General features: G+C 42.9%; 1 protein-coding gene and 1 long non-coding RNA gene across 8 annotated transcripts in view; both read left to right on the forward strand.

Moving 5' to 3' along the window:
- The first annotated feature begins 34,124 nt into the window (after positions 1 to 34,124).
- On the forward strand, positions 34,125 to 111,227 carry LOC102556008 (uncharacterized). Of its 5 annotated transcripts, none has more exons than XR_005493218.2 (7): positions 34,136 to 34,224; positions 39,208 to 39,329; positions 96,782 to 96,994; positions 99,249 to 99,395; positions 101,116 to 101,255; positions 101,399 to 101,740; positions 111,081 to 111,227. It is a non-coding gene; the product is annotated as an uncharacterized LOC102556008 (long non-coding RNA). The 5 variants fall into 5 exon arrangements; XR_010057503.1 differs by lacking the exon at positions 111,081 to 111,227 and adding an exon at positions 102,950 to 103,271 and having other exon boundaries at positions 34,137 to 34,224; XR_005493219.2 differs by lacking the exon at positions 39,208 to 39,329 and having other exon boundaries at positions 34,133 to 34,224.
- Positions 111,228 to 126,933: 15,706 nt separating this feature from the next.
- Positions 126,934 to 144,179, forward strand: part of Nmu (neuromedin U) — a 27,609-nt gene continuing 10,363 nt past the window's right edge. Inside the window, exons 1-4 of one of the 3 annotated variants that reach the window (XM_006250872.5) lie at positions 126,934 to 127,317; positions 132,395 to 132,453; positions 139,609 to 139,656; positions 144,038 to 144,097. In XM_006250872.5, the coding sequence (XP_006250934.1) occupies positions 127,200 to 127,317; positions 132,395 to 132,453; positions 139,609 to 139,656; positions 144,038 to 144,097 (285 nt within the window). In that variant the 5' untranslated portion in view covers positions 126,934 to 127,199. The remainder of the gene's footprint in view (positions 127,318 to 132,394; positions 132,454 to 139,608; positions 139,657 to 144,037; positions 144,098 to 144,179) is intronic. The other 2 variants (XR_001841028.3, NM_022239.3) reach the window with 2 other exon arrangements.

Genomic DNA, 144,179 nt, shown 5'->3' on the forward strand with positions numbered 1-144,179 from the left:
TACTTGCTTAAGTCTTTTCTTTTGTTCTTTTGAGGAGAGATTCAGAAAACAAAGTATGGCACCATATGGTATTCACACTTCTGTCTACAGTGCAGAAGAGTTTTAGTTTTGACATCTTCTCACCAACACTTGTTTTCTGTTTTCTTTAAATGTAGACAGCGTCACGACTCTGTGACGTATATACTCAGAAGTGGAGTTGTTCAGTCAGAACTGGAATTGTTGAGCAAAGTATCTGGAGGGTAATGCAGCTTTTATGTATGTCCACTTAGATTTTTCTTCTGTGTTAACCTTCTGTTCCTCTCTGTGTTGAAATACCCAGGGGCATCAGCTTAAAGGAGGAAGGCTTTATTTCAGCTTTGGCTTACAGAGGTGTTAGCCTATGGTCAGCGGGTCCATCGGTTTGGACAGATTTGTCTCACTTTGTCTTCTCTCCTTTCTGTAGGGTGTTTTTTTTTTTAATGTAAACTTAACAAGAATTTTTGGTTTCCTGAAATTTTATTTTAAAGGCATATTTGGGTCTAGAAAGATGGCTCAGTGAGTAAAAGCATGTGCCACCGAGCTTGGCTGCAGGAGCTCCATCCTCCAGATTCACAAAGGAAAGGAGAGAACCAGTTCTTGAACGATGTCCTCTGACCTCCACGGGTGCAGCAAGGCAAGAACAGGAGTGAGCATGCTCATGCACATACAGACACACATAGATACACACACATATGTACACACATGCACCCACACATACCGACATACAGAGATACCTACACGTACACATATGCATACGCACATACAGACATACACACAGAGATACACATGCACACACACATACAGACATACACACAGAGAGACACATATATAGACACATATAGACACACGGAGGCACATACACACAGAAAGACAGACAGACACATATAGACACACAGAGACACACACAGACATGTAACAATAAAAAAAAGGGGGGTCATCAATTGAAACTAAGATTTTTGCATATGTACATGGGAGGGTTTGGAAGGAGAGAAAGAGAAATGATAAAATTATATTATAATCTCAAACCTCAACAAACAAAACGTATTAAAAAGAATGAGGTGGAGAGACATTAAAGAAAATATCCAACAGTCAACCTCTGACATCCACACGCACCTGTACACATGTGCACTGAAAAACATACACACACAGAGAAGGGAGGGATGCTACTTTTTTATGAATAAAAAGCCATTTTCTATCCAAGTACATACAGTACCTGACACATACAGTGATCTCTGTTTTTCGGAGTTGCTCCCATCCTGGTCTTCTGTGTCAGTCCCTCTTCTAGGCTATGTTTTTACCCTAAGTGTCTGATGATGCTGGCCATCAGTTCATATTTAAGAGCTCTGAGCTATCTGGAAACCATGTGCTTGCTGACAATGGGACTCACTGGAGTGTGATTTCCAGGGACATTTTGTGGCCATCGCCACACATACCGGTAGATTTAGGCTACTCTTTTTGACCTAGGGACAAATCTTCTCACTATCCACTTGGGGGAAACAACCCCATGCACATGCCTTTCTCTTCAAGAAAAGGGATTGGGGATGGTGAGGTATTCTCTCAAATGCAGTAGGTAATGTTGTGTTCATAATTCTGGCTACAACATAGTAGCCCCTCTCCTGTGCCTCGCATACCTCAACAGAAAGCCTGTTTTCTGTCTCTAGCACATGAGCCTCCAGTGTCTGGGGGCTGGAGAAGGATGCAATTTGCTGCACAGACCTGGCATTGTCTGTCTTAGTTAGGATTTCCACTGCTGTGAAGAGACACCATGACCAAGGAAACTCTTATAAGGACGGCATTTAATTGGAGCTGGCTTGCAGGTTCAGAGGTTCAGTCCATTATGATCATGGTGGAAACATGGCAGCATCCAGGCAGGTATGGTGCAGGAGGAGCTGAGAGGTCTAACTCTTCATCTGAAGGCTGCTAAGGGAAGACTGAGTTACAGGTAGCTAGAAGGAAGGTCTCTCAAAGCCCACTCCCACAGTGACACAATTCCTTCAACAAGACCACACCCACTCCAATAAGGCCACACCCCCAATAGTGCTGCTCCCTGGGCCAAGTTTATTCAAACCACCACATTGCCTGATCCTTTAGTCAACCTAGTTTTGCTTCTGGTGTGGCTTACTCATTCCAGAGATTTCCAGGATCCTCAGTAGAAAACCAGGATGCCTCTTCTTAGCTGACTCCTTACAGGTTTAGGATTGAGATTTAAGTCAGCCATCTGATTGAGAAGAATAGAAGTCTTCAGTGGGGTAGGGTAGGGGAAAGACACTCTGATGACATCTGTACAGCATGACGATTATAGTGTATGATAATGTACTGTATAGTCTAACAGGAATAAGGTAAATATTCTCACTACAAAAACATTATAAATAGCTGTGTCAATCACATGACCCGATGGTTCCACAAAGATACTCTTGTATGGAAACGTCACGTTGCATCCCATAGGTAAAACTATTTTTATCAACAGCAACAACAACAACAAAAAAATAAAAGTACCATACAGGAGTCAATTATCCCTTGTTCACTATTTTTAATTTATTACATTTTCACAATGTTCTTTCTCCAATTCTCACCTTGTATGGTTTATGGTAATCATTTTGTTAATTTTTGGGAAAGCTCATCCACAAGCTCAATCTCTCAATCTTCTTTTCTCTGGAACTCTATATTTCTAGCTCTAATGATCTAAGCACCTAAAATTTTGGTAGTAGTGATGTAACTAGCCCCCCTAAGACCAGTCATGGAAGGCTATGTTTGACAAAATATAAATTCCCCCTAATTTACCAGCATATATATATACATAATTGGAGAAGAGAGAGTGGTGAGATGTCTAATAACTCTGTGATGGTTTGTATAGGCTTGGCCCAGGGAGTGGCACTATTAGGAGGTGTGGCCTTGTTGGAGTACGTGTGTCACTGTGGGTGGGAGAAGTAAGACTCTCATCCTAGCTGCCTAGGAGCCAGTATTCTGTTAGCAGCCCTCAGATGAAGATGTAGAATGCTCAGCTCCTCCTGCACCATGCCTGTCTGGACACTGCCATGTTCCTGCCTTGATGATAAAGGACTGAACCTCTGAACCTGCACGGCATCCCCAATTAAATGCCATCCTTTATAAGAGTTGCCTTGGTCATGGTGTCTGTTCACAGCAGTAAGACCCTGACTAGGACAAACTTATTTGACAGCTTATCCTTTCTGGTGAAAGAATACAGAAGGGAATGTTAAGGGTCTTGGCTAAAAGTGAACATTAATTGTGTTAAATTAGTAATGTTCTCCCAGCATTCAGTTAGTTTCACATATTTATATTTACTTATTAGTGTGTGTATGTGTGTGTGTATGTGTGTGTGTGCATGCGTGCCATGGGATGCATGTGGAGATCAGAATGCAAAGACTTGGTCCTCTCCTGGGGAGGAGCTCAGCCCTACAGACTTGCAGACTGTGTGTCTTTACCAGCTGAGCCATCTTGCCAGCCCAGCTTCAAATACTTTTAGAATCACATCTTTCAAGAAACAATGATGGTGCCACATTAGTGTCGCATGCTTGTTCAAAATGGTTTCCTGAGTACCGTAATTACACAAGGTCGTTTAAAGAAACGGAAGCATCCGAAAGACCAGATAACCACTCTGAATAAGAACAAGTGATAAAGGACCTTCCTGAGGTTGGGAAAACCATGGTTTCGGTCTCCTGAGTCCACTTGGTACAATAAGAACCATGTAGTTGCCTTGAGAAGAGTCTAGGCCAAGAGGAGATTTGAGGTAGTCTTACAGCTATTTGTGATGACTAGTTCCTAAGTGCCTGGTGACACACAAAATACTGAACACACACTGCCTGATTGATCACCATTACGATGGTCTCCTTTACAGACCGGGAACTGAGCGGCAGAGAGGCTGAGGGACTTGCTGCCTTGCACAGATGGCGAATGCAGGGCGGGGCTGGGAGCCGAGGTCCCTCTGACAGGAACGCTCAGGCTCTTTCCACATTCAGCTTCCGTTGGCACACAGGTAGGCAGTTTGGTTGGTGTAAGGGTGAAGAAAAGGAAAATAGAAACATGCCGTACACGAGCCCCGGGTCTCAGCCTTCCTAATGTCCCAACCCGTCAATGCAGTTCCTCCCGAAGTGGCCTCCAACCATAAAAATCATTTTCGTTGCTACTTCTTAACTGTAGTTTTGCTACGCTGATGAATTATAATGTAACCACCCGGTTTTATCACGGTCTTAGGCACCCCGAGGGATCAGGACCCCCAAATTGAGAAGTACTGTTCTAGAAAGCTGTGGCAGAGTTACAAGGTGGAGTTTGGGGACACTGTAGGAGGTGTTCTGAGAAACTGGCTACAGGAAGAAAGAAGTGCAGAGTGTTTCAGGCTAAGTGATCAAAGAGACATGCTTGAGCCTTGGGGAAATCAGAGTAATTTAACCAGTGCCGCCGGAGACGAGAGATGGAGGGAGGCGGTGAGGAGGGTGTAAGACTCAAGGGGGTGGGGGTGAGGTGGAGAGGCAAAGAAAGGCCCATTAATGTCAGACGAGGTAGACATTCCTCAGGCTGATGTAGAGCCATTTAGGAAATTTAGCGGAAGAGAACCGTATGTACAAATTTGCATTTCACACGGATCATTCTGCGGGTTCAGAGTGTGGCCCCAGCTCCAGCAAGGAAAACGGAGGAAGAACCTGGTTACCAGATCTTTCAATCTAAGGGATGTGACCCCCAAAGTCCCCCTCTTCTGGTCCTTCCCAGGAGGGCTCAATCCTCTTGTGCCAGGGACAGCACTTGTGGAGGAATCGCCAAGGTGGTGGTCTTCTCTCCAAACACCACAGCTCCTTGAGGTATTCCCTTCCACCCCCCATCTAGGGCCTAGAGCAGTGGGGAGCTGCGACGGCCACCTATATCTTGATAACCTCTGCCTAGTGCTACTTTGCTCAGGATCTGGTTATCAACCCACCAGCAGGTTCTGAGGATGCAAATGACTCAACCATCACTGTGAGATCCGAATCCCGGAATTGGTGGGCTTTCCCCACTTGCTCCCCCCCTTTTAGTAGGAAAAGAGCTTCTTTCCTTGCCTGCTACCTAGTGACCCACCCCACTTTCTCTAGTTGTGTCTGGGGCAGAGACCCCAAATTGCATCCTCTCCTCAACTCCCTGTAAGTAAGAGCAGAAGTGCAGCAACCTGGTCTGCCATGTTAGCTTTGGGAGGGCGCAAGACCCAAGAACAGGCCCTCTAGTGTTTTGATATTGCGTAGTTTTTCCTGCCATGGATCACATGGAGAATCTCCCACCTACCGAGAACTTCCACAAAACTTTATCCGGTGTTGCCATAGCTTGGCACAAATGTAGTTCTTTAACTCCCAGCAGCGGGCGCCCACCTACGTCAGCTGTCCTGACTCCTGCATCCCAATGGGACACAGCGGCAGATTCTACCACAAACTGCCTTTGGTGTGGGAAGCTGCCTCGTTAGGGAATATCTTGAGGGTTATCCCCAAGACTCTCCGGTGTGATCATAGCTAAAGGATGACAGAGTCTACACAGCAAATCGCACCAGTTAGCAGCAAACACTCTGTAAATATAGTTGACTCAACAGCTCCCAAGGTTGCAGGCTTAATCTGCAGCAAGTGGCTTCCCTGAGAGGTCATGGAGCTATGAAGAAGTGAGACCTAGTGGGGTAGAACCTGGAAGGGAGTATTGATACCTCTGGCTGCTTCCCTGACTGCACTAGGTGAACAGGCCTTCTCCATTGGGGCATCTGCTGTGCAGTACCAGACCAACCCAGACCCGGAAAAACAGGGTCCAGTGAACATAGATTGTTGCTCAGGATGTTCAAAGATGTCTGTCCCTCAGGGCCATGCTCCACATGACAGCTGAACTTGATTGTTAAATTGGCACACTTGGCGAGAGGGAGCCTCAGCTGAAGAGTTGCCTCCATCAGATTGGCCTGTGGGACGGCTGTGGGGCAATTTCTTGATTGCTGATTGATGTAGGAGGCTTTAAGAATTGATTCATCTCACATGCTTGCTGTAGTCATGGAAACCTAACAGTCTCCATCCCCACTCGTCAAGGAGAAACGCATGGACGATTAATCTTGTTTGATTTTAAATCCAAAGAAGGAGGGTATAAATCTCAGCAATTTCCTAGATATGGACTCTTTAGATTATGTTTAAGTTTATCTCTGGGGTGATAATCTCACCCCTCAGTATCCAGCTATGCAGAACAACTAGAAATTGCTTAATAACCCAGCTGGTGTGGAACTCTCTCAGAACAGCACAGCAGCAAACAGATCACACTAACGTTTGGTAAGTGTTCATGCTGTCAGGGCTTCTAAGTGAAGTACGTGTGCGGTTTTATATAAAGGGCTACCTCAAGTGCTTGCATTAATTTGTACAGAGACTGGCGTGTGCAAAGCAGCTCCTCTCACTGGTTCCTTCTACAGATAAGGAGACTGAGACGCTGGCTACTGCATGCCAAAGCCAAACTCGAACCAAGCACACGCGTTCCTTGTCGTTAGGGCCCTTTCTCATCAGCGGGGGTCCACCATTCAGCTTCTCAGTCCAGACTTCCAATAGGACACAGCTTTCAGTGTGAATAGCCCTTGCTGTGGAATATCTAGGAAGTTATGTCTCAAGACTGACTGTAGTGTGATGCTTAGCTAAAAGGTGACAGGGAGAAGTTAGGGATTTAGCTCAGTGGTAGAGCACTTGCCTAGCAAGCGCAAGGCCCTGGGTTCGGTCCTCCAACCCAAAGAAGAAGCAGCTCCAAAGAAGAAGAAGGAGGAGGAGGAGGAGGAGGAGGAGAAGAAGAAGATGATGATGATGAAGAGGAGGAGGAGGAGAAGAAGGAGAAGAAGAAGAAGAAGAAGAAGAAGAAGAAGAAGAAGAAGAAGAAGAAGAAGAAGAAGAAGAAGAAGAAGAAGAAGAAGAAGGTGGTGACAGGGAAGGGGGTCTATTCAGCCAGTCTTACTGCTTTAAGAGAAGCACACTTTACTGTCACCAGCCCCTGGGAGGGTCAGGTTTAAACCGGAATGCTATCCTACTCACATCTTCACCTCTTGCCTCTCCCTGGCCTGATCACCTTCTTCATAGTTCTCAAACCAATTGCATCAGAACGCTTGCCTCGGGCTTCTGTGAAACCTGACTGAAGATGACCACCTGCTATAGTAGAGTTTTCAAAGGTTTATGCATTCACTGGCAACTAGCGATGCAGCCACTGGCTTCAAACGGACAGCAGGAGACTTTCCCTTTTGATTAGCACAGTGGGATAGTATAGAAGCAAGACTCCTAAAATAGGAATCTCTTACCAACAGGAGTGCATGCTGTCTTGGAAGTGTCATTAGGCAGGTTGGTACAACATCAGCAAGGCTATATAATATAATTTTATGGGATCATTGTCATGTTTTGTCCATCATTGATCAAAACTGCTATGTGGGACTGGAGAGATGGCTCAGTGGTTAAGAGCACCGACTGCTCTCTCAGAAGTCCTGAGTTCAATTCCCAGCAATCACATGGTGGTTCACAACCATCTGTAATGGGACCCAATGCCCTCTTCTGGTGTGTCTGAAGAGAGTGACAGTGTATTTATATATAATAAATTAATAAATCTTTTAAAAAAACCATGAAGCTGAAGGGAATTGAAGCCTCACCAGGGAAGAAATGGGTGTGAAGCCATGCCTAACGGCCTTGACTGTGGCACATCCTGATGAGAGGGATCATTTAAGAGATGATGTCACCCTTTAGCTGGACAACCAAAATAAAAGCTCTTAATCAAAACCTACCACCCCAAACCACAGCTCTAGAATTAGCCCTTCAAAGGGGATCTTCAAGGATATCCATGCCTCAGGTCCACACTCTGTGTGATAGCTAGGCTTGATTGTCTAATTGACACACTTGGGGAGAGGAACTCTCAACTGAAGAATTGCCTCCATCAGATTGGCATGTGAGCATGTCTGTAGGGGCAAGTTCTTGATTGCTGACTGATATAGGAGGGCCCAGCCCGCTGTGGATGGTGCGGTCCTTAGTAGGTGGGCTTTGGCTCTATGATAACAGTAGCTGAATATAGGTTTGGAAGCAATCCAGTAAGCAGTGTTCCTCAGTGGTCTCTGCTTGAGTTCCTGCCTCCTGGTTCCTGGCTTCAGTTCCTGCTCTGGCTCCCTCAGTAATGAGTGAGACCTGTAAGATGTGGTAATCCTTTTCTCCCCATGTTGCTCTTGAACATGGCCTTTATCCCACCAACAGAAAGCAAACCGGGACAGTCCCAGTTCTAGTGGCCATTCCTGGATGTAGAGACACCCTTCTCATTTTACCCTAGCCTCTAACTCAAGATTTTACCTTGCTGTAGCGTTCAGAGAGGGACAGAATGTTTGGAGATGGCATGCCAAAGCATCAGAGCGATGACATCCACAGACCTAGGCAACCTGGTTTAAGACAGACATCCTGGCTTTGTGTATCTCTTCAACTTCTTATGGTACGTCTCCCCTCACCAACTCTTGGTGTTCAAGACAAAAACACACTCCAGTCGTCTCTGGGACCTGTTAATACTCCTTTCTGGAAGATGCCTAGAACATCCTGGTAGTTGGTCCATAATCCAAGGTTGAGCTTACTGATCTAGACCATGACTGTCTGAGACAGGCATGATGTAAGCCACAACCTGAGACTCATTGGTTGTGGTAAGTTGGCTGCGCTTTAGAGATTCTTTGAATGTAGGCTCATCAGCTCTAGGTTATAGATATGAACTGTCCGCACTTGGTTTTTTATGTTGCTTTTGGTGATCCAAAGTCTGGTCCGTCTGCTTGCACAGCAGACATGTTACTGACTGAGCAACCTCCTCCATCCAAGTTACTTAATATATTTCAACCAGTGCTTTAAAAACTAGGTTAATTTCAGCCATATTCATATGTCTTAAATATTATTTTTAAATATTTACTTATTTATTGGATATTTTATTTATTGACATTTCAAAAGTTATCCTCTTTCCCAGTCTCCCCTCTGGGAATCCCCTATCCTATCCCCCATCTCCCTCCTTCTATAAGACTGCTTCCCCATCCACCCACCTAATCCCACCTCCCTGTCCTGGCATTTTCCTACATTGGGGCATTGAGCCTTCAAAGAACCAAGGACCTCTCTTCCCATTGATGCCTGACAAGGCCATTCTCTGCTACATATGCAGCTGGAGCCATGGGTCTCCCCATGTGTATACTCTTTGGTTGATGGTGTAGTCCTTGGGAGATCTGGGAGTGGGTGGTTCTGGTTGGTTGATATTGTTGTTCTTCTTATAGTGTTGCAAACCCCCTCTGTATATTATCTCCATCTTGTCTCCCTCCATAACTTATCCTGACCCATTTTCCTCTCTCCTTCTGTCTTCCTTCCAAGCCCTCCCACTCTCTATGTCCTGTGAGTATTTTGTTCCCCCTTCTATGGAGAACTGAAACATCTACACTTTGGCCTTCATTCTTCTTGAGCGTCATATGGTCTGTGAATTGTATCTTGGGTATTCTGAGATTTGGGCTAATATTCATTTATCATGTGTGTTCTTTTGTGATTGGGTTACCTCACTGAGGATGACATTTTCTAGTTCCATCCATTTGCCTATGAATTTCATGAAGTCATTGTTTTTGATAGCTGAGTAGTACTCCATTGTGTAGATGTACCATGTTTTCTGTATCCATTCCTCTGTTGAAGGGCATCTGGGTTCTTTCCAGCTTCTGGCTATTATAAATAAGGCTTCTATGAACATAGTGGAGCTTGTGTGATTGTTATATGTTGGAGCATTTTTTGGGTATATGCCCAGGAGTGGTATAGTTGGATCCACAGGTAGTACTATGGCCAATTTTCTGAGGAACCTCCAGACTGATTTCCACAGTGTTTATACTAGCTTGCAATCCCACCAACAATGGAGCAGTGTTCCTCTTTCTCCACATTCTCACCAGCATCTGCTGTCATCTGAATTATTGATCTTAGCCATTCTGACTGGTGTGAAGTAGAATCTCAGGGTTGTTTTGATTCACATTTCCCTGATAACTAAGGATGCTGAACATTTCTTTAGGTGTTTCTCAGCCATTCAATATCCTGCAGTTGAGAATTCTTTGTTTAGCTCTGTACCCCATTTTTAATAGGGTTATTTGGTTCTCTGGAGCATACCTTCTTGAGTTCTTTGTATACATTGGATATTAGCCCTCTATCAGATGTAGGATTGGTAAACATCTTTTCCCAATTTGTTGGTTGTCATTTTTGTCCTATTGACAGTGTCCTATTGACATTGCCTTACAGAAGCTTTGCAATTTTACGAGGTTCCATTTGTTGATTGGTTGATCTTAGAGCATAAGCCATTGGTACAGGAACATTTCCCCTGTGCCCATGTGTTCGAGGTTCTTCTCCACTATCTTTTCTATTTCGGTGTATCTGGTTTTATGTGAAAGTCCTTGATCCAGTTGAATTTGAGCTTTGTACAAGGAGATAAGAATGGTTTGATTTGCCTTCTTCAACATGTTGACAGCTAGTTTAACCAGCACCATTTGTTGAAAATGCTGTCCTTTTTCCACTGAATGGTTTTTGCTCCTTTGTCAAAGATCAAGTGACCTTAGGTGTGTGGCTTCATTTCTGGGTCTTCACTTCTATTCCATTGATCTACCTGCCTGTCTCTGTACCAATACCATACAGTTTTTATCACTATTGCTCTGAATACAGCTTGAGATTAGGGATGGTGATTTCCCCCAGAAGTTTTTTTATTGTTGAGAGTAGTTTTTTTATATCCTGGGCTTTTTGTTATTCCAAATGAATTTTCAAATTTCTCTTTCTGACTCTATTAAGAATTGAGTTAGAATTTTGATGGGGATTGCATTGAATTGTAGATTGCTTTTGGCAAGATGGCCATTTTTACTATATTAATCTTGCCAATCCATGAGCATGGATCTTTCCATCTTCTGAGATCTTCAATTTCTTTCTTCAGAGACTTGAAGTTCTTGTCATACAGATCTTTCACTTGCTTGGTTAGAGTCACACTGAGGTATTTAATATTATTTGTGCCTATTGTGAAGGATATCATTTCTCTAATTTCTTTCTCAGCCTGTTTATCCTTTGAGTACAGGAAGGCTACTACTGATTTGTTTGAGTTAATTTTATATCCAGCCACTTTGCTGAAGTTATTTATCAAGTTTAGGAGTTCTCTGGTGGAACTTTTGGTGTCACTTAAGTATAGTATCATATCATCTGCAAATAGTGATATTTTTACTTCTTCCTTTCAAATTTGTATACCCCTGACCTCCTTTTGTTGTCTAATTGCTCTGGTTAGAACTTCAAGTACTATATTGAATAGGTAGGGAGAGAATGGGCAGCCTTGTCTAGTCCCTGATTTTAGTGGGATTGCTTCAAGTTTCTTTCCATTTAGTTTGATGTTGGCTACTGGTTTGCTGTATATTGCTTTCACTATGTTTAGGTATGGGCCTTGAATTCCTGATCTTTCCAAGAGTTTTACCATGAAGGGGTGCTGAATTTTGTCAAATGCTTTCTTAACATCTACTGAGATACTGAGATGATCATGTGGTTTTTTTCTTTGAGTTTGGTTATCTAGTGGATTATGTTGATGGATTTCCATATATTAAACCATCCCTGATATCGCTGGGATGAAGCCTATTTGATCATGGTGGATGATTGTTTTGATGTATTCTTGGATTTGTTTTTGAAGAATCTTATTGAGTATTTTTGCATCGATATTCATATGTGAAATTGGTCTGAAGTTCTCTTTCTTTGTTGGGTCTTTGTGTGGTTTAGATATAAGCATAATTGTGACTTCATAGAATGAATTGGGTAGTGTTCCTTCTGCTTCTATTTTGTGGAATAGTTTGAAGAGTATTGGTAGTAGGTCTTCTTTGAAATTCTGATAGAATTCTGAACTAAACCTGTCTGGACCTGGGCTTTTTTTTTGGTTTGGAGACATTTAATGACTGATTCTATTCCTTTAGATCACCTGTTTATATGGTTTATGTAATCCTGATTTAACTTTGGTACCTGGTATCTGTCTAGAAAATTGTTCATTTCCTCCATATTTTCCAGTTTTGTTGAATATAGGCTTTTGTAGTAGGATCTGATTTTTTTTTTAATTTCCTTGGTTTCTGTTGTTATGTCTCCCTTTTCTTTCTGGTTTTGTTAATTTGATTACTGTCTCTGTGCCTTCTGTTTAGTCCGGCTAAAGGTTTACCTATCTTGTTGATTTTCTCAAAGAATCAGCTTCTGGTTTTGTTGATTCTTTCTATAGTTCTTTTTGTTTCTACTTGGTTGGTTTCAACCGAGTTTTATTATTTCCTAACATCTACTCCTCTTGAGTGTATTTGTTTCTTTTTGTTCTAGAGCAAACATTTAGGTGTACTGTCAAGCTTCTAGTGTATGCTCTCTCTTGTTTCTTTTTGGAGACACTCAGAGATATAAGTTTTCCTCTAAGCACTGCTTTCATTGTGTCCCATAAGATTAGGTATGTTGTGCCTTCATTTTCATTAAATTCTAAAAAAGTCTTTAATTTCTTTATTTCTTTCTTGACAAAGTTATCACTGAGTAGAACATTGTTCAACTTCCATGTATATGTGGGCTTTCTGTAGATCTTGTTGTTATTGAAGACCAGCCTTATGAAGACCATGAGGATATGATAGGATGCATGGGATTATTTCTATCTTCCTGTATCTGTTGAGGCCTGTTTGTGACTGATTATATGATCAGTTTTGGAGAAGGTACCATGAGGTGCTGAGAAGAAGGTATACCCTTTTGTTTTAGGATGAAATGTTCTATAAATATCTGTTAACTCCATTTGATTCATAACTTCTGTTACTTTCTCTATGTCTCTGTTTAATTTCTGTTTCCATGATCTGTCCATTGATGAGAGTGTGTTGGTGAAGTCTCCTACTATTATCATGTGAGGTGCAGTATGTGCTTTGAGCTTCAGTAAGGTTTCTTTTAAGAATGTGGGTGCCCTTGCATTTGGAGCATAGATATTCAGGATTGAGAGTTCATCTTGGTAGATTTTTTCCTTTGACCAGTATGAAGTGTCCTTCCTTATCTTTCTGGATGATTTTTGGTTGAAAGTCGATTCTATTCAATATTAGAATGGCTACTCCAACGTGTTTCTTCGGACCATTTGCTTGGAAAGTCGTTTTCCAGACTTTTACTCTGAGGTAGTGTCTGTCTTGTCTCTGAGGTATGTTTCCTATATGCGGCAAAATTCTGGTTTCTGTTTACATATCCAGTCTGTTAGTCTATATCCTTTTATTGGGGAATTGAGTCCATTGATGTTAAGAGATATTAAGGAAAAGTAAATGTTGTTTCCTGTTACTTTTGTTGTCAGATGTGGACTTACGTTGAAAGAAGATTACTTTCTTTTTTTCCCTAGGGTGTAGTTTCCCTCCTTGTGTTGGAGTATTCCATCTATTATCCTTTGTAGGGCTGGATTTGTGGAAAGATATTATGTAAATTTGGTTTTGTCATGAAATATTTTGGTTTCTCCATCTATGTTAATTGAGAGTTTTGCTGGATATAGTAGCCTGGGTTGGTATTTGTGTTCTCTTAGGGTCTGTATGACATCTGTCCAGGATTTTCTGCCTTTTAGAGTCTCTAGTATAATTCCGATAGGTCTGCCTTTATATATTGCCTGACATTTTTCCTTTACTGCTTTTAATATTCTTTCTTTGTTTTGTGCATTTCATGTTTTGATTATTTTATGATGGGAGAAAATTTTTTTCTTGTCCATTCTGTTTGGAGTTCTGTAGGTTTCTTGTATGTTCATGTACAACTCTTTCATTGGGTTAGGGAAGTTTTCTTCTATAATTTTGTTGAAGTTATTTACTGGCCCTTTAAGTTGGGAATCTTCACTGTCTTCCATACCTATTATCCTTCGGTTTGCTCTTCTCATTGTGTTCTGGATTTCCTGAATGTTCTGGGTTAGGAGCATTTTGCATTTTCTTTGACTGTTATGTCCATGTTTTCTATGGTATCTTCTGCTCCTTAAATTCTCTCTTCAATCTCTTGTATTCTGTTGGTGATGCTTGCGTCTATGACTCCTAATCTCTTCCTAGGTTTTCTATCTCCAGGGTTGTCTCCCCTTGTGATTTCTTTATTGTTTCTGTTTTCCATTTTTAGATCCTGGATGGTTTTGTTCTTTCACCTGTTTGTTTGTTTGTTTGTATTTTCCTGTATTTCTTTAAGGGATTTTTGTGTTTCTTCTTAAAGGGCTTTTATCTGTTTACCTGTGTTCTTTTGTATTTCTTTAAGGGAGTTACTTATGTCCTTCTTAAAATCCTCTATCATCATCATGAGATGTGATTTTAAATCTGAATCTTGCTTTTTCAGTGTGTTGGGGGAATCCAGGACTTGCTCTGGTAGGAGAACTGGGTTCTGGTGATGACAACTAGCCTTGGTTTCTGTTGCTTAAGTTCTTGTGCTTATCTCTTACCATCTGCTTATCTCTGGTGTTAGTTGATCTTGCTGTCTCTGCCTGGAGCTTATCCCTCCTGTGGGCCTGTGAACCTGTGAGCCTGTAATCTTAGTTTGTCAGCACTCATGGGAGACCAATTCTCTCCTGGCAAGATTTGGGCATAAGAGCTGTGCCACACATGGGGTTAACTCCAGGGAGTAGATGGAGACTGGAAGGATCCTGTCCCCAGCTGCTCCTGTACCCTGTGGTCTCCTGGTGGATCTCTCTTTGGACAGTTATGATGTTCTCACCTGTAAACTTAGGAGTGACAGCATTCCTTGGAGATCATCTCTCTTTTGCTGGGATTTGTATATGGAGAGCTGTGGCTCAACCTTAGCTCTGGGGCACAGATGGAGATTGGTTTGTTTGTTTGTTTGTTTGTTTATGGTATGAATGCTTTCCCATTTGCATGTAGGCCAGAAGAGAGCATTGGATCCCATAGAGCTGGAGTTACAGATGCTTATGAGCTGCTATATGGGTTCTTGGAACCCCACTTAGATCCTCTGTAAAAACAGCAAGTGCTCCCAACCTCTACACCATCAACAGCCACTGTGCCTTTATCCATAGCGCTATTTTCTTCCACTTCCAACTTAGTCTCCAAATATCAATATTTGCCTTGACTCTCTCAGCAGAAGAGCCTATATTCACATACCTTTCATGTTGCAGAGAGCAACAATTGTTCTGGTTTACCATTTTCAATGTATTGTGGTGCTCCTTTATACATTAAATGTTATCATCAGTATGTATGGCTGTTGAGAAAGAGGACAGTATGTTTAGGGTGTTGTATTATCTGCAGTTGCAGATAAACACCAGGGTCTTCGAACATGCCAACTTCCTTTTGTAGGTTCCTAAAATGTGAGTGTCTGGTGAGCTGAGGTGATCCTGGATCCAGGTGACTCACAGTGGTTAGCTCCAGTCACACTGTTCTCGACATATGACATACTGCAACAGTTTAGTAGTTCTGGTGATAACCAAACTCAGCCAAACTCACCCACCTGCACGTAACTAATGAGTCCTACACTGGGTGCTTCAGTTGTTTTAAGCAAGCCTACTTCCTCAAGTTATTTCAACAAAGTTTGTACAGAGAGTTAAAGGTCAGTATTACGACCATACAACACTTCATCTTTCCCAGGCTAGAACTTCTTCCCAGATCGTTAGAGAAGCCATGGCCGTGGGGATAATGAGGATGCAGTCAGTGTGAACATTTTTTGTATTCCAGAACAAAGATTCTGAAATGCTGAAGATTTCCTGCACATTCAACCCAAGCAGTGGAGCCAAGGAAATCTGAGAAGTAAAGAAAGAAAATGTTTGTTTCTCTGTGATACAGAAAGCACGGTGCTCCACCATTTTGCTTCTCTGACCATGTCAGCAAGAACAACTTAACACAAAATACAACATCATGTTACAATGTTTCCTTACATCTCTATGGATTCTATTTGATCCTCTGTGACTTTTAAGATTTATAAGCAAAACGAGGTAACCATATTTTTCTTTTGGTCTAGTCAAGCAATTATTTTCTTTCATTAATTCTAAACATTGATTAAAGAAATATTGACCCTTGCCAGGCATGGTGGTGCACACTTTTAATCCCAGCACTCAGGATACAGAGGCAGGCAGATCTATGAGTGGGGGGGGCCAGTCAACTTAGTTGACATATCAAAGTTATGCAAACAATTTCAATAATGGAGAAGTGTGCTTATGCTATAGTAAGTAAAGCAAGTGAGTGTTTAACCAACTTCATAGCATACAAAGACTTTCCCTTCTGACTTCATGTTATGCATATGTTTAACTATGTACATATGTATATAAAGAATAATATGTATATTTACACCTAGATATATAGATGAATGAAATGTATGATCTTTTGTCCTTATCTCTGTAGTACTTCTCTTGTCCACCTCTCTCTCCTCCTCTCAGACTTTTTACAATTGCCTCATACTCACCCCTCTTTGACTTTTTATAAAGAAGTAATTTTTAATAATAATGACACCTAAAATTTTTTTTAAAAAATTGAAGAGAAAGAAAACATGGACCATTAATTCTTCCCAGTTTTTGAGTCATTTGAGGTATGTGTTTGAGAGAAGAGTTTGTTTATGGAGCTACGTGACTGTGTTTGGCCTGTTAAGAATTTTGTAATGTTTATAATCTTTGCATGAACCCCAATGAGCCATTCTGTAGACATGGATTTCTGTTCCTAAGAGGTCAATTAGACCTTTTGTGTTTCTGTTAAAAATTTAATATGCTTAGGCAGACTGAATTTATATTTGTTGTTTTTAGCCTTTAAAAGAGGTTATATGTTTCATTAGCTGGCAATATGGTAAGAGGCAGTATTGATTTTTGAACATTTTAGGATAAAAAACATTTTGGAGTATTCTGAGAAATAAAGCATTATGTTACAAGTATCCATCATCCTTTTGGCATCAGGCATAACTCAAAGGTAGTTTTGTTCTCTGCTCATAAAATTGTTGACTCTACCAACGTTATTTTTGCCTGGGTGGTGGCGATAGCCATGGCTCATACTTATGACAGTTGATTTTGTGTTGCTATGGGCTGAAATGCTTGCCCGAGTATGAGCAGTCCTGAGCTAACCGATGATCTTACAATTTGAACAAAGAGATGGGATTAATCGTGACTTCAGTTAAGTTTGTGTAGAACCCTCATATCACATAGACCTGTGTGTGTATCTTTAAGTTTATTAAGTCCCAGTGACTGGAGCAGTTAGATCCCATTGAGGGCTAGCAACTCCCCCTCTGGAGGAAGTATGTTTAAGAATTCATCGACACTTGTGAGAACCACCACAGGTATTGGTCAATATGAGTGAGTGATTCTCCAAGGCCAAGTGAAAGTCTTACTAGATGATTTTAGTGCTTCTCAGTAACTCTTGACTACTGTAGCAATCTACTTTCTGCATTCTTTCTCCATGTAGTATTTAAGATTTTGGTTAGGAAGAATCATCCCCCTGTCTCCCTTGTCTGTTCTCCCTCCCTCCCTTCCTCTCTCTGCCCCTCTATTGTATCTTGCGTTCCTTCCATTGTTCATACAGTTCAACTTCATGACCACACCCATGAGCATTTGCTCAGGATAGATACGTTATGGTTTGAGTTTAATACACTTCCTTATCGTTTGCTGTGTAGTTCAAATTATTTCAGCCCTGGCCATTGAAATGCTCTCATCTCTCTGGTTTAAAAAGTTCTCCCTAACATTAACTTTCATTCATAAACTAGTCTTACCATATGTTTTCCATGCTCAGAGTTCTAGAGTTCTAGATCCACCAATCTTGTAATCAATACATATTCGTCATTAGAAAATGGTATTCAGAACCCCAAATTTGGCCTCCATCCGTATCTGTTGTAAATAGGAAGCATTTGACTTTAGAGGCCCTTACTTTGAAGAGCTCAAAAAATGTTTGTATGCCAATGATAGACCTGTGTCATGATGAGTGTCTGTCTTGATGTTGCATTGAATCCAGTTTTCTAATATTTTATCAAGATTGAAGTGTATCTGCTCACCTTTCTTCTTTATTTGGTGCTTTTACCTGGCTTGGGTATCAAAGTGCTGCTGGCTTAATAAGATATACTTGGAGGTACTCTCTCTAGGGTTTAAGAAGTCTTGGTATTAACACTCCCGTGTATATTTGGTACAGTGTGACTGGGATGGATTTGTCTTGGGCTTTTATTGGTAGGGGGAGTGTTTGCTTGTTATTTCTGTGTTCTTTTGAGTTGACCCATTTAATGTTGTGTAATGATCTTCATTTCTCGTAGCAGTTTTGTTTTGTTACTTGATGTCCATTGTGTCATAGACCATAGAGCCACCCTGCTTTCTACCCCTTGGTTGCCATACATATCGCTGTCAGCCTGCACACATCCTCCAGCTTGGCTGGGACATTTATGGCCAGCATGAAATTGGTTCTTTGTTCCTTCCAATTTCTTTTGCTGCTCTGTTTTCTTGACTGATGAATTTAACCCATTTCACTCTAGAGTCACCACAGGTAGGCAGGGACTAACACCAGCACCCTGGTGCTTGCTTTCTGGGTGTTTTATTGTCTCTTTCATTTCTTCCTTATCTATAGTGCCATGTTTCATTTCTTCCCTTTGTGGTTGGTCTATCTACTGTCATGGCACTAACATAAACCTCTAATCTACTGTCTTTAGCTTATAACTTCTGTCATACACAAAACCCCCACTTTTGCCCTGAACTCAACAATTTATGTTTGTGTCATCAAAACTTACATATCTTTATTTCAAGAGCTTGTTATAACTTAATTGCCTCTGGCTCTTCTGGCTTGTAATTTTCATACTAGGGGTATGTGTAATTTACAATTCTGGGTCATTGACGATTAGACTGCATTTTCTTCTGCTGGTGAGTTTTGTACTTTCCTATGTCTTCGTGATAGTAATTGCTTTTATTTTGGCCTAAGGAAGTCTCTGTAGCTGCTCTTCTTGCTGGATCCAATGGTGGTGTGTGCTGTCAGCTTCTGCTTGACTGAGAAGACTGTTTCTGGGGACAGCTTGGCTAGGCATGATCTTGGCTGGCAATCTCTCTCTCTCTCTCTCTCTCTCTCTCTCTCTCTCTCTCTCTCTGTGTGTGTGTGTTTGTGTGTGTGTGTGTGTGTCCCCTCTTCCCCCTCTTCCTTCTCCTCTTCCTTTTCCCTCCCTCCCTCCTTCCTTTCTCCATTTTAAATACACCATCCCATTCTTTCTTCATCTGTGAAATTTCTGCTAAGAAATCCATGGGTCCTTTGAGTATTTTCTTTTATGTGAACTGACCCCTTTACTGCTTTAAATTCTCCTTTTGTTTTTGACTTTCAGCAGCTTAAGTATAATGTGGCTTAAGGTAACCCTCTTTGTGAAATCCACAGTACACCTTTGAACTTCATGTGTCTCTCTTAAGACTTCCGTGTTCTCAGAAATTACCTTGTGAATGCTTGTTTGTCACTTTTCTTCCTCAAATCCCTTTTCCTATGCTCTCACAGGATAGATATTTATTTGTCTGATCGTGTCCTACAAGCTCTATAGGTTGTTTGGACTCTTTTCCACTGACTCCCCCTTTGAGTTAGCTTGAAAGTTCTATCTTTAAATTCATAGATTCTTTTTCCTTTCCCCCCCCTTTCCCCCAAATTTTGTTTTCCTTGGATAGTTTATGTATTTACACTTCAAATGTTATCCCCTTTGCCCCCTCTCCCATACCCCCTCCCTCTCCCCCTGTTTCTATGAGGATGCTCTCTACTCCACTTCCACCTCAACGCCCTGACATTACCCTACACCAGAGAAACGAGCCTTCACAGGACCAAGGCCTTTTCCTTCTATTGATGCTGGACAATGGCATCCTCTGCTACATATGCAGTGGAGCCATGGGTTCCCCCATGTGTACTCTTTGGTTGGTGGTTTAGTCCCTGGGAGTTCTGCAGGGGTTGGGGGAAGGGGTCTGGTTGGTTGATATTGTTGTTCTTCCTATGGGGTTACAAACCCTTTCAGCTCCTTCAGTCTTTTCTCTAATTCCTCCATTGGTGTTCCCTTGTTAAGTCCAATGGTTAGCTGCAACCATCTTTATCTGTATGAGCAGGGCTCTGGCAGAGTCTCTCAGGAGACATCCACATCAGGCTCCTTTCAGCAAGCACTTCTTGGCATCAACAATAGTGACTGGGTTTGGTGGATGCACATGGGATGGATCCCCAGATGGGGAAGTCTCTAGATGACCTTTCCTCCAGTCCCTGCTCCACTCTTTGTCCCTGTATTTCCTCCCATGAGTATTTTGTTCTCTCTTCTAAGAAGGACTGAAGCATCCACAGTTTAGTCTTCCTTTTCCTTGAGCTTCATATGGTCTGAAATTCACAGACTTTTAAATTTATACTTGATCTAGCTAGCTACTGAGGCTCTGAACTATACCTTTTAATGGACTGAATTCTCCACATCTAAGGTTTCTCTCTGGGTATTTGTTATGCTACTTTATCTTTTAAAAACATTTTTTCTTTCCTTTTTTGTAAGTGTGTGTGTGTATTCATGCACATGTATATATGCTTGCATGTGCATACTGGACACACACACGTGTGTGTGTGTGTGTGTGTGTGTGTGTAGATCTATGCATGTGTGCATAGATCAGAAGAGGACACTTACTCTGTTTCTCTCTGTTTTATTCCTTTGAGGTATCCCTCACTGACACTGGAGCTAGGCTGTCATCAGATCCTCATCTGAATCACCCCCACCTCCACACCACTCCAGCACTGGAGTTACACGCATGCACACAGCCTGCCTGGCTTTTCATGTGGGTCTTGGGACTCCAAACCCCGGTCCTTGCGCACAGTAAACACTCTTCCCCCTTCCTGGATGGCTTGGTACTCACTGTGAGGCTGAAGCTGGCCTTGAACTCATGGCAACCTTCTCCCCAGCTTCCCAACTGCTGGGATTAACAGGCATGTACCACATTACCTAGCTTCTCTGAGTTCTCGTTCCCGCTATGAATTTCCTTCTTAATTTTATCAAATTACATGTTTATATTCTCCCGCTTCTCATGGAGTTTCTTTAAAATTGTTGGTTTGGATTTATTTTCAGGAAATTTGTATAGTTTGGTTTTGGGGTTAGACACTGGAGAATGTCTGTGTTCCTTTGATGTTTTCTTCCTTTCTGGGTATATTTCCCATGTGTCCCTAGGCTGACTCCCCAAACCTGGTGTTGTTGGCACCTCTTCCAAGTTTTTCAAGGTGGCTTATGGTTTTTCAAATTTGTAATGATTTAATTTTTAAATTTATTTTCTCTCTCCTGACCTCTTCCCCCCTTCTGTGTGTGTGTGTGTGTGTGTGTGTGTGTGTGTGTGTGTGTGTGTGTGTGTTTGAGAAAACATTTTTTTTCTGTGACTTTTAGAGATCAAACTCAGGTCAACAAGTTTGTGTAGAACTCTGCTTTGAGGCACTACCCAGCAAAACCAAGCCCAGGAGACTGGCATAGAGCTGTGGCTCTGACCCTTGCAAAAGAGGCAAACTATTGGCATGACTTTGGGAAACAGAATGCTTAGGCTCCAAGGGACAGAAGGCAGCTGCAGAACCCAGAAACAAGGGGACACAATGACACTTTGGGCTCCAGGGAACAAGGTACCACAGAGTTGAGACTCTGGACCTTGCCATGTGGAAGCCCACATTCTGCAGGGCCAACTACAACAGCAGGATACTCAAGCCGCCTTGGGAACAATGTAGCTCAGCCTTCAGGAGCCCAGGAGCTGCTCAGCAACATCTGGGGAGGATGGGAACTTCTAGTCTGGACTGTAGCCTGTTTCCAGGCAGACAAGGCACTGTGGCTACCATGGAGGAGGAGGTGGTCAGGCCCAGCCAAGTTTCGGAGTCCCTGGATTGAAGGTACCTTGTCTGTTTAGGCCCAGAAAGAGCATCTGTTTGACTCAGTAAAATCTTGGGATTCTTAGGACAAGGCAGTACCAGGGCAACGGCGGTGCTGGGAAGTGGCATTGCTCTAATGTACTGGAGGGTTGGCATTTTCAGAAGGAGGTGTTCATTCACCAGTGTCTGAGGGGTAAGAGGGTGAGAGATGATCAACACACAAGGTCTCAGGTCCCCAACACATGAAGTGCTGTCTTAACTACGGTTTCAGGGTATGGCTGCTCCAGTAGTTAATTAAAACTCTGGATTCCTGGAACAGGATACCACATCAGGCTGCCCCCTAACAGAAGACTACTCTAGAGGTTGGAATGAGTCAGAGGTGAAGTGGCTTTGCATCAACTTGGGCCTAAAGCACGGGTGACAGAAACAGCTGTTCTTAGGGATGATGTGGTACTAGGTAGACATAGTGAGGCTGTGACTGAAACGTAGAGATGGTGCCTTAGTTAGGGTTTTATTGCTGTGAACAGACACCATGATCAATACAAGTTTTATAAAGGACAGCATTTAACTGGGGCTGGCTTACAGGTTCAGAGGTTCAGTCCATTATCATCAAGGCGGGAGCATGGCAGCATCCAGACAGGCATGGTGCAGGCAGAGCTGAGTTCTACATCTTCACCCAAAGGAAGCCAGGAACAGACTGCATCATCAGTCAGCTAGAAGGAGGGTCTCTAAGCCCACCCCTACAGTGACACACTTCTTCCAACAAGGCCACACCTTCTAATAGTGCCAGTCCCTGGGCCAATCACATGCAAACCATCACAGGTGGGGTCAAGACATGGGGACTTGCCCTTGGAGCAATCTTCAGTCTAGCCATGGTTGTGGTCCCCATGGCTTAGAGCAACAACAATATAGGCAGGGAACAGCATGCTCTCCTTTTCTGGGTTGAGGTCAACATGTAGACAGGAAGCCCCATCAGGAGGGCTCAGAGCCTGTGACGTCTTCTAGAACCTTCCATATCTAAGGCTACAGAATCTAGTGGTGATGGAGTCTTCCAGAGTCCTCTTGCTTACCATTTTCCCTTCCTGGTCCGGAGCTCCTCCCACCTGAAGGACATGGTGGCAGAGCAAGGCTTTTCCTTCTGTTCCATGTGTATCCACCGTGGGCTTCGATGTTCACTGGGATTTCGGTGTCATTTTTGAGTATTCTCTATTTTGCTGAGATGGGATGGGAGTGCTAGGAGTTTCTAACTGACCGACTTGCTGATGCCTGAAGGTGGAGTTAATCTTTGTGCATGGTTAAAGTTAGAGGTTCTGAGCTGTCCTTTTAGACTTTTAAAAATGCAAACATTTTAAAGATTTAGTAGCCCCATCGCAGTTCATTCTCAAAAATAGCAGTCGGATGCAATATTAATGCCTAGCAGAACATAGTGCTTTAAAGAAAAGAAAAGACGTATTCGAACTTCTCACTCCTAGTCTTCCATGAAATGACCCCTGGACCCCAGAAGATTTCATTTTCCCGGCATTTGGTTTATCCCGTTTGCTGGGCATGGTAGTTAATACTGATTGTCAACTTGACCGGATCTAGAACCACCTTGAAGGCAAACCTCTGGGCACACACATGTGAGGGATTATCCAGGTGAGGTCCGTTGAAACGAGAGACCATCCATGAACGATGCATAGAGCCTGTGGATTGGAGCTCTGGGCTAAAGAAGAAGGGAAGAGGAAGCAAGGCATTGGCGATCATCTCTCTGCTTCCTGACTATAACGCCACGTGACCAGCGGCCATCTTTACTTTCCTACCACGATAGACTGTCTCCTCACTGGACAAGCTAAGAAAGCCTTCCTCCCTTAAATTGCGTTTTTTCCCCCCGGGTATTTTGTCCCATCAATGTGTAAATAAATACACATCAGGCAAGCACAGTTAGGAACACATCAGTTAGGAACGATGGTTTACCAGCTTCTTCACCGACATTAGCCACCATGGCGGAAGCTCATGGATGCTGGGATGACCATGTTCTTGCTGTATGTGATATCTCCTTTCCACAGGGGGGATTTTTGCTTTATTAAGGTCACGCCAAACTCTGAAGATTCTGCATACAGAAGATCATACTTCCCAGTATCCATCATGTTAAGAAAGCTAGCATTTGGGGAACACATAAAAACATTCTTATTTTGTTTATCAGAATGAGTTCCATAATATTTCTCTGCCAATTTCTAAGCTTTTATGTGTTTGTTTCCTTCCTCCTCCCTCCCTCCTCTTCTTCCTCCCCTCCCTTCCTCCTCTTCTTCTTCCTTTTCCTCTTCCTCCTTCCTTCTTCAATCCAACTATGCCAAAAGAGAGGCAGGTCATCTTTACAATTTGCCAGATGAAACACAGCTCCAACTTTACCAGACTGTGGTGTACCTAGAGCAAATGACACAAAAAATATTCCCCTGGTCCTGGCAGTTCCCTGTGAAGAGAGGTGACAGATGGAGCATAGAGTTAAACGGAACTTCAGACACAAAAAGCATGTTAGGAACTAGGTGTTGTGGTGTAAGCATGTAACCCCAGCACATAAGAGGCTGAGGCAGAAGGATCACCGTGAGTTTCTAGGCCAGCCTGCATCACACAGTATGCGAGAGGCCAGCCTGAGCTAGCTACCCTATGAGATTCGATCTCAAAAAGAAGCAAACAACAACAAAAAGCAAAGCCAACCAACCAAACACTGAACGAAATACACAAAAGACACGTTATACCTTTAATATTGACCAAACAAAATTCGTGTTATAAAGTCAGTAATTAAACGGCAAGTTTTTCAGACCTACTTGAAAGCGTGTAGAACTGAAATAACAGGAAGATCATATAAGTAAAGTAGAAAAACAGGTTTTAAACGGGCTAAGTGCCTCTCTCCTCTAGCCAAGCAAGACGCCCAAAGGAAAGATGGCCAAGGGGGAGAAGATGGCCCTGCCCCTGCCATCATGAAGAAACAGAAAGCCAAAAAGGTGGTCAATCCTTTGTTTGAGAAAAGGCCCAAGGACTTCGGCACTGGGCAGGACATCCAGCCCAAAGGAGATCTCACACGCTTCGTCAAACGGCCCCACTACATCAGGTTGCAGTGGCAAAGAGCCATCCTCTATAAGCGGCTCAAAGAACCTGCTGCGATTAACCAGTTCACCCAGGCCCTGGACACGTAAAGAGCTATTCCCTGCTTAAGCTCGCCCACAAGTACAGCCCAGAGACAAAGCAGGAGAAGAAGCAAAGGCTTTTGGCCCGAGCTGAGAAGAAAGCTGCTGGCAAAGGGGACGTCCCAACTGAGACACCACCTGTCCTCCGAGCAGGGGTCAATACAGTCACCACCTTGGTGGAGAACAAGAAGGCTCAGCTGGTGGTGATTGCCCATGATGTAGACCCCATTGAGCTGGTGGTTTTCCTGCCTGCCCTGTGTCAAAAGATGGGGGTGCCCTACTGCATCATCAAGAGAAAGGCCAGGCTGGGGCACCTGGTCCACAGGAAGACAGGCACCACTGCTGCCTTCACCCAAGTTAACTCGGAAGACAAGGGTGCTCTGGCTAAGCTGGTGGAAGCTATTAGGACCAATTATAATGACAGATATGACGAGATCTAACACCAGGTATGTTAGCTAGGGTTTCACTGCTGTGAAGAGTCACCATGACCAAGGCAACTCTTATAAAAGAAATCATTTAATTGAGGCTGACTTAAAGTTTCAGAGATTCAGTCTGTTATCATCATGGCAGGGAGCATGGCAGCAGACAGACAAACATGGTGCTGGAGGAGCAGAGAGTTCTACATCTTGATCTGAAGGCAGCCAGGAGAGAGGCTCTCAAAGCCCAACCCCACAGCAACGCACTTCTTCCAACGAGGCCACACCTATTCCAACAAGGCCACACCTCCAAATAATACCACGCCCCATGGGCCAAGCACATTCTCACCACCACAGGAGGCAACGACCTGGGTCCTAAATCTGTGGCTCGCATTGCAAAGCTAGAAAAGGCAGAGCTAAAGAACTCCCCACTAAACTGGGATAAATGTGCACTAAGTTTTCTGTACATAAATATAATTACAAAATAAAAGAACAAAAAAGATTGTGTAAGTGCTGGCATGAGTTATACATTCATACACGGCCAGGAAAACATGCAAAATATCTTAGGCAAAGTACCTCAAACTTTATACTTAGTGGCTGTCATTTATAGTCTGGCCTGAGTACCCGCTGACATTTTTGTTCTTCACAGTATAAGCCTACCACCCCAATGTAGATTAGAACCAAAGGGTGAAGTTTCCTGGCTGTTCTTCCTTTCAGATTGTAAGAGGGGCATAGGCATCAGTGTTCCTGGTAGACGTGGGCAATGGCCATTTGACCTTTTGCTCAGCTGTGTGGTCCAGCTTCCTGGATGGACCGTGTGTTTCTCGAGTTGTTGCAGGAAGTTTGAAGTAGAAAAAGTTCCGGAGCCTTTTCAAATGTTCTGAAATCTACCTACTGCCTATAATAAGACCTTCCTTTCTTAAACTGGCCAGAGTGGATCCTGTCCTGTACAAGCCAGAACTGTCTCCGATTCCTTTCGTACGTGATTCATTCTTAGAAAAAGTTTAGTAGTGTTGCCTCACTTAAAAAAAATTACGGATATTTATAAATTTCAGTGGGGAATTGTTTTCCTTAAACAACATTTCACCCAATGAAGATTGACATTCATGTTCAGTCAAACTTATCCTTTTAGGTTGAGATGAAAAACTGAAAAATCAATCAATAGGGGTCATAAATAATTAATGCTGTCCGTGGGCTCTTAGAGTACATCACAACCTTATCTGTATAGACATATGTATAATTATGAAGGTATTTAATTTCTGAAATGAAGGTATTAAAATTTTATACTCTGAAAAATACTCTAACTTCTTTCTAACTGAAAGGTAGTGGAATAGCTGAGTCTAGAGGTTCGATAAGAAAAGAAAACTGAGGAAATTCCGCTCACGGGTGGTTCAAATGTGCCAGAAGCCTATAGTAAATGTATAAATCCGAGCAATACATTGGGTTCTAGAGTTTCTTCACAGTGCTAAGCAGGCTGTTAAAGACCATTCGGGACTTACAATGTAGAGTAGAGCGTGGTCCGTGTGAATATTTTATGGCTTATTGTATAGATGATGGAATCTTAAATTTTAATGCTGCAGAAGGAAGGGGCGGCTTGCCATTCTTGTGTCGGCGAGAGGGAGGGGAGGCCACTGATCCAATTAGCGTTAATGGGCATCTGGCTCCCAAATGGTGCACTTCAGAACCTGGCTGCGAGTGACTGGCCCTCTTCCACACTTTCACGATGTGAAGGAGAGACAGCAGGATGCAGAGCAATCCTCCTGTGTTCTGTGTGATGCTTTTAGGCCAACCAAATCCAGAAAGCCAGACTCTTCCATGGAGTCCTGCCATCCACCGGGCCTTCCTCTCTAGTCCAGCTTGCCACATGCACTCTCTCTTTTTCACCATCCCTCATTCTTGGCCACGTTCACCTGACTCCACAGCGGGTCCATAGACTCTTTTTTGGTCATTAAACCAACCATTATTTTCAGGATAATTCTCTAAGGCAGCAGCTACTTCTGCAATTTAAAAATATTTTTGTCTAATCCCATAGAGTTTAACGATTGTCAATCTGATACCTATAGGTCCTCAAAGGGCTCTGCATCTTACCACAAAATACCTACACGAAAAAGTCTTGTTCGTCGCTTCTATATTCCCCATAACAAGGAAGTGCACTCAGTGTAGATGCCCATCCTCACGCAGGCAAATGCATCAGAAAAACGCAGTGCATACACAAAACGGAATTTTGCTCAGCTATGAAGAAAAACGATTGATGAAAACTGTAGGAGAGTGGATGAATCTGGGAAATATATATCAAGTGGGGTGACTCAACCTAAAAGACAAAAGCGGTGTGTTCTCTCTCCAGTATGGAAGCTGGCTTGATACATATGTGTATATGTGTAAATGTGAGTAAAGCTTAGAAATTAGAAATAAGACAGAGGGATGGTAAAAGACTAAAGTAGAGATGTTGGTGGGTTGGGGCAAAGGGACACATTAACATGATACTGGAAGGAGACTGGTGGAGAGGTCTCGGGGGAGGTGGAGAGATGATGGGTGAGGTGGAAGGAGAACCAACTGAAATAAACTTTGGCTAAAAAAATGCTACAGTGATACCTAACCCTCTGTGTGCTTACTAACATTTTTAAAAATTGACACTTAGAAGTCAGGCCTTCATATTTTACTCCTGGGATTTTTCTGGGCGAAGTCAGTGAAAATGACACTGTAACACTCCGATCTTACATCTTCTCCTTTGAAACGAGCCACGGAGTTTTATCCTATTCACTCATCCCATTCTTTTGCATTATTATGTCATGCATGCTGAAGGACACTCTTAGGTCTCCTATGGATCTCTTGTGCACCTTTACTTTTTGCTACATGTGCCAAAAGTCCCAGGGCATTGGCCATTCTTTCACAGGGCCACGTGCATGAGATAATCCAGAGGTGACAGTGCACTGTGATCTTTTTCACTGTCTGGACTCCTTCCGGTAAACACCATTGCTTACTGCTTGCCGTCAAAGCAACAGACTCCTGAGCTTGGGAGACTACCCTGCCGCATGTGCTCTACCTCCCCTTGTCCTCATGGGATATGAACCAATGCGATGCTTATGCTTGGTCTGCTTACATATCACCTCCTCCCATGGCTGATACAGTCCTTTGTTTCTCCTTTAGAGGCCCAGAGCTTCCTACCTTCCTGCATGGTGCAGGGGTGGACTTACTTCTTGGCGTCTGTAGTTATGTTGGTGGAGCTTGCCTGCTGCTAACTTTGCTTCACAGTGTCAATTGTTAGGTTTTAAATCTCGGCCTGTGCCTGGACAGAATACATGCAGACACCATGGTTCCATGTGGAAAGGTTTAATGAGAGAAGACTAGAAGAGCAGAAAGGTGGCCGGCCATGGTCACGTGTGTGGAGGGGGAAATGGGGAAGGGGGCAAGAGCAGCGAAGAACAAAGAGCAAGAGGGGGGAAGAGAGGGAGGAGGAAGGGCAAGCAGCCCCTTACATAGTCAGGCACAGCTGGCTGTTGCTAGGTGACTGGGAGGCACTGGGAGGCGGAGCGGTGGGGGTGGAGCTTAGACAGAATACCAACATCAACTGTATTGAATTGGGATTTTAAAAAAATCTTAACTCCATGTAAAATATATTTGTTTCAAGAACGCAAGCCATTGTTAGATGTTTGTATCTGACTTCCCACCATCCCAGTAATGTTTGTGAATACAGTTTTATTTCTGTTTTATAAATGGAGGCTGACTTCCAAGTGTCATTTCACTAGGTCGCAGACTGAGGGCTAGCATTCACGGGTGGCACAGGAATGGACATATCTGCACCGTGTTTTGTTGATGCTCCTGGTCTGACCCATTCTCCAGATGCTATGCATTTACTTGAGAATATGGAAATTGTAATTGCAGGACTTTTTTTTAAAGAAAGAAATATTCTGGGTAACATACTTACTAACTCTGAAATTTTGCAGGTAACTTTGCCCTCCAGTAGAACACGTTTTTGTTCCAGATTTCAACAAAAATAAAACTTAAATGAGAAAAATAAAATCAGAGACAACCATTTTCGAACCATCAAAAGCAGTGTTTCTTAAGGACGGTCTCATCAAAGTCCTCTGGAGCATCTTTAAGATATAATTCCCGATTCAATCTCTTAGCCACTTAATCAGAGCTTTCAGGGTAGAAAGGAATGTTATATTCGATTGAATGTGCCAGATGACTTTCTGTAGCTCTTAAAACTTGCATGCTCTATGGTCATGGATATGCTCTGTTCATAAACCATGAAAGGACCAATACCTCTGCTTAATACCTCCAAAACCAGAAGTGACAGATCCAGAAAGCTGTCTCTAAAGATATCCTACATACATACATACCACCATACATACATATATACACACATCATACATACATACATCATACATACTACACACACACCAGCACCATATTTATGTAAAGACCATAAATGGGGCAGTAGTGGATTAAAAGTTGTCTGCATCTGTGAAATAACAAGAAATGACTTTCTCACGTAGAAAGTAATTTCTCTCCTTGTGTAACACCTCCTTCTGAGCACACTGAAAGGGACTTGGGACCTGTGCCACTCCACACCCCGATACCCCAGCACTGGATCAGGTGTCTGTCTTCCTGTCCACAGGGTCTGCACAGAACACTCTTGACTGCTTCTTAGCAAAAGTGAATTTCTTTACATAAAAAATGACAGGTTTGCGTTTTCATCCATCACCAGTGACTTTTATGAGTCTCAAGAAATGTTTCTGAATTTTCTCTCTCCAGGTTAGAAGTTGAAAGCATGGTTCTAAGACAAGGATGTATTCCACGGGAATGCTACTTGGTCCTACAAGGGCATTTAGAGATCATACCTGGTAGCATAAGCATGAACGAAAATGTCAACTCTTTTTGATGTCCTAAGTGGCTTTATAGGGGGAAACATGGTCTCGTTTTCTCAGTCTCTTATGATTGTTAAAAGGTTTATTTTTATTGATGTGACAGTGTGTGTCCATGTGAGTACATGTGTATGTGTGTGTGCACATGTGCATCTATGTATGGGTACCCTGGGAGGCCAAATGAGGATGCCAGTTCTTGAGCGAAAGTTACAGATAGTAGTGAGCTGCCAGATGTGGGTACTAGGAACTGAACTCGGGTCCTCTGGAAGTGCAGCAAGCACTCTTAATTGATAAGTCATCTCTATTACCCCTCCTTATAATGTTATGTTTTTAAAAATTAGATATAATGTATATGTATATGAGAGGATCTCTTTTTGATTCTTTAAAGAAATTCTACATTTGCAAGAGATTTTTCTTTTTTATGTCTTGGCTAAATTTTAGGTTCAGAAAGATAAATTTTAGGCTCAGAAAGATAAATTTTAGGCTCAGAAAGTAGCTTTAGTAGTAGTATTCAAGTTGTAACAGATTTCTAATTTGAGCTAAGCCTAGATTGAATTTGGAGACACTTGAATCCAGATGTCCTTACTTGGGAAGAGGAAGGATGTGTTTTGGTTTTGAAATACAGTAGAATTATATATATATATATATATATATATATATATATATATATATACACACACACACACACACACATATATAATAGGGAGACCAACCCCAATTAGACATCTGTTGCCACCAAAGGAAACCTCCAATGGCAGGGATAGGTTACATTTAAACAAGCTATTGGCCTCATGGTCGCCCCCAAACACCCCAGGCTCTTCCCAAGGCTGTTGGTTGTTTCCCACAAGTCCATAGTAAGGCCCTGTTGCTGAAGACAACACCCACACAACTCACTGAACGTGGAGAAATTGAGCTGGTTCCCACCTGAACCATCACTCCTACTGACTAGTGGTCGTGGCACTGGGAGGTTTGCTGCACAGTGGGTTGGTTGGTAAACACCAACCCAGCCCTGTGACCTACAGTGGTGAGCTGTGTGCACGATGTTCTAGTGCAAAAGAAGCATAGAAGTTGCGAGAGTAACCAGTATTATCTGGTTGAAATTAAGGTCCACTACATGAGATAGAACCCGTTCCTGGCACTGTCCGGTGGCCGGGAACCTAAGATTAGTTAGACTATGGACTTAGGGGGAAACCAAATACAACTGATTGGCTAAAGGAACAGAGCGAGTAGATGGAAACAAACACAGAGACCACAACTGGACAATGTGCCAACAGCGAGAACCTTTGGAACACTCAGTCCTAAATGGGATGTCGCCATCAAAGCCCTCCACTCAGCATCCTGGGAACTCTGCAGAAGAGGAGGAGGAGGAGAAAAGATTGTAAGAGGCAGAGGGGCTGGGAGACACCCAGAAAACAAGGCCTTTTAAACACAGGAGTGTAGCCTTAATTTTTTCAAGGTCTCCTTTTAATGATGGTTATTAAACGCATTAACCTCCGTTTAGCCCACCACCCACCAGAGGTAGTAGAAAAGAAAGGATACGAGGGGAGTGCATCTGTTTGAAATGATTGTTTTGAAGAAACTCCTGTCTGTGTTGTTTGGAAATCAGCAGTTCAGTTCACAGGCCAGCAGCACCAGCTCAATCCACTCGCAAACACTTCATGGATACACCAGCAGTCCAGTTTGGTAGAGTCCAGTCACCAGCACCAGCAATGGCATGACCTAGCAAGGACAGCCAGGCCTCAGCCTCTGCACAAGTCAGCAGGAGGCACTAGGAGGGATGCCAGGAGACGTTCTCAGCTATGCTTCTCTCAGTGAAGTGAAGATCAGCAAAGTCTTGAGACTAACAAACATTGCACAGCTAGCTCTACAAACAAGCCTAGGTCGACCTCTGTCACTGTCCATCAAGGCTTTTCTATACCCTCTAAGCATCACATGTCCTCCATGAGTCTTGCCTCAGCATGTACATCTGTCTCAGCTGGCATTGCTTTGCCAATCAGCCTGAGTCCACCGAAGTGGCAAGAAACCACAGCACACCACCAGAAGGTTTTTGGTACATTTCTCTCTATGGAGTCTCAACAAATGTAGTTCAACTAAGCAATGTAAGACAGACAAATACATACATGGTAGAGAAGAATCCTCCATCACGTGTCCTTTCACATGCTTGCTTTAGCAGAACATCCTTTTACCTTTGTCTGCTTCAGCTAAACATGTTTGCCCCTTCATGTGTTTGCCCCAGCAAAACAACATCCAACGGACTTTCCTGAGAACCCTTAATTGTCCACTTCACAGCAGGGCTGATGCACATGTGAGCTCACAGAGACTGTGCTAGGACCAAGGTAACTCTTATAAGAATGACATTTAATTGGGGCTGGCTTACAGGTTCAGAGGTTCAGAGCTTAAGTCCAATATCATCAAGGTAGGAGCATAGCAGCATCCAGGCAGACATGGGGCTAGAGGAGCTGAGAGTTTCACCTTGTATTCCAAAGGCAGCTAGAAGACTCACTTCCAAACAGCTAGGAACATGCCCACAATGATACAATTCCTCCAAAAAGGCCACACCTCCTAATAGTGCCACTTCCTGAGCCAAGCATATATAAACCACCACGTTCTACTCTGTGGCCCCCAAGGCTTGTTCAAATGCATGAGTCTTTGGGGCCATACCTAGCCATAGCATAATTTTAAAAAAGTACATTGAGTCCAACTTCCAAAGTCTCCTTAGTCTATAGCATTCTGAACAATGTTAAAAGTCCAAAGATCAAGGTCTGTTCTGAGATTCATCTAATCACTTAACTATAATCCCCAAAGCAAGACAGGAAACCAGCTGGACAAACTCCAAACTCTGTATCCCCATGTCTGATGTCAAAGTGGTCGTCAGACCTCCAACTCCTCAGTGATGTTGGTCTCTTCTTAATTGCTGCAAATTTCTTAGCTCCAGCTGGCCAGCATCCATTGTCCCAGTAGTCCCTTCTATTCTAGACTCTAAAGCCAGGGCCATGTGGCCAAAGCTGCCAAGTTCTTATGCTCGATGGGGCTGGAATATGATCCCTCTCACTACCTCAGCAACTTTCTGTTTCCAACTCTCTCACCGCCTAAAGTTTGTCTGCCCTGGAACTTGCTCTGTAGCTCCATTCTATTTCCTGGTGCCCCTTTAACACCCAAACCATACATTTTGTATTTTTCCTTTCTAAGCTTGCTACGCTTGTTCAAAAACACTCTTTATGAGACTTAACCAGAGAACAAAATCTCTGTTGGGATTTTTTTTTTTGGTACATCCTTTGTCAATGCAATTAATATAAATCTCTTTACTTTAGCCTCAAGTAGACTCTTCAGACAAGGGCAAAAAAGCAGCCACATTCTTCACCAAAATATCATAAGAGTTATCTACCAAAGTTCTTTTCCTCTGAGACCTCTAGAGCCAGGCTTCCACAGTTCAAGTCTCCCTAAGCAACAAAGTCTTCTGTATTCCTACTAGGGTAGCCCATTAAGCCCCACTTAAAGCATTCCACTGTTTTCCAAAATCCCAAAATCCACACTCATCCAAACAAAAGCATGGCCAGGCCTATCATAGCAATACCTTAGTCTCTGGTACCAACTTCTGTCTTAGTTAGGGTTCTACTGCTGTGAAAAGAAACCATGACCAAGGCACCTCTCATAAGGACAACATTTAATTGGGGCTGGCTTACAGGTTCAGAGGCTCAGTCCATTATCATCAAGGCAGGAGCATAGCAGCATCTAGGCCAGCATGGGGCTGGAGGAGCTGAGAATTTCATCTCTTGCTCTGAAGGCGGCTAGGAGAAGACTCACTTCCAGGCAACTAGGAGAGGGTCTTAAAGCCCATGCCCATGATGACACAATTCCTCCAAAAAGACCACACCTCCTAACAGTGCCACTCCCCGAGCCAACCATATACAAACCATCACAAGGGGTCTGGGACTGATGGGGTCCTAGTGCTGAGAGAGGAGATAGACACAAGCTCTCATCCCTAAAACAGAAGCTATCTCCAAAAGGTAAGTGCTCGCAAAGAAAAACTGAGTATTCTCCAAAGGAATTTGACACTTACAGGTAGGCCTGTGTCCAGAAGTAGATGACCAATATATAGTGAACTCATTTTTTTTTAATTTTTTTTTTGCCTCACAATGCTGTGTATGGGTACGACTTTTCTTCTATTTTACAGATTTTTTTCGCTAATATATTTGTTCCCATTTTGTTTTTATGAGTTTTCTGTGTGTGAATACATGTTTATTGTGCTTTTTCCTTGGATCTTTTTTATTCTGTTGGTTTGTTTTGTCCTATTTCTGGCTTGTTTTTATATTTTAACTATTATTATTATTATTATTATTATTAATTTTAGATGTCTGTATTCTAATGTGAGTCAGAAAGATTTGGTATGTATTTGTGTGGGTGGGGAAGTGAGGATCTGGGAATACTTTGGGAAGGGAAAATCATAATCAGAAGATAACATATAAAAATTATTTTCAATAAAATAAATAAACAAATTAATAAGCAAACAATCTTAAAACAACAGCAACAACAACAAAAGAAATGTCAGTTGGGGCGAGGTTTGGTATCAATCAGATGCTACAATAATGTCTGGACTTATCCTAAAGCCAAAAATGCATTAAGAATGAATACTGTGAAAATTCTGCCTACAGGATAAATAATGTTACCCCTTCGTGCTGTGTGCTGACAGATAGAACAGTCACCACCCACAGGACGTTCTCAAGGACTAAATGAAAACTGCTAGTTAGACCACGTACTACTGGTCTACCAGCAGAAGAAAATGAAATTGGCAACAGTGATTTTTATTGTTGTCGTTGATTATATAAAAATAATTACTTTCTGTTTGTGGCAGACATATGTCCTTTAAAAAAAAAACAACTACCACGTGTCTACTATCTATTGATTTAGTAACAATCCCGATTTTTAAAAATGCCGAGTATGGAAGCTGCTTAGGAAACCAGTGACTGGTTCATTGCTGTCTGTGACATCAGGTTAAAAAAATCCCTGTTCCCTGTCCACACTGAGCCAGGCTCCTGCAACTCAGTGACTGGACAGGGGCTGTGAGCCAGGCTGGTCCGTGGCAGCACTGGGCATCAGGCAGAAAGCAGGGTTCATTTGCCTTATTCGGAGAGTGACTAGAAGCATTTAATAATTTTTTTTTAATATCAGGCATGGAGAGGTACTATCATCCTCCTTTTATTTAAAAAATATATCTTCTAAATCTCACGGGACACGGTCTTAGTTTTGAGGATTGCACCGATCTACTGTGAGCTACCGTGAGCTACCGTGAGCTACCGTGAGCTACCGTGAGCTGGTTTCTGTTTGGCTTCCTTTTGTTGTTTATTACTGATGACAAGTGGTTTTCCGTCACTCTTTAGACCATGCATCCTTATTCAGTCTTACAAATCCTTATGTGCTAGCTATAGAGTGATTGCTTAGTTGATCCCCTGGGAAGGCTGAAGTGAAAGCATTGATTAGACTGTTTTGGGCTGAGAGCCCTGCTCAGCTACTTAGCTGCCAGGAAATTCTGTTCCTTCATCAGGGTGACTAGGGGCAGCAGAACGTTACCTGGGAGATAGTCATTGGTAGCGGCTGGGTCAGAAGTTCCACTTGGGTGTTCACAGGGACTGTAGCTGAGCTGTCCTGGAAGGGAAGAAGCTCACTGGAATCTATATTTGATTTAGAAGATTTTAAGTGGATGTGTCTGTCAATACTTATTGGATAAAGCGTGTGAGGTTTTCTGGACGTGAATCACCGCGTGACAAGCTCCTCAGATGTGGAGCAGGATGTACTACGCTAATCTGATTTGAAGATGTCAGTTCTGGACTGCTTTGGTACTGATGGGCGTCATAGTTATGTGCCGTGGACTCCTTCCCCAAGCCAGCGCCATGGGAACCTGATGGACGGAAACTGTTAGAACCATTTTTAGGGCCACCATTCAAAGGTCCCGTGAAGAAAGCATCAGGAACACAGTGACGTATAGGATGTGGTTTTCATTTTAAATATTATATTTGATTTATTACTGATGGACTAAAAATGAAAGGTGAGCTCCATTAACCCAGTGACCTTGATCCCCCCACCCTACCCCAAGCAAGATAATTGCATTCTAATGGAAATATAGGGCCTATAAGTATTATAAAGACAACACCCTGAACAAATGAGGTGGTTCACTTCAGTCTCTGAAAGTACCCAATGTATTCAGCACAAATTTACAAGAAGTATACATTTCTCTACAAACAAGAAGAGAAGAATGTCACTTGTGGGTCAGACAAGAGAATGCTCTCACCATGTAGCCCTGGCTGGCCTGGAGCTCTCTATGGACACCAGGCTGGCCTTGAACTCACAGATTATATTTGCTTCTGCCTCCCAGGTACCCAGATGGAAGGTGTGTGCCACCAATCCCAGGCACACCAAGTTCTCCTTTAAAAGTAGCAGTCACCAGTTTGTCCAGGCTAAGATCACCGGCTCAGAAGCATCGCTGTGAGATATCCCACACACACAGTGGGGCGTTCATATTTGTGAGCATTAAGGTGAAGCTCGGGGGTTCCCGCTCACACCCCTCTTTATATATCTGAGTCCTGTGGTTGGATTACACCATCTGGTTCCTAGGACATTAATTTTAAAAACTTGCTGGGATCCATCAGGAGAAGAATGAGGTGTCAGGTGGCTTACTAGAGTTCAGGTCTTCTGAGGTCCCAAAGAAAACACAAGGGGAGGCTGTCAGTGGCCCACATGTGGTAGCCCCTGTGTCACTGGTATTCTCCAGGTGACCTTTGCCAGCAGGGTCCAAATGAGAATAATAGAACAGCATCTGTTTCACAAGGCCACATTTATTCTCCTTCAGAAATAACATCGTTACTTTTTGGAATATGTCCTTTCTATTCTTTGAGTGTGTGGCCTTCATTTGTTTCATGAAGTGACGTTGGAATCCTCTGGTGATTATCTTTGCCTTAATGTTCTCATTTGAATGCATGCAAACCAGAAACGCTGTCATCTGTAAGCCATACACCTCTATATCGACGGGCTCTTTCTTTGTTTCTTTATTTTTAAAGAACGGGTGTGAAAACTACAATATCTGGGTGGTGAGTGTTCTGTCAAAATGGTTTGTCTTTGTCAAGACGCAGTGTCAGGAAATGGGTCATCTGCATGGCTAGCCTGCCAGTCATCTGTGCGGCCTTGTCTATCAAAACAGTGTTACTCCATCCTGAAGAGAATGAATGGGCTGTGAACCCTGGTGACCAGGGCTCACATTTTTGTGCTGCTAGGTGTCTAGAATGGGGTATTTATTAGCCCTTTGGCACCTTACTTTCCAGTTCATCTAAGCATCAACCATGGCAGTACCAATTAACTATGGAGGGACTAACAGTGACCGTCAAGTGAATTAATACAGATAAAATGCTGGTAACAGTGCCCGCCATACAAGGCATATATACACTGGTACACACGGATGCTATAATTATCGTGTTTGTTCCTTTAACCCATTGCTAACCAGACATTTGTAACCCACATTGTCTGTATCTACATATCTATCCCAAGGTTGCCAGGGATATAATTTGGTAAAATTATACCACTAAGGTTTTCTATTTCCCTCTCTGTATTCTATTGCATGTCTTCAAAAGCAGTCATACATATCTTTTGAAACCCATAAATATCTATGATTCAGGTAAGGCATAAATAACCTTTTGAAAGTTTTAGATCCGGCCACAACAAGCCCCGACATATGGGGTTTTACGTCTCAAACCCAAGTGACTTCACCACCCACTACATCATGGCAGCTTTGATTATTCAATTCAGCATCACCACCCACAGACTGAGGATATTAGAACAGAGAGTCTAAGTGAGGGGGCCTTGAGACACAACGGGACCCAAGGGGACTGGATTCCAGGTAGGAGGCCCTCAGTAGAGCTGGGAGAAGGTTACAAGAACTCAGGGTCATGACTCAGAGAGTGACATGCCTATGATTTATGGAAGACTTTAAAATGAAAAGTGGCCATTCTGAGGCTGAGGGTTTTTCTTGCATCGTATAATCTAATTCCTGTAATACCCCTTTAGATATCTCCCCAGCACCCAGGAATGGAAAACATATTAGGAGATGTGATTTGAGTTGTTCAAGGTCCTAGGACCAATAAACTATATAACTGGGACTCACCCCCATAGCACTGAACTCAAACCACCCTTAACTGTGGTTTCCTGCCCACTGGGTAATTCCATGAACATCTCCCCACAGAGTCCCAACATATCATATGACAACATATCATATGATAAGCTTAATGTAACTAGCAGGTCAACTGTGAAACTTCCAGACTTCCAGGCTAACACAAGAGGTATCTTGATTCATCTGTACCAAGACTAAGTATGGAGTGACCCAACCATAATATGGCACTGGAATATTTGAGCAGGCCTCTCTGTAGGCTGACTCACTGTCTTAGTCACAGGCCTGTTCACTCTGTACTTACAGTCTTGTTCAAGTACAGGCAGAGATGTTTACTTACTATTGTATGTACTTAAAGTTTTCCACAATGAAAGGCAGGGTTGGCTACTGAGAAGAAAGCCGTTGGCACTCCTGTGTCACCTGGGGCTTGGCAGCCAAACTCCTCTTAAGCAGTGAGGGAAGTTAGTCAGAGGACAGCAGCAAGCCTCATATGTCAACAGCACTGTGTTTTGCAAAGTAGTTTCATATAGGTGTGTCTGTTAAAGGCAGGTGCTCTGTGCGAGCTGGGCCACAGAGGAGTTTCAGTGATGTTTGCCTTTAGTGGGCACCAGGGACTGTGGTAGAGCTTGACTGTCGCTACAGAATACTTGAAACCCTCCTTTTACATTTTGAACACCTGATTTATAGATTGTCCCATCAGCAGTCCTGGAGAAAGATAGGAGGAAGTTCGAGTTTTGGGTGTTCTCTTTTTGGCTTGTTTTGTTGTTTTGCTTAGAAACTTGATAATTGAAAATATTTCAGCTCCGTTTTTTTTTTTTTTCTTTCTTTTTAAATCTAGATTCCTGGAAAAGAGCATGTTGCATCCTGTGAAGTAGATGGGTCTATGAGAGCAGGCATTAAGTCTCACGTTGCTTGCTGCTAATCTGATCTACATATTTTGTGAAAACTAGTCTCCAAAAAGTATGTAAGAAGGGGTTGGGGATTTAGCTCAGTGGTAGAGCGTTTGCCTAGTAAGCACAAGGCCCTGGGTTCGGTTCTCAGCTCCGGAAAAAAAGAAAAGAAAAAAAAAAGTATGTAAGAAGTGGAATGATTTGGGGATCTGTGACACTCGTTGGTTCATGGTCGCCTTGCAATCTACAGCCTGCCTTTCTTTCAAGAATGTTGTGTAGTAACACTTAATTTCATCCAAATAGTTAATCCAAGCTGGGAAGCAGTATATCATAGTGAAAGGTTTGCAGAGAGGTAGATTCGAATTCCAGCTCCACTGTTCTCTTGATGTGCCTCATCACTACACACACAAGTTAAAACAGATTTTTTTTCATTATTGAATTTTTTTGTATTTACAAATGTTATCCTCCTTTTCTGTTTACCCTCCAGAAACCCCCTGTTTAATCCTCCTCCGCCTCCCTCCATGAGAGTGCTCCCCCACCACCACCTACCCACTCCCACCTCACTGTCCTGGCGTTCCCCTACATAGGACCAAGGCATAGTTTGGTAGAAACATTGGTTTGTGTATGTGTATCCCCGAGTGACAAATACTGCGGACTTTGAGATCCCTCTCTTTTTCCAAGTAGGGTAATAAGCACACGGGAATCGTATTAAGATCATCTCAGTCTATACTTAGAGTAAAGCTTGGGTCTGCCATGCTCTTTATTGGCTCCTGTTAAAGGGTGAGCTTTCCAGCTTGTGCTGTTGGAAGTGGGTGGAAACTTTAAGACATGGAACCTACTGGGACAGTGTTTTGTCACTGAGAGCCTGCCCTTGAGAGTATTGTAAGATTATAACTTCTTCCTCTTTTTCACACCTTCACCACAAGAAAAAGAGCCTTGCCCTCCACATACCTCATCTATGAAATGCTGCCTCAGACCATGGGCTGAAACGTCCCAAACTATGAACTACATACACCTTTTCTCTTTATATGCTATTTATGTCAGGTATTTTGTTGCAGTAACAGAAAGTTGACTAATACAAACAAAAGCAGCTTGCATCATAGTAGTTTTGTACCACAATGAATAGTTCAATTACTTGACTGATATATATATATATATATATATATATATATATATATATATATATATATATATATATTTCTCTTTTCTCCAAAAATCTTTTATGAGTAGCTCCAATTGGATAGAAACCACTTGGCATAATAGACTTATTAAAAATCTCACTTCTCATCAGTAGTTTAATTTCTTGGAGAGATGTTGGCTTTAAATCTTTTAACCCCTTTCTTAAAATTTTATTTTTTAACATTTCTCAAAGGGCTAGAGAAATGCACGAAGGGGCTGGGGATTTAGCTCAGTGGTAGAGCACTTACCTAGGAAGCGCAAGGCCCTGGGTTCGGTCCCCAGCTCCGAAAAAAAGAACCAAAAAAAAAAAAATAGTTGCTGTTTTGGGGTTGAGGATTTAGCTCAGTGGTAGAGCGCTTGCCTAGCAAGCGCAAGGCCCTGGGTTTGGTCCCCAGCTCCGAAAAAAAGAAAAAAAGGAGAAATGCACGAGCAGTTAAGAGCACGTATGGCTCTTGTAGAGGACCCAGGTTCAATTCCCATCACCTACATGGTGGCTCATCACCATCCCTAACTCCAGTTCCAGGGAATCCAATGCCCTCTTCTGGCCTCCATTAGCCAGAGTCATGTTTGTGACGCTCATGCACACGTTCAGGCAGGACACTCATATACATAAGTATTTAAATAAAATAAAGAAACACAAATACGAACGGGGTGCTTCTCTTTTTTAACTTTTTAATTTCTTTAAATCGGTTAGATACTACGTTGGTGCCCACAGAAGGCAGGATAGATCTTGTAATGTCTGATGAGTTTAGTATTGGATTTAGATTGGCAGGATTTCTTTCAGGTTCAGATAATCATCTAGTGCTAAATTTGCAGATTAATATGAAAATTATGCATTCTTAATCTTCTTTTTTGTGACACGAGGGATAGGATACCCAAGGGGGTTACCTGGCTAGTTGTCTTGCTGAACCACTGGGTTTCCTAATGTCTGGGTCTGATTTTAGATTTGCAGTTCCAGAAGTTTCTGCTCCAGTACCCCATTGGATACTTCCTGAGGAAAAGAATAAGATGGGCTCATATTAACTTATGAGAGAATGGTGGTAGATAAATACGCCTGTTGGTTCATTCATTTTAATGGGATATTTCTTCCCAGTCACTAAAATATTCATTTTTATCACCTAATGAGTCCTTCCAGTACTAGGGTGCTTGAGAGACTGGATTCACAGTCAGAGAGCTGCCAAGTGAAGACAAGATTGAAGTGAGTTTATGTAAATGGTTCTAAGGGCTTTCTCATCCTGGCTAGGGGGGGACCCTGGGGTACATTTAAGCCCTGCAGTTGAAGGTTAATAGAAGTGATCCTGCTGTGACTGACATTGTCTTTACCATGAACTTTTCTGAGTACCCATTTCCGGTTCGTCTGTTACTCCACTGAGTAACACATTTCTCATCAGCTATAATAATATCAAGGTCAAGTTGAAGTGAGGTCATACTGCCTCTTCTAAGTGGCATTATTTCTCATGTAATCTGGGATGACTTATAGCCCTCGGCCACTCTCAAGGGTTATTATAGACAGCCTGATCACATTGTTCTCTTGGCCTCCACTTATCTGTCATTGCATCCAAAGAAGAGGGAGGGGGCTAAGGGTATGGCTCAGGGACCGAGCTCTTCCTTAGACACCAGGGAGCCCTGGATTCCACACTTAGCACTGAAAAAAGAAATAAAACAAGAAAAGCATTCCATTTTGTTAGAGCAGAATAGTATCCATTAGTAATCTGTGGGGATTTTTTTCCTTCTTTCTTTAATTAGGTTTCTAATCCCTTCATTTATTAAGCCCATCTGTGCTTTATTATTCTATGGACTATGTTCTGGAGAGGTGCTAGGAACTAAAGTCAGTTGGGAATTTAGCTGAGCAACCAGAGAAAGTCCAGTTCTTAATTATGGCCTGACCTCCACAGGTTTATTTAAATAAAGGAATATCAGAGAAATTGTGGCTTCATAGAATGGACTAGGTAGTGTTCCTTCTGTTTCTAGTCCTGGGAGGTGAAAGACTCTCAGGGACCCAAAGGAGGGACCTTAGATGAAATGCCCTACAGTGGGGAGAGGGAACTTACAGAGTCCATCTCCAGTAGAAAGACAGGGCATCAAGTGAGGGATGGAGTTGCCATCCCGCAGTCAAAAACTCTCACCCAGAATTGTTTCTGTCTGAAAGAACTGCAGGAACAAAAATAGAGAAGAGTCTGAGGAAAAGGAGGTCCAGTGACAGGCCCAAATTGGGATCCAGCTCAAGGGGAGCCCCAAGGCCTGTCACTATTACTGATGCTATGGCGTGTTTACAAACCGGGCCTATCATGACTGCCCTACTAGAGGCCCAACGAGCAGCTAAAAGAGTCATCCAACCAAAAGAGAGAAGCTGGTGACCCCTGTGGTTGAATTAGAGAAAAACTGGAAGAAGTTGAGGAGAAGGGCAACCCCATAGGAAGACCTGCAGTCTCAACTAACCTGGACCCCTGAGACCTTTCATACATTGAGCCACCAACCAGACAACACACACCAGCTGATATGAGGCTCCCAGCACGTACTGAGCAGAGGACAGCCAGATCTGGAGTCAGTCAGGGAAGATGCACCTAACACTTGAGGCCCCAGGGAGTGGAGAGGTCTGGTGGGGTGGAGATGGGGTATGGGGACATCCTCTTGGAGACAGACGGGGTAGAGGGAGGAGATATAGAATGTGGGACAGTCAGAGGGTGGACGGGAAAAGGGATAAAGATTGGACTGTAAAAAAAGATTAAAGAATAAAAATAAATTTTAAAAAGGAATATCGGGGCTGGGGATTTAGCTCAGTGGTAGAGTGCTTACCTAGGAAGCGCAAGGCCCTGGGTTCGGTCCCCAGCTCCGAAAAAAAAAAGAACCAAAAAAAAAAAAAAAAAGGAATATCATTTACACCCCCCACCCCTCCAAGATTTTACTTTTATCCCTTTCTCAGTGACCCCTCATAGTTCTGGTTGGGTCTGTCTCCTTGGATCTGTGTTTTTATTTTCTTCCTCTTCCCGTGTGTCTGCTCTAGAGAGCCAGTGTCTCATGGGACGTACTTCAGTTCTACCCATCTCAGGACAATGTTAAGTTTTTGCATGGAATTAAGTTGCACATGAACTTCTAACCGTGACTCTGGGCCCTGGACCATATTGTCTTTTTGCTTGCCTACATGCAGACAGAAGCATTCCATACTTCCTTCCCAAGAACTAGGCCTTTCGGACCCACCCTTGCCATCACAGTTGATGTTGCTTACATGGCAGAAATGAACACACTGGCTTAGGGGGGTTTTCACTTCCCATTTAAGACTTCTGGGTGTGGCATGTTTTTAAAAAGCCAGACCTCTATCTATAGTAGATTTTAAATGGGCAGGATGCAGCTTTGGTGATGACAAGCTCAGGATCCAGAAGACCAAATGCTGTAGAGTGGAATTTATGTCTTGGAAAGAGAGCAGATACTATAATGAATTTTTAAGTTAGCAATTTGTTTAGTCTCCAGAGGCCCTGGCAATGTGCTAAGGTTATGAGGGTAAAAAAAAGTACCTGCAGAGAGGAATTTCACAGTCAGGACCAACATTTAAAGCAGTAATGAGTTAATGCCTAGAGAGAAACCCTGCGAGCAGGCATTTTTTCATCAGCTCCCGTGTTCGCAGCTGGGTCTGAGGAATGAGATCGCTCCAGCCTCCAGCTTTCATTATTTATGTGCTTCCCAGTTGAACCCTCGGCACACTCTCAAATCAAAGGCTTAGTTTTGCTAGGAGTTCAGCCTTATGCCTGAATGGAGGCATGTGTCAAAGGGGGGCGGGCCCCATTTTATTTATGAATAATTAGCCATTTAGGCTAAAACCAAGAAACACATTCAGCGATTTTTTTTAGTGATTTCTGGGGTTTGTTCCTTGAGAGAGAACCCTTAAGGTGACCAGTGCTTGATTAAATATCCAGAGAAGGCAGACTTCTTTTTTGCAATGTCAAATGAAGATATGTCATATAAAAGATGATAAAAACTCAAAGGTAAATTGAATAGTTGGTGAATTTCTATGGCCTTATCACAGAGAGACTTGAGTTTTAAAGGCAAGCTCAGCATTCTGACGGCCTCTGACGGCCTCTGACGGCCTCTGATCACCTCTGACGGCCTCTGACTGCCTCCACCAAGAGGCTAATGAAGCCCTGACCTGAATTCAGATGGAGTTGCTATGGTTTGAACCAGATTTCTTGTGGAAATTCAACTCTCAAATTGATGACATTTGGAGAGGACCTTTGAGTGGCAGATAAATCATGGGCGGGAGGCAGGCAGGAGGAGATGAATAGCTTTAGAAGAAGAGGAAGAATGTGCTTCCCTCACTCTTTCTCTGTACACCCTCTGCCATGTGATTCATGGCACACAGATCCAGCTCCTTGAAGTTAGACTTCCAAGGCTTCTAGAACTGTAAAACATAAGCTAATTTTTGTTAAAAATTACTTAGTACTACATATTCTGTTATAGCAACACCAAATAGACGTAGACAACAGACCTGTGGACATAGTAAAGCATAGTTTTCCAAGGACCAAGAAGAAGTGTGGATTCATGCTCTTGGGCAGGCCAAAGAACTGATACCATGTTTGAAAGACTCTGTGGGGTCTCATGTGGCCCTGCTCAGGCCTTTAGTGACAAAGCAGCTTTACTCATATTAATGTCTGAACTATGGATAGTTCTTGGTGACCAATTGATTTTTGTTGTTTGCTTGTTTGTTTGTTTGTTTGTTTTATTCAAGACAGGGTTTCTTATGTACAGCAGAGGCTTTCCTGAAACTCATTCTGTAGACCAGGCTAGCCTCCAACTCACAGAGATCTGCTCCTGCCTCCCAAGTGCTGGAAATTAAAGGCATGTGCTATACTGCCTGCCTGGCATGACCAATTTCATTTATTCTCTGGGGTCTTCCTCATAGACCCATATGCAGAAATCCTTGTGGTCAGAAGCACATCCTCTCATGTTTTTCCCATTCTTTTCACCCAGGTCTTTTGGCCTCCCTGGGGATGCTTCTTGGCAATGACCATTGCAACTGTGCTATTTTAATCTGAATTTGAGGGAGGAAGGGTTAGAGTTTGGCTCAGACTTTCAGGAGAGACAGTCCCTCCTGGTAGATGAGGTGTGGCAGAGTTCACGGTGTGAAGGGCATGAAGCTTCAACTCTTCTCAACTGAGAAGACCAGGAAGGGGAGAGCCAGGAATGGTGGTTCTCAGCTGCCGTGCTCCACTCAGCTCTTTATTCAACCACCCACATTCCCACTTCAGATCTCTTTAGATTCCCTCTTTGATCTCTGAGGGATCAAAGGCCTACTCAGAGAATTCTAGGACATTCTAAATTGTCGTTTGAAATGTATAACCACATCTTCCCTCCATCACGATCAAGGACAAGAACCTTGGGGCTGGAGAGATGATTCAGTTGGTAAAGTGCTTGCTTTGAGCATGGGTTTAAGTATGATGACACACATGAACAGCTGGGCATGGTGACATAGAGAGTTACATGTTTCCAGGGCTGGAGAAGCAGAGACCAGCAGCTGTTTGGGGCTCACTGAACACTCAGCCTAGTGTTTTGGGAGAGGCCCAGATTCCAGTGAGAAGTTTTCTCAAAATTTTGCTTCTGTACAAAAATAAAAAGGAAGAAAGAAAAATATCATAACCAAGACAGCTGGCTCCTGAGGAACAAAATCCGAGGTTGAATTTTGGTTTCCGAGTACTCAATACATCTAGATTATTCACTAATCATGAAAAATAAGAACCTTCTTTGTCTCTGATCCTCCTGAGTTACAGTTGAATACTGTGAAAAAGAAAGGGTGAAGAAACTTTAAAGTGGGACATCCAGAATTTAACCCTCCAGAAGTAACTCCAGAAGCATCATCTATCCATCTATGTCTATCAAGTAATTATCTATGTATGTACCACCTATCCATCTATCATATTTGTAACTATTTAAATATCATCTAGATTCCTATGTATCTATGTATTTATGTATCTATCTTGGCTGCCCTTGAACAGAATCAGATTCTGTTCTCAGAACTCTTATCATCTACCTAGTATCTATATGCTATCTATCAATCTATCTATCTATCTATCTATCTATCTATCTATCTATCTATCTATCATCTATCTATCTACCTACTTACCTATCATCTATCTACTATTTATTTACCATCTATCTATCTCTATCATATCTATCTATCTATCTATCTATCTATCTATCTATCTATCTATCTATCATCCATCACCTTTCTATTTATTCCTTCTTCCATCCACTTTCATGTTCTATTAGTTTACTTAATAATATTTTATAGGCACATGTACGTATATGTGAGTCATTTTAAACAGGCACATTACTTGGTATCCTGTAGATAATTTTATCAACTAGTCATCAACTCATAGTCATTTAGGTAATACAGTATTACATTTAAAAGCAGCACTATGTAAGAAGATTATATCAGAATAACAACTGTATACTCACCAAAATCACATTGTAGCATTTAGCAGATTCAACTCTATTTTCTGCACTGTTGACTCCACTCAATGCTGAAGGTAAGAAAGTATCTTTCAAAGAGGTCTTCTTTTCCTATGGACCATTTGTGTGTTTTAATTCTAGATTCGTTCGAGTTATCAATATTCAAATGTAGTCTAGAGCCCAAGTTCAGTTCCAAAGCATGCTTGGAATTTCACAACCTTATACTTCACAGCAAGACCAGGAGGGATGCAGACCCTTGCTAATGGATAGCACCCTGAATGTCTGCCCTACTCAAGGCAGTCAGTGCTTATTCTTTGCCATACAGTTGGAGCAGAGCTGGGGTAAGTGAACTTCCCAGTTCTTCCTCCTTGTGGTGCCTTCACTGCTGGCGCTTCCTAAAGGCAGATAGAGAAGGCAGTCACACCCTATCTTTTGATGTACGGCACCATGCTCTGAGGTCTGCATGAGAGAATTAATATCCAGTGGTCTCACGCTGTTCAGCCTGACCTCGACACCCACCCCCTCCCAGAGGTTTCTCAGAATTTTGTATCATTCTTTGCAACCCACCTGCAGGCCACACCCAGCCACCCCAGACTTTCCATACTGTTTGCACCTCTGTGTTCTGTACTTCCTCTCATCTGACCCAGTTTCCTATTTCAATTTCCTAAGCTCCTGCCCATCTTACACTTTGGAACTTAATGGCCTGTCATAGCACACTCTCGTGTGTTCCCATCTGGTCTCAGCCTCTGCTCCGATGGATCTTGCCTTTTGCTAGATCTCCCTGAAGCCTGGATACTTCTACAGTTGCCCCTGTCCCTGCAGCCATTTCCAGTGGAGCTGTTTGATCACTGTAAAGACCCCATCTCCCAAAGTCATTGCAGTCGCGCTTTCTCTGCTGCATGAAGCATTCTCCTCTGTTCAAAGTTACAGCATTGCCCTGTTGTCCTCTTGTCTCAAGGTCTTCTTCTCACTATCACTTGTGACAGCATGGCTGCTTCATGTCCCCACACGGAGGGTTCTAGGACTCCTCTCTGTCTGTGTAGCTCTCCATCCATGGCTTCATCAACTCTCATCATATTAACTGTCATTAGCATTAGCTCAAGCTCGTTATTCCCAAATGTGTCTCTTCCTTCCTGTAGTTTTCCTGAGCTCCATATACCTAACCTGAACAGTTTTTTCTTCAACAATCAATGGTTCAAAGAAGAAATCAATGGAGAAACTAGAAAAAATAATGGAGATGAACTCATGTACTTCACTTGGTGTCTCTGCATTAAGGACTAATAGGTTCCTCTGTTTGATGAAGAGTCTCAAGACATACAAATAGAATTATGAAACGGTTTTATTTATTTTATTAACTTACTTGGTTGGAAATTCCCTTAACATGATATTTGCCCAATCCCATAATTATTCAATCATTTTTAGTTGGTAAAATTTAATTCTCTTTATTCTAATGCTTCAGTCCTTAAATTTGAGTTCTCCCTGTGTGCCGGTAAAATCTTGAGCTAGAATCCAATGGCTGCTTGGGTGGAGAGGTGTTGTAATCTGTCTTAAGATCCCAATTCCCACTCTAGTCTAGAGAGGCAAAGATGAGGTACAGGAGGGTTGATGGTCTCTTTAAGAGCAAACCTGGGGGGTTGGGGATTTAGCTCAGTGGTAGAGCGCTTGCCTAGGAAGCGCAAGGCCCTGGGTTCGGTCCCCAGCTCCGGAAAAAAAAAAAAAGAAAAAAAAAAAAGAACCAAAAAAAAAAAAAAAAAGAGCAAACCTGATTTGGCCTCTTCTGATGCTATGTGGACACTTTCCCTTGACAGAGCTGACTTTCACCTTCTCCTTGGTCCCTCTAAAGGCTGACTATCTCTGGCCTACTAGGCACCCCCACCTTTCTGCTGAGATACATGTTTCTCCACCAGATTGGAAGCTGAGTCTATGATCTCCCTCCACAAGCTCTGAGCACTGTAGGGAACAAAGAAGCTATGGAGTCCCAGTCATCTCTTTTGCTATTGGATTGTGCCAGTAAAACACCTGGCTTAAGGACATTCTAGATCAGAACTGATTTTACAGTTTTTACAATACCACACATTTGGGAGCAACTGCCAAGCCCTCCCAGGAAGCTTTGCTTCTCCATCCAGAGCTCCCACTGGGCCCAGAGTAAACATTTAGTCCAGGAACAAGAAATTGGTCTCTTCCTCATGAGGACGGCTTGTTGACTACATTGCAAGTTCTTCTCGGAGCCTTCTGCTAATCAGAAAACCCCTCCACACCCAGAAGAGCAGTATCTTACCTCTACCATGGTTACTTTTCAAGGCTGGCAGTCTGCTTCTTCTAGAGGTCCTTTGGTTATGGGAGCAAGAAGAAGAAAGGTACTAGCTCCTAAAATGTCCTGTGGGAAGCCTTCCTGGTCACAAGGCTCTGTGGCTCTGACTGTCTTCAGAATGTGAGGGGTCATGTGGGCCTTTCATTTAGCTGCAAGCTTTCTTTCTAAATATACCCCGTAAACTCTGGTTCCACACAATTCTCTCTTGGGGTTGCTTAGCTGTTTGGCCCACATAGATGTTGGGTAGGTGAGTACAGGCTGAGAGAGACTCTGCAGGGTGACTTTGCCTAGGTGCAGGCTGCCTTGGGGATGTGCTGTTGTGCGTGCCTCTCCTTGGCTCTTGAGATCAGTCACTAATAGGCATGAAGGAGCACCAGGATAGACCTGTGCATTTGAAGACACTGTCAAGTTGTATCTGCTGGCATTCTAATGGCCAAGGAACAGTTCATGGTAAACCTGAAATCTAGGATCTATGGCTGTGGAAAAGTACTCCCTCTTTAATGGAAGGTACTTCGAAGTTGCCTGTCAGTGAGTGTAGGTGGGAGTGGGGAGAGCAGAGAAGGAGAGAAGGAGTAGGGAGGAGGGAGGAAGGTTGGAAGGGAGGAAGGGAGGAAGGGAGGAAGGGAGGGAGGGGAAGAGGCATTCAGTTGATTTGTCATCCCATGATGTCTCAGACATCATAGACATTTCTATTTTCAACAGCTTGCTCTGTGTGTGTATGACCCTCTCTGTCTTTTGTGAACACAGCAAACTCCTTCCTATGCGAAGTCCACTGCCACCTTATGACTCTCTCCTATGGACCTACAGGTAGCTTTATCACTAAGGTACCGTATCCAGGGCAATTCAGTTACACAACTATTCTTCTTTTATTAAAAAAATCAATTGATTAAAATTCTATCTTAAATTCTTTTTATTCTAAGTCATACATAAAATCATCACACAGGAACTTTAAGGAAGACACTCAAACACGTTCACAGTCCCAACATTCCTTTCTTCGTTTATTTTCAGCCCTTCATTTTATTTAAAAAATAATCTATACTTTTAGAGCACCCGTTGCCCAGAGGACAGATCTGAAAGCCTTTCAGATTCACTATTGAATCAATAAAATGCTTTTACTTTTTCTCGAATACTGCGAAACTTGGCAAAAGAAGAAAAATGAATTAATTTACTTTTTCATCTGCTCAATAGAAATGGAGAGTAGATAAAAATTGATGAGAAAAAAGGCCATTTAGTGGAGCTTTAGAATTTTCTAGTTGAGAGCTTGAATTAACTTGAGATAACTTCAGAGTCTAAGACTTGAGAAAGTTCAGGTTCCGTGAGTGTTCAAGTCTAGCAGTCATTTTCTAAGTAGTTTGAAGCCTTTCTTCACGTTGCTGCCTGGTTGGTGGTCAGTTGGGTGTGGATTGGCCTCATGCAAAGCAGGCATGTGTAGAATAGCCTGTGGTTATGGAGAATAAGGTTTTGAAGATGGAAGGCTCAGATGTATGCAGCTCAAATGGAGGGACCTGGGGATCACTTTGTCCTCAGATTCATGGATAACAGTGACTAGCTGGTGCCAGGGAGTTTCAGTCACACACTTGTTATGGGAAAGAGAGAGGGTAAAGTTTAAGGCCTCAGGGAAAACATGCAGCTGCCTTAAGCCACAGAATCAGAGATACTCAGTACCACTTTATGGGGACACTGACCCAGTGGGAGTGGTCCTGTGGCTCAGCACAAGCACACTGTCACTCTTCATCACTGTCGTCATGACTGTGACAGTCGTGGTTAAATTGATCTATGACTTTCTGCATTCAGACTCAAAAACAGTCCCACCCCTTGTACTCACCAACCAGACATAACCACCGGTCAGTCATTACCATTTCTGGTTTTGCAATGAACTAAAGGAAGGTGGTGAGTTACATGACGCCAGTGATGGTTAGAGCTTTGGTTTGTCTAATGGTGGCACCAGCATGCTCAGTCACTGAGCTGCACTGCCTAAGGTAGAGGGATGAAGAGCGGGAGATGCTGGGACCCACCTCAACCCTGGGAACCTCTCTTGCTACTGTTCCCACGGAGTGCATCTCAGAACCCAGACTCTAGCAAGCTGGCAAAAGCCCAGGATAGGCTCAGCCCACAGATTGCCACTGGCATAGTTAATGCAGCTTTAGGGTGGAAAGGTGCTACGTGAGCATGGGAGCTTGAGGTGGATTTCAATATGTGGCAGAAGCAGAGATCTGGGCTGACAGCTATGTTAGGGACAATCTGTCAGCCACCTTGAGCCAAGTGTCACAGACCAAAGAGTCTGGGCTCCTGAGAGGCCTGTGAGAGCCCAAACACTGACCTGATTCATTATGGGTTTTTGTTATAGTTGTTGCTCTTGCTATTGTTCTTGCTGTGATTTTATTTTGTTAAATCAGCATCCAGCAATAGTTCACCTTGAGAAGACACCATATGTTCTCACCATATATGTCCTTTGTTATCCAGGGAGAGAACCACACTGTAGCTCCAGATCCTCACTTAAGATGACCATGGTGGGTCTCTATGTCTAAGTGGAGATAAAAATGCTTAGAAAATATTGGTGCTATTGAAATTCATTTATTTCATAAACCAAAACTCTCAACTACTTTTATAACTAGCATTATTTATGACATAAGAGTGTGACTTGATCGAAGAAAATTAGAATGAATTGCCAGGTCGCGTGTGGGAACACAGTGAAACTATCTTTTACTTTGTGATTTAGGATTTTAATCGTTCCCTTGCAGAGAGGGTTCAAAAGAAATACCAAGGAACATTAAGCTTTCTGAGGCACCCATTTCCTGTAGGAAAAAAAATACCTGTCAACCTTTATTTTTACTTTATGCATATAGGTATGCTGGCTAGTTCCATATCGACTTGACACAAGCTATTGCCCTCTGGGAAGAGGAGACCTCAATGGAGAAATCACCCTTACCAGATTGACCTGGGGCAAGCCTGTGGCATGATTCCTTAATTACTGATTTACGTGGACCACCCAGCACATTCTACAGTCTGAGGTCCACGATTACCGCTCACTAGCAAATGTATATGTGAAGAAATTGAGTTACTTCTTTTGTATGAATATGGAAATTGATACAGGTACTTATATTTAGACATGTACTTATAATAGTACATCCTTCACTGGAGTTCTGTAGATTAGATGAAATAAGAGAAAACTTTATCACTGTTCTATTTCCGACACCTTAGAACGGTGCCCAGCAATGCATAGTTAATAAGTGAGTAAGTGAATGATGGGACATAGAGTGCAGATAAAGATACTAAAACTGGTGTATAAATCCCGTACGCTTGCATCTATTTCTGGATCCTTCCCTTATTCTGCCACTCACTCTGTTCTTGGAGCGCTGTCAGATCAGACAGCTCATCTGTCAGGTGCCAGGAGCATTGTGCGCATGCGCACACGTGAGTTCTTCAGGGGACCATTCGTTTTTAGATTTCATAATGTACATGCATGCTATAGCTAATACATCTTCCACATCTCTATTTGTTTTACATATGGTTCATGTTCTCACCACAACTTACTTCATGATATATATATATACATATATATATATATAATCTCTGAATGAGTACACGACTTGACTATACTGTGAGACGAGACGAGACTAGAGACACTTTAAGACTATTCAACGAGCAGCATAAAAGTAGCTCAGTTTATTTTTATTCCACTCCCCCACCCCTCGTTTGGATACAACAGTATTCAGAGAGCTCATTTATGTGTATGCCTCCTTTTTACATCATGAACTTTTTTATAAGGAGAATGAAGGCTCGGAGAAAGGAAATAAGAAACAGAGACTACTTTTGCCTGTAGGGAGTCTGTAATCCAAGAAGAAAGACAAACCACAAAAATGTATGACCCACTTAGTGAGTACGCACTGGATAGAGTTATTGCAACCCCACACACTGGGAGAGGGAGAACTGTAGGTAAGGAGCTGAATACGCCTAAGTCTGCTGAGTCTGTGGAGAGCCAAGCTCGTCAGCACAATGAGTTGGAGTCTCATCTACCAGTAAAGCCTGTTGATCTTAGAGTGGCAGGCTTAATGGTATCTAAGAAAGAGGAACCTGCCCCTCTCAAGCGCCTTTGGCAAGAATAACCAGGCTATGATATAATACACCAATTCCAAGTGACAAATGAGTGAAATATCAGCCATCGGTGACATGGGCAGAAGTGTCTGTGTGATTGGTCAAGCAGCGTTGCTGACGCTCTGGCATTTCCTGTCCCATAATACTTTGTGGGGATTGAGGTTTTGGAGTCGGGGTCTCATGGCCCACGTTTTGCTACGGAGAGAGTGAAGCCGTGGAGACAGGACGGAAGGAGTGAGGTGGGTTAGAGGGAGACTTAGTTCAGTGCTTGGAATCACTTCTTATTGGCTCTGCAGCTTTGAACAAGTTCCCGAAGCATGCTTGGTTCTGAGTGACGCAACCCGTTTCTAAATGCTGCAGCCTTGACATTAACATCTGACCTACATACGTGTGCTCCGTACACCTAGTTCCAGACAACTCAACAATAGTTTTAGGTCATCCTGCCTCAGCCTCCTGCCTCAGCCTTTCCCATCCTTCAGAAGGACCGGGACAGCCAGGGGCAAGCTTTACACATGCAGACCAATCGGCGCACATCTGCAGACACAGTTATCTCTGTGACCAGACTCTCACACTCACCACACTGGGCACCTGCCTCCATGATCCCCAAGTCTGGTACTGGATGTCCAGAGACCGCCCCAATAGTGTCCAGCCTGCGGGAAATATCTGTATTAACCAAAGCTAAAACTTCTTATCCCCTCCCCCACCCGATCTTCCCCGGACCTAAAGTAAACGCTCTCTGGCCCTCAGTCCCCATCTGTCTGCATCATGATTGACTCTGGCACTTTCTGGGACAGCGGCTCTTCTCAAGAGCCATCCTTCCAGAGCAACCACTCTGTAATATGGCCTCTCTGTGCCTCAGATTTTTCTATTACCACACTGTATTTTAAAACACTTGGGAACTGGTCTCTTCTAAGCCCTCTTAGTTACAGTGGGAACTCAGAAATATGAGAACTAGGAACTATGGGGAAAAGTGTCTTGGTTGCAAGGACTCTTAGCTTTGTTTTGCCGGGAAAACTTTCCTCCCCGTGTTTTTTTGGAAGAACAACTTCCGGTGAGGTCAGTGTTGTCCACAAATGATACCACGCCCTACAAGACCTTCACTTTCCGAATCCATATCTATCTGTCAGAGTTTTTTTCTCTGACCTTACTCTATATTCCCACGAGGAAAAGAATTCTGGACAACTCAATCCAGACTTAAATTGGCTCACTTTGTGTTTCTGTAAGCAGTTTAGACAGACAGCAGAGAAAACATGGCTTCCGAGCCCAGACAACAGGAAGATCGGGAGAAAGGACCAATGCCCGTCACCTGAGGCAATTCTTGGTAGTAATTCAAATAAGTAAAATGTTCTTAAAGAACTGTGGGGTTATTGTGAACTGATTGTCTCCAAAACAAGTTAGTTTAGTCCAGGAACCACTTACTGCAGAGCAAAGAGTAAAAGTGAGATTTAGACTCGCAATACACCCAATCTCCTGGGAGGAGTCACAGACTGAGGACTTCTGAAAGGCCAAAGAAAATTCAGGTAAAAGCCACACCCACTGCTGGCATTAGAACTCCTTCGGAGTGTGTGGAAAGCTGAATCCTGGGAATTGCTTCACAGTGAACGACTATTTCCGGGACTTATCTGAAACACGTGGGCAGCTAGCAAGTATGAAAACTGTGAAGAAATAGCACGTGTGTTCAGTGGTGTGCATGCACACACACACTTGTATTTTTAATTTGTGACTATTAAGTTGTTGGCAATATTCCTTTATTATCCTTTTAATGTCCATGAAATCTCTAGATTCACTTTATTTCTGGATGGTTGTTGGTAATTAATCCACCAGGTGGTGCTCTGAAACCAAATTGACTTCAGTCCTAATTTGAATGACTTGTCACCTGGAATAAAACTCAACCTTTCAACTATTATCAAACTGAAAAAGGGTATACGGCCAACTAACCTTTCTGTGAAAATATGTGTGTTCTGTAATTATGCCAAACATGTTTGTTAGAACCATGTTAAGAGCGGTTGGGGATTTAGCTCAGTGGTAGAGCGCTTGCCTAGCAAGCTCAAGGCCCTGGGTTCGGTCCCCAGCTCCGAGAAAAAAAAAAAAAAAAAAAAAACTTTGGAAAAAGAACCATGTTAAGATGGAAATGGTTACTCTGCTTTTGTTTGTCTTAGACAGTATGTGAAATCAAGAGAAGGCTGTTGGTACAAAGACCATCTATGCTCACTGTCCTCTTCCCAGTCCGTAGGGCCTCAAGCTGGTCTCTGTCAGAGCTCACAGTTCTATGTGTGTTGGGTGAGGCCCTGAGATGCCATGATCATTGCAGGGAATGTGTTAGCTACTTGTTGAGACTTACCTGACAGGAATTGGTTTAAAAGAAGAATGCTTTACTTCAGTTCACAATTCCAGGGATACAGATCACTAGAGCAGGGAAGGCATGAAGGCAGGAGCATGAGAGGTCAGAAAGGAGGAAGAGGGGAGAGGGAGAGGGAAGAGGGAGAGGTAAAGGGAGAGGAGAGGAAGAGAGGGAGGGGGAGAGGGGAGAGGAAGAGGGGAGAGGTAGGGTATAGAAAGAGAGGAGGGGAAGAGGAGCAGAGAGGGACAGGGAGAGAAGGAGAAAGTGAGAGGAGAGAGAGAGACAGAGACAGAGACAGAGACAGAGAGAGAGAGAGAGAGAGAGAGAGAGAGAGAGAATATGCTGGTACGTTTCATCCCCTACTTATTCAATCTAGGACCTTAATCTAGGACCTCAGTGCATGGAATGGTGGTGTCCACAAACATTTAGGATGGTTTTTCCTCCCTAGTCACCCTAATCTAGAAGCTTCCTCACAGATGACACCCACAGATCTGTCTCCTATGTGGTTCTAGTCCCAGTCAAGTTAACAGTCTTAGCCTTCCCACTGGCTAACCTGGTTTCATCAAACACCCCTGGTTTTGCTCCATTCCTTTGTTACCGGCTCAACTCCATCCTCAGTGGGTCCATCTAAGGCTGTGGAGCTGTGGTCTGGTTTGTTCATCCAGCACCCGCTTCCTTCTTGCTTTCTCTGAAATAGTATTCCTAGATAAGTGTGACCATTTCCCACTCTATCCACCAGAAGAGAACAGAGGAGAAATGCACTAGGGGGCTGGGCTCTAAAAGATTTGGCACTAAATAACCAAAACCAATGGTTCAGAATGACCATGTGAATACAATGCCAGCATCTTTGGAGTCAAACTGTCCTGGGTTCAAGTTCTGACTGCTCTGGATGTGACCATTGTGATTTGGATAAAGCTAGGCGGCATCTTTGAACTTCAGTATTCTCTCCTACATGGTGGGATAATCCCTGCTTTGCTTGGTTGTTGGGGGAGTGAGTGAAATCACGTGCTGAAGACATCTCAGTGACCAGACCACCCATCAGTGCCAGAGCCCTTCTGCTTTTCTTCTTTATTTCTATGCTTTACCTTGTCTTCCAGTGCCAGCGACAGATGCCCCCAAGTGCCACCCCTGCCTCACAACCTGCTCTCATATTTCCCACTGACCACACCTTTATCTCTACTGTACTGGCCAGTATGATGGTTAGTGCCAATCACTAACTGGACAAAATCTAGGATTACTTGGGAAATGGGTCTCGGAGCAGACCCATGGGGGTTATCTTGATTACATATTAATTGTGGGCAATATCTGGGCTATGTAAGTGGAGAACGTGATCTGAGCACTAGACTTCATTCGGAGATCTCCTCAAAGCCAGCTGCCATAACATTGATGGAGTAACCTTGTAACCTTGGAGTGTGAGTTAAGATAAACCCTTTGCCCTTTGAGTTGCTTTTGTTCCTGACAGCAGCAGGAAAAATGACCCAAGATGGTTACTACCGCATTGTTTATGACAGAGCACCTGAGTTGGCTAAATAAAAGCATTTACATCTCAGGATTGAGTCTACGATTAGAGAGTCCATCGGTTCAGGTGAGGGGCTCACGGCAGTCAGCATCACACCTTGGCAGACGCATACTGGGAACAAATCCATCACTGAGTGGGGAAGCATGGGGAGACTAAAAAGTCAGACTCAGACATTTATACACCTCACTCCCAAAGCCAACGTTCTTTCCAAAGGCAGGGTGTGCAGTCACCTAAGGACTTCCCATGATGCTCTACCAGTGAGAGGTCCCATCAGCTCCCGCATCTCCATAATAGAGATGAAGGTCCAAATCCAAGGCAAAGCCTCATTTCCACAAGGCTGCCACCATATCCGGAGCATAGCTAACTTCATTGCTTCCCGCCGCATACTGCCCTGTGTGCTATGCTGCCAACTACCTACTGTGGCTTGCAGTCCTGGTCAGTGGTCAGTTGCTTACACCTCAAATGATTGGTGTGATGGTTTGTATATGCTCGACCCAGGGAGTGGCACTAATTGAAGGTGTGGCCCGGTTTGAGTGGGTGTGGCCTTTATGGAGGAGGCATGGCACTGTGGGTGTGGACTTTAAGACCCTCATCCTAGCTTCTTGGAAGCCACTATTCTGCTAGCAGCCTTCAGATGAAGATGTAGAACTCTCAGCTTCTCCTGCACCATGCCTGCCTGGATGCTGCTATGCTCCCGCCTTGATGATAATGGACTGAACCTCTGAACCTGTAAGCCAGCCCCAGTTAAATGTTGTCCTTTATAAGAGTTGCCTTGGTCATGGTGTCTGTTCACAGCAGTAAAACCCCAAGACAGTTGCAATCCCTACGGCGTGGCCTCCGGCTATAACTACCTCACTCCCTACCCAGGGAGATCCCCATTCTTGCTGCCCAGTTAACCAGCCTCTACCCCCAGATAATTGTCCTCTTATTTTAATAATTTTTAGCCTCTGAACATGTGTAAACCACAGACACTTTCTTTGTATGGGGAATCGAGACATTTTTGTTAAAATCTAGCCTCACCTTTTTAAATAGGAAGTTCTAGGCTTTGAGTAATAGCCATATTTTAACAGGACTTTTGCAAGTGCCCCCCACTTTATCAGTGATAGAAATGGCCGTGAAAAGTCTGCTGCCCCGTGTAGATACTGTTTATAGTCACAGATACAGAAATGTAGTTACTGGCATTTGCTCAGCTTTGGGGTTCTGGAAAACTGATTCTTATCGTAGATTATATTTACAAAGTAGAACTCTGCTCTTAAAAGTAGCTACAGCTATTTGATGGAACAAATGGCCATCGTCTCCATGGTCCTGATGTTACAGTGTGTGTAGGCTAGCCATAAAATGCTTCAGTTCACCAAAGCCATTGCTTCTTAATTATTTTCAAAAACTAAAAACCAAAACATTTCATGCCACCCTTCTGTGCCACCCAACCTCCCCACCCCCGAATACGATTCTGAAAACCTCTGTTCCCCTTGAAGAGTGCACATGGAACGCAACAAATCTTTCTTTTTTTCCTTTTATTGCTTATTTTTTATTTTCATTTTAAATGTTATTCTCTTTCCCGGTTTCCCCGACATAAGCCCCCTATCCCATTCCCCTCCCCATTCACCTTCCCTCTCCCCCCCTCAGACATTCCCTGCACTGGGGGTCCAACCTTGGCAGGACCAAGGGCTTCCCCTTCCACTGGTGCCCCAACAAGGTTATTCTCTGTTACATATGCAGTTGGAGCCCAGGGTCAGTCCATGTATAGTCTTTGGGTAGTGGTTTAATCCCTGGGAGCTCTGGTTGGTTGGCCTTGTTGTTTTCATGGGGTTGCAAGTCCCTTGAAGCTGTTTCAATCCTTTCTCTAATTCCTCCAACGGGGGGTGGGGGGCCTGGTCCGTTTTCAGTTCAATGGTTTGCTGCTAGCATTTGCTTCTGCATTTGACATGCTCTGGCTGTATTTCTCAGGAGACATCTATATCCAGTTCCTGTCAATATGCACTTCTTAGCTTCATTAATCTTATTTAGTTTTGGCAGATATAGATAGATAGATAGATAGATAGATAGATAGATAGATAGATAGATAGATAGATATAGATATAGATATCTCACTTGTGGGGCAGACTCTGAATGACTATTGCTTCAGTCTCTGCTCCAAACTTTGCCTCCATATACCCTGCTATGAATATTTTGTTCCCCCCTTTTTTTTATTAACTTGAGTATTTCTTATATACATTTCGAGTGTTATTCCCTTTCCCGGTTTCCGGGCAAACATCCCCCTCGCCCTCCCCTTCTTTATGGGTGTTCCCCTCCCCATCCTCCCCCCATTGCCGCCCTCCCCCCAACAATCTAGTTCACTGGGGGTTCAGTCTTAGCAGGACCCAGGGCTTCCCCTTCCACTGGTGCTCTTACTAGGATATTCATTGCTACCTATGAGGTCAGAGTCCAGGGTCAGTCCATGTATAGTCTTTAGGTAGTGGCTTAGTCCCTGGAAGCTCTGGTTGCTTGGCATTGTTGTACATATGGGGTCTCGAGCCCCTTCACGCTCTTCCAGTTCTTTCTCTGATTCCTTCAACGGGGGTCCTATTCTCAATTCAGTGGTTTGCTGCTGGCATACGCCTCTGTGTTTGCTGTATTCTGGCTGTGTCTCTCGGGAGAGATCCACATCCGGCTCCTATCGGCTTGCACTTCTTTGCTTCATCCATCTTGTCTAATTGGATGGCTGTATATGCATGAGCCACATGTGGGGCAGGCTCTGAATGGGTGTTCCTTCTGTGTCTGTTTTAATCTTTGCCTCTCTATTCCCTGCCAAGGGTATTCTTGTTCCCCTTTTAAAGAAGGAGTGAAGCATTCACATTTTGATCATCCATCTTGAGTTTCATTTGTTCTAGGCATCTAGGGTAATTCAAGCATTTGGGCTAATAGCCACTTATCAATGAGTGCATACCATGTGTGTTTTTCTGTGATTGGGTTAGCTCACTCAGGATGATATTTTCCAGTTCTAACCATTTGCCTACGAATTTCATAAAGTCATTGTTTTTGATAAGCTGAGTAATATTCAATTGTGTAGATGTGCCACATTTTCTGTATCCATTCCTCTGTTGAAGGGCATCTGGGTTCTTTCCAGCTTCTGGCTATTATAAATAAGGCTGTGATGAACATAGTGGAGCACGTGTCTTTGTTATATGTTGGGGCATCTTTTGGGTATATGCCCAAGAGAGGTATAGCTGGATCCTCAGGCAGTTCAATGTCCAATTTTCTGAGGAACCTCCAGACTGATTTCCAGAATGGTTGTACCAGTCTGCAATCCCACCAACAATGGAGGAGTGTTCCTCTTTCTCCACATCCTCGCCAGCATCTGCTGTCACCTGAGTTTTTGATCTTAGCCATTCTCACTGGTGTGAGGTGAAATCTCAGGGTTGTTTTGATTTGCATTTCCCTTATGACTAAAGATGTTGAACATTTCTTTAGGTGTTTCTCAGCCATTTGGCATTCCTCAGCTGTGAATTCTTTGTTTAGCTCTGAACCCCATTTTTTAATAGGGCTATTTGTTTCCCTGCGGTCTAACTTCTTGAGTTCTTTGTATATTTTGGATATAAGGCCTCTATCTGTTGTAGGATTGGTAAAGATCTTTTTCCAATCTGTTGGTTGCCGTTTTGTCCTAACCACAGTGTCCTTTGCCCTACAGAAGCTTTGCAGTTTTATGAGATCCCATTTGTCGATTCTTGATCTTAGAGCATAAGCCATTGGTGTTTTGTTCAGGAAAATTTTTCCAGTGCCCATGTGTTCCAGATGCTTCCCTAGTTTTTCTTCTATTAGTTTGAGTGTATCTGGTTTGATGTGGAGGTCCTTGATCCACTTGGACTTAAGCTTTGTACAGGGTGATAAGCATGGATTGATCTGCATTCTTCAACATGTTGACCTCCAGTTGAACCAGCACCATTTGCTGAAAATGCTATCTTTTTTCCATTTGATAGTTTTGGCTCCTTTGTCAAAAATCAAGTGCCCATAGGTGTGTGGGTTCATTTCTGGGTCTTCAATTCTTTTTTTTTTTTTTTTTATTAACTTGAGTATTTCTTATATACATTTCGAGTGTTATTCCCTTTCCCGGTTTCCGGGCAAACATCCCCCTCCCCCCTCCCCTTCCTTATGGGTGTTCCCCTCCCAACCCTCCCCCCATTGCCGCCCTCCCCCCATAGACTAGTTCACTGGGGGTTCAGTCTTAGCAGGACCCAGGGCTTCCCCTTCCACTGGTGCTCTTACTAGGATATTCATTGCTACCTATGAGGTCAGAGTCCAGGGTCAGTCCATGTATAGTCTTTAGGTAGTGGCTTAGTCCCTGGGAGCTCTGGTTGCTTGGCATTGTTGTACTTTTGGGGTCCCGAGCCCCTTCAAGCTCTTCCAGTTCTTTCTCTGATTCCTTCAATAGGGGACCTATTCTCAGTTCAGTGGTTTGCTGCTGGCATTCGCCTCTGTATTTGCTGTATTCTGGCTGTGTCTCTCAGGAGAGATCTACATCCGGCTCCTGTCGGTCTGCACTTCTTTGCTTCATCCATCTTGTCTAATTGGGTGGCTGTATATGTATGCCACATGTGGGGCAGGCTCTGAATGGGTGTTCCTTCAGTCTCTGTTTTAATCTTTGCCTCTCCCTTCCCTGCCAAGGGTATTCTTTTTCCTCATTTAAAGAAGGAGTGAAGCATTCACATTTTGATCATCCGTCTTGAGTTTCGTTTGTTCTAGGGATCTAGGGTAATTCAAGCATTTGGGCTAATAGCCACTTATCAATGAGTGCATACCATGTATGTCTTTCTGTGATTGGGTTAGCTCACTCAGGATGATATTTTCCAGTTCCAACCATTTGCCTACGAATTTCATAAACTCGTTGTTTTTGATAGCTGAGTAATATTCCATTGTGTAGATGTACCACATTTTCTGTATCCATTCCTCTGTTGAAGGGCATCTGGGTTCTTTCCAGCTTCTGGCTATTATAAATAAGGCTGCGATGAACATAGTGGAGCACGTGTCTCTTTTATATGTTGAGGCATCTTTTGGGTATATGCCCAAGAGAGGTATAGCTGGATCCTCAGGCAGTTCAATGTCCAATTTTCTGAGGAACCTCCAGACTGATTTCCAGAATGGTTGTACCAGTCTGCAATCCCACCAACAATGGAGGAGTGTTCCTCTTTCTCCACATCCTCGCCAGCATCTGCTGTCACCTGAGTTTTTGATCTTAGCCATTCTCACTGGTGTGAGGTGAAATCTCAGGGTTGTTTTGATTTGCATTTCCCTTATGACTAAAGATGTTGAACATTTCTTTAGGTGTTTCTCAGCCATTTGGCATTCCTCAGCTGTGAATTCTTTGTTTAGCTCTGAACCCCATTTTTTAATAGGGCTATTTGTTTCCCTGCGGTCTAACTTCTTGAGTTCTTTGTATATTTTGGATATAAGGCCTCTATCTGTTGTAGGATTGGTAAAGATCTTTTCCCAATCTGTTGGTTGCCGTTTTGTCCTAACCACAGTGTCCTTTGCCTTACAGAAGCTTTGCAGTTTTATGAGATCCCATTTGTCGATTCTTGATCTTAGAGCATAAGCCATTGGTGTTTTGTTCAGGAAAATTTTTCCAGTGCCCATGTGTTCCAGATGCTTCCCTAGTTTTTCTTCTATTAGTTTGAGTGTGTCTGGTTTGATGTGGAGGTCTTTGATCCACTTGGACTTAAGCTTTGTACAGGGTGATAAGCATGGATCGATCTGCATTCTTCTACATGTTGACCTCCAGTTGAACCAGCACCATTTGCTGAAAATGCTATCTTTTTTCCATTGGATGGTTTTGGCTCCTTTGTCAAAAATCAAGTGACCATAGGTGTGTGGGTTCATTTCTGGGTCTTCAATTCTATTCCATTGGTCTATCTGTCTGTCTCTGTACCAATACCATGCAGTTTTTATCACTATTGCTCTGTAATACTGCTTGAGTTCAGGGATAGTGATTCCCCCTGAAGTCCTTTTATTGTTGAGGATAGCTTTAGCTATCCTGGGTTTTTTGTTATTCCAGATGAATTTGCAAATTGTTCTGTCTAACTCTTTGAAGAATTAGATTGGTATTTTGATGGGGATTGCATTGAATCTGTAGATCGCTTTTGGTAAAATGGCCATTTTTACTATATTAATCCTGCCAATCCATGAGCATGGGAGATCTTTCCATCTTCTGAGGTCTTCTTCAATTACTTTCCTCAGTGTCTTGAAGTTCTTATTGTACAGATCTTTTACTTGCTTGGTTAAAGTCACACCGAGGTACTTTATATTATTTGGGTCTATTATGAAGGGTGTCATTTCCCTAATTTCTTTCTCGGCTTGTTTCTCTTTTGTATAGAGGAAGGCAACTGATTTATTTGAGTTAATTTTATACCCAGCCACTTTGCTGAAGTTGTTTATCAGCTTTAGTAGTTCTCTGGTGGAACTTTTGGGATCACTTAAATATACTATCATGTCATCTGCAAATAGTGATATTTTGACCTCTTCTTTTCTGATCTGTATCCCCTTGATCTCCTTTTGTTGTCTGATTGCTCTGGCTAGAACTTCAAGAACTATATTGAATAAGTAGGGAGAGAGTGGGCAGCCTTGTCTAGTCCCTGATTTTAGTGGGATTGCTTCAAGTTTCTCTCCATTTAGTTTAATGTTAGCAACTGGTTTGCTGTATATGGCTTTTACTATGTTCAGGTATGGGCCTTGAATTCCTATTCTTTCCAGGACTTTTATCATGAAGGGGTGTTGAATTTTGTCAAATGCTTTCTCAGCATCTAATGAAATGATCATGTGGTTCTGTTCTTTCAGTTTGTTTATATAATGGATCACGTTGATGGTTTTCAGTATATTAAACCATCCCTGCATGCCTGGGATGAAGCCTACTTGATCATGGTGGATGATTGTTTTGATGTGCTCTTGAATTCGGTTTGCCAGAATTTTATTGAGTATTTTTGCGTCGATATTCATAAGGGAAATTGGTCTGAAGTTCTCTTTCTTTGTTGTGTCTTTGTGTGGTTTAGGTATAAGAGTAACTGTGGCTTCGTAGAAGGAATTCGGTAGGGCTCCATCTGTTTCAATTTTGTGGAATAGTTTGGATAATATTGGTATGAGGTCTTCTATGAAGGTTTGATAGAATTCTGCACTAAACCCGTCCGGACCTGGGCTCTTTTTGGTTGGGAGACCTTTAATGACTGCTTCTATTTCCTTAGGAGTTATGGGGTTGTTTAACTGGTTTATCTGTTCCTGATTTAACTTCGATACCTGGTATCTGTCTAGGAAATTGTCCATTTCCTGAAGATTTTCAAATTTTGTTGAATATAGGTTTTTGTAGTAAGATCTGATGATTTTTTGAATTTCCTCTGAATCTGTAGTTATGTCTCCCTTTTCATTTCTGATTTTGTTAATTTGGACGCACTCTCTGTGTCCTCTCCTTAGTCTGGCTAAGGGTTTATCTATCTTGTTGATTTTCTCAAAGAACCAACTTTTGGTTCTGTTGATTCTTTCTATGGTCCTTTTTGTTTCTACTTGGTTGATTTCAGCTCTGAGTTTGATTATTTCCTGCATTCTACACCTCCTGGGTGTATTTGCTTCTTTTTGTTCTAGAGCTTTTAGGTGTGCTGTCAAGCTGCTGACATATGCTCTTTCCTGTTTCTTTCTGCAGGCACTCAGCGCTATGAGTTTTCCTCTTAGCACAGCTTTCATTGTGTCCCATAAGTTTGAGTATGTTGTATCTTCATTTTCATTAAATTCTAAAAAGTTTTTAATTTCTTTCTTTATTTCTTCCTTGACCAGGTTATCCTTGAGTAGAGCATTGTTCAATTTCCACGTATATGTGGGCATTGTTCCCTTATTGTTATTGAAGACCAGTTTTAGGCCGTGGTGGTCCGATAGCACGCATGGGATTATTTCTATCTTTCTGTACCTGTTGAGGCCCGTTTTTTGACCAATTATATGGTCAATTTTGGAGAAAGTACCATGAGGAGCTGAGAAGAAGGTATATCCTTTTGCTTTAGGATAGAATGTTCTATAAATATCCGTTAAGTCCATTTAGCTCCTGACTTCTCTTAGTCTGTCGACATCACTGTTTAATTTCTGTTTCCATGATCTGTCCATTGATGAGAGTGGGGTGTTGAAATCTCCCACTATTATTGTGTGAGGTGCAATGTGTGTTTTGAGCTTTAGTAAGGTTTCTTTTACGTATGTAGGTGCCCTTGTATTTGGGGCATAGATATTTAGGATTGAGAGTTCATCTTGGTGGATTTTTCCTTTGATGAATATGAAGTGTCCTTCCTTATCTTTTTTGATGACTTTTAGTTGGAAATTGATTTTATTTGATATTAGAATGGCTACTCCAGCTTGCTTCTTCTGACCATTTGCTTGGAAAGTTGTTTTCCAGCCTTTCACTCTGAGGTAGTGTCTGTCTTTGTCTCTGAGGTGTGTTTCCTGTAGGCAGCAGAATGCAGGGTCCTCGTTGCGTATCCAGTTTGTTAATCTATGTCTTTTTATTGGGGAGTTGAGGCCATTGATATTGAGAGATATTAAGGAATAGTGATTATTGTTTCCCTTTATATTCATATTTGGATGTGAGGTTATGTTTGTGTGCTTTCATTCTCTTTGTTTTGTTGCCAAGACGATTAGTTTCTTGCTTCTTCTAGGGTATAGCTTGCCTCCTTATGTTGGGCTTTACCATTTATTATCCTTTGTAGTGCTGGATTTGTGGAAAGATATTGTGTAAATTTGGTTTTGTCATGGAATATCTTGGTTTCTCCATCAATGTTAATTGAGAGTTTTGCTGGATACAGTAACCTGGGCTGGCATTTGTGTTCTCTTAGGGTCTGTATGACATCAGTCCAGGATCTTCTGGCCTTCATAGTTTCTGGCGAGAAGTCTGGTGTGATTCTGATAGGTCTCCCTTTATATGTTACTTGACCTTTTTCCCTTACTGCTTTTAATATTCTTTCTTTATTTTGTGCGTTTGGTGTTTTGACAATTATGTGACGGGAGGTGTTTCTTTTCTGGTCCAATCTATTTGGAGTTCTGTAGGCTTCTTGTATGTCTACGGGTATCTCTTTTTTCAGGTTAGGGAAGTTTTCTTCTATGATTTTGTTGAAGATATTTACTGGTCCTTTGAGCTGGGAGTCTTCACTCTCTTCTATACCTATTATCCTTAGGTTTGATCTTCTCATTGAGTCCTGGATTTCCTGTATGTTTTGGACCAGTATCTTTTTCCGCTTTACATTATCTTTGACAGTTGAGTCAATGATTTCTATGGAATCTTCTGTTCCTGAGATTCTCTCTTCCATCTCTTGTATTCTGTTGGTGAAGCTCGTATCTACAGCTCCTTGTCTCTTCTTTTGGTTTTCTATATCCAGGGTTGTTTCCATGTGTTCTTTCTTGATTGCTTCTATTTCCATTTTTAATTCCTTCAACTGTTTGATTGTGTTTTCCTGGAATTCTTTCAGGGATTTTTGTGTCTCCTCTCTATGGGCTTCTACTTGTTTATTTATGATTTCCTGGAATTCTTTCAGGGATTTTTGCGATTCTTTCAGGCATTTTTGCGATTCCTCTCTGTAGGCTTCTACTTGTTCTCTAAGGGAGTTCTTCACATCTTTCTTGAAGTCCTCCAGCATCATGATCAAATATGATTTTGAAACTAGATCTTGCTTTTCTGGTGTGTTTGGATATTCCGTGTTTGCTTTGGTGGGAGAATTGGGCTCCGATGATGCCATGTAGTCTTGGTTTCTGTTGCTTGGGTTCCTGCGCTTGCCTCTGGCCATCAGATTATCTCTAGTGTTACTGTGGTCTGCTATTTCTGACAGTGGCTAGACTGTCCTATAAGCTGTGTGTCAGGAGTGCTGTAGACCTGTTTTCCTGTTTTCGTTCAGCCAGTTATGGGGACAGAGTGTTCTGCTTTCGGGCGTGTAGTTTTTCCTCTCTACAGGTCTTCAGCTGTTCCTGTGGGCCTGTGTCTTGAGTTCACCAGGCAGCTTTCTTGCAGCAGAAAATTTGGTCTTACCTGTGGTCCTGAGGCTCAAGTTCGCTTGTGGGGTGCTGCCCAGGGGCTCTCTGCAGCGGCAGCAACCAGGAAGACCTGTGCCGCCCCTTCCGGGAGCTTCAGTGCACCAGGGTTCCAGATGGTCTTTGGCTTTTTCCTCTGGCGTCCGAGATGTGTGTGCAGGGAGCAGTCTCTTCTGGTTTCCCAGGCTTGTCTGCCTCTCTGAAGGTTTAGCTCTCCCTCCCACGGGATTTGGGTGCAGAGAACTGTTTATCCGGTCTGTTTCTTTCAGGTTCCGGAGGTGTCTCAGGCAGGGGTCCTGCCGCTCCTGGGCCCTCCCCCACGGGAGCCCAGAGGCCTTATACAGTTTCCTCTTGGGCCAGGGATGTGGGCAGGGGTGAGCAGTGTTGGTGGTCTCTTCCGCTCTGCAGCCTCAGGAGTGCCCACCTGACCAGGCGGTTGGGTCTCTCTCTCACAGGGTCTGGGAGCAGAGAGCTGCTGCCTGGGGCTTCAATTCTGTTCCATTGGTCTATCTGTCTGTCTCTGTACCAATACCATGCAGTTTTTATCACTATTGCTCTGTAATACTGCTTGAGTTCAGGGATAGTGATTCCCCCTGAAGTCCTTTTATTGTTGAGGATAGTTTTAGCTATCCTGGGTTTTTTGTTATTCCAGATGAATTTGCAAATTGTTCTGTCTAACTCTTTGAAGAATTAGATTGGTATTTTGATGGGGATTGCATTGAATCTGTAGATCGCTTTTGGTAAAATGGCCATTTTTACTATATTAATCCTGCCAATCCATGAGCATGGGAGATCTTTCCATCTTCTGAGGTCTTCTTCAATTTCTTTCTTCAGAGTCTTGAAGTTCTTATTGTACAAATCTTTTACTTGCTTGGTTAAAGTCACACCGAGGTACTTTATATTATTTGGGTGTATTATGAAGGGTGTCGTTTCCCTAATTTCTTTCTCGGCTTGTTTCTCTTTTGTGTAGAGGAAGGCTACTGATTTATTTGAGTTAATTTTATACCCAGCCACTTTGCTCAAGTTGTTTATCAGCTTTAGTAGTTCTCTGGTGGAACTTTTGGGATCACTTAAATATACTATCATATCATCTGCAAATAGTGATATTTTGACTTCTTCTTTTCCGATCTGTATCCCCTTGACCTCCTTTTGTTGTCTGATTGCTCTGGCTAGAACTTCAAGAACTATATTGACTAAGTAGGGAGAGAGTGGGCAGCCTTGTCTAGTCCCTGATTTTAGTGGGACTGCTTCAAGTTTCTCTCCATTTAGTTTAATGTTAGCAACTGGTTTGCTGTATATGGCTTTTACTATGTTCAGGTATGGGCCTTGAATTCCTATTCTTTCCAGGACTTTTATCATGAAGGGGTGTTGAATTTTGTCAAATGCTTTCTCAGCATCTAATGAAATGATCATGTGGTTTTGTTCTTTCAGTTTGTTTATATAATGGATCACGTTGATGGTTTTCCGTATATTAAACCATCCCTGCATGCCTGGGATCAAGCCTACTTGATCATGGTGGATGGTTGTATTGATGTGCTCTTGGATTCGGTTTGCCAGAATTTTATTGAGTATTTTTGCGTTGATATCCATGAGGGAAATTGGTCTGAAGTTCTCTTTCTTTGTTGGGTCTTTGTGTGGTTTAGGTATAAGAGTAATTGTGGCTTCATACAAGGAATTCAGTAGTGCTCCATCTGTTTCAATTTTGTGGAATAGTTTGGATAATATTGGTACGAGGTCTTCTATGAAGGTCTGATAGAATTCTGCACTAAACCCGTCTGGACCTGGGCTCTTTTTGGTTGGAAGACCTTTAATGACTGCTTCTATTTCCTTAGGAGTTATGGGGTTGTTTAACTGGTTTATCTGTTCCTGATTTAACTTCGGTACCTGGTATCTGTCTAGGAAATTGTCCATTTCCTGCAGATTTTCAAGTTTTGTTGAATATAGGCTTTTATAGTAAGATCTGATGATTTTCTGAATTTCCTCTGATTCTGTAGTTATGTCTCCCTTTTCATTTCTGAAAATTCATTTCATTGTTAATCTGGACACACTCTCTGTGTCCTCTCGTTCGTCTGGCTAAGGGTTTATCTATCTTGTTGATTTTCTCAAAGAACCAACTTTTGGTTCTGTTGATTCTTTCTATGGTCCTTTTTGTTTCTACTTGGTTGATTTCAGCTCTGAGTTTGATTATTTCCTGCCTTCTACTCCTCCTGGGTGTATTTGCTTCTTTTTGTTCTAGAGCTTTTAGGTGTGCTGTCAAGCTGCTGACATATGCTCTTTCCTGTTTCTTTCTGCAGGCACTCAGAGCTATGAGTTTTCCTCTTAGCACAGCTTTCATTGTGTCCCATAAGTTTGGGTATGTTGTACCTTCATTTTCATTAAATTCTAAAAAGTCTTTAATTTCTTTCTTTATTTCTTCCTTGACCAGGTTATCATTGAGTAGAGCACTGTTCAATTTCCACGTATATGTGGGCATTCTTCCCTTATTGATATTGAAGACCAGTTTTAGGCCGTGGTGGTCCGATAGCACGCATGGGATTATTTCTATCTTTCTGTACCTGTTGAGGCCTGTTTTTTGACCAATTATATGGTCAATTTTGGAGAAAGCACCATGAGGAGCTGAGAAGAAGGTATATCCTTTTGCTTTAGGATAGAATGTTCTGTAAATATCTGTTAAGTCCATTTGGGTCATGACTTCTCTTAGTCTGTCTACGTCTCTGTTTAATTTCTGTTTCCATGATCTGTCCATTGATGAGAGTGGGGTGTTGAAATCTCCTACTATTATTGTGTGAGGTGCACTGTGTGTTTTGAGCTTTAGTAAAGTTTCTTTTACGTATGTAGGTGCCCTTGTATTTGGGGCATAGATATTTAGGATTGAGAGTTCATCTTGGTGGATTTTTCCTTTGATGAATATGAAGTATCCTTCCTTATCTTTTTTGATGAATTTTAGTTGAAAATTGATTTTATCTGATATTAGAATGGCTACTCCAGCTTGCTTCTTCTGACCATTTGCTTGGAAAGTTGTTTTCCAGCCTTTCACTCTGAGGTAGTGTCTGTCTTTGTCTCTGAGGTGTGTTTCCTGTAGGCAGCAGAATGCAGGGTCCTCGTTGCGTATCCAGTTTGTTAATCTATGTCTTTTTATTGGGGAGTTGAGGCCATTGATGTTGAGAGATATTAAGGAATAGTGATTATTGCTTCCTGTTATATTCATATTTGGATGTGAGGTTATGTTTGTGTGCTTTTCTTCTCTTTGTTTTGTTGCCAAGACGATTAGTTTCTTGCTTCTTCTAGGGTATAGCTTGCCTCCTTATGTTGGGCTTTACCATTTATTATCCTTTGTAGTGCTGGATTTGTAGAAAGATATTGTGTAAATTTGGTTTTGTCATGGAATATCTTGGTTTCTCCATCTATGTTAATTGAGAGTTTTGCAGGATATAGTAACCTGGACTGGCATTTGTTTTCTCTTAGGGTCTGTATGATATCTGTCCAGGATCTTTTGGCCTTCATAGTTTCTGGCGAAAAGTCTGGTATAATTCTGATAGGTCTGCCTTTATATGTTACTTGACCTTTTTCCCTTACTGCTTTTAATATTCTTTCTTTATTTTGTGCGTTTGGTGTTTTGACTATTATGTGACGGGAGGTGTTTCTTTTCTGGTCCAATCTATTTGGAGTTCTGTAGGCTTCTTGTATGCCTACGGGTATCTCTTTTTTTAGGTTAGGGAAGTTTTCTTCTATGATTTTGTTGAAGATATTTACTGGTCCTTTGAGCTGGGAGTCTTCACTCTCTTCTATACCTATTATCCTTAGGTTTGATCTTCTCATTGAGTCCTGGATTTCCTGTATGTTTTGGACCAGTAGCTTTTTCCGCTTTACATTATCTTTGACAGTTGAGTCAATGATTTCTATGGAATCTTCTGTTCCTGAGATTCTCTCTTCCATCTCTTGTATTCTGTTGGTGAAGCTCGTATCTACAGCTCCTTGTCTCTTCTTTTGGTTTTCTATATCCAGGGTTGTTTCCATGTGTTCTTTCTTGATTGCTTCTATTTCCATTTTTAATTCCTTCAACTGTTTGATTGTGTTTTCCTGGAATTCTTTCAGGGATTTTTGTGTCTCCTCTCTATGGGCTTCTACTTGTTTATTTATGTTTTCCTGGAATTCTTTCAGGGATTTTTGCGATTCTTTCAGGCATTTTTGCGATTCCTCTCTGTAGGCTTCTACTTGTTCTCTAAGGGAGTTCTTCACATCTTTCTTGAAGTCCTCCAGCATCATGATCAAATATGATTTTGAAACTAGATCTTGCTTTTCTGGTGTGTTTGGATATTCCGTGTTTGCTTTGGTGGGAGAATTGGGCTCCGATGATGCCATGTAGTCTTGGTTTCTGTTGCTTGGGTTCCTGCGCTTGCCTCTGGCCATCAGATTATCTCTAGTGTTACTGTGTTCTGCTATTTCTGACAGTGGCTAGACTGTCCTATAAGCCTGTGTGTCAGGAGTGCTGTAGACCTGTTTTCCTCTCTTTCAGTCAGTTATGGGGACAGAGTGTTCTGCTTTCGGGCGTGTAGTTTTTCCTCTCTACAGGTCTTCAGCTGTTCCTGTGGGCCTGTGTCTTGAGTTCACCAGGCAGCTTTCTTGCAGCAGAAAATTTGGTCTTACCTGTGGTCCTGAGGCTCAAGTTCGCTTGTGGGGTGCTGCCCAGGGGCTCTCTGCAGCGGCAGCAACCAGGAAGACCTGTGCCGCCCCTTCCGGGAGCTTCAGTGCACCAGGGTTCCAGATGGTCTTTGGCTTTTTCCTCTGGCGTCCGAGATGTGTGTGCAGGGAGCAGTCTCTTCTGATTTCCCAGGCTTGTCTGCCTCTCTGAAGGTTTAGCTCTCCCTCCCACGGGATTTGGGTGCAGAGAACTGTTTATCCGGTCTGTTTCTTTCAGGTTCCGGAGGTGTCTCAGGCAGGGGTCCTGCCGCTCCTGGGCCCTCCCCCACGGGAGCCCAGAGGCCTTATACAGTTTCCTCTTGGGCCAGGGATGTGGGCAGGGGTGAGCAGTGTTGGTGGTCTCTTCCGCTCTGCAGCCTCAGGAGTGCCCACCTGACCAGGCGGTTGGGTCTCTCTCTCACAGGGTCTGGGAGCAGAGAGCTGCTGCCTGGGGCTTCAATTCTGTTCCATTGGTCTATCTGTCTGTCTCTGTACCAATACCATGCAGTTTTTATCACTATTGCTCTGTAATACTGCTTGAGTTCAGGGATAGTGATTCCCCCTGAAGTCCTTTTATTGTTGAGGATAGTTTTAGCTATCCTGGGTTTTTTGTTATTCCAGATGAATTTGCAAATTGTTCTGTCTAACTCTTTGAAGAATTAGATTGGTATTTTGATGGGGATTGCATTGAATCTGTAGATCGCTTTTGGTAAAATGGCCATTTTTACTATATTAATCCTGCCAATCCATGAGCATGGGAGATCTTTCCATCTTCTGAGGTCTTCTTCAATTTCTTTCTTCAGAGTCTTGAAGTTCTTATTGTACAAATCTTTTACTTGCTTGGTTAAAGTCACACCGAGGTACTTTATATTATTTGGGTGTATTATGAAGGGTGTCGTTTCCCTAATTTCTTTCTCGGCTTGTTTCTCTTTTGTGTAGAGGAAGGCTACTGATTTATTTGAGTTAATTTTATACCCAGCCACTTTGCTCAAGTTGTTTATCAGCTTTAGTAGTTCTCTGGTGGAACTTTTGGGATCACTTAAATATACTATCATATCATCTGCAAATAGTGATATTTTGACTTCTTCTTTTCCGATCTGTATCCCCTTGACCTCCTTTTGTTGTCTGATTGCTCTGGCTAGAACTTCAAGAACTATATTGACTAAGTAGGGAGAGAGTGGGCAGCCTTGTCTAGTCCCTGATTTTAGTGGGACTGCTTCAAGTTTCTCTCCATTTAGTTTAATGTTAGCAACTGGTTTGCTGTATATGGCTTTTACTATGTTCAGGTATGGGCCTTGAATTCCTATTCTTTCCAGGACTTTTATCATGAAGGGGTGTTGAATTTTGTCAAATGCTTTCTCAGCATCTAATGAAATGATCATGTGGTTTTGTTCTTTCAGTTTGTTTATATAATGGATCACGTTGATGGTTTTCCGTATATTAAACCATCCCTGCATGCCTGGGATCAAGCCTACTTGATCATGGTGGATGGTTGTATTGATGTGCTCTTGGATTCGGTTTGCCAGAATTTTATTGAGTATTTTTGCGTTGATATCCATGAGGGAAATTGGTCTGAAGTTCTCTTTCTTTGTTGGGTCTTTGTGTGGTTTAGGTATAAGAGTAATTGTGGCTTCATACAAGGAATTCAGTAGTGCTCCATCTGTTTCAATTTTGTGGAATAGTTTGGATAATATTGGTACGAGGTCTTCTATGAAGGTCTGATAGAATTCTGCACTAAACCCGTCTGGACCTGGGCTCTTTTTGGTTGGAAGACCTTTAATGACTGCTTCTATTTCCTTAGGAGTTATGGGGTTGTTTAACTGGTTTATCTGTTCCTGATTTAACTTCGGTACCTGGTATCTGTCTAGGAAATTGTCCATTTCCTGCAGATTTTCAAGTTTTGTTGAATATAGGCTTTTATAGTAAGATCTGATGATTTTCTGAATTTCCTCTGATTCTGTAGTTATGTCTCCCTTTTCATTTCTGAAAATTCATTTCATTGTTAATCTGGACACACTCTCTGTGTCCTCTCGTTCGTCTGGCTAAGGGTTTATCTATCTTGTTGATTTTCTCAAAGAACCAACTTTTGGTTCTGTTGATTCTTTCTATGGTCCTTTTTGTTTCTACTTGGTTGATTTCAGCTCTGAGTTTGATTATTTCCTGCCTTCTACTCCTCCTGGGTGTATTTGCTTCTTTTTGTTCTAGAGCTTTTAGGTGTGCTGTCAAGCTGCTGACATATGCTCTTTCCTGTTTCTTTCTGCAGGCACTCAGAGCTATGAGTTTTCCTCTTAGCACAGCTTTCATTGTGTCCCATAAGTTTGGGTATGTTGTACCTTCATTTTCATTAAATTCTAAAAAGTCTTTAATTTCTTTCTTTATTTCTTCCTTGACCAGGTTATCATTGAGTAGAGCACTGTTCAATTTCCACGTATATGTGGGCATTCTTCCCTTATTGATATTGAAGACCAGTTTTAGGCCGTGGTGGTCCGATAGCACGCATGGGATTATTTCTATCTTTCTGTACCTGTTGAGGCCTGTTTTTTGACCAATTATATGGTCAATTTTGGAGAAAGCACCATGAGGAGCTGAGAAGAAGGTATATCCTTTTGCTTTAGGATAGAATGTTCTGTAAATATCTGTTAAGTCCATTTGGGTCATGACTTCTCTTAGTCTGTCTACGTCTCTGTTTAATTTCTGTTTCCATGATCTGTCCATTGATGAGAGTGGGGTGTTGAAATCTCCTACTATTATTGTGTGAGGTGCACTGTGTGTTTTGAGCTTTAGTAAAGTTTCTTTTACGTATGTAGGTGCCCTTGTATTTGGGGCATAGATATTTAGGATTGAGAGTTCATCTTGGTGGATTTTTCCTTTGATGAATATGAAGTATCCTTCCTTATCTTTTTTGATGAATTTTAGTTGAAAATTGATTTTATCTGATATTAGAATGGCTACTCCAGCTTGCTTCTTCTGACCATTTGCTTGGAAAGTTGTTTTCCAGCCTTTCACTCTGAGGTAGTGTCTGTCTTTGTCTCTGAGGTGTGTTTCCTGTAGGCAGCAGAATGCAGGGTCCTCGTTGCGTATCCAGTTTGTTAATCTATGTCTTTTTATTGGGGAGTTGAGGCCATTGATGTTGAGAGATATTAAGGAATAGTGATTATTGCTTCCTGTTATATTCATATTTGGATGTGAGGTTATGTTTGTGTGCTTTTCTTCTCTTTGTTTTGTTGCCAAGACGATTAGTTTCTTGCTTCTTCTAGGGTATAGCTTGCCTCCTTATGTTGGGCTTTACCATTTATTATCCTTTGTAGTGCTGGATTTGTAGAAAGATATTGTGTAAATTTGGTTTTGTCATGGAATATCTTGGTTTCTCCATCTATGTTAATTGAGAGTTTTGCAGGATATAGTAACCTGGACTGGCATTTGTTTTCTCTTAGGGTCTGTATGATATCTGTCCAGGATCTTTTGGCCTTCATAGTTTCTGGCGAAAAGTCTGGTATAATTCTGATAGGTCTGCCTTTATATGTTACTTGACCTTTTTCCCTTACTGCTTTTAATATTCTTTCTTTATTTTGTGCGTTTGGTGTTTTGACTATTATGTGACGGGAGGTGTTTCTTTTCTGGTCCAATCTATTTGGAGTTCTGTAGGCTTCTTGTATGCCTACGGGTATCTCTTTTTTTAGGTTAGGGAAGTTTTCTTCTATGATTTTGTTGAAGATATTTACTGGTCCTTTGAGCTGGGAGTCTTCACTCTCTTCTATACCTATTATCCTTAGGTTTGATCTTCTCATTGAGTCCTGGATTTCCTGTATGTTTTGGACCAGTAGCTTTTTCCGCTTTACATTATCTTTGACAGTTGAGTCAATGATTTCTATGGAATCTTCTGTTCCTGAGATTCTCTCTTCCATCTCTTGTATTCTGTTGGTGAAGCTCGTATCTACAGCTCCTTGTCTCTTCTTTTGGTTTTCTATATCCAGGGTTGTTTCCATGTGTTCTTTCTTGATTGCTTCTATTTCCATTTTTAATTCCTTCAACTGTTTGATTGTGTTTTCCTGGAATTCTTTCAGGGATTTTTGTGTCTCCTCTCTATGGGCTTCTACTTGTTTATTTATGTTTTCCTGGAATTCTTTCAGGGATTTTTGCGATTCTTTCAGGCATTTTTGCGATTCCTCTCTGTAGGCTTCTACTTGTTCTCTAAGGGAGTTCTTCACATCTTTCTTGAAGTCCTCCAGCATCATGATCAAATATGATTTTGAAACTAGATCTTGCTTTTCTGGTGTGTTTGGATATTCCGTGTTTGCTTTGGTGGGAGAATTGGGCTCCGATGATGCCATGTAGTCTTGGTTTCTGTTGCTTGGGTTCCTGCGCTTGCCTCTGGCCATCAGATTATCTCTAGTGTTACTGTGTTCTGCTATTTCTGACAGTGGCTAGACTGTCCTATAAGCTGTGTGTCAGGAGTGCTGTAGACATGTTTTCCTGTTTTCTTTCAGCCAGTTATGGGGACAGAGTGTTCTGCTTTCGGGCGTGTAGTTTTTCCTATCTACAGGTCTTCACCTGTTCCTGTGGGCCTGTGTCTGGTGTTCACCAGGCAGGTCACTTGCAGCAGAAAATTTGGTCTTACCTGTGGTCCTGAGGCTCAAGTTCGCTCTCGGGGTGCTGCCCACGGGCTCTCTGCAGCGGCAGCAACCAGGAAGATCTGCGCCGCCCCCTCCAGGAGCCTCAGTGCATCAGGGTTCCAGATGGCCTTTGGTGTTTTCCTCTGGCGTCCGAGATGTATGTGCAGAGCGCAGTCTCTTCTGGTTTCCCAGGCGTGTCTGCCTCTCTGAAGGTTTAGCTCTCCCTCCCACGGGATTTGGGTGCAGAGAACTTTTTATCCGGTCTGTTCCTTCAGGTTCCGGCGGTGTCTCAGGCGCAGCGGTCCTGCTGCTCCTGGGCCCTCCCCCACGGGAACCCAGAGGCCGTATACAGTTTCCTCTTGGGCAAGGGATGTGGGCAGGGGTGGGCAGTGTTGGTGGTCTCTTCCACTCTGCAGCCTCAGGAGTGCCCACCTGGCCAGGCAGTGAGGTCTCTCTCCCACAGGGTCTGGGAGCAGAGAGCTGCTGCGGGCCGGGATCCGCGGGTTCCCCTCCCCCTCTTAAGATAAGGAAGTTAGGGTAGTTTTTTTGAAATTTTGCTTGATTGCAACCTTGGAAGGCAATGTGAAGGCTTAGTGCTAAGGGAACGAAGTCAGCCTTGGGGCTGAGGAGATGGCTCAGGCCTCAGCTGGGCGAGTAAGAAGACCTGAGTTTGGACCCCAAGAATCCTCATAAATGCCAGACAGGCATGGCAACACTCCTGGACTTCCAGCCTTGGAAGGAGACAGTGAAAGTCCCTGGAGAAGGCTAGTCTAGTCAGACAAGCCATGCCAATGAATTTGGGGCTTTAGTGAATGACCCTGCCTCTAAGTAAGATAGAAGAATGATTGAAGAAGATTCTAGTATCAACCTCAAACTTCCACATATGGGCACACGCATGTATGTGTATCCACACAACACATGTGTCTATATTCATGCAAATATACACATACACACCTGTACATTAAACACAAAAACACACAAAAAGAGGTTGGGGATGAAAGCCAGTCTTCAAAGACCATATACTGTATGATATAGTGAGTCATGGAAGGCACATCCGTAGACACCTAGTGCCAGAGCTAGGGACAATAGAATTACCAAAGAGCAACATTGTAAAGAGCATTTCTTTACAATGATACAATTGTTCAACATTACACAAGTACCGGGTAAACCTCACAAAACTACAGATGATGGAGGAGGAGGAGAAAAGGAGGAGGAAGAGAAAAGAGGAAAGGGAGGAGAAGAGGAAAAGGAAGAAAAAGAATAAGGAGAAGGAAGTGCAGGTGAAACAGTCAAATCTGAATGGGGTCCACCCCTAAGCTAGTTAGATAGCTAGTTAGTCCCTGAGATGATGTAAGAGCATCAACTTTCTGGTTTTGATTTTGTGTTCTAGGTTTTTATGTTACCAGGAGAATCCAAGTAAAGCATAATTTTCTGTACTTTTTTTCCCTAATCTCTTATGAGAAACTATTTAAAAAATATGTCATTTTCAAAAAGCCAAATTAAAGAAGTAATCATATATATGATTACATATAAATGACATATATAAATGCCATGAGGTAAATATTTGAGTATTTATATGAGCAGAAGTATTACATTTTTGTGGGAAGAAAAGGTTTTCAATAATTATTACAATTTTCCATAACAATGGCTCATGGTGTTTTTGCTTTGGACCCACATCCATGGCCTCAGGCTCTCCAGGCAAGCATTGCGTCAGCAGTCACCATCTCTACTCCCATGATCCCTCAGTGCTTCTCCTCTCATCCCTGTAGACCATTTCCTCCAATCATGATATGCAACTGTGCCCTGCTTTCCTTCTTTCCAGTCATCTCCTCTCCTATGTACAAAATGCCATCTCTTTTTATCTCCATAAAACCAGAATCCAGGACGGTATTTTCACTTGTTGTTCATTCCGCTTTTAGTCACATCTATGTGCACATAAATGCATGCACATATTTCAGTGGAGAGTGTGACATTTAAATATTTGAATTAGTCCTTTTTATAGCAAAAAGATTCCTAGATTAAAAAAAAACATAGCCACAAAGAAGAATCAAGGCATCTATAGATCATCGAAAAATCCTCAGATGCCTCGTGTTTAGAAGGTTCTTCAAGAAGCATCTGAGAAAAGCAACATGAAATAAGACCATAATTCTATGACCTTGACCTTGGTAAAAACAAGACAACACAGAGGTATGCTCCCAGCCAGTTATTTTCTTACTGTATTAATGCCTATTTGATTGCTATTCTTTATGAAAGGAAAATATGTCTATGCCCAAACATTTCTGAATATCTAACAATCATTCCATATTGTTCAATTATATAAATGAGCTGTGAAGGGTCTTGTGAATGGTTTGCAAAACGTCACTTCCTATCTAGGTTGGACCTCTCTAATCCGAAGGCCTGGAGTAGTCTTGAGGTCAAAGAAAGGATGACCGTGGTAGCTTCGTGGAGTTGAGCATTTTCATGGGAGGCAAAATACAACTTCTATTAACTATAGTACAAGTCCACAACCTATTGGTGCATATGTTTGACATTGTGGGGTAGTAGTAGCAACTAAATTATGAAAATAACAATTAGAAGGCATTTATCAGACTTTTCCTAATATCATTCCATACCTGCACATCTGCTCTACCTTATGCTGACTTAGAAAGAGCTGTCTTGGTTCTAGTGAGCTTTGGAAAATAAGTGCAAAGCAAAACAGCCCTTCTGAGAGTTTCTTTCTGACTTGGGACTCTGGATAGCTCCATTATCCGTTTCCCGGTGTTTCTTAGTCATTAGGAAGATACTGAAAATGATCCTAAATACTTTTAACATCTCAAACGATCTGATCTGGGACTCTTGGGTGTGCAGACCCCCTGAAGCCAGTGATTTCCTCTATGTTCACAGTAATGTGGCACCAGAAACAGTACAACGCCTGGTGCCTTTTGTGAAGTTGTGTCAGAAACTTGATGCCATTCTCTGTTAGAATCTTGGATGCGTCACTTGGTGGCCTGGAACAAGTTCTCTACTCCACTGGTTAGTTTTTCAGTCAACTTGACACAAGTTAGGGTCATCTGGAAAAAAGGAAACCTCAGTTGATACAATGCCTTCAGTAGATTGTCTTTTGGGCAAGCCTATGGGGCATTTTCTGGATTAATGATGGATTTGGGAGGGCCCAGCTCACTATGAGTAGTGCCAACCCTGGGCAGGTGGTCCTGCTGGTCCAAGAAAGTAAGGTGAGCAAGCCATGAAGAACAAGTTCTAAGCAGCACCCCTTCCTGGTCTCCACGGTTCCTACCTCCAGGGTTTTAGCTCCTGCCTTGGCTTCTCTCTTCATGGACTGTGACTATGAGTTTGCACCACCTTCTCCACAAATTATTTTGGTTTTGGTTTTTATTATGTCAATAGAAAACAAATTATGACATTTTCCCTAATCTCCTTGTGTCGGGTTTTTCCGGCCTCATTGACTGTGCCCCTGAGTACAGAGTCTTGGATGCACTGTCTACTTAATCTGTGACTAACCCTTCATCTATTCATCCTTTCTGGTAGACCTTCTGTTTTTCCAAAGGCAATTGATTCAAAATGATTTCTGGGGAAACCTGTATTGATCCAAAGGAAGTGTTTTCAGAGGGGCCATAATTCCATTGCCTGAGAATTCCTGGGAAATGGAGTAAGCGCCTTTGTGTTCGTCAGTATAGCACACTAATCTAGTCATCACCTTCATACAGGACCCATGCCAACACAGACACACGGCACCATCCTCCCACCCATCCACCCACCTACCCATCCACCCATCCACCCACCCATCCACCCACCCACCCTCCCACCCATCCATTCACCCCATCCATCCACCCACCCACCCATCCATCCACCCATCCATCCACCCATCTATTCACCCCATCCATCCACCCACCCACCCATCCTCCCACCCATCCACCCACCCATCCTCCCACCCATCCACCCACCCATCCACCCACCCATCCTCCCACCCATCCTCCCACCCATCCAACCACCCATCCACCCACCCACCCACCCATCCATCCACCCCATCCTTCCACCCACCCACCCAGCCACCCACCCATCCATCCACCCCATCCTTCCACCCACCCATCCATTCACCCCATCTACCCACCCACCCATCCACCCACCCATCTACCCACCCATCCATCCACCCACCCATCCATCCACCCACCCACCTATCCACCCATCCACCCACCCCACCCACCCACCCACCCATCCACCCACCCACCACCCACCCACCCACCCATCCACCCATCCACCCACCCATCCATCCATCCACCCACCCATCCACTCACCCATCCACCTACCCATCCACCCACCCACCCATCCACCCACCCATCCACCCATCCACCCACCCACCACCCACCCATCTACCCACCCACCCATCTATCACTTGTCAAGTTGATTGGTTCACTGCCTACTTGAATGTCTCAAAACACCCAGGGGACCAAAAATTCAGACTCCCCCTCCTCCTATTCCCCATTCCTCCTCTTCCTTCCTTCTTTCTTTCTTTCTTTCTTTCTCTCCTTCCTTCTTTCTTTCTTTCTTTTGACATCTCCAAAGTGATCTACTAGATTTCTCCAGCAGAAACATTGTGGTTATAAGTTCCTACTCTTTTTTTTTTTTTTGGTTCTTTATTTTTCGGAGCTGGGGACCGAACCCAGGGCCTTGTGCTTCCTAGGTAAGAGCTCTACTACTGAGCTAAATCCCCAGCCCCATAAGTTCCTACTCTTACTCAGCTGTGGGCTACATCTTTCATTTAACTGCTGTTCCAGTCAGCTACTGATTGCCTACGTTGTATCTGTACATTTGAGACCTGAGAAGTGTAAGGATGAAGAGCTGAGGAAGTGGAACCCATCCTCAAGGTGAAAGAATAATAAAAATATAAATGTGTTTACTATATTTAAATTATTGTTTCACATAAACATAATGTGCATTATATATAATTTTCATACAAACATTATATCTAATTATATTTTTATGTTTAGAAAAATTGCCTATATATGAAATGGTATTAAATATATTTATGGGGTTTGTGGTTAAAGTGGAGAGACAAATTTTATGTATAGAAGTCTTCTCTTGCCTATGGTTTCATGGTCTTTAAAAGTATTAAATAGAAGATTCCAGAAATAAGCAAAAAGGCCATATTTACATAACTAAATTTCACTAAATTATATCTATTTTGATGTTAGCCATTATTATTTTCTTACTGATTAATTTATAAACTTTACCATAACCAAATATAGGAAATATAAAATGTACAGAATCTTATACTGTCCCCAGTTTCAAATCTTCTGTGCATAAGGGCAGACTACTGCATATTCTGTAACTGGGAACAGTTCTTGGGCGATAGAACGTATATGACTATGTAGTAAACAGTCTTGTTTTGAAGGCTAAGATTGTCACAAGGAAGCTGTTTCATCATAGGCTATCACAGAGAACCTTCCAGCAAGAGCAAAACAAACTGATGAGGCAAAGAGCTGGTACCTCTCAAAGGGACCCAGAGAGGTAATTTCTGTGTCCATGGCATGAAAAATTCCCTTCTAACATGGAAGGCAAAACTGTCTACGGGGACTGTCCATAGATAGACGACCATTGTTGGACTAGCTAGAACACAGTCTATAGGCCACTCTAATAAATACATAAATATATGGACTTATTATATATTAAATTATATATTAATACATTATATATTAATATATAAAGGTGGTTTAAATGATTTAATTAAGAAAAACCACTCGTAAGGGGAAGCCCTTGGTCCTGCCAAGGCTGGAACCTCCAGTGAACGAGATTCTTGGTGGGAGGGTGGTAATGGGGGAGGATGGGGAGGGGAACACCCATAAAGAAGGGGAGGGGGAGGGGTTAGGGGGATGTTGGCATGGAAACTGGGAAAGGGAATAACAATCGAAATGTAAATAAGAAATACCCAATTTAATAAAGATGGAAAAAAACCACTCCTAGGTGCACACAGCTTCTTGGATTTTAGTTCATTACAGATGTAGTCAAATTGAATACAAGAAAAACCAAGAACAGCTATCACAGCATGTTGGAAATCACCATGGAACCTCTCCTGGTTCCTCTGTCTATGTGATTTCTTCATTCTTTGAGCTCCATGACACCATTGTATGTCCCTTCCCAGGGACAGTCTCCTTATTCTATAGAACATTTGATTTACTTCTTCATAAGATGTATCAGACAACAACATATTCTTAACTGTTTTAAATTTTTATTAAAGAAAAATTTCCTCCAAACTCTTTGAATAGCTTGGTAGCTCTTCTCCACCCCCTTCTTCAAGTCCTATGAGCTTCTCTAGAAACACAGTAGGGCCATTTCTAGAACTGTGCTGAGAGACAGGAGATCTCTTTGGGTTTGTTTTGTTTTGTTTTGTTCTATTTTGATTTGTTTTCAGGAACCTTCCATCCCCTGTTAGGGGTTCTTGATATATCATAGCTGACCAAATGAGCACCTGGTAGATTTTTTCATTAAGTCCCAGCTGCCCCTGAGAAAGAGAGCTCATTTATGTATCTCGTTCTGGACACTGGATAATGTGTAGCAAATGAGATGAGGAAATAATCCTTATTTTCCAAATGATGTGGGAGCAACCGGTGGCACCTGTTCACCATCATTTGTGACTTGGGCAAAGTGTGGGTGGGGTTTTATGACTCCACAGATGTGTGGGGCTGTTCTCACTACTGCAACATAAAAAGCTACAGATTGCCCCAAATCACTAGCTCATCTCTATACTCGTCTAAAATAATCACGGAGGAGATTCCCTATGAGGCCATTTTAAAAGTAACACATATCTGTTAAGAAAGCCATTACTGAAAAGCGCATTTATTCTGACTTTATTTTTTACCATTATGTGTGAACAAGAATAAGATAAACTCTAAATTAGAGTATAATTCCCATCCAATTTGACCTTTTAAAATTGTTTTCTTTGTTACAACAACTATCATCTCAAATAATAAACTTGAATCATAAAATTTTTTTCTCATAGGATCTGTGATTTCAAAATTGCTGGATATTTGCTGCTCTATTTTCAAACTTAAAATGAGTTACTAATTTAAGATTAAGGGTTTGATTGCTCTTCTATGAATTACAGTTTACTCTGAGGAATGTGCAGAAATGTTCATTTTCTAAGTCTTTCTCTCCATTATATAAGGAAAAGTCAGTTCCAAGGATTGGAAGCTTTGACATAGAAAGAGGGTATTGTGGACCATTCTTCTAAAAAGCCAGGCCCCTGTGTTTATGTCTGCAGTGAAGTTTGCCTTCACAAGCTTTGGAATCTGCTACAATGTGGCGCAGAAAGGGCTCAAGCCCACCATGAACAGGGACTAACAAGGAAGAACTGGTTTGCAAGCCAAGGCCTTGTACTCAGGGTCTAACTTGGCAGGTATGACCTGCTTGGTGATTCTCAGAAGCAGCAAGATGGCATCAAAAATCAAGAGGCAGGGCTGGAGAGAGAGCTCAGTGGTTAAATGAGACGGCTGCATTCCAAGAAGACCCAGGGTAGATTCCCACCACTCACAGGGAGGCTCACAACCATTCGTCACTATGTCTCAGGGTATCTGACACCCTATTCTGACCTCCATGACACTTCATGCGCATGGTGCACAGACACACATGTAGACAAAAATACATTTTAAAAAAAGATAGAAATAAGCTAGGAATATAGAAATGAGTGAAAGGGGAATGAGAATAAATCTGTACAAGGTTCCTGGAAGCAAATGGGCAGTTGGTCCCTGGCCAGATTTCTCGAACTTTCTGATCATTTTTTTGTAGTACGACCTCTGATATCAAGGTCCAGACTACCTCTCACAGTGTCAGGGTTTGGGAAGACCCTTGCCCCAGCTCTGGATTAGGTGCTTCAGCATTTTCTCTTCTCATAAGTCCAACGATGTGTCATTAACATATTTTGGTAGGAAATTTACTCAACCAAGAGAAACAAATGACTGACGATAGACTCTGAGTCTGACGAGAGACCGGAGCGGTGTGTCAAAGACGATGCCACCACCACCGTTAACAAAGGAGGACATAGATCCTAGCTTTAAGGAAACCGAAAGCTTTTAGGGAATTGGAATGTGATCTCGAGACAATAAAATATCACATTTAGCAGAAATAAACCAACGCCAATGAAGAAATAACTCACGCAAACACAAGTTAATTCTGAAAGTGCTAGTTCCAGGCACCAATACTTAGTACTTAAGTTGCCTAGCAAATGTAAATCCACTAGCTTCAGAGTGAGGCTTCAGTCTATAGACAGTTGGGGGTTTTCAATGACAAAGATATTGTGGCACTTTTGTATAAAATCCTCCTCTCTCCTGGTTTTCCTTTAGGGCTAGTATGGCTGTCACCTCTGTGTACAAAATCTCCCACTTCATCATAGCTACACGTACATCACTGTAGCATTAACTTGTTCAGCTGAAGCCCTGGCAGGGAGCTACAGCCCTCGACTATAGGTGTCCTTCAGCATCTTTTGATGACTGGTTCCAGGGTCCTTGAAGATTCCCAAATCTGTGGATACTCAAGTCCTCTGTTTAAAAGAGTGTTTACACTAACCTATGAACCCCCTCCAAACTGCCCATCTTCTAAGTCATCTCGAGGTTACAAATGAAACGTGAATGTGATGTGAATGGGCGTCATGCCTCGTTTTATAGCTCTTGAGTTTGCAACCACTGCCTTGGCCTTCTAAGTGAGTTTGCACCATCATGCCTGCCTCGGTGCCACAGTGGTGATCCAGCAGCCACTACTGAGACTGATTGGAGCCAGATGCTGTGGCACACACAATTTTGATCCTAGCACTGAGGGGCAAAGGCAAGCTGATCTGAGCTCAAGGCCAGCCTGTTCTACATTGCTCCAAATCAACCAGGCTAGAGAGTGGGTTTCTGTTCTTTCAGAGATATTAGCTACTTCTTTTGGTTTATCGACCCCTCATATGTTTATTGATCACATCTACAGTGCTTCTGCTTTCTGATCATGTCACATTTGTTGGGTCCAAAGTATGTCCTTACTATTTTCAAAGCCAAGATTAGTTGTGGTGGTGATGATGGAGGTGGAGTTGGTAGTGATGGTGGTGGTAGTGATGATGGTGGGGGAGAAGAAAGGGGAGGAGGAGGAAGAGGAGAAGGAAGAGGAGAAGAGGAGGAAGAGGAAGAGGAAGAAGGGAAGGAGGAAGGGGAGGAGGAGGAAGTGAAGGAGGAGAAGGGGAGGAGGAGAAGGAGAAGAGGAAGGGGAGGAGGAAGGGGAGGAGGAAGGGGAGGAGGAAGGGGAGGAGGAAGAGGAGGAGGAAGAGGAGGAAGAGGAAGGGAGGAGGAAGGGGAGGAAGAGGAAAGGGAGGAGGAGGGAAAGGAGGAGGAGGAGGAAGGGGAGGAGGAGGAGGTTGTGGTGGTTCAAGGGATAAAATTAGGCCTTTGCAGGTCAGCCAAGCGCTATACCAATTGATATAGCTCTGGCTCCAAAGTCAACTTTTAATGATCCTTCCTCTGAATGGTCCAGATGTACTAGAGATTTTCCTGGGTCCTTGAACTAACAGTAAAGTAATATACATCAGGTTTAACTGAACTAAGAGCATCTTACTTGACTGAACTAATGAAAATTATAAGCAATTAAAAGTTTGTATTACTTTAGCAAAAAAAAATCACTTAATTAATATATCATTTATTAGCTGTCATTAAACCTTTCTTAATTAAATCAGATGGGAAAGTTAAATTAAAAGGATGAATGATTTCCTAAAGGGAATAGAATTGTGATTGCAAGCATCTTTGAAATTACTTTGCTTGGAAGCACAGCATGGTGCCATCCAGCGGGGACCTGGAGCTCGAGGAAGATGGATTGCTTATACAGGTAGAGCTTTATGGCAGCTTGAAGTCAAGAGGATTATTTTCCAGGCATGGCGCTGTTCCTCTGTCTTCTACTTCAGTCGAAATAGCTACTCGTGTTCTTGATTGAGAATTCAACGCAGCCAGGCAGCTAACGTTTATAGATTACCTCTAATAGGCCAGACATTTTATTTTGCTGGGAGCTGACTATTATCTGCTCAAAAATAGACTCCTTTGAGAATTTGATGGGATTTGGGGGCTTCAACAATAGAATGATAACTACATGGTTACTCATGTATGGTCACCCCAGGATTATTCTTGTTCACTCTCAGAAACCATGTAGAAACCATGTAGAAACATCTCAGAACCCTTTCTCTGAGGTCCACCTACTAAGTCCCTTGTTTTGTGCACCCTGTTCTCTACTGCAGCCATTCAGGCTAGGAGGACTGTCTTAGAGCGTGTCATCTGACCTCTCCAGGTCCATGGTTTGTTAAGGAGAGTATAGATGAAAGCCTTCTATTTCTATCCATGCACAGTCTTTGATCGCTTGCTACAGATGTACCTGTCTGTTTATATAATCTCTTCCTGCTGCCCACATTTTTTTAGGTGGCCGGAGTAGAAAATGATGGCAGAAAATGGAAGAGGAATTAGAGAATTATCTAGGAAGTAGAGATCACACCAATGTCTCAAGAAGAAGGGACCGAGGCAGTCTAGATGGCAAAATGGTCCCAGATAGTACACAGTGACTGTGAAAGTCAGGATTTAGTTCAGCGTTTCTTTACCTCCTGCCCACAACTCTTTCTACCATGCCATAGTGTGTGGAGAGTTATCCTTCACTAATGCCCACACCTGGGTCTCGGTAGATTAATGATTCTATGTTGAGGTGCTGCCAAATGTCAACTGTTGTCTTAGCGAATGGAGAGATTCACCTTTAACTAGAGGTGTGGCTAGGGAAAATGTTTTTATCCTTGGTTCCTTGGTATACAGTTATGAAATTCAGGTAGATCTAGAAGTCAGCAAAGGCTGCTCACTTGTAGCAATGGCCCTGGTGTTATGAGTTGTCTTCCAAACCTGCAGAATGTGACCGTAAGATCTTGAAAGATCCACCTGCCTGAGAATGGAGTCTCCCTCAGTGGAATGGGACCCTTCTATATCAATTAACGATCAATCAAAACCCCCACAGATTGATCTCATCAAGGCAGTCCCTCGGCTGAGACTCCTTTGTCAGGTGACTTTAGGCTCTGCCATATTGACAACTGTTTAGGACAGACTCCAAGATATGACAAATAACGATTCCCATGGTATATGCCATTATCCCTCCTTCCCTTTGTCTTAAAACTGGTGTACAGGCTGGTTTTGTGTGTCAACTTGACACAAGCTGGGGTTATCACAGAGAAAGGAGCCTCTCTTGAGGAAATGCCTCCGTGAGATCCAGCTGTAAGGCATTTTCTCAATTAGCGATCAGGGGTGGAAGGGCCCATTGCAGGTGGTGCCATCCCTGGGCTGGTGGTCCTGGGTTCTATAAGAAAGCAAGCTGAGCAACCCAGGGGAAGCAAGCCAGTAAGCAGTACCCTCCATGGCTTCTGCATCAGCTCCTGCCTCCAGCTTCCTACCTTACGTGATTTCCTGTCCTGACTTTGGTGATGGACAGCAATCTGGAAGTGTAAGCTGAATAAACCCTTCCCTCCCCAATTTGCTTCCTGGTCATGATGTTTGTGCAGGAATAGAAACTCTGACTAAGACAAAAGGTTATGGGATTTTCAAAAGTAACTGTTGGTGAGGATTGGAGAAAGTCACACATGCACATTGTTGGAGGGAAATCTAGAATGATGCTGAGTACTTCGAACATAATCTGGCAGTTCCTCCTGAATGCAGAATTATTATATGACCCAAACATTCCATACGGATATAATCCACGAGAATAGAAATACATGTCTGCATATGATTATACATTATTATTCATATCTTGAATTCTTACATAATAAAAAATTATGGATACAATCTAGATGTTTATTAACTGGTGAATAGTTAGGTAAAATGTGATATGTATCACACACTGGAATTTTCAACTGCAGAAGGGAAGGAAAGGATAAACGTAAACAACACTGTGCTAAGTAAAAGAAGCCAGACTCAGAAGGCCGATTATAGTATGCACTCATCTATATGAAATGGACAGAATAGACAAATCTACAGAGGCAGGAAGAAGAACATTGGTTGGTTATGAATAGGGAATTGGAGGTGGTGGGAGGCCATAGCTAAGGGCGCAGACAGCTTCTCAGGCTGGGGGGGGGTGTTATTCTTTAACTAGCTGATGGCAATGTCTGTATAACAATACTTGAACACTTTAAAGGGCTGGGTTTTACACCATATAATTATATTTTAATTTTAAAAACATTTTGGAGGAGAACATGCTCATTTAAAAGAATAGTGTGGTAGGACAAAGAAGAATGGCCCCCAAAGGCACACAGATTTGAATGTTTGGTCACCAGGGAGTGGCATTATTTGAAAAGACTAGGAAGTATGGCTTTATCGGAGGAAGCATGTCATTGGAGGTGGGCTTTGAGGTTTAAAAAACCCACAGCAGCCAGTATGGGTCTACCTTCCTGATGCTTGTACATCTGGATGTAGAACTCTCAGCTGATTCTCCTGCACCATGTCTGCCTGCATGCTGTCATGCTTCCCGTTGTGATAGCAACGGACTGATCGAACCTCTGAAACTCAGAGCCAGCCCCAGTGAAATGCTTTCCTTCATAAGAGTTGTGTGGTCACGGTGTCTCTTCACAGCCAATAGGACACAGACTGAGACAAACAGCAAGTTCCTGTTTTTGATAGCGCACACAGAAACTGTGCAAGGTACTTAACGTGGTTACCTGTGCTTAGCGGGACTTCCAGCGGAGGAAGAACTGAGCTCATGGGAGACTCGAGAAAATGAGAGTTTTCAAAGACATAAAATTTAATATTTAATGTGATTTGTGGCTTTAATATTTTAGATTATTTAAGCCATGGGGGTGTACTGTGCTATTAAAAATTAAGAATAAGAGGTGTATGCTGCACTGGGGGAATCTTCTTATGTGGTCATGAAGAGTAAATGCAGGTCTCACATGTGTATGCAGCTCTCTAGCACTGAGCTTCAAGTCCAGCCTTTTTCACCTTCCCTTTTGTGAATCAGATTCTTGCTAACTTGACTAGAGTCTCATCTAACCTTCCTCCGGAGCTGAGCTTATGGGTGTGTCCCACCCCACTCCTTATATTAGAATATCATCACAGTTTGGTCTCCTATATATGAGAAATTGAGTACACACATATACTTTTTGTTTTAAAAATATTTGATTAATTTGTAATTTGTAATTCGTGTTAGCTTCCTTTTTTTTTTTTTTTTTTTTTTTTTTTTTTTTTTTCCGGAGCTGGGGACCGAACCCAGGGCCTTGCGCTTGCTAGGCAAGCGCTCTACCACTGAGCTAAATCCCCAACCCCGTTAGCTTCCTTTACAACCTATAGTGATTGATTTACATCCCGAAGAACCCTTTCTCTTAGAAATGCAGGAGTTTTCTAAGACTGGCCTTTCTTCTTTGTTTACTTCTTTTTCCCCCTACATTGAAGAGAAACAAGTTTATGTCATACATATCTAAATATACAGATGTGTGTGTGTATATATGTATATATGTGTGTGCGCATATGTCTATACATATATGTAAACACACATATATGCTGACATGATTAGTAAAACAAAATACTTTCACACAATACTCACACAATCTTTGGGATTCTTCAGAGAAATGGGAGATATATGTCTTTGTATATGCACAGATATGTAGATTAACTCATGGTAATTACAAACATTTTAACATTTTAGGATTCTCACTTAAAAAATACAACGTGTTCCTATTCGCACGTAATATCGTACACGTTTTCCCAAGTAGCAATTCTGTCTGGGAGCCAAAGGAGGCCGAATCTTCATACGGTTCTATTGTCTCCAGCCGAAAACTTGTTGGCAAGCTCTGGATTCTGAACATCTCACCACATCCACACGTGACAGATGCATGGCCGAGTTCCAGCGCAGGAGGTTGGACGACTCATGGGGAGTTCGCCCTGCGAGGCTAGCAATTACCTAAGTCCACGGCGCGCGATATTGGAGCCCCGCTTTAGCGTATCCCGCTGAGCCACTGCGTCCGGGCCAGGCGTGTACTGAACTCCACTTCCACTTAAGCCAGACCTTAGGATACTTCTGACCTTTCCTGTGCCACCCAAAACAATGAAAAAGTAAGGAGGAAAGTCATCAGAGAGAGAGAAAGGTTAATGAAAAGCACACTGATCAAGATATTTGTCCTTGTGTCTGTATTTCTGGAGCTTCTCTTGACCTTGTAAGAGGCCTATGAAAGCAAGGGGCTCTAAATCTTAAGGTTCCTTCTTTCATGGTTAAATCTGCCCCTGCTCATTACTTAGAATTGGAAATGTTAACAGAGGCATGGGCTGTGTAATGATGACTCCATGATGTACATAAGGGGGTAATACATTGTTGCCTGGATACATCCTCCATGTATCGTAGAAAGCCTGTAGACCAATGGTGCGGCTCAGCAGGTTAAAGTGCTTGCCACCAAATCTGATGAGCAGAGCTTAATCCCCAGAACCCACATGGTAGAAAAGGAAAACCAACTTCCACAAGCTGTCCTCTGATTTCCCCATGTGTGCTGAGGGGTGCACATGTCACCCACCAAACAAAGAAGTAAAAAAAAATAACATGTAACTTTCAGGTGTGTGTGTCCTGTATGTGTGTGTATGTGCAGTTGGGCGAGTCTGTGTGTTCATGCACACAGCCGCCAGAGGTCAACGGGTATCTCCCTGGGTTGTTTTCTACCATTTTTTGTTCAGATGGAGTCTCTTGCTGAGCCTGGTACTGACAGTTTAGCAAGATTGGCCGGTGAGCTCCAGAGAGGCTGCTGTTCTCACCTCCACAGCACAACTTCGACCTCAGGTGCTCTGCACCACGCTGGGGATCCAAACTCAGGCTGTCAGGCTTACACTGCAAGCACCGTACTGGCTGAGCCATCCACTCAGCCCCAAACATGTAATTCATGACACATATGACCTAGATATGTTTTTGGAAAGTTATCTGTGCATGAGTCAATATTTTAAACGCGTGGTAGTCAAGTTATAAGCAACATCTATGGTATTCTGTCGCTCAGTCTCACCATTAGAAATACCGAATGTCAGAATGGGATCCAGCTCCTTGTTGGAACGCTTGACCAGCATGTGCAAGGCCCTGGGTTCGATCCCCGCTCCCAAATGTAAAATAATGCAAAACAAGAAGGTGTTGTGTAAAGATGAGATATAAAAACCACTGCGTGTGGTTTTTTTTTTTATAAGCAGTGTGAGAGTGCATGTCCTAGAATTTAATCCACTGAAATGTGTATCCTTTTTCATAATACAGTAATGATGAAGGCTGTACCTCTTTAGATGCCCCCATGGGCTCATGCCCTCACTGATGCAACATTATTTGAGTCAAAGCTGTGAGTCTCAACATCAAACAATTCCACCACATTTCACGTTACTTTTATTTATTTAGTTTTATTGTCTTTTGGGGCACATGTGTGTACTATAGGTATTTATGTGTGGATACACATGCAATTGTGTGTGCATGCACATGGAGGCCAGAGGTCAGCCTCTTACAGTATCGCCCTCACCTTATCTTTTGAGATGGTGTCTCTCACTGGCTACTGATTGGCAGGCCATCGAGTTCCAGGGATGCATCTGTCTCAATCTCCCCACATCACCACTGCCCCAGCTTCTACTGAGGTGCGGAGCATCTGAATTCCTGCCATGCTTGCACAGTAGACGTTTTCCTGGCTGAGCCATCTCCCCAGCCCTTGAGTATTTTTGAAGAAAATTGTTCAGCAACTATTTTAGTAAAACCAAACAGGACAACCAGTCAAAAATCTTCCAAATATTTCCTCATTTAAAATTATTTCTGAGACCCACAATTGCATATTGTGGCAGCCGTGTGACTCTACCATAAGCAAGGGATACGCTGGGTCCTAGAAGATACCGAGGGGACAAATGATTCCTCCGGCGGAGCTCATTCCCTTCATGGATGAGAATCCTTCAAGAACAGGCACAGTAATTTGTGTAGGTGTGTTTAAAATGGTTCTATTGCACCACCGTAACTCACTAGAGAACGTGCCAAGCTATGTGGTCACTGCATTCTAAGTATTCTAAGTGTGATTGGGTGGATCAAGACATAAATTTGGGATTCCAAAGAATGAACATTTGGATAGCAAAATTAGATTAATGGCCATTTTTAAATCAATAAACCTAATATATCTGATTTGCACATCCTAACCGTATGATAATGTTGGCATGTGACTCATCCGATTCCATTTAAATAAGTAATGTCATTTGTGCAAATCAATGAGGACATTGCCTGGCACAAAGAAAATATGTTAGCATGTTAATGCAACCACTTCCTTCTAGTTAAATTTGATAAAGACACCAGTTAGGAATCATTATATCCAAGGTTATGCTGGACTGTCTGAGAAAATATATCTGTTTAATTTAAGTATAAATGTAGCTCATGATTTTAAAGGCCGGAGAGTTAACAAAATTTGGGTTCCATCCTGTGAGAAGCAGGAAGAGTAGTATCTAAAAGATTATAGCATTCTCTTTACTCTGAGGAGGTTTTAGCTTTTTTGCCATAATTTCTGAATAAAACCGTGTGAAAGCAGTTCTGTGCTGTTACTAAACTTGGAGGCTGCCACCCAGTGAGACAGAATGGGAGCTGAACTCTTATTGAATGAATGGAGCATCGGGCCAGCAATGAATGGAAGTCTTCCAGGAGAAATGTTTAATTCAACTTGAGCCTTAGGAAACCTGCTAAGACAAGCAAGGGCTTGACAGGTCCATCACCTCCCAGGATCAGGAAACTGAATGAGAACTCAAGATCCAAAGTCCCATGTCAGGTGGGACTCGGGTTCGAGAAGAGCTGGGACTGGAAATATGATCTCGATGGAGTTCATGTGCAGAGACCTTGGAAAGCTTTGCTCTTTCAAATTCACTAAATTTCTATTTATTTTTGTTTCTTTTTGTATTCCTTCAGATGAAACCTAAGCACCTTGTGTGTTAGGCAAGTACTATACACTAAGTACTACTCACTGAGTACTACACACTGATTACTATACACTGAGTATTATACACTGAGTACTACTACTGAGTACTACTCACTGACTACTACAGAGTACTATACACTGAGTACTACACACTGAGTACTATACACTGAGTACTACACACTGAGTACTACACACTGAGTATTATACACTGAGTACATCACACTGAGTAGTATACACTGAGTACTACACACTGAGTAGTATACACTGAGTATACATACTGAGTACTACACACTGAGTACTACACACTGAGTAGTATACACTGAGTACTACACACTGAGTACTACACACTGAGTATTATACACTGAGTACATCACACTGAGTAGTATACACTGAGTACTACACACTGAGTACTATACACTGAGTATTATACACTGAGTACATCACACTGAGTAGTATACACTGAGTACTACACACTGAGTAGTTTACACTGAGTACTACACACTGTGTACCATACACTTTCTCTTGGTTTTTAAGACAGGATCACATTTTCAGCCCAGACTGGCTGCAGACTCACAGTCGCTCTGTCTCCCTCTCTGAATGCTAGGATGACAGGTGTGTACCAGCATATCAGACTTCAAAGCTCTCTCATTTGATGGTCATTGTTCATACATTCCTTGAATGAACTTTTAATCTAGTAAGCGCTGTTGTTATAGGTTTAAATTATGCTACATAGAACATTAAAAAGTGAGGTAGAGTTAACTGTTGATCATTGGGAGTCTTCATACATTTTCTCAGGATTTTCATTAATCTCCTTTTTAGAGGAGAATTACTTCACTCTTACATGCTTTTAACATATTTTTATTTAAAAATTTTGTTTTAAGATTTTCATACATGAGTGCTGTATTCTAATTATGTCTCCTCACTCAAACTCCTCCCATATCCTCTTCAAATTCCCACTAAAATTCATGATCTCTTCTTTAATTATTATTGTTCATATGTATGTATATGTAAATCTATATACATATATATGTATATAGAAATGCAAGTATCATATAAATATATCTGCTGGAGGCTATTTGAGACTGAGTACCTATTAGGGACTCATCCCAGGAGGAGACTGATTGTCCCCCTTCCAGAAGCCACTAATTGCCCGTAGCTCTTCAACTAAGGATGGGTCTTCTAAGATATTCCCCATTGGCTGGCACTATCATTGTTGAAGTCTTTTTAAAAAATATTTATTTATTTTATTTATTTACTTATTCTCTACATATGAATTCACTGTAGTTGTCTTCTTACACACCAGAAGAGGGCAATTGGATTCCATTACAGACGGTTGTGAACCACCAGGTGGTTGCTGGGATTTGAACTCAGGACTTCTGGAAGAGCAGTCAGTGCTCTTAACCACTGAGCCATCTCTCCAGCCCCTCAAGTCTTTTTTAGGCAATCATACTATTGAAGTTTCTGGGGTGAAGATCCCCTATCTTATACAGAAGACACAATCTCACAGCAGACATCTTGGCCCTCTGGCTTTTACAGTCTTCTTAGTGCCATTGTTGCTTTCCAATAGCACACCATCCATGCATAAGTTTAACTGCCTTGCCCTGATTAGAACACACTTCCCGTCTTTGTGTCAGACTCACTTGTATGTTACTAAGACTTAACACAAGTATCCCTTATTCATGACATAGCCCTACGTCTTTGTCATTGTGTCAAGAGGGTGGCTGTGTATTCATTTCCATCTAGGTATCTATGCCTTCTTCTTTCTGAGCACTACAATCAGAAGCATTTCAGCATGGCGCCCACCATCTCTCCCTGCATTGTTTTCTATTCCTGGCTGTCTCTCCTCTGCTGTGGGCTCGCTCCTCGGGAGCAGAGTACAGGTTCGCCATGACATATCTCAAGCCATGACTGGGCTGACACTCCATAAATATGTATTGAAATAAATGTTGAATAGATCTATGGGTGAGTAGATGGTTGTGAGGAGGGGAGGTAAATGGATGACTGATTCGGACTGGATGGTTACCTAGAATTCTACTCAATGAAATGTGACCGTGTGGTGTACACAACATGAGATGATCTCACAGCAACTGGAAAGCTAAGACTCAAACCCAGAACTTTCAACCCAGCACTGGTTCCTCTCTATGCTTCCTACATTCAAGATGCTAGGTCTGGGGACATAGCTCATTGGCAGAGCAGTCACCCAGTACATGCAGGATCCTCAGTTCAATGTCTCCTATTGCAAATTATTATGTCAGTAAAATAGCAATAAAGCTAAAATGGCAAACTTTGAAACGTTATGTAACAGGTCAGTAATGTAGCTTGTTCAGGTTATTAAGTGGGTCTTTTTAAATGGGAGAGACAAAGAGAGTCTCTTCCTTCAATACATTGAATTGCCCTTTGGTTGCTAATGCCCCTTCCTCATCTCATAATGAAAGGGTTCATTAAAATTTAGTTGCAGCTGTCTTTGGTTTTATTAATAAAATGTTAATATAGGTGTCGTCTAAACCCAAGCTAATACAAAAATTTGCTTCAAATTGAGTTTATTTCATGGAAATTTTCCCTCCCTACCTCCTCTCTGTGATTACCTCAGTGGTAATGGAAATGCTAGGATGTTGGATTCAGAGCCCCTGGCCAGATGTTGCCTTCTGTATATCATCCCTCCCAAGTTCTCTATAGCCCACCCCAGATAGCATCCTCTGATGGAGCTTCCATGACCCTGTCTACAAAGTGAATGGAATTGTATCCACGTCCCAGCAGGGCCTGAGCACCACATGAGAATCTGCCCTACAAGGTTCAGCACGCAGTAGATAAGATAAACATGTCAGGTCTTCCTTCTGTGAATTCAACTCATTACAAAATAGACCTTTGAGTTCCTCAGAGCAATTAGATCAGTTCAAAGCACAAATCTTGTCTCGCAAAGCAACCTGGGATTTCTTTCCCCAAAAGATGAGATCACACTCATCCTTCCCACAGTCTCCTCCGTTCTAAGGATTCCCTCATTGTTCCTTACTTCCCCCAGGAGGGTGCATGGATGAGATATTATGCCATGATGTTTAGTGGGTTGTCATGTTCACAGACTTCAGTTGGAGAAAGACACCTCTCTTAGGATTTCAGGTTGTCGCCAAGGAAACAAGGAAGTTGATTATGGAGAAGTCCTGTTCCCTCAGTATGCTGTCACCGCGCTCCACATCTGTGGATGAGTTCAGACAGAAAGAGAACTAAAGTTCATTCTGCCTCACTCTGTGCTGAGATCAGAGCGCCTCTTTTCCTGGTGCTGTCTGCAAGGAGACTTCAGACTTGATTATGCAGTCTTCCCAGAGCCGCTATTAGAGTCTAATATAGGTACCATTTCATTTTTAATTGTACATATGTGATTAAAACAGACATCTAAATTTTTGCATGTGCTTCTAGAGACTAGACAACTATCAATTTTGAAGCCGAGGGCGTCTGTACTATTTCATACAGAAGAGGGAGTCTCATGAGAGCATTCAAAGAAGGGAAACCATACCAGAGCTCTGGGACACATCGGGCTCCCTATTTGATCCTCACAGTGGCCCATGAGTCAAGCATTACCTGGATTCTACAAGCTTAACAATAATAACAACACAACTGGGCTCCACAAAGGTAAGAATTTGGCCTGAACTCTTACCTTCTAAACTGCAAAACACGAGTCCAATTCCAACTTAACTGTTTCTCTCTGTTCCCTCTCCTCCTTTTCCTCTCCCTCCCTTCTCTCCTCTTTCCTCCCTCCCCCTCTCTTCCATACCTTTCCCTCCTCTCTTGCCCACCTTCCTCTCCTCCCCTTCTGGTCCCTTCCTGTCTTTTCTTTGTACACACTAAGCAAGCACTCTACCATTGAGCTATGTCTCCCTGTCCCGATTCCCACTTATAATGATATCAACATTTTGCCATAAAAATTCAAACACACAAATATGGATACAGGTAAGCTGGAGTGAGGTCCTCACACTTAAATTTGAACAAAGCATCTCACAGGCGCTGGTACGCTACGACAACACAACAAATTCAGACACATGAACCTGTCCACATGAAGTGAGGATATTTTATGTGGAACAGATGATAATTATTAAATTTCCCTTTTGGCAGAACTTATATTTAATCATAATAAACACTTTAAGATAGAATGTAAGGGCTAAAGAGACCACAATATTTTAGTTTAGACATAGCAGGCTTATTAAAATGTTTTGTAATCTCATGCACATGGCATTGGAACAACTTGATTTCCCCCTCAACCAACATTTGACACAGGAACATTAGAGGCATGTGGTTATAATGCTCCAGCATGGGGGCTGGGGATTTAGCTCAGTGGTAGAGCGCTTACCTAGGAAGCGCAAGGCCCTGGGTTCGGTCCCCAGCTCCGAAAAAAAGAACCAAAAAAAAAAAAAAAAATAATGCTCCAGCATGGGGAGGCCGAGGCAGGAGGATCACTTCAAATTCAAAGCAGGCCTAGTTTACAAAATGTGTTCTAGTCTACTGAGGGCTACATAGTAAGCACCTGGTATGTGTGTGGAGAGATTATAAATATATCACATATAAAGTAAAAGACTCATTCATATGGGGAATTAATAAAATGGGAGTAAATTATTTCCCCGCCTTCCAAGTAAGGACTTCTCTGACATGCATGTTCGTGCTAACACCTCACTGTCTTTCTAAATAGTAATCATTAACTTTTGCCACTAGAACAATTTTCTTAAGCTTAATAAAAATACAACCCTCTGCTTAGGTATGGTAAATGATATTTTACTTGGTGGCCTAGCCCATCTGTGTGTGTGTGTGTGTGTGTGTGTGTGTGTGTGACAGAGACAGAAAGAGACAGAGACAGAAAGACAGAGAGAGAGAGAGAGAGACAAAGACAGAGACAGAGACAGAGACAGAGAGACAGAGAGAGCTCTACACGGTTTTTATAGCAAAAGTTTATATTTCCATTTTATTTTACTTCCGAAGAACCAAGAATAGGTCTGTTACAAAACTTCACATTTTCTTTTAAAACATTTTTTATTACATTTATTTTTGTGCATGTATATGGTTTGTATACTAATGAGTGTGGAGATCAGAAAACAACTAGTGTGGGTTGGGTCTCTCTCTCTCCACTATGTGGGTTCCAGGGACTGAACCCAAGTCATCAGACTTGGCAGCAAGCACCTTTATTCACTGAACCACTTTGTCAGTCCCAAATCGACATTTCTGATTTGACTTTTTTGGCCTGGTCTTTACCTTTGTTGCTTAGTGATTTGGGTTGTCTCAGAAGTTTGGGACTTGGCAGCAAGAGTGGACACACCACGTCATCTTCCTGTCTGTCTGCTAGTACCATGTTCGTTTTCCCTTGGGGGTCTCTGAATCACTCTTACAAAAGCCATCTGCTATGTCCAATATGAGAAAGTGATTAGTCCTAAGTTCACAGCTATGTCCCCGGCCCACACAGACATATCTATAACACAAAAGTATGCAGAATAGTTCAGAAATGCAGACTGAAAGAACAGAAGAAAGAGTTCTGGATTAAAGCATCGTGTCCCAGTGATGGACCATTAGGAGACCCACAGTTTGTGTCACCTAAATGACATATATGTAAACTGTGTATAATCTGACCCATTTTGCTGCATAATTTCTGAAAGAAACCCATTTTGGTTCTTACACAAAATCTCTTAATACATCAGCGGAGAACACCGGGACCACAAGGTCCTGAGTCATTCACAGTCGCTGTCTTGGTTCCCAGATTGGAACCAGCCAGTAGTACTCATTCTACAGTCAGTGCATATGGATAACGTCGAGCCTTTTGTAGGTTGGGAAGGCTGAATTCTTTAGGTCTGCCCCGCATTGTGCTTCCCTTGTGCATTAAATGACTCTGTATTCTTTCTTCTAGATCGGAGAAGGATCAGGCAGAGTTTTTATGTCTTAGAGATGGTCAGAGCGCACCCTACAGAGGAGGCCACTTGGCCAGGCAGTGAGCATGAGGTGAACACACGAGAAGAAGGTTGTTGCTAAATTCTCGACGCCTCCATCCACAGAGGTCAGGGCACAGCCTTGATTTAGTGTCACTTTCTGTGTCACTGCCGTTTGTTTGCTTAGAACTCTATTCAGTCATCTCATCTCATTAAAAAATATAGGTCAAGTCCCACAGGTTTCTGTGCTGCTTTTCTTTGAGTGATGAGTTCAAGGTTTAGTCATTAACACGGTATCACATCATATCAGAAAACTTTCTCAATAGATTTGTTAGCAATAAAGTAAGCTATAAAACTATGACTGATAAGATTTCCATAAAAACTACTATAGCATTTTTATAGCATACAAGATGGTTTTTGATAATGACTATTTGTAAGTGATATAGCTTTCCGGTTTTAAGCTTTCTTTCTTTCTCTTCGTATTTCGGCATTTTCAAGATTATTTTCATAACAGATAACTTCTTTCAAATGTTAAATTGAATTTTAATAATAAATAAAATATAATTCTAAATAAAACTGAAAGCTCTTCACCTGAAATTTAATATACATCCTCAGTTTCATCTGGTAATCGCATACAAATGGAGCCCCCTTTGTAGAGAACCAAGGTGTGTAGACTACAAATCCCATCAGCACCTGGGGCTGTATTGGTCTGAATACGGCACACGTAGCAGAAAACACTCAGCTGAACTTAGTCAGCACACAACATCCCAAGAGAATTTTAAGTAACTACTGTTAGTGGCATTTTTTTTAAAAAGTACAAATGGATACATAAAACAGAGCAAAGATGAACTTTCCCTCTCTGACTAAGATTTTGTTACCAAGACCGCTCACATTGTTTCCATGGTGTGCAGAAGCAGAGAAACTGAGCTGGTGTCCGTTTCTCCTTTTTATTCTATCTGGGACACAGCTCACTGGCCGATCACGATAAGGCAAGTTCTTTCCTCTTTAGTTAAACCTTTTAGGAAACATCTTTATAGATTTGTCCAGAGATTTGTTTCCATGGTAATTCCAAGTCCAATCAAGCTGGCAATGAATATGAAACACCCCATCTTCAGCAGATCCTTGTTGGAGCTCTCGCTCTGTGGATGTGAGGCAACCCATGATTCATTCAATAGCTGCATTCTGAGGTGAAACAATAAAGTTCTCTTCTTAAGTTCTTGTCTTACTCTATTGTTTTAGTTAGACAAACAAAGGTAGGGCCAGTGCACTGACTCAGCAGAAAAAGATACCTACTGCTGAGCCTGATGGCCTAATCTCAATGGCCAGGACATACATGGTAGGAGGAAAAAAAAACTCCTGCAAGTTATCCTCAGACCTACTCATGCTCTGAAGCATATTCATACATACATACATACATACATACATACATACATACATACATACACACATGATAAATATATACGATAAACAATAAGAATCTATGTATAAGGAGAGCAAATGCAAACAGTAAAGGGTTACAAATTCAGAATGCTTTCAAGTTAGTATTCTTTTTAGCAGCATTCTGGAACTAAGTCTCAACATGACTTTTCAGACAAATGGGGGGGGGGGATTTGTTCATCCTCCTCCTGTCTGCTCCAAAATCCTAGATCCTAGCCCAATGTTTCCCTTCCAATTGTATCTTCAGTCTCTCTCTGTCTCTCTGTCTCTGTCTCTCTGTCTCTGTCTCTGTCTCTGTCTCTGTCTCTGTCTCTCTCTCTCTCCTGATGAGTCCCCATTTTGAGAAATAGTCATATCCAGTATTTTGATAAAGTATAGGGTTGCAATCAATACATGTGTTCTATGACGTAGGTTTGAAGGCAATGTGGACAGAGAGAGCAGTGACTGCAACTGTGGACTTCAACCCAAATGACCCAAGATCAGAAGCTATAAACCCTGATACTATCTATAAACAGCTTCTCATTGGCTATCTCTAGGCAGGATGTTACAAGGTACATAGTATCAGAAATGTACTAGTATATTTAGTAATAGATTGAGTCTCTCTCAAGCAACTCTGAGCTGGTCAGTCATAAAACAGTCAAAAACAAGCAATTACAAATACAACAAATGGTTCATTTTGTCCCTTTTTTTTTAGCGCAGAATCAATTCTGATTTATTCCTCTGTGATCAACCTGATCCTGACGCCATTCTTTCATCACAAGTACAAAGCTTGATCATTAAAGTTTCAAGTTGAGAAGCTTTTGATTTTAAATAAGAAGTTTTGATGACAACGTCCTGGAAAGAGGGATTCGGATGTTTTTATCATCTTCTCCTTACATATTTGAATACTTTGGAAGAGTTCAGAGCAAGGCACCCAAGACAGGCTTGTGTTCTTAAAGGCTCCTAATACCTCACCCAGGTGTCTCGTCATTCCAGGTCTCATGGTTGTTTTTCTCAAGATCGGGCTTCAACCCTCCCTGCCCCAGTCTCTGAATGGGTAAGTGAGAGCTTCTCTAAGATAAATCCATCATTCAAGGTAAACACTATGCATTTAATGAAGTTAGAGATGACCATAGATCATCTGACTGTAGAATGTGGCATAGCCTCGATATTTCTTACTTTTTGGGTTGTTTTATGGAAGTAAGTGGATTTCCTTTATTTAATTGTCAATTCTTAGAATATAGAGGCCCCTTTTCTATAACTGGAAAGCCTGACTCTGTACGCAGTACCTAGCAGTTTGCAAATACTCACTAAAGAGCTTGCTGTAGTCCAGTCTTCCTACCTAATGAAGAAACGTGTTCAACTATTGGCCCCTGAGACGGTTCTTCATATCTCCTGCTTAAATCGTTCCAGGTCCAGGTCCCATACGTTCCTCTTTCCCGCCCTTTCCCGTCCTGTCTTCAGTGGATCTATGTTGAATTCCTACTACATGCCGGGCCTTGCTCTGAGCATTGAGACTAAAAAAAATTCCCTTCCCTCGCTCAATGGGTTAAGAAGAATTATCTAGAATCATCAAATTTACAGAAGCAGAATACATAGAATTTAGCCGTCAAGGCCTGGGAACCGGGGTTGGGGGGTGAGTTATTGTTAAACGGACACAGTGTGTCAGGGCAAACGGAGAGTACATTCTGCAGATGAATAATGGTGATGGTTTCACAGCAGGTGAATGGATTCAAAGTCACTGGAGTCACTTAAACGTGACTGCAATGATAACTTTCATTATATATAATACATGCACGTGACATACATATCTCCAAGTAGAAAGGCAGAGGACTCAGTCTGTAAGAGCTAACACGGCGCACCATGTGATACCAAGCACCACGTGACAAGGAGCATCACGTGACCCAGAGCACCATGTGTGGAGACAAGATGCAAATTAGCCCCTTACTTATGGGCAGAAGTCTTTCCCGTTGGATGGAAAAACAGCTTCTGGTGAGTGAGAGAATTGATGGAGAGAAGGGTAAAAAACACCAGGCACAGGATGGGCACTCCGAAGAGCTGGATAGGAACCATCAGCACATCAGAGACTCACGGCGAAGCCACTCAGCAACATTAGACAGGAAGTAGCAAGACAAAATGTGTGCCCCGTTTACCATCTAGGGTGTGTGGTGTGTGTGTGTGTGTGTGTGTGTGTGTGTGTGTGTGCGTGCGCGCGCGCGCGCGGGCATGTTCTAATGTCCTTTCTTTTATTTGTTTCTCCCATCAGTCTCTAGTCTGCCTTCCTTCTGGAACTGCATGGAAACAAATCCCTCTTCACTGGGGGCTTTTCACACCCTTATGACCTCGATGAACTGTCAATCTCCCTGATAAGTCTGGCCCCTGCACAGTCTGGCTTAGTAGAACTAGGGGCTCCTGATTACAGTCCTCCAGGATATTTTAGGAACCCCGGAACAGTCTATGATCTACACACTGTACTGAAATCCCAATAGCACCGACTGGTTCACATTGTATTTGCTGTCAACTAAAATCTCCTGCCCTCAACTTTTCATGTGTAATATCAATAAATCAGGGGGCCTTTCTCATGTCTATTTCTGCTCCACTGATTTTTTTGTTTTGTTTTGTTTAAATCCAAGTTCAGTAAGAAAAAGAAAACTGAAATACCCCTTGGTTTCAGCTGCGCTATGGCCACTGACCCTTCTTCAAGAAGAAGCTGTCCCACCTAAACCCTGAGCTCCCACCTCCTCTTGCTGTAAGTGCCCACGGTCGTCTCAGAGTGTGCTGTATTGTATGACGGTCCTGTTCCCTGAGAACTCAAGCGTTTCTTTATTGACGGCTGATCTAACAAGTACTTTCTCTTTACCTCCATATTTCATTTTTTTTCTGTTTGCTCAGTTCATCATGTTATGACTGTGCCCCCCACCGTATCCCACAATGAGATGATCAATAATCCGTGTCCCCGCAAGGTCCTGGGTTCAGTCCCCAGCCCCGGAAAAAAAAGAAGAAAAAAAAAATAATCCGTGTCCCTAGGATGGTGTCTTTACCTCTAGTCCGGAAAATGGCCTTAGGTTGACTTCAGCTTGTTTTTCCATTACAACTAAAATGAGTATTAATTGGCCTGCAGGAGTCAGCTCATGTCCTTAACCAATTAGCTAATTGCAAAGAAATGACCTTGCAATTCCTTCTAGAAGGGAATGCAGCGTGCTGGACTCATGCCATAGTGTAGCATCAGTGACATACTAGTAATTCCATGGAAGGCGCCAGTAGTTAAATGTCATCTCCTAGAAAAGTTCATGTTGTGCGAGGTTTACCCAAAGCAGAGGAGAGCGTCTCCAACTCCACCTTTGATTAAGATTGAGTTGATAAAGTTGTTTCTCTGACTGAGACACCCAGGTGGGCCGCATCCACTGTGGGACGAGCTCCGTTTGAGAAGCCTGGAGGGTTTCCTTAGTCTGTGATTGAGAAGTTACGGGATGAGTGTCAGTGCCAGGTTTCACGATGGTGGCTCGCTGCACGGTGAAGGAGCGCGAAGAGCAGAACTGGATAAAGAACTTTCTTCCAGCTGTTTCTGTCTTTGGAGACATTTCCTATGTTTCTAGTGTTTTCTAAAAGAGGATACATGGGAGACAAAAATAAATCTTCTTCTGAGGCAATCGACAGCTACTAAAAATGACAAATAACTCCCTAATCCAGACACAGAGTGTAAACTCGAAATATGGGGCCAAAATAATCACGTTATCGATTATTCCCAGCTCCTGTAGAACTCGATGCCCGACTTGGGCACTATGCACAGAATTTTAGGTATAGAGAAAATTTAACATTGAAAGACTATGCCATATTTTATTTTTAAAAGATTAATAAATTAATATGATTGCAACACAGAGGATCAGCTAAAGACCCTTGCCCCCAAGTCTGGCCACGTAGATTTGATCACTGGAGTCCACATGGTAGAAGGAAAGAACTCTTTCCCTCAAGATGTCCCATGTGAGCACATGTTCCCCTGTAAGTAAAGGAATGTAAAACCTTGTTAAAACCTTAGAAGATCGACCTAGGAAGATTGGAGATATAAAATGAAGTCGTTTTCATTATTTTTACTAAAATAATACAACTGGGTTGGTTTTCAACTCTGCCAAAGATAGAATTAACATTTGATGTGGCTCATAGATGGACTCAAGATGTATTTCACCCCAGAGCAACACAAAAGTATGAGATGCTAGCATGTGTTACGATTATAATTGTGAGCAATGGTAATAGAAAAATGTAGCTTAGGTAATTAATTCAACTCTATGGAGAAGGGTGATCCTCCCAATTAAACACAAAAACACCTTCAGGGACCTAAACTAGTAAAAACCAGACAAGTGGCTCAGGAGACTGTCAATGGACAGGCATTGCCGACCTTTCCCAAAATGTGAGGTGCAATCCTTTGCATCCTTTTTTTTTTTTCTTTTTTGGTGATTATTTTTCCTTTCATTGGACATTTTCTTTATTTACATTTCAAGTGTCATCCCCTTTTGTAGTTTCCCCTCCAGAAATCCTCTCTCCCTTCCCTCCTCCCCCTGCTTCTATGAGGATGCTCCCCCACTCCCACACCCACTCCCTCCTCCCAGCCCTGGCCTTCCCCTACACTGGGGCATCAAGCCTTCACAGGACCAAAGGCCTCTCCTCCCATTGATACCCAACAAGGCCATCTTCCATTACATATGTGGTTAAAGCCATGGATCTGTCCATGTGTACTTTTTTACTGGTGGTTTAGTCCCTGGGAGCTCTGGGGGCTCTGGTTGGTTGATATTGTTGCTCTTCCTATGGGGTTGCAAACCCCCTCAGCTACCTCAGTCCTTTCTCTAACTCCTCTATTGGGGACCCCATTCTCAGTTCAGTGGTTGGCTGAGAGCATTCACCTCTATATCTGTCAGGCTCTGGCAGATCCTCTCAGGTGACAGCTATATCAGGCTCCTATCACCATGCACTTCTTGCCACCCACAATAGTGTCTGGGTTTGGTGACTGCATATGGGATGGATTCCCAGGTGGGGCAGTTTCTGGATGGCCTTTCCTTCAGTCTCTGCTCCACACTTTGTCTCTGTATTTCCTCCTGTATTTTGTTCCCCCTTCTAAGAAAGACTGAAGCATCTGCACTTTAGTTGTCCTTCTTCTTGAGCTTTGTGTGGTTTGTAAATTCTATCTTGGGTATTCCAAGCTTTTGGGCTAATATCCACTTATCAGTGAGTTCCTACCATGTATGTTCTTTTCTTAAGCATGTTCCTTCTGACTGACCACGACATACCATCCACATATCCTTGTCAATGTGTACAACTGCTATCAACTTACATAAACAGTAAGTTTATTTATTGTTTAAATACAGCCGTTTACTTAAAAAGAACAAAATGAATGAATGGTTTTTTTCTTAATCTGTCTAAGCCTGTTTCCGCTCACAGTAACCTGAGAAGGGTTATCTTGACTTAAAACCTTTCCAATATATGATTTGTTATTCAGGTAGGTGCTAACTCCCATGACTGCTAATTGCAGGGTTTCTAGCTAGACCACAAAGGAAGGGGCAAAGATCTGGGCAGTGAGCGTCGGACAGTGTCCAACGAGCCCGCACAGCAGCCCCCCATCTTGTGCTTCTGAGTCTGCTGGAGCTCAGAGCCCCACTTGTCACCTCTCGTCTCTTCCTTACGTCCAACCTCAGTTTTGCACCATGTCTGTGAACATTCGGGGGATCCTTTGGTGGCTGTAGAGCTGTCTTGGTGACATGTAGGGGTACAAGCAGCAATGTGTCTCCTACTGTGCCCTGAGACACCATCATATATGTAAAGTCCAATTCTGTGGACTTTAGGATTCCTTTTTTTTTTTATAATTTTTTGTGTGCATACATGTCCACTCAGGATGTGTGGGGATCCAATGTTTGTGAAAGTGGATCGTCTGATAGCTTTTCCATATAATTAGTTAAGGCAGGGTCTCTCACTCAAACCCACTAGCAAGCTTGCTCTGGGGATCGCTGTGAGTCTTGCTGCATTCCGAGGCTGTGATTAGAGAGGGCCACCACTGCCATCTGACATCGACATAAGTCCTGAGTTACCAAACTCTAGTTCCCATGTTTTCATTGCAAGCACTTTAGCCACTGAGCCATCTCTCTCCAGCCTGACTTTGGGATGCTTTAAAGGCTCAACACTATCTTCAAGAGCCAGAGAGGACTCAGCGGTTAAGAGCCTTGAGGGGGATCAGATCCCAACATTCATTTAAAAGCAGAATAATTCACATAAAGTAAATTCCAAGCAGGGTGGAAACAGGAGGATTGCTGGCCTTTTCTAGCTAACACTGCAGAGAAGGAATGGAAGGCCCAGGTTCGCCGAGAGACCCTTTTAGTGTTGGTACATACACCACATTCAAATAAATAATTTTTAAAAATAGTGCTCTCAGAAGAATTGTTTTTTCATTTTCTTAGTATTTCTTTGTTTAATGGCTGGTGGCTCCAAGTCAAATTGAACCCAGCAAACTATTTTGCTCAAAAAAAAAAAGAATAAATAAGTAAAAAAGAAAGATAGAGAAAGAAAGAAGAAAGAAAGAAATTAATTCTGCTGTAGTCTAAAATGGAGAGGAATTTGAAAGCAGGCAAGTGGGATCCTTTTATGCCTTCGGTCTCTCAGGGCATGTGCTCACAGGATAAGGATCAAACTGAGGTAACAGCATGGGTGGATAAACGCTCACACTGTGTGCTGGTCCCCCTCTTTCAGGTTAACACCATGAACCCTGTCTCAGCTTCTACCTCCTCTCCACACCCACAGCCTGAATCAGTCTTGAATACGCACAGCACCCCAGTTCCCACTCCTTCTCCTCCACCCAGCTTCTTGCATGCATTAGCGCCATCCTTCTAAAACAGCTCTTACCCTGACAGCTGCCCACTCGAAAACCTCAGTGGATTCTCTTCATCCCTTCCAAATAGCATCCTCTGTCTCTGAATAGCAAGCCCGCCCCTTAACCTTGCATGAGTGGTCTCTCCAGCCCTGCCCCTACTCTCCCATATGGCTTGTTCACTGTATATAGCAGCACATCCTGGCCACGTCTTAAACTTCCTTTCTTTCTCTTCTGTCTGAAATTCTTCTTGTCACTGTCCCCATGCTCCCAGCTACCCTCCACTGTAAAGCAAGAATAATCACTCTGGCTTTCCCTGCATATTTTTGTGACACTAAACACTTATTGTAGCCTATAACTTATTATGTGCTTCTATCTGCTTCTGAGGAATGAATGGCTTCCTGGGATGAAAATGTCAAGATTAAACTGAAAAATAAGGAAAGATATTGAGTCAATAGAGAAGGCCGGGGTAGCTAGCCAGACATGCCTCGCTTAAACCTCAATGAATTAAAGTGTTCCATCCCATACGTTCAAGTCCTTTCCTAAGCCCGTCTTTCAGGTAATCAAAACAGTTTCTTGCCTCGTGGCTGACAGTTCTTAAGTTGGTTTTATGTTGCTCTCAAGTTTTATTTTTTTATTGTTTTAACAAAAAGGAAGACACATTCTAATTTATTACATTTAGTTAATTATTTTAAGTATTGTGTGTGTGTGTGTGTGTGTGTGTGTGTGTGTGTGTGTGCGTGCGTGCATGTGCGTGCGCGCGCACTTGCCATGGTGTACATGGCGGGGTTTGAGGACAGCCTGTGGGGTTACTGAGCTCCCATCACTATGTGGGTTCTGGGGTTGTACTGTGCTCAGGTTTTCTGTCTTGGGGTCAAGTGCTCTTACTCTCTGAGGCACAAAGGAGAAAACCGTAAGAGTCCCAAATAAAATACTATCAGCAAAAAACAATTCGACATTCAGAAAGTTGAAGAATTTATTATTTTCTCTATGAAGACCGCATGATGAAAAGATTATTTCATAAAATGTTACACCGCCAAGAGAAAAAAATTGACCGCTTCTACTCTGCATTGTTTCTTACCAATATGATGGAGCACCTGTGGGGTAGACTGGTAGGCATGTGCCATTGTGGCAAAGGAAAAGAGAGATTCTCAAGGGACCTTGCCTGCCCTGACTTGGGCGCCATCCAGAGTACTGGAGCTGCCCTGCAAAGTCTCAATACCGCCATCAGAGTCTGTGTCGTGAACTTGGCAACTTCGCCCTTCTGAAGGAAGGTCTGGATGATGTAATGGGCAAGGTGGTGAACCCTCCCCCAGGAAGATCAGGTTCCGACTCCAATTCCGATGCTAGAAAGTTGGGTTTTTAGTGTAGATGGTAAAAGTCTAAGAAATGTTTTAGACGTCAATTTGCAAACCATGTGTTCTTACATACATGTCTTAATGCGTTGTCTCCACTATGAGCCCCTTCTTTGCCTAAGTCAGATGGGGTCCCATCCTGCTCTCCAGGAGAGGACGATCTCATGAGTTGTGTGTCTCAGTTGGTCTTGTCTGCTATGATAAGTACAAACTGCACGGTCATATTTTAGTCAGTGCAAATAGATAGGCGACAATGGGCCGATCATTTATACGGAGCTGAAATTCCTTTAGTCTAGTGACGTGTTTGCTGCTGTAAAGTCTAGCCTATTACTCATGTATTAGTGGGATGTTTTTGTAAATATCCACCTGTTGTGTTAAAGGGTTGCACAGTTGCATATAGAATGCAATGCCTGACAACAACATAAAAAATACTGCTTTATATATTCACAGTATGGCACCTCTGTGTGTGTGTGTGTGTGTGTGTGTGTATGTGTGTGTGTGTGTATGTGTGTGTGTGACTGTGTGTGTATGTGACTCTGTGTGTGTATGTGTGTGTGACTGTGTGTGTATGTGACTCTGTGTGTGTGTGTATGTGTGACTGTGTGTGTATGTGACTCTGTCTGTGTGTGTGTGACTGTGTGTGTATGTGACTCTGTCTGTGTGTGTGTGACTGTGTGTGTATGTGACTCTGTGTGTGTGTATGTGTGTGTGTGTGACTGTGTGTGTATGTGACTCTGTGTGTGTGTGTATGTGTGACTGTGTGTGTATGTGACTCTGTCTGTGTGTGTGTGACTGTGTGTGTATGTGACTCTGTCTGTGTGTGTGTGACTGTGTGTGTATGTGACTCTGTGTGTGTGTATGTGTGTGTGTGTGACTGTGTGTGTATGTGACTCTGTGTGTGTGTGTGTGTATGTGTGTGTGTATGTGTGTGTGTGACTGTGTGTGTATGTGACTCTGTGTGTGTGTATGTGTGTGTGACTGTGTGTGTATGTGACTCTGTGTGTGTGTATGTGTGTGTGACTGTGTGTGTATGTGACTCTGTGTGTGTGTGACTGTGTGTGTATGTGACTCTGTGTGTGTGTGTATGTGTGTGTGTGACTGTGTGTGTATGTGACTCTGTGTGTGTGTGTATGTGTGTGTGTGACTGTGTGTGTATGTGACTCTGTGTGTGTGTATGTGTGTGTATGTGTGTGTATGACTGTGTGTGTATGTGACTATGTGTGTGTGTATGTGTGTGTATGTGTGTGTGACTGTGTGTGTATGTGACTCTGTGTGTGTGTGACTGTGTGTGTATGTGACTCTGTGTGTGTGTGTGTGTGTGTGTGTGTGTGTGTTTGCGCGCGCACGCGAACGACCACAGGAGTGGCCTGCTAATACTCACTCACCAAATTTCGATCACGTAAATCTGTCTTGTGTCTAGATTAATCTCGAGTTGTTTCATGCTTCCCAGCCAGGAGAGCACAGGCTACCCCACACTTCAAGTCATCTACCCCGGGTCCCCGCAGAAGGGCATACAATTCTGGTTTGTGTCACTGTGGTATAATTGCCTGATGATGCATCTCTCAGCACATGATCCCATGGTCCAGCCAATTGTCTGTGTGCCGTGGACTCTATGGCTTCAATAAACTTAACATTCGTCAGGTCTCAGAGAAACTCCCAAAGCTAGGTGTGCTCGCTTGCTTGCTTGGTTTTTTCCGGGTGATTTCTCTTAAGGTCATATGGATTCTTAGTGTGATTCTCAAGGACAATATTTATTTATTCATGGTTGTAAGTTCTGTTTCCCATTTCACAGATTACAGTTTGGGAACAGAGTGTCTTGGTCACCCTCTCTGAAGACTCTGAAGACTGGCTCTTCACTGTCTAGCTGGCCCATTTCATACGCAAACTTTGGGAAAGTTTTCTGTGGCTAATGTTTTACATATGTGCTGCTAATGTGGGTACTACCATCCAGTCTAAAGGTGTAGGGGCCAACTGGGTGTGGACTGGGTGTGGGTGTGGAACCAGGGGACGGTGTGGGCATGGTTGGATTATCTCAGTGAGCTAATTGTCCCACCCACACGAGTAGAGTGTGATGCTTCAGTGAGGACATTGGTTTTCTGTAGTCAGGGGGCAGGGACTTCTCCCTGGACAACTTTCAGTAGATGGACACTGCTGACGTCAGTCATTCTTAGCTGCATTTCTGTGTTTTCACGTAGGCCTCTGACATCGTATCATTAAGAACTAGGACTATGGTTGCTGCTTCCCATGCACAAGACCCTGGGTTCATTCCCCACCACCACAGAGAAGAAAAGAGAAGAGAGAGATTAATACCATTTAAATAAACTCTCTCTCATTTTCCTCCAGAACGCTTTAAAGATCTCTTTTAAAAATCTGACTACATTGTATACATGTGTTGATGTTTTTAAGTCTAATCTCTTCCTCACCGCTTTCCCTACCTGCTTTGTGCTCAGATGTAGCTTATGGGGGTTGGCTAAATAAGTCCGCTCCGTGCAAGGGGTTATTTTTAACGCTTGTATCTTCCTTACTGCACTATCTGCTGGGGAAATCAAAGACATAATACACAAGTATCCCCACGAGCTCTCATCCAGGTTCTGACCGTTTGTGTTTTCCCCTTATGTTGGTTTGTTCACCATAAAAGTCCCTTACGATGACCCAGAAGAGGTCTTGAGACAGTAAACACAGCCATGTCAAATGGCCACTCAGGTTTTTTAATATAACTTTTTCTTTGGGGTGTATCTTCCCAATCTCATATGCTGGCTCCCTTATTAACTAGATCCGTCAATGTCACTGTGTTGACTCAGCGAACTCCAAGGCTGCGGGCCCAGCTCATCACTTGCTGGAAATATTCATTCCTCTTTGCTAAAACCGTTCTTGATTTACAATGGAAATAAGGGACGTATAGGACTGTTCATCTATCCCCTGAAGTTCTAGCCTCGTCTATCACGCAAGCGTAATGCCTGTTTCTTCTGACTTTTTATCCATTGGCTCAGGCTCACACTGCGTACTGCTGTGAGGGGACAGAAGCGCAGCTCTGCACCGTCACCCTGAACAGCTAAGGTGCTTCACTGAACTTCCAGACTCCGCAGTGCAGGCGAACTTGGGACTCACGATTCTGACACAAAATGAGCTTCAGGGCTAGCCAGTAAGCAGTGGAGTTGAGTTTTCGTTAAAGACGGAGAGGATCCTGATCAGGAAGGGTGAAGCATGCCCTCAAGCCTGAGTATGGGCTTCTCACTGTTTATTGACAGACATGACAGCCGAGACTTTAAGCATCACAGGGCACAGCTGCTCGTAAGGGCCTCTCCGAGGAGAACTGCAAGGAACTCCCTTAGTATCGTATACCCCATTTCAATGGCTTGAAGGCTACACCTTGATATGTGGCTAAGAAACTTTGGCCTTTTCTCACTCTCTCCTCTGATAAGTAAATTATAGGGAGGCTCCCGGTGTGTTTTCCATGGAATTCCAATCAGGAGCTACAGGGGTTACACATGACCTTCTACAGTAAAGAAGGTTTCTGGTTAGATTCGAGACAACTGTAGGATTATAGCTGCCGAGGAAGAAAGGCCTCCAGCAGGTGCTGCGTTGAAATTCTCGCCTCTTGGCTGACCATAGCTTTAACCAGACTCGTGGTTGAGAGCCCCTTTCCCTTCCCAGGTCCCTATAATCCCCTACCTTTCTTTCATGTCTCACAACCACCACTACAACCATGGGAGGTTCCATAGCAGCACACAGCAGATGTAGCCAGTCACCTGGACACACATGCCTCCTCCTGCCCCTCCAGCATGCTCCAGACACATTCCCTAAGAATATTTCCAGGGATACTGCGCGCTCTGTGCAGATGTGAAATGACAGACTAGAAAGAAGGAAGAGAGAAATTAAAACCCGTGAGAGCAGGACATCATAAACACATATCCAACGACCTCTCCTCGATGGTGAACAACTCTGAGAGTCTGTTACACCCTTTTCCCATGTTCCCAGCTACCTGCAGTTACTGCTGGATTAGACTACGTCCTTCACTGTTTCTTACCCTGTAACTCTGTCTCTCCTTACATCTATCAATGCTTCCTGTCCATCAAGAACTCCTTTCTCTTTAAACCCTAATCACAGGATGCTGGGGGTCTCACGCCGAGGTTTGTGATGATGAAGAAGAGAAAACCCTCTGCTAGCATGAGTGCAAATCAAGTTACTTTGCACAGATGAACATAGACTCCATGACACATGGCACCATTAAAGACTGATTTCTGAATAACTATCACTTGTATAGCTTACAACAGGCTAATAGAGGAAGTTAGCATTCATACGAAGAGAGTTTACTACAGTGTAGTTAGGGTCACCCTGGAAGTGAGAGGACCTTTCTGTGAATGTCTGAGGTGAGCCATCAGCTCTGCCAGGTAAGACTAGGGTGGAGGAGAGGTTTGGGGGAGTTTTATCGATAAGAAAACGTTAGATAGGGAGACAGAGAAAGGACACTTCACAAACAAGAGCGAGGAGAAATGGAGGAGCAAAGAGCGGAGGGTGGCTGCAAGGGCTGACGTAGAGAAGAAGACAGTAAGGAGGAGCAGGAAGAAAAGGCTTGGGTGAGGTGGGACCAGCCATGGGTTATGTTGAGGAGAACTGGCCTCATCCAGAAGAAGACGGGGAGACATTAGACTAAAGATTCTGAAGAAAAGCTTAGCGTCATCAGAGCGTTACACCAGAAAACCCTGCTTCTCCGTCTACCTGGAATAATTGGCGAATTCAAGATTATTCTTTGAGCTGGATGTGGTGGGTCAGGCACGCAATCCAAGAACTTTGGAAGCCAAAGGAAGATGATCCTCAGTTCTAGAGGGTACCCAAGACTCCATCTCTAGAAAGAGAGGAAAAGGGTCCCATTTCAGTCTAAGTGGAGCAGTAGAAGCAGTTAAATATGTGACATAATATCTCTGTTTTCATTCCAGCCCCACCAGTCATTAATTGTGTGGTAATAGCAACTAAGATTTATCTAGGAGCTTCATACGGTGAAGTGTTTAATGTGTGCAAATCGTGCACCCCTTCATCTCTCACAGTACTCGTCTGCACCAAGGCAGTAGCATCACGGTATATTAGTGAAAGACTATTTTAAACAGCATTTTAGGTAGCCACCTCACAAAGTAGTCATATAAAAGAGTTAGCTTGTGGGACTTTCCTAGAACAATGGCTCAGCACAGCTGCTGAACAGTGACATTGCTATTCTTGAATGTTCTTTCCACTTTAAAAGGGAAAGGGTGACTTTGGCTAAGGTCTCCTATACCTGACTTGTGTCATGACTGAATAGCTTGGCATTCACCTGTAGTCACTGGTCGCCAGGGGTTACCAGTGGGAACAAAGATATTTTAAGGGTAGACATTTATGCCTCTCCCTGTAACTATCAAGTAACTGGGGCAATGGGTGTCGGTTTGCGTATGCTTGGCCCAGGGAGTGGCACTATTAGGAGGTGTGGCCTTATTGGAGGAAGTGTGTCTGTCACTGTGGGAGTGGACTTTAAGACCCACTTCCAGGAAGCCAGGAAACCACCTGTCTGTTTGTCTTCAGAACAAGATGTAGAACTCGTACCTTCTCCAGCACCATGCCTTCTTGGATGCTGCCATGCTTCCTGCCATGATGATAAAGGACTGAACCTCAGAACCAGTAAGCCAGCTCCAATTAAACATTGTCCTTTATAAGAGTTGCCTTGGACACGGTGTCTGTTCACAGCAGTGGAAACCCTAACAAGACAATAGTGTCTCAGTCCCATGCACCTCTTTGATTTGCTGATTTTAATATCTATCCTCTATGTGAAATAGACAGTAGTCTAAAAATAATAACTCAAAAAATAAAAAATAAAAATAATAACTCTTTGAAGTTCTATGGTGTGTGAGTCTTGGAAACCTGACTAGGGGTATGTGGGAATGAAGAACATACTCTCTCTCTCTCTCTCTCTCTCTCTCTCTCTCTCTCTCTCTCACACACACACACACACACACACACACACACACACACACACACACCACACCTACACACACAGAGAGACGGGGGAAGGAGAGGAGAGGGAGAGAGAGAGAGAGAGAGAGAGAGAGAGAGAGAGAGAGAGGAGAAAGAGATCAGATGGAGATCCCTAGCACCCCAGCACCTTAGCATGTCTTAGCATGTTTTTATGTGAAGTGGACAGGGAGGTAGGCTTATTGCATACAGCTGAACAAGTGGGTGGCATTGTGGTGTGTGGAGAGACAAGGGGTCAGGACTATTACACACAGCTGAACAAGGAGGCAGGCTTAGCTAATCTCAATAGGGACATTCTCCCCATCACCCTGTTACCTGGTTTTACTTTTTCCAAATAATAATGCCCATTTAAGCATTTGGATTGTATACAGTTGGGTGTCACCCACTGAAGCATCCAGAGCAGAGAGCAGGAAGTCTTTGGCAGAGCCTGGGTAAGGTGTTGTCTGGTTACACCTGTGCAAAGCCGGTTGCCATTTTGATGCCAGTAATGAAGAATGAGCTACGAGGGTGTGATGCTGAGCCCGTGGTAACCCATCTCTTGCCCCATCAGATGTACCTATATGCGCCCTCTACTAAGTCCAGCCCAGAGTCTTCAAGACGAGGCAAGGCCACGACTTCTAAGAGCGACTCAATTCAAAAATGTTCAATGGGACATGTTAAGGTCCACATAGTCCCAAGTCTTTATTCTCTAACTCCTCGTCCCTTCTAGATTCCCTTCACCCTGGCTCTGCACCAAGACAGGGAGAGCGTGCACTAGAGCCGGGGAAATATGATGCTGGGAAAGCGAGCATCAGAATCTTTGATGGGATCAACACGAAATGTGTTGGCATTTTAATAAAAACCAAACGGGCTCACTGCCTGGCTCTGTTGGGCTCAGATGACAGAAGGAAATGGTGATTTTGTAGATTACAATTACTAGAAGAAATACCTAACCTCCCTTAAGTGTTCTGGGTGGGGGGGCAGAATGCAGTTGAAAAGTACGTATAGAAAGGAATTAATATTACATTTGAATCGTGCTCAAGCTTTTAAAATTGTCTGGCGAGTGAAAGGAATGTATTAATCATCTACAGTTTTGAGACACAGAAATGCATTTCTTGGTTTTATGAGAATTAATACTGTCATTTTCTTAGCAATCTAGAATCCTGTTTGAAAACACTGGACACCACGTCCCTTAAATTAATACAACTGAACAAAAGTATATGCCATCCTTTTAAAATGAAAACCATTAAGGATATCTACATTTTAAAAAAAAACCCAGGAAAATCTATCTATCTATCATCTATCTATCTATCTATCTATCTATCTATCTATCTATCTATCTATCATCTGTCTCTCTATCTCCTTTCTCTCTCTCTCTCTCTCTCTCTCTCTCTCTCTCTCTCACACACACACACACACACACACACACACACACACACACACACACACATGTTATTTAAATTCTGGTTTAAATTACCGTCCTAGTAAGGAAGGTAAAAGTAGTTTGAGGTCAGGTGAACAATTAACTAAGGGATTTGTTTCTTCACCCGGTCTCTTTAAATAGATAACCAGGGCAAAAATATTCAGAGAAATTAGGAAGTTGTTCATGTTAAGATAGCAAATGTAGAAAGACAAAATTTAAGGCATACTTAAATCATACAGATGAATCCAAACTTTAGAATCCAAGATTTCCCATAACTGTTGTTCTTTAACATTTTATTTGTTTTATGTGTATTAGTGCTTTCTCTGCATATGTCCATGCACCACACGTAAACAGCACATGTTCTAGCCAGTAGAGGGTGCTGGCTTCCCTCTAGCTGGAGTTAGAGATGGTATGAGCTGCCACGTGGGCGCTGGAAACCGAACCCAGATCCTCCGGAAGATCAGTAAGTGTTCTAACCACTGCACTACCTCCCTAGAGCCTCATTATTGTTTTTCATTCAAATAAACCTTCTTCAAGTCTGTAAGTTTCTTGTGTAAAGCCCTTATGTCAGGTATGTTTCCAAATCCATAATTTAAATAAATATATATATATCCTATAATTAATATCACACATTAACAATGTTATGTAACAACAACCCTTATTTGGTGTAGGGAAGAGGCCTGTAATGGACACATTAAGACGTATGGAGTCATTAAGTTGAAACTCACACTAACCGGTGTGAGTAGAGGCCTTGAGCAGTCTTTATATTTCAGCCTGTGTTCTGCCACCAGAATTCAGGTCATGTCAGGTCTCACTGCCGGATGAGTTATGAAAGCTGGTGAGAGCCCTTTTCCAGTTTCAAAATTGCAGGTGCAGGTTGTGTAACGCAGGCTTGGATCGTGCAGGGAAGATTTCACCTGAAGAGAAATTGCCCTCAGCAGCTGTAGGGATGGTTTCTGAGAGGCCATTTGTTTTGCCCATTGCTAATTTGCTGTGACTCTCAAGAAGCAGACGCCATCCGAATGGGTGAACTGAGTTTTAAAAAACGGTTTGAATAAAAAGTGATCATGACTGGTTTGCTTCTTTGTTTAAATACTATCCATCACCCTTGAGACCCAAATGTCATAGACGTGCAGCTTAACCTTGCCTTGGGTGTGGCCTCTTCAAATATGCAAATAAAACCCTCTGAGCCTTGGCCTGGGCGCTCCTCTGGTCTGCAGGACTGAGGAGAGATGGTGAGTATTTTTGGATGATGGTTGGTGAGGCAGAGACATTTAAAATACATAAATGTGCAGACAGTTCATTCCTGAGACAAACTTTTATAAACTAAAATTGCCTTTTCAAGTTACTTGTGCTCCTGTATAGACAGACATGTAGAAATGACTGTTCCATTGATCCAATTTTTAATATAATTCACCAGAGAATAATTTTCTGATGTTTAAGAGTCCTTCATTTTGGAGAGATACAGGAACTCGGGACCATCTGGAGCCGCATGCCTGGAGTGTGGCCTCTTTCTTTTGTCCATATATAAGAGTCGGAAGTGAATAAAAGAATGAAGCAAGATTTCACAATTAGCAAGGTCTGAAGAATCACTTCAGTTCTATCTGCTGCCTAGAGAATTGAACCGACTCTTAGGAAATCACATCCCGCCAAGGAGAAGAATGAAACCATCAATCAGATATCCACTTGATATCTCTCTGAGTTTTAAGTGGCGTCTTTGTGCTCTTGGAAGTGAAGTCTGTAGGCAGAGCTGTGGGCCGGCAACCGGAGCCTTCTCTCCTCCTGCCCTAGAGAAGGGCACGGTTTTAGACGTGACATTTGAAATGAGCCGATTTCTGACCTCATCAGAATGAGGGTGGTCCACTCTCTTAGGTGGCTGGCTGGCCGGTGCCCTGATTGGGCTGTTGGAGATCAGCAGTGCTCATTAATAAGCATGCTGAAGTTTGGTAAGTGGGATATCATGAACACTGATTTAAAAAACTAACTACTCAGCTATCAAAAACAATGACTGAATTCATGAAATTCATAGACAAATGAGGTAATCCAATCACAAAAAAACACACAGGGTACGCACTCACTGATAAGCAGATATTAGCCCAAAAGCTCAGATTACCCAAGATACAATCCACAGACCACACGAAGCTCAAGAAGCAGGATGACCAAAGTGAGGATGCTTCAGTCCTTCTTAAAAGGGGGAACAAAAATATTCATAGGAGGAGATATGGAGATAAAGTTTGGAACAGAGACTGAAGGAAAGGCCATCCAGAGTGAGTGCGTGGGGGAACACGCATAGAAGAAGGGGTATGGGGGATGGGATGGAGGTTTGGGGACAGGAAACCGGGAAAGGAGAAAACATTTGAAAAGTAAATTTTAAAAAATCTAATAAAAAAAGAAACCCTTCACCCCCCCCCCCCAAAAAGAAATCAGAAGCGGTGGAAAACATGAAGGAAAATGCTTTTCTCTTTTCAACATGTCGTTAATTAAATTAATATGCAAAGGGGAAAAACTAGCTTTAAAAAACAACCACTATGGGGCTGGGGATTTAGCTCAGTGGTAGAGCGCTTACCTAGGAAGCGCAAGGCCCTGGGTTCCGTCCCCAGCTCCGGAAAAAAAAAAAAAAAAAAGAACCAAAGAAAAAAAAACAACCACTACAACTTTATTCCCAAAAAACTTTATCTGTGGCCCGGGAATGATGCTGTCAGTAATGGCAGTGATTTAAGCAGATTTGAGTACAAAGCTTTGAAGAAAAGCCCCATGCTCCTGGGATCCCAAAGCACCAGGAGGGAGGGGGATGGGCTGAATGTTATTCTACCTCCTTCCATCCTCACAAAGAAAACAAAACCCCTGCTCCAGTCCGTCTCCCAGGAGCTGACTGTCCACTTTCCTCAGATTAAAACATCTCTAAATGACAGCCTTTCCTCACTTTTCAGACCTCCAGCAACAAACATCAGACCACGTGACACTACTGGGTGTATCAGCAATATTCTCTCCACGGAGACTAGTCTGAAGGACAGAGTGTGCGCTCCGTAAAGCGTCAATGCGTACTTCTGTTCAAAGCCGTTATTTCAGATCATACATGTTCCACCACGGAATATTAAGGCTGGCTTAACAGTCTACTTGGTTCCTTTTTAAAAATATGGCTGTGCATTTTCAACTTTTGTTTGTTATGACTATTTCAAACATAGAGTTACAGAGAAAGGTTAAACGGACCCTCGGGCACCCGTCTGTCAGCTACACAACCATCCATTCATGGCCTCTTGTTTCATTTAACTCAACCTCAACCTGGTCTAGTCCTCTACTACATTTAACCTGTACAGAACTTCGCGTTATTATGAAGGGATCCTAATCAAGACCAGGCAACGGTTTCACACGTTAGTAAGTTCCCTGAAAGGCCTTGAAATGACCACTTCGAATGGGCGAATCTACTCTCGAGTTAGGAGATAAAGTGGTTCTAAGAATCTACACATAAGCCTCTCTGTCAGATCGCCACAAGTTGCAGGCAGCTGGCTACAGTAATGGACATGCTGGGCAGGACCGTTTCGCAGAGACAATGCCCACAGGTGTGTGAATTTATGGATGGCACCAGCCTCTCCCCCGAAATCGCAAGGCATGCATGAGAGGGTGATGGGCTCGCCCTATTGCAGTCAGAAAGAGAGGTTCAGAGGTTGTGCTGACCTTGCTGCTGGGTCCTGGATATCTACCGCTTAGCCCAGGGGATAGTCTGCAGCTGTTCAATAAAGCATCTGTATTTTTGTCATTGTTTTAAAAGAACCTACACATAGGACGTACGATGAAAACGTACACTGCACACAGGTACAAACACAGTATGTGTGTACATTTGAAATCTGAGTAAGCTGTATGGCTTGTACTAGTGTATCTATTTCCTGGTTTTGATATTGCGTTAGAGCTATTCAAGATTCTCTCTCAATAATAAAACAAACAAAAGAAGATGTTTCGCTGATGTCCCGGCTAGTTTTTATGTCAAGTGGACACAAGCTAGACTTATCTGAAAGAAGGGAACCTCAATTGAGGAAATGCCTCCGTAAGATCTAGCTGTAGGACTTTTCTTAATTAGTGATTGATGGGGGAGGGCCCAGCTCATTATGGGTGGGACCATCCCTGGGCTGGTGGTCCTAGGTTTTATTAGAAAGCAGGCTGAGCAAGCCATGATGAGCAAGCCAGTAGCAGCATCCCTCCATAGCCTCTGCATCATCTCTGGCCCCCAGGTTCCTGCCTCCAGGTTCCTGCCTCCAGGTTCCTGCCTCCGGTTCCTGCTCTCACTGCTTGTGATGATGAACTGTTACATGGAACTGAGAGTGAAATAAACCTTTTCCTCCCCAAGTTGCCTTTGGCCATGGGGTTTCATTGCAGCAATGGTAACCCCAACTAAACTAAAAACTAAGTGACCTGAATCGAGAAGCTCTATGTATATTTTTTTGCAAATTTTTGTGAATCGATAATTATATTAAAATTTTATGAAAGAAGTCAGGTGGATTGGCCCATCACTGTAATCCCAGTGATCGGGAAGCTGGGGCCAGAGGATCTGAAGTTGGAGGCCAGTTTGGAATATACAGTGAGTCTCTGAATTAAAAAATAAAAGGTAAATAAGATAACATGGATATAACTAAGTGGCAGCACTCCAATCTAGCATTACACACTTTGACACCACCAAAAACTTGAGATATTGAAACACTAGGAAAGGAAATATAGAATAAAAGAGATAAATCCAAGAATTGGAATTTTCATTGTACTGGAGGAAGACAACTATACACATGTCCAATGCATGTATTTACATACATACATGCACACATGCATACACATTACCATGTCCCAGGGGGTAGGAAGTCTTTCAGAAAACAAACAAATGCAGAGGATGCCATTTGCTCTCAGGAGGTTGGAGAAGGATGATGTCATCAAGAAGACAATCTGTCACAGGAAAACCTTGAGTGCTTTTCTCACCCTCTGCTGACACAGTTCTCTGAAGGTGTATGAGAAACTATGCTGGTCAGTTTTTGGCAGCTTGGCTCAGGTTAGGGTTATCTGGAAGGAGGGACCCTCAACTGAAAAAAAATGTTTACATAAAATTAACCTGTAGGTGTGTCTGTCAGGGTACTTTTCTAATTCTTGATTAAAATGGAAGGGCCTAGCCCACTATGGGTGGTGTCATTCCTAGTCAGGTGGTCTGGGATGTATGAAACTACAATCTGAGTGGACCAAGGAGAGCAAGCCAGCAAGCAGCACTCCTCTGTGGCTCCTGCATCAGCTCCTGCCTCCAGGCTCCTGCCCTGTTTCCATTTCTGCCCCTACTTCCCCCCATAATCAGCTATGGTTGAGTTATGTAAACCAAATGAAGCCCTTCCTTCCTGAGTTACCATTGTTCTTTATCATAGCACTGAAAGCCAACTAGGACAGGAAATAATACAGTTGCATCAGGAGGGATAGGTGGGAGGAACAATTTGTTGATTTTTGCTATTAGAGAGAATAAAATATAGGGAAAAGAAAGGTGTGAGAAAGCAGTTCAAGTTGATTTTAAGGACCAACAGGTTCTGCACAGGGGCTGTTGAACCAAGAAATGAAGATGCAGAAGTCCCATCAGAGAGCACAGTAAAGGTGGCATGCCTGGAAGCCCGCTTGGTTAAAGAAATGATTGCTCCGCTGGGTTTTAGTTTCCTCTAAGAAGTAAATGTTTTTGTGTGGTTTTCTTTTTGTTTTGTTTTTTTGTTTTCATTATTTTAGGGGATGGGCAGGGATTAAGGAACAGGAGACCTCTCTTGCTGGGCACATTTTCACTAAGCTCTACCCCTAGCCTTACAAGTTTTCTTTTTTGTTCTGTTTTGTTTTGTTTGTTTTAGGATAGGTTAGCCTTAAACTCTTTGGTAAGCCTGGGTAGGCCTCAAATTTACAATTCTGAAATGTTTGCCTCTTGAATTTTATTCACTCTCTCTGTCTCTGTCTGTCTCTCTGTCACTCTGTCTGTCTCTGTCCCCCCCTTCTCATATGTGTGTGTGTGTGTTCCCAATTGCCAGTTTAAGACAAAATCTCTTTATGTCCCCTGGCTGTCCTATAACTCACCCCAGTCCTGGCTTTTTGTACACAAATTTTTAAATTACTGTTGAGATTCAGTAACATTGAAATTAACATCCATCAGAAATCACACTACTGGGTAAAAACAGATAAAGGTTCAGGCAAGGCACGAGTACACTATACAGCCCAAGCTGGCCCAGAAGCCATGATTTTCTGCCTTAATCTTCAGAGTTCTGGGACAAGAGATAGACACAGATTAATATCTGATGAAAAAGAATTTGAGTATAGATGAACAAAGACTAAGCTTCTCGAAATTGGCTAATCTTAATTTTATTAGAACACAAACATCTTAAAATAATAGCATGTATCATTAAACTTAGAGCAGCCTGACACACATGTATGGGAGCACATGCGTGTGCATGTGTGCACACACATGTGTTCACACATGTGATCACACACGATCACACACACACACACACACATGCACACACTATACAGCTTATAGCACCTGTGTCTCTATAGTCTACTTTAAAAATCAGAGCTAAAATGAGAACAATTGAGATAAAATGAACAGTGACCTTCTATTCTGATATCCACTTACATGTTGCTTGCTTCTATATTTAGAAATTCATTCCGGGTCTCTTGATTATTTTAGCTTTTTAAAGATGTCAAGTTATTCTGTTTTTTTTTTCCCTTTGCATTCAGCTAATACACAATAAAATCTTGATCTGAACTTGTCCATATAAGGAATTCATGTATTTTCATAAATAACAGACATTTTTAGGAACTATAAGAATATTTAAATTTATTTTACATGGATTAAAAATCAGTCTAGCCATTTTAAAGTAGTAATGCAATGTATTCTGTAGAAATAACAAATACTCTATCTGTTCTTGAAGTCTCATAGCTATCATTTAATTTTAGGTTTCATTTTTATAAAACCTCATAAACCTACAAGAATCTGTTTACCTGCCAGCTTTGACCGGATGTGACTCAGAAATGTGTCAAGACAAATCTAATAAATCTTTTATTAGTGCGTATTAATATTCTAATGGCAACTTAAGGAACAGAGGAAAGACACTGCTTTCAATGGATTGGAATGTTTTAACGTGGTGTTTCAAATTAGCAATACACTGTGCCTGTTGTGATGGCTTTACAGTCAGAACATCTATAATGTGAAAAGCAAGCCTTGTGGGTACCAATCAACCAGCAATAACTGCTGTCTTTGCTCTTTTAAAACTTCTTATTGCCCCCCCTCCCTCCCTCACAACCTCCCTCCTCCCTCCCTCTCTCCCTTCCTTCTCCCAGACTAGCCTCAAACTTGCTATGTTGCCTAAGCTGGCTTTGAACTCCGGACCCTCCTCAGTCTTCAAACAGCTGAGATTATAAATGCCATCACGCCTTTGAGATAACTCCATGCTGCTGTATGTCAACCTGCTCTGACCTCCACGTAGGGAATTCGGTAACTAGACACCTACCCACGAATGCCAGCTGACTTCAGGAGTCCCCACACTAGCCCCTTCTGCAGAACAGTAGCGGGGGTGGCTCTGGACTCTCACACGGGCCTCTCACGTGCCACGGTTCTCTGTCACAGCTGCGACATACATTGGATGAAACTGAAAATCACTCCACTGGGGGAATGGCTTTGAATAGCATGGCTTATTATTTCTGGAAAGTGCTTAAAGTGACTATTAACAGTAATTACCAAAAGGAAGCAAAGCCTCCCTCTTGCAAAAGATGTGATATTTCTCACAGTTCTGTGCCTTGCTGTCTCACCAACATTAATTATCCTACCGTGGGAATTCTTAAACAGCAATGGCCTACTTGGCTTGCATGCCTCCCTGTCTCCAATTCGTTGTGCTTTCATAGTTTGGTTTTACTTTGGTTTACTGTTTCCTGAGACAGGGTCTGGCTAGTTTAGGGTCACGTTGGAATTCTTCTGCCTTAGCTTCCCAGGTGCTGATTGAGTGACAGATGTTTAGCCCCGCTCCCTGCTCTTTACCTCCTCCCCCTTTTTCTTTCCCATTTGTTCATTCAGTTGTCCTGTGCACTCAGTCTCTGGCTGACTGTTAGTGGCATGAGACAGTCTTGTTTGAAGTGGTGTCTCTGTTGTATAAAATACTGGCTTTGGTAGCCTTCTGGTAGCCTTCTGGTAGTCTTTCTCTTGAGGGAGTGGGGTGTGCGATTTCCAGTAAAGAAGAGTCCATCCAAAATTCTTCCAAGTTGGAAGCCTTGACTTTGGAAAGGAAGAGGTTAATAGCTAAAGAGTTAGAAGAGATAAAAATAAAACTACAATATACAGCAAGATTTGGATTCATATTAAAGTTGATAACATTTTAGTTCTAAGCTGCAAAGATTGCCCATATTCAGCCTGTCCTCATACTTAGTTCTGACTTCTTTCCTTGTTAGAAATTGAAATTATACACACACACACACACACACACACACACACACACACACACACACATATATATATATATATATATATATATATATATATATATATATAGAGAGAGAGAGAGAGAGAGAGAGAGAGAGAGACCTTCCATTTAAACATTTATTCCTGATCTTTGCTCCTAAGGAAATAAGGAACCTAACTGCCCTTTGTCTTAATTTCCATGTCTCAGAATGACATGACCTGAGAGGCTGTTTCCTTAAACACATCTCCAAAAACATAAACTCATATAAAGATAGCAAGAAGTCAGGAGGAAATGTCTGTTGAGTTTAAACCAATAAAGGTTCCACAAGGCTTAAAGTCTCCACTTAAGTCAGTGAGAACGAAAACCAATGAACCAAGTGAAGGAGTAGGCAAAAGAGGTCAGTGGAAGAAGAAACAATGGTGGACAATATGCTTTTCAAAAGATAGGCAGTCTCATTGGCAGACTAGGAACTTCGAAGTACATCCACGGTGAAGTGTCATGCCCTCTGGGCTGGCAGAGATTTTTCTCCATGGACTAGCAGCCCCTGAAACTTCATTCTCTGCTGATGGGAGTCTTAGTATAACCATTTGAAATACTATTTACAATAGAGGCTAACTAGGTCAGCCCCTTTGACTTAGTAATCCCACCCCCGGGTATACACCTCAGAAAACTCTCCCACACATGGACTGGGAACACATTCGAGAACATTCATAGCAGTCCAGCTCAAGTCGTGCATGTGTTTCCTTAGACATTCCTGACACTGAGGGGGGTGGTAAAGGCAATACTGGGCGGTCACGGGAAACCCACACACAGTGGCTGCCAAGACCTGTGATCTCTCAGAGACCTCTGGGAGAAATGAGGCCAGATAACTTTTCTGTCCCCTGACCCCCCTGACCCACCCTTAGGTCCCTTAGATCCAGTGTACCACTTGCATTAATCCATTTATTACTACTTTCGGAGTAAATCAAAAAGGGGAATTTTCAGCCAATACGTTCTCATTCATAATTTTGTCATCCTCGTGTGTTTCTTGTATAAAATTAACTTCAAAACAGTAACCAGTATTCTCTGATCTGCTCATGAGGGTTTCATTCCTACTATTCTCTGTATTTCCAATTAACAGCCTATTCTCCCTGGAATTGCACAGCAATTGGGCATGACTTGGGGGTAATTAACCAAAGATTAATTATCATTAGGGAAAGTTCCTTCTACTAAATGGTGATTCCCTCAGAAGACCTGCCTTGCTTATCGTGGGTCACTCATGCATGCCAGAGGCCAGGAAACCCCATTGAGGAAGAAACCTGTGCCCATGCTCCTTCCCGGGCTGAGTTTGACTGGGTTACTCACTTTGTTCGCTAGGTTGTTTTACAAAAGCTTTTCTTCTTTTCTTCCTTCCTTTTTTTCTTATTTAAATGAATTTTTACACTGCAGATATGTCATGAATATTAAATGAAACTGCGCGGGAAAGTCCGTGGTTGCATGACCCCAAAATGCCCCTTTAAAAAACAGCAATGTGCTTCCTTCCTGCCCTTTCCTCCGAGCTCCTCGCCTATCAGAAAGAGGTTAAACAAGATAAGTTGCACTTTTTTTTCTGCAGAAGGAAATTAGAATCGTATTTCTCAGTGTCCTCTTAAGTGTCCCGGAGTGTGGGAATAGCGGACGTGAGGTTGCGAAGGAAATGAGAGAGAAGAGCATCCTTCTGACAGAATGGCCACTTGAGCCTTGGGTGCCCCACAGACAGCCCCCACCTTCTAACCGCTGCAAGTGCACCCAAGCCCTGCTCTTTCCTGACCACCATTTTACTGCATCTCCAGGAATGGTTTTGGACTTTGCAGGTGTTTGGGGGTTTAGATGGCACCGTCTTCACCCACATTGTGGTGGAAGCACTATCACTCTGATGCCCTGGGCACTGTGCATTGAACGGAGCTCACCCAGAGAAGGAAAAGAGGGGTGCTTGGATAGCAGGGGGATTCCTGGCTAGAGGAGCTGCAGGCCGGGAGACTTGCACAAATGGGTTGGCTGGGTATACTGTGGTATCCCGGAGACACAGGAGAGAGTGTAGCCACCACTTAACCACCCTGATCTCAGGCTCTGGAGGCTGACATCCCCTCCGGCTCCCACCCAAGTTCCCCTTCCACAGGTGGGAGTGGACCGCCATGGTTTAATTTCATTCTCCAGCTCAGAGCCGAATGCGTGGTTCCCTGAGTCAGACACCCGGCCAGGGAGCGCGTGTCCTGCGGAGGCGGCAGCAGGTCCGGGTGACGCCAGGGAGCCAGGGGCGGCGAGGTCACGCGTGGAGACTACGCCAGCCTAGCCCACGTGTGCGCCGGATTTAAAAGTTGGTGGCGCGCGGAGATGGTCACTTTGGTGTCTGAGCTCAGCAAGAGGCGCTCGGGGGACGCTGAGGGACAGCTTTAACACCCGCACAACACAGGGTACCTGGTTCCCAGTCCAGAGCTGCTTGGAGGGCAGAGATGTCGCGAGCAGCTAATCGCCGCCCAGGGCTCTCCGCAGGACAATTGGCCGCTGCAACTGCATCTCCTCTCCTGTCACTGCTGCTGCTGCTCGCCTGCTGTGCGGACGCTTGCAGAGGTAAGGTGCAATCATCCTACCTCACAGGGCCCCTCAGGCTGCCGCTGCACTAGTTTCTCCCCGCTACCTTCCTTGTCTCTTCCCTGGGCTTCTAGAATCCACCTCCCACTGAAGCCAGGATCTGAACCAGGACTGCAGGCACAGCTGGCTGTGGAGGGCGCAGGGCAGGCTGTAGACGCCATAGCCGGAGTTTAAAAAAGATTAAAACACTTTCCCTTTCATTGCAGTTATCGGAGGGACTTATGGTTGAAACAAAAGTCTGCTGGTCCTCTTGCCAAGGCAAGATAAAGTTGTGCTGCGCTGCGCCTCCTGGGAGATCAGCTGTCGAGTTACAAAGAGGAGGGACACAGGCTTACAGGGTTTCAGGATTAGAGTTCTCATCACAGAAAGTTAGAGTGAGCTTGCAAGGTTTATCTGGGTTTCCGGAGATGGGCGCTTAAGGTGGCAAGGCAGGTGGGATCCGATGACAACAGGGACCTCCCGAATGTGGCTCCGAGGAAACAGGAAAAGCAAGACCAGGGCGAGAGGTCTCAAGCACGGATGAGTGGCAGAGCAAAATGTGTCCCTTGGTTCTGTAAAGAACGTTTAGTTACCAGGTAACCTGGGGGGCTGTCATTCATTCCTGCCTTCTGAAGGTCCTTGAAATCCCAAACACTGCCTTGTTACAAACGGAATTCTCCAGGTGCTGCTTATTTTTCAGAGGCGTTGAAGATTTAAATATCACGGCCGCAGAGCACTGTGGGAGCTCATGGATGAGCCCTCAATTAGAGCTGGGCAGAGAGGACGAGTATTCTTTTCCTGGCCCGTCTTTGTTGCCTTCATTTCAGTATTTAACTTCTGTTCCTGAGACATTGAAGGGGAACAGGCTCCCTCACCTGAAAGCCAGTTCAAGTAGGACAGCAGCAGGGACAGTATGAGAGCTCATCTGATAAAGGTACCCTACTACCAAGCACAAAGACCGAAGTTCAAGGCTGGGTTTGGTGGAGTACGCCTTTAATGCCAGCACTAGGGAGGATGAGGCAGATGAAGCTCTGTGAGTTCCAGGCCAGCCTGGTCTACAAAGTGAGTCCAGGACAGCAGAGGCTACACAGAGGAACCCTGTCTCAGAGAGAGAGAGAGAGAGAGAGAGAGAGAGAAAGAGAGAGAGAGAGAGAGAGAGAGAGAGAGAGAGAGAGAATGAACGAACTTGAGTTCGATCCCCAGGACCCACAAATTGTCCTCTGAAATAAAGAAAAACCAATAGCAAAATGGCAGCCATGTGATAGCATATTATTCTTGTGCAGTAGTGGTTTACCATGATTTATGCAAGCTAAATTAGCCTTTTCTCTTTTAAATGCTTTATTAGAAACATTAGAATGATAATTTTATTTGCCTTCTTAAGAAAGGAAATAATTGTAAAGGTTATTTTTTTTGTTGTTTTTAAAGAATTCAGGCTTATTTAATACAGTGCAAAGAGATCAGCAGCCTGACAGCCTGGCAGTAGCAGATAAACTTTCTGTAGCCAGATAATCATAGTCTTTACTTGATTTATTTATTTGTTTGTTTATTTAAGATATATGGGCATTTTGTCTGCATGTATGTCTGTCTGTTACATGTGTACCTGGTGTCCAGAGAGGTCAGAAGAGGGTGTGGCCTCCCCTGGGACTAGAGTGACAGCTACCACAAGAGTTCTGAGAAGTAAACCCAGGCTCTTTAGAAGAACATACAGTGCTCTGAGCATTGACCCAGCCCTGATAACCACAGCTTTAAAACAATTGTTTTGTTGGGGTGGGGGGGGAAGCTATGCTTTCTACGCATGTTGCATGCAGAATGTGCTTGTGACGGCTTCTGCAGCTATCGGAATGACTGTCTTGGAGAGCTGGGTGGTCAGTTCCTAAAAAAAAAAAACAAAAAAACAAAAAAACAAAAAAACAAAAAAACAAAAACAAAACAAAACAAAACAAAACAGACGAGCCTTCAGTTTTATTCCCAAAAGAGCAAAACTGCTGACTGATCAACCGAGTCATAAGTAACCTTGATGTTATTCAAGCAAAAGGCTTCCTTCACTCTCAGGAAGCCCCCTGACTGCCGTTTTCTGTCTTTGTTCCCTTTCAGACATGAAAAAACAAATCTCATTTTTAAAAAAATGTAGTGAGGTGTGCTTGTGGGTGGGTGTCAATAGGCAGTGTAGTCTGCCTTAGTTCCAGATCATCTAAATGTGGGGTAGGGACATGCATGGCACACATAAGCAAAAGTTGGAGGTAATCTAACAAGAGCAATCAGTCTACATCTAAAAATGACAAGAACAAATGTCATAAAGCCAGAAGGAAACGAGTGTCAGTAAATGTATCATCCTTAGAAAAAAAAAAAAACAGAAACAAAAACAAACAAAACACCCACAAAAACCAAAACACGAGCAGAGTACAGGAGGGCAGAGATAATGAGATAGAGAAGCCAGTATGCTGGGTGGAAATGCCTCACTCAGAGAACATGTTTGAAGAGGGAAATTTCTCATAAAGACCGACAGAGTTTGGGTGTCCGCCAGTCACTTGATTATGCCTGCAGCCATAAGAGATCATGGCCAAGGCTGATTTAAAGCATGTCTTTCCTGCTAAGATCTTTCATTCATTGACTGATTGGAAACGTTCAGTGACTAGTAACTGATTTCTCAGATGCTAACCCTTCAGGGAAGTGTTTGGGAGAACACTGGTGCCACCTTTCCCATGATCAGGTCTGTTTTTTTACATAATGCTTAAGTAGAAATACCTTGACAGGGATGACCGGAGGCTTTCGTGTTAGTGATGTAGGGGTAAAGGGTGGTGTCGTTTTGGAAAATGTGGATGGTAGTACAAATGCTTGTTTCTTCAAGTGCCGTGTTAGGCTGGCATGCAAGGTGACCTGGGTTGAGTATGGCTTCCAACGCTTTGGGTCTTGCTTCCCAGTGTGTTAACACCAAGAGGTAATGAAACCTTGAGCAGCGGGGTTAGTGGGACATGGGTGGGAGACTGGGGACATGGCCCTCAGAAGGGATTAAAGGTGTTGCCTTGGAAGTCTGGTTCCTTGGAGAGTGGGTTGTTTAAGACTGAGATTGGCTCCTCCCTGATCTTGGGCTTTCTCTCTCATTACACAATTGCTCTAGCTGGTTCTCTATCCACCCCGAGGCCCTCGCCAAGGGTTGGAGCTTAAACTGGCAGTTTCCAAAACTGTGAACTAAATGAATCTCCTTTCTTTACAACTTACCCAGCAGAAACCAGAATACAGCAAGTGGCTTAACAGGAGCATTGTATCAACTCTAGTAGCCAGTCAGAAAAAGGGAGAACCGTGCTCCCTTTGTTGGGATTCAGTCTGATGACAGTGGGTTTCTATCAACTCTAGAGAACCATTTTGATTTGGGGGCTCATCAAACCCCAAGGCTGTGCTTCTGTGTTTTGCATAAGGGCCACTAAAGAGGCTCCACCCTCCCTTTAATTTTGATATTAGTGGTTAGAACTGTTCATCACAATGGCAATTTCAAAGTGGCTCATGGATACTTGAGTCAAACTCCTAAGGGTCTTGGTGGGGAAGTCTGACCCTTATGCCGGACAGCTGAGACGGAAGCTTCATTTTGTCCTGGGGTGGAGAAGGGTTAGGGACATAACACTGCGTTCTTTAAACAGAAATGCCAGGTTTGGAAAGGTTAGCTGAGTGGTTAAAGGCATTTGCCGCTCATACAGAGGACCTGGGTTCTGTCCCCAAGCAACTACATGGGATCTTGTAACTGTGACTCCAATTCCACGGGATTTGATGGCCTCCTTGGGCACAAGACATGAGCAGAGTGCATATGTCCACACGCAGACAAATACTCAGACATAGAAAATGAAGATAAGTAAGTCACAGAAATGCCTGTCAAACAGAATCTCAGAATCAGTAAGATCTCCAGGTACTTGACATGAAGATTTGAAATCACAGATTAATCCTTTCCCACAAGCACAACGAGCTCAGAATGTGACTCATCAGGCAACTGTGGTCTGACATGAATGTTTGTGGTATGGAGAGCAATTTATCACTGAAGAGTGTGAAGAACTTTATAGAAGGGGGTTCCTTACCAGGGGGTTCCCCCAGAGTCTGAACTTAACCAGCCCTTTATATGATGCTTCTAAGTTGTTTGTAAAACTCACAGAAAGGACTGTCACGGTTGTGAAAGGTCTTATGAGTTATGACCCTCTGTTTGAGTTCTAGGGCATACATGCATGCACACATGTGATGTGTGCACACCTGCACCAAAGCGCGTGCGCGTGCGCGCGCACACACACCAGAATTAGGTCAATAACACAGAAAGTGTAGTCCATCATGGTTGTTATTATAACTTAAATTAAATAACAGGAAAAGCCTGCTAGATCTTGAGCCAATGATGAGCACAAAGTAGGAGACTTAGGGAAAATAGGACTCACCGGAATCTTATAGTCAGTCAGAGATATTGGGCAATATTCAATGAAGCCAGGCCCAACAGTCCATATCTGTAATTCCAGCACTCAAGAAACTGAGGCAGGAGGATTGTGATTTTGGGGTAGCTTGGGAGCCGTGGTGACCCTGTCTTTAAAACAAAAGTAATCACGTTTCTTGCTACCTTTTCATTTAGGCAGTCTTAGGCAAAGTAGCGAGCTTCTGCTTTCTTCTCGTGAGTTGGAAATGATGGTGGTGATGGTGGTGATAAGGATTAACTAATAATGCCTCTCTGGGAAGTTGGATGTGAGGATTAAGGACATGACATATCTGAAGTGCTTATCACAACTGTGCACGTATTATTGGACTGTTTCCTCTTTCGGGCAAACCGAATAAAGCTGCCATGAGCATTCAGATAAGTTGTATGTAAAGTAAAGGAATTCCTTCTTGAGAGTGCTATCTCCACTAGGTTACTGGGAAGTTTTTGATAAGCCTGGCTTTTTATATGAGGTCAAAGGTTGCCATATCTAATTGAATTAGCTTGGTCATAATTTATAGCAAAAAAAAAAAAAAAAAAGACAACCAGAATCTGAAAAAGGAATTGCATAGAAATAATTAATTTGAAAAAGAAGCATAATATAATAACATTAATGTATACTCAAAACTTTATTTTTAGGTACGCCAATATCGCCTCAAAGATTACCACCAGAACAAGAACTACAATTGTGGAATGAGGTAAGTTATCCTTGCAAAATTAGTGAGAACTCCCATCGTCTTTAAAATTATTATGGTCAAGTGAAATGTTGGAATTGATCTCTGGGGAAAACTGATTTTGCCAACATTGTGACATCAAAATAGTTAAGAGTGTTTTATTAAAATAAAGGGTAAAACACACCTATAATTCGAGCACTTAGGAAGCTGAGGCAGGAGGATTCCTATAAGTTGAGACTAAACTGTGGTATCTAATGGGTTTAATGTCAGCCTGATATATAGATATCATACATATATGAATATTCCAAGATCCTATCTCAAAATACGAACACATATTCCAAGAGTCTATCTCACTAAAAGAGAGAAGGGAAGGTAAAAGGAAATGAAACCGTAAATGGTAAAAATTAGAAGGCAGAAACAAACTTTAAAAAGGGGGGTAATTATAATAAGTGTACATATGCTGAACTATACCACTTAAAGACATGGATTCTCCTTTGTATTCGTGTTCTAGCTGTTAAAGATCCAGAAATAATTATCTATTCAGAGTCACACCTAAGAGCTGAAGGTGCACTTGTGGGCCAGTGCTTGCTTGCCTAGCCTATGTGAGGCCCTCATTGAATCTCTAGTGTACGCCTTCCATCATGCACACACTCATAAAGAACCAGACGTAGCATGAGTAGTGATTGAAGTATAGAAGGATGGAGATGATACAGAAAGCAAATATGAACTGAAAGAAAACTGGGGTGGTCGTCTTCATAGCTAATAAAATAAAATCCAGAAATTCAAGCCATCAAAACTGACAATTAACCATTTATATACATAGAAAAGATGGACAAGAGGGTGTGGCCACCACTATCAAAATGTACCAATGAGTTAGCTTCAAATTCTACCAGTCTACCAGTGGAGAAAATCATGGGGGGAAATAAGCATTAAAGAACCAGAAGAAGTTAGGTTAGAAAGTAAGGTTTCATAAATCAGAAAAGATCTAGTAGGCTTTCCCAATTATGATGCGATACAATAAGATACAAATTCATGACCTAAGCATCCCATTTGTTTGGGGGATAAGTACCATTTATGACAAATAGCCCTAGAACAAACAGGAAATTATACTTAGAATTTAATGGCAAAACATTATAAATCAAAATTTCCAGGCTAAGACTTCAGAGAACATTATACTTTATAATAAAAGCTCAAAAGTATAAGCTATGTGCAAGGCTACCTGTGCTCCAGAAGGTGGACCTACACCTTTGCACGTGACGACAGCACTGGAAGAGCACGTGAGTTTGGGAAAGAAAAGTGTTGGGGAGATGGGGGATGGGAGAAAATGCAGTAGCTTGATCAATACACTACACACACACACACACACACACACACACACACACACATTTGTCAGTTTTTTAAATCCTCCGAAGTAAAAATTTCTTTATTGTGTCATCGGCCAAAGCCTATGTTCTGTCTTCCATAGTCAATGTGTTGAAAGTTTCTCTACAAAAGAAAACTACTTTAAAGTCCTCACATCTGCCCTTTACCTAGCTAAGTACCTTCTCCTTTTTTTCTGTCTTCCTAAAGATTTTGTTAATCCTCCATTTCAAGCATAATCTAATACTTGAGCCAAGTTCCTTTAATCAAGTTTAATCAAGATCAGAAACAACCTTTTCTTCCTGTTCTCTGTGATGGTGAAGAACTGCATTAAGTTTCTTGCTATTGAAATGTTAGAACTGATACAAGAGCTCACAAGATTTTTGCATATAGTACCAATAAATAAGAATCAGTAACATTTCTGTGCATGAGAAGGAAGTAACATAACGATATAGTTTAAAACATAATTGGCTTTCTGAATCCATGGGTTGGCTGTACATCCGCAGATTTAACCAACTATGGATTGAAAATATTTAGCGTGAAGAACTGTATCTTTCCTAAGTCTATACAGACTCCTTCAGCTGCTATTTCCCAAACAGTGTAGCGTAATAACTCTTTACATAATGCTCACATTACATTAAGTATTACAGATGGTTTAGAGATTGCCTAAAGGATACAAGAGGATATCAAGTATACGTATACACTGCTTTGTATGAGGAACGTGAGCACCTATAGATTCTAGAATTCTCAGGGGTGCCGGAAATAATCCCTACAGATACTGAGAGACAATTGCATATCATCCACAGTGACTATAAAAAGAAATAAATAGTAAGAAATACACTAACGCATTAGTGAAGGAAAAAGCAAATGTTAATAAAAGATGCAACGAGATGGAGAGTCATTTTTTCTTCAGTGGAACAATTGTGTATGGGGAGGTGTTGTTTTTAGGACTGTCTGTCTTGTTTTTTGTGTGTGTGACAGGGTCTCTCATTGGGATCTGGGGTTCACAGCAAGACTTGACTGGCTGATTGGTGAGCCCGTGGCACCTCCTGTCTCTGCTTCCCCAATACTGATTTCAAACATGGCGGCCTTTTATGTGAGTGTGGGGATCCAGTTCATGTCCTCAGCCTGTGTGTCAAGTCCTTTGCCCACAGAACTCAGAATATTTCATCTGATATGATAAAAGTACTGAATCTTTCTCAAATTGATCAAGGCAAAACCCATGATGTCAGCATGGTTTTATTTAGAATAATTCCACTTACTTTTTAAAAAAGATGTATTTATTTTTATTATATATAAGTACACTGTAGCTGTCTTCAGACGCACCAGAAGAGGGCATCAGATCCCATTACAGATGGTTGTGAGCCACCATGTGGTTGCTGGGAATTGAACCCAGGACCTCTGGAAGAGTAGTGCTCTTAACCACTGAGCCATCTCTCCAGACCCCACTTACCTTTTTTTTTTAAAGGAACATATTAATTTAACCTAACACTGTTGTGAAAAAACTGAATCTCTAAATTTATTAAGATGTCCTCGAAGTCCAGAGGATGTCTTAAATGCAAGAAGCTTAAAGGAGAGAACTCTCAGTTCCTGCTTACAGAGACTACTTATAAAACTGTAGCAATTTATTGTCTGAAAATTCAGACAAAGACACAAAAATAAAGGCATAAGTGATGGAATAAAACTTAGAGCTTGGGGAATCCCACCTTTGACAGTCACCAGCCCAGGTAGCTTCTTACTGTAACCCTCTGTGGCTCTGCTTGCTCTGCCTGCCCTGCAGGCCTTGGCATCCCAGAATCACCACCACCACCACCATGGAGAGCAACACTCAAATGTTGGAGGAAGGGAAGTGGTGGGAAGTTATTTCCGGTCCCTGGACTCCCTCAGCATAGCTGAAGTCAACTATTCTGCGCTGTCTTCCAGCATCCCCAGACAGATGAAGCCCCAGCCGGTCATGGTAGCATTCCCTTACCGAATCCCTTCTCATCCTGGTTTCCCTTCTTCGAGGTTCATGCCTAAAGCAAACACCCCTGCACTGTAGCCTCTTCCGTTTTCCTTTCTTCCTTTCCCATTTGCATATTTATTTATTGCGGCCTGGGGATTCACCCTGAGCATGTTAGACACATGTTCTACTCCTGAGTCACAGCCCCAGCTACATCATTTTCTAAAAGTCGTTTCTGGGGGTCGGGGGTGGGGGGCAGACCAGAGGCAGGATGGACACACACATAAACAACACTGTGAGGCAAAGAACAGGCTGAAACTGACTCACTGACTCGAGACATGAAACTTACACTGTGTACAAAGGCAATATAAGGGGAATTAAAGACCAAATATAAAAGGTAAATCACAGAGGACTAGGAGGGATATACGTTCATGAGTAAACATCTCAAACAGAACTTCAAATGCTCCAGCACCCCCTCTCCTGGGAAGAGGACCCCAGGGAGTTTGACACAGGCGGAGGACTGAATGCTGTGTGAGGAGACTGGCTGTGAGGGCTTCTTTGTAGTAGAAAGGATTAAATGGAACCCGGCTGTCTGTCTGTCCCTGGGAAGTCCTGGGGAGTGGATAGGCGATCTGTTGCCATATACAGTTGAGAAGGCGGGGCAGCTTCCAAGATGGGTGGAAGCTATGTATTACATGCACACTTAGCACCATGGATAGATCTCTACGTAGCATAAGTGAAAAATGGAGGAAAAGTCTTAAGGAAGTCCCAAGCCTGCAGACAAAACAGATTTTACAAGAACATGCACAAATGAAAGGGGCACATCACATACGTTAGAAGAGCTGTCTATGAGAGGGTGGCGTGAGAATACTAAGTGGAAATATTACAAACAAGGCTAAAGGTCCCAGTGTGCTTCAAGCTGAGAATATTCTTTGTGTCTAGACTACCCTCCCCCAACAAAGTACAAAAGGGAAAAAAAACCAAATAGACGGTAAGTACCAGATTCCAAACATTCTTTAACAGTACAGATATTCATGAAGTCTATTAGAAGGGTCTCTGCTTCAGTAGATCATCAAAGAACATGGGAAAAAATAAGGCATGGTGAGTAATTGGGAACAACATACTATTGTACAATATGGAAAATATTTTAGCTTGAGATGATCTCTTTCTATGAATATCTTTGAAGGAATATTTTAGATCATGATGGTAGGAAGGAGTTTTGAAAACATTGTCTTTTTTTTCATAGGAAATGATATTTAAAGCAATCAATCTGTTGGCCAAGTGTGGTAGCATACATTACAGGGCCAATATTCAAGAGGCAATTTCAAAACCCCCCTGGGCTACATAGTACAACCCTGTATCGCTCCCTGCAAATGAAACAAAACCCTCACCACAAGTGACCAGTAAGCCACCTGCTAAGAGCACAAAGGACAGCGTTTCTTTTTTTTTTTTTTTTTTTTTTTGGTTCTTTTTTTCGGAGCTGGGGACCGAACCCAGGGCCTTGCGCTTCCTAGTCAAGCGCTCTACCACTGAGCTAAATCCCTAACCCCGCGTTTCTTTTTTCCTGCTGGAGGTGTTTACATTAGTGAGTGGCCCAGACACTAGAGGCATGTGCTTTCCCAGTCATGTGCAGAGGCCTGTCTATTTCAGAGTCACCAACAGACCATCCAGAGGTCTCAAACGCCACTAGTGGCCCTGGAAATCACTGCAGCCATCAGCTGAGGAAAACTGGCAACTGGGTAAGAGATGGTGAGGGAATGAATGGGGCTGCTGTCGTCCCCTTTCTGATGAATGAGAACAAAGACCAGAAACTTTGCAACCATCTCCTCATTGGGTTAGTGAAATCTCTGGTGTTTTTAATGAAGGAGCTTCAGGCACTGGTCAGTTAGCAGAGCCCCAGTTCTTAGACACAGGCCACCTCACATATACAGACAGCTTCATTTATAGGAAGGAGAGTAACTATGAGAACATTGTCCTTCTTTTATAGGAAAAGATGTTTAAGAAAGTTAACACGCTAGCCAAGTGTGGTAGCGTGCAGTTGTAGTGCCAACATTACCCAACAGTTGTGCCCTTGGGTGTGCAATGGCTTCAGGTCTCTCTATTCCAGGAATAGTTCAGTAGAAGCCATTTCCTCTCAGCCTACCAAAGCAAAGACTTGGAGCTGATGGTGTTCTGTACCAGTCAGTGTTCATGGCTTCAGAGAGCATCACCTTGTCATCTTACCCTCAACGTCCCTTATTGCATTGTTTCATTTTCCAAAAATCCAATTCAATTCGAGAACTTTTACTTAACATTGATTCTGGTCAAGTTTGTTATTTGTTTATAACAGCCTCACTATGTAGACCAGGCTGGTCTATTATTTGTCATCCCCCTGCCTCAACCTCTCAATGTAACTTTTTACTTAAAAAGTTTTCTCCCGCTCCTTCATCCCCCTTTCTTTGGTGCGTGTGCACGTGCGTGCGTGTGTGCGTGTGTCAGTGGGAGCAGGCACATGAACACAGGATGAATGTAACTTCATATAACATTCTTCACATACTGGTGATAAGCAAAGATGGAGGGTCCCATGAGCTGAAGGGGACAGACATGAGATCATGCTTTTCTTCAGTAGCTCATGCCTTTGCTGATCCCTAAGCTAAAGAATCATATATTTCAGGATGTTCTCAACTGGGAAGCAACAAGGAGCTTAAGAAGTTACAATTGACGCACATAACTCCTCGTCTCAGTCTGCCGTGAGAATACAACTCCAATTAAGTAGACCAATAAAGAATTCTGACACTGGAAGTGGCTCTGTGATGCTATGCCACAAAGAGGGTTTGGCTGAAACTACTCCGGACTCACAAGCATCACTATATTTTTTTTCCTGGTTCCGTTTTGAAAGGCCACTCAAGAAATGTATGCTGCAGACACATGGCCTAGGGCTTAACTTTCCAGCACAGCCTTTTATGATTACTGTAAATCTTTGCTTATATCCTATTGTTTGTTTATGACAGTCTCACTATGTAGTCCAGGCTGGTCTAGAACTTGTGATCCTGCTGCCTCAGCCTCTCAAGTGCTGGGATTATAGACCTGTGCCACTGCCTCCAGATGGTACAGCTGTGTGCTACAGTGGAAAAGCTCTACCATTTTCTCTCTAGGATAAAGGCTGAGACCATCCAGCTGCCAACCACAGTTGAGTAAGCATTCATTAGAAAATGAAGATCTATGCTTCTGCTGAGATTTTTCCTTAATGCCATGTGCCACTCAGTTATTGGCCTAGTGAGGTGACATTAGAGTCGTGTCTGATAAGCGATCATACAGCAACCGATGGCACTCCCTTATTCTAAGGCCATGGGGGAAGGGAGTGCCATGTTCTCAGGTTTCTCAGACTGGATGAGTTCGGAATGTCTACCTTTACACCAACGTCTGAGGAAATCTTCACGCACTCTGAATGTCTTTATTAGCTATTACTGGGGACATATATTCCAATGGGTGGGGGCAAGTCTTGGACAAATTCCAAGTCTAGGACTTCATTCTCTTCCTTTGGTCTTTCACACCCCTCCCTCTTTCCCTCCTTCTTTTTCCCTTTCCCTCTCTTTCATTCTTTCCTTTCTACATGATTTCACCGTGCATCACGGCCTTGAATCTACTACAGAGTCCAACCTGGCATCTAACTCATAGCAATCCCCTGCCTCAGAGATGGGACAATGGGCACATACAACCATGCCCAGCACCCAGGACTTTCTTATAAGGTTCTAGAGCCTCCTCTTCTCTGAACTTAGGGCTCAAGGCTGCCAGGAGTCTTTGGTTGCTGTCTGTATGGAATGCCTCTGTGTAGTCCAATTTTCTGGTTTGGGCTGTTTTCTATTTCTAGGGTGTAACGATGTCTTTGTTTTCTACAGATTCCTGAAGCTTGTGCGTCCTTTCTGTCTGTTGATTCCCAGCCTCAGGTAATTTAATCTGGAGGTGTTTCATGCATTTCTTGGTGCATAAAAATCTCCATTTGTCCCTTTGAACTTTTCTTGAACTCACTAAGACTTGTCATGTACTCGATGCGTCTGTATTATCCCCAGGTAACGTCAGTCCTATAGGCTTGGGTTTTAAAAGGCTAGCTTTTCATCCTTAAGTAAAATAAATTTTATTTTTGGAAACTGTGAACTATTAAACTGAAAATTTTTAAGATCAAATTTTGCTTATACATACAACACCCAAATAACCATATGTTTTTGCACCAGAACCAAGCTTTCTGGCCAGGCTCCGGCAGCGGCCCTGGGTCTTCACAGAGCTGAAGCAGACAGGAGTATAGCTGATAAGCATGCTCGCACGGAAGACTGAACTGCGTGTTCCCAGTTTCCTGCTTCTAGGATAGCCAGGAGGCCGTTCACTTCTCTTCCCATGGGAGGGGGGAGGGCTGAGTGCTAGCCTAGCTCCTTCACAAGGGGAAATGGGGAGCAGGAAATAAGGGTGTCACCCTCACACCATTCCACTGACGCTTCCCCTGCAGGTCTGAGTGTGAGGACCCAGGGTTCCCTTACTGACTTGACTTTCTCAGTCAGCTCGGCCAGGAACCTGGAGAGAAACTAATGTTCCTCAAACACACCCTCTGGCCAAGGCCAAGGGACTCTTCCCATGGCCCTTCTGATGGGATCAGAGTGCTGGGAGCAGAGGAGCGGCCATGTGTAATGTCTTTTCCTAGCTGTAGAGGTTCCTTTGCCAGAAGTTAGAGGCATCTGCTTGGGCTTAGGGAGAGGGGAGCAAGATCTTTTGAACCATTTTTCAAATTCATACTTTGAACCCCAGTTTCTGCCTTAGTTACTTTCTACTACTGCTGTGATAAAATACATCCCAAGGAAAGCAACTTACGTGTGGAAAGGCTTACCTTTGGCTCACAATTCAGAGAATACAGTCCGTCATGGCAGGGGGCCGTGATACAGGAGTAGGAGGCTGACTGGGCTGGTCACACTACATCAGCACACAGGAAGCAGTTAAGGACAGGAAGTGAGTCCAGGCTACAAAGCCTCTCGGCCCACCCACAGGGACCCTCCTCCTCCAATATAAACTCCACTGCCTAAAGGCTCCACAGACTCCCCCTAAAAGTGTCATGATCTCAGAACCAAATGTTCAAACATGTGAGTCTCTGGGAGACATACTCAAAGCACAAACAGTACCTTCAGGTGAATGACACCGGGATATTAGCAGGTAAGCCTTCATGTTGAACTTAAAATTTAGGAACAGCTTCAGAACAATTTTTATGTCCACAGTACCCACTGTATAAGGTTTTAAAAAAACTTGGGGCTGGGGATTTAGCTCAGTGGTAGAGCGCTTACCTAGGAAGCGCAAGGCCCTGGGTTCTGTCCCCAGCTCCGAAAAAAAGAACCAAAAAAAAAAAAAAAAAAACAACTTATTTAAGCTCTGTCAACATAAACTAACTTTTAAAATATTCTTGTTTCTACTTATGGTGTGTGTGTGGGGGTACCCGCATATATGTATGTGTGTGTGTGTGTGTGTGTGTGTGTGTGTGTGTGTGTGTGTATGTATGTATGTATATGGGGGGCAGGAAAGGTGCACACCGTATATGTGTGCCTGTGCATGTGAAGGTTCAACATTAATGTCAGGAATCATCTTCCATCACTCTCCCACCTTATTTGCCAGTCAGATCTCTCAATCTAACACAGCCCTTGCTTACTTGGCCAATCTCGATAGGCAACTTGCTCAAGGGATCCCCTGTCTCCACCTTATGAGGTTGGAATGGGGCTGGCACACTCACCTAGCATCTGGGATCCAAACTCTGGTCCCCACATTTAAGCAGCAAGCCCTTCAAACCCTGGGCCAGCTCCCTAGCTCCACAAATTAACTCTTTATTGGACCTCATTTCTGTGTACTGTTTTAAAAGAGCCTGGTATATATGTATTATTTCTGTCCTTCACGCTTAAATGTATATTTCCATGTATTTTGAGATTTTTAAGTATCATTAACTGTTTACGTACTTTTATTTTATATATTGTGCAATTTTCGAATAATGCTTCAAGACACTTTTGTCAAATAAAAAATTAAAAATCTTTACGGTCCATTAATATGGGATGAAATATTACCTATCCCTTATTTGAAAATCTTTAAGAAATTATTGAGAAGAATGGCTTCTTATAAAGAAGAGTTAGGAAAATGCGTTTATTTTAAAATGTTCCCAGTCAAAGGTCAATGTTATTGCCAAACCGCATCCAGCCTAGGCACGGTTTTCTAAGGAGAAGCCACTTACATATATAAATACAGTCTTCTTTAATCGAGATGCATCTTTAATCGAGATGGAACATAGTCAAAGATCTTTTCTTTTGCTATTTTGGATTTTGCTGCATTTCTGTATGGGCTACTTGAAATAAACCCTTAGGGGTTTTTATTACCAGATTTTTATAGATCTACCTGAAGGGAACAGGTAAGGAAGGACTTACCAGACTCCATAGGTCAGCTCCTCATAGTTCCGGGCTGGGCCTCAGAGGTAGAGCACTAACCCAGCAGGTACATATGAGACCCCACTCCCCCCACCATAAAACAATGGAGAAATGGCCAACTCCCAATTATACATCAGCGGACATTGGTGAGTCCACCAAGGCATAGTCCTAGGTAGAAGTCCTGGCTCCCAGGACACACACTCTGTCAACTACACCCTCTTAAGGTACTGGAGAAGTCAGTCTTGTAAGACCTCATTTTCTCTGTACAAAAGAACTGCAAGCCCTGTCCTGCATGTCTTGCCCCTGTGTTTTAAGAACAGAATGGAACCTGTGTACGGGAAAGTATTTTGTAATGCGTTGAAACGCCGCGTATACCCGGTCCATTTCGTACCATCAATATATGTCCCAACAAGTTGCCTGGGAGGCAAACAGATGGGAGGGAGGGAGGAGACAAAACCAGACCTCTGTGGAGAGGAAGGATGTCAGGGGCATGCAGGGTAACTGCAACTGTGCTCCTTCCTCACCACAGCCATCCAGTGGTAGGCACATGGGGAGAGATTGATGGTGCAGAGCGATCTTTTCTCACAGCTTCTAAACTGAGTACCTGCAATGGTAAATTAAATCAAAGGGCTTGTCCTGCCCTTAATCCTTTCAGGAACTTCCTGCAGTGATTTCTGGCTAAAGAAACGAAAGTTTTGAGAGATTAAGTAACCAGCGTAGAAATGGAGTAGAACACTGCTCATTTGGCTATTCAGCTTCCGGGCTCGCACTCTAACACTATTTACATCGCCTCTCACTGCCCCCGCTTTTCTTTACTTCAGATATGAACTGATTGAGGGACCAATGGCTCACAGGCCGACTGTGCTAGGTCCTGTGCAAAGCAGGGTTTGCCCCTGCTTGTCCATTTATGCCGCTCCCAACCACGCCCAGCTGACTGCCAACCGCAGGATTCCTGCCCTAATTCTGCCCTCTGAGGCTTTGACAAACCTGATCCTGGGGTGTGCAGTCAGCAGCCTGGAAAGGGTGGTACTCAGACCAGTACCACGCACGGCTTCTCGTCCCTCAATCCCCATTGTTTGAGAGCAATTGCAGGATTTTCGAATTAGCCAGTAATGAGTAATGTTCAGTGAAGCTCACGGCTTTGGCATGCACACGCATTTCTGTACAAGCCGGGAGACTAATCCCTAGCTGGCACTGCCCAGGTTATCTTAGTCATAGAGTCCCATGGTGTCTCACTGAGTGTTGAAAACTATGTAACTGGACCACAATGAAAAACCCCATTAGCTGCATAGGTGCTGCAAAGAAAGATTTGTTTGTTGTATGTGTGTCAAGTTTGTGTGTGTGCACATGTGTGTGTGCACATATATATGTGGGGTGGTCTGTGTACATGGGAATGCATGTCCATGTATACCTGAGCAGAGACCAGAGGAAGACATCAGGCGTCTTCCTCCATCACTCTCCACCTTGTTTTGTTTTTGTTTTTTTTTTTTTGAGATGAAAATCTCACAGAACCCAGCATCTACCATTGTGTCTAGCCTGACTAGCCAGCAAACTCCTAGGATCGACCTGTCTCCATGCCCAACTCTGGAGCGATACACACACTCGGCTATGCAAAACTTTCATGTAGGTGCTAGGGATTTGAACCCAAGTTCTCTTGCTATGTCAGCCAACTTTGTCACCTGCCCAGCCATCACCCTGGCCTGAGGCTGTTTTAGATTGTTATGAGAGAAATCAAGAGATTCCTACAGACTTTCAGTGGACCAAGGCAAGACTTCTTTGCAGTGTTGATAGGCTATCCTTGTGCTCCCAGCATCTGAAACTTCCCCTTCTGCGCAGATATAGTGCAAACTGAAGCATGGCCCATGTGTTCTCTTGTCTGCCTTAGGCATCTGTTGCATTGAGGAAGCTTTGCCGTGTCCTGATGGAGATTTTCCAGAAGCCTCAGGTAAGGCCAAAGTCCTTGTAGGCAACTCAGCAACCAAACAAATCAGGAGAAGCGCCTCCTCCTTGAAGAAAATGTGCCCAAT

The sequence above is a fragment of the Rattus norvegicus genome, chromosome 14 (genome assembly GCF_036323735.1).
Source record: "Rattus norvegicus strain BN/NHsdMcwi chromosome 14, GRCr8, whole genome shotgun sequence".
Taxonomy (NCBI): Eukaryota; Metazoa; Chordata; class Mammalia; order Rodentia; family Muridae; genus Rattus; species Rattus norvegicus.